This window comes from Anomaloglossus baeobatrachus, chromosome 5 (assembly GCF_048569485.1).
Source record: "Anomaloglossus baeobatrachus isolate aAnoBae1 chromosome 5, aAnoBae1.hap1, whole genome shotgun sequence".
In the NCBI taxonomy this organism is placed as follows: Eukaryota; Metazoa; Chordata; class Amphibia; order Anura; family Aromobatidae; genus Anomaloglossus; species Anomaloglossus baeobatrachus.
The window spans coordinates 18,615,221-18,759,399 of NC_134357.1; the positions used below are offsets into that span (position 1 = coordinate 18,615,221).

The 144,179-nt window shown below is 45.5% G+C and overlaps 2 protein-coding genes across 2 annotated transcripts in view; one reads left to right on the forward strand and one right to left on the reverse strand.

Moving 5' to 3' along the window:
• The window catches only part of ZYX (zyxin), a 23,317-nt gene extending 11,552 nt beyond the window's left edge, over positions 1-11,765 (forward strand). Inside the window, exons 4-7 of the mRNA XM_075352187.1 lie at positions 6,958-7,127; positions 7,935-8,113; positions 10,359-10,479; positions 10,661-11,765. Coding sequence (XP_075208302.1) covers positions 6,958-7,127; positions 7,935-8,113; positions 10,359-10,479; positions 10,661-10,771 — 581 coding nt within the window. The 3' untranslated portion in view covers positions 10,772-11,765. The remainder of the gene's footprint in view (positions 1-6,957; positions 7,128-7,934; positions 8,114-10,358; positions 10,480-10,660) is intronic.
• Positions 11,766-32,191: 20,426 nt separating this feature from the next.
• LOC142312564 (rap1 GTPase-activating protein 1-like) lies at positions 32,192-111,479 on the reverse strand. The gene is made up of 19 exons (XM_075351556.1): positions 111,436-111,479; positions 110,743-110,824; positions 110,058-110,093; positions 100,330-100,377; positions 95,369-95,404; positions 95,105-95,287; positions 92,316-92,413; positions 91,353-91,431; positions 85,015-85,068; positions 71,370-71,453; positions 65,049-65,149; positions 64,701-64,830; positions 61,469-61,624; positions 49,596-49,667; positions 39,051-39,137; positions 38,820-38,957; positions 34,681-34,784; positions 34,132-34,252; positions 32,192-32,209 (listed from the first exon to the last, which is right to left on the reverse strand). Exons 1-19 carry the CDS (start codon positions 111,477-111,479, stop codon positions 32,192-32,194), a joined length of 1,671 nt encoding a protein of 556 aa, XP_075207671.1.
• Between the last annotated feature and the right edge of the window lie 32,700 nt (positions 111,480-144,179).

Genomic DNA, 144,179 nt, shown 5'->3' on the forward strand with positions numbered 1-144,179 from the left:
TCACTGGCTCACCAGTTTTCTGCTTTGTGCGAAGGAGGTCAGACATCCACGCATAGCTCCACTGTTTGTAGTCAGCAGTAGCTGCTGACTATATCGGATGGAAGAAAAGAGGGCCCATATAGGGCCCCCAGCATGCTCCCTTCTCACCCGCGGTGGTGCTTGTAAGGTTGAGGTACCTATTGCTGGTACGGAGGCTGGAGCCCACATGCTGTTTTCCTTCCACATCCCCTGGAGGGCTCTGTGGAAGTGGGATCTTACCGGCCCCCAAGCCCTGAGGCCGGGCTCCATCCACAGACCCACAGAACCTGCTGGATTCGGAGCATGAGTACAGTCAGGGACAGGCCCTGCATCATTCAGGTACTCGGTGTCCCCGGCAGGCACGGACACTCTCAAGGCTTGCTGAGCGTTATAGTGCGCCGGGGACAGTAGCGCTGTGTGCTGGGGCTAGGTCACTGCAGCTTTGCTGAGTGACGTTATATGTTGGGAACTATTGCGCCGACCGCTCCTGGAGCGGCGGCGCAGCTGCGACTTGTAGTGCGCCGGGGACTCTGCGCCGACAGCGCTTTTACGGCGGCGGCGCTTCTAACTTGAGCCCCCGGCTTCTGCGGCCTAGCGCCGCTTCGTTCCCGCCCCCACCCTGTCACTCAGGGTAGGGGAGAGACGCTGCTCAATCGGCAGCGCCGAGGGCTGGAGCTTTATTTACATGCTCCAGCCCTCTCACTAGGCACAGGGGGAAGCAGGCTTCCCGCTCTTCGTCGGTGTACGCCCAGGGCCCGCCCCCCCTCCCCACAAGGACGCCGGCAGCCATTACACATGCAGTCTGGCTGGGGAGAGGCAGCAGGCTCTGGGAGACCCAGACTAGAGGGATTTCTGGCGACCACACACCGCTCCTAAGCGGGCGGTAAGCAGCACAGTAGTGCTGGCCCCACTAGTGCCTCAGTGATATATCAGTGTACTTTTTTCTTGGTACCAGATATATATATATATATTTATATAGTGCACTGTAAGGTCGCTTCTTGGCTGGACACCCTGTACTGCTCTGAGGAGGCAGCAACATGTCATCCGCAAAACGCAAGGCTGCCAAGGCACGGGCTGTGTACACTGTTTGTACTGCATGTGGGGCTGATCTACCGGCAGGCTCCAATGACTCACATTGTGTGCAATGTTCAGTCCCAGTGGCACTTCGTCAGCCAGAGCCTATGGTAGTAGTGGCCCAGGCAGAGACGCCTGTGAACCCTGCCCCGGTGACGGGGACAGACTTTGCAGTGTTTGCTGATAAAATGTCTGTGACTATGACAAAAATCCTGGAGACCTTGCAGGCCAGGCCAGTTACTCAGACCATGGACACTGCTGTGTCTATGCTCTCCGGTCCCCCTCAGTTGGATCTAATCCGTACTTCAGGGGGGTCTCAAGCATCACAGGCTGAAGTCTCTGACTCAGATGACAGTCCCAGGCAGCCTAAGCGAGCTCGCTGGGAAAGACCCTCGACGTCATCTCACTGCTCAGGGTCTCAGCGAGAAGAGTCTCTCTGTGATGAGACCGAGGACGGTGATCAGGAATCTAATCCTGAGGCCCCTCTCAATCTGGATGCCCCTGATGGTGACGCCATGGTTAATGACCTTATATCGGCAATTAATAGACTGTTGGATATTTCTCCCCCAGCCCCTTCAGCAGAGGAGGCAGCTGCCCAGCAGGAGAAGTTCCATTTCCTGTATCCCAAGCGTAAATTAAGTGCTTTTTTGGACCACTCTGACTTCAGAGAATCAATCCAGAAGCACGACGCTCATCCAGACAAGCGTTTCTCTAAACGTTCTAAGGATACCCGTTATCCTTTTCCCGCTGAAGTGGCCAAACGCTGGACCCAGTGTCCAAAAGTGGATCCCCCAATTTCCAAGCTTGCAGCTAGATCCATAGTCGCAGTAGAGGATGGCGCTTCACTTAAAGATGCCAACGACAGACAGATGGACCTTTGGTTGAAATCTGTCTATGAAGCTATCGGCGCGTCGTTTGCTCCAGCATTCGCGGCCGTGTGGGCACTCCAAGCTATTTCAGCTGGTTTAGCACAGGTGGATGCTATCATGCATCCAGCAGTACCGCAGGTGGCGTCCCTAACGTCGCAAATGTCTGCGTTTGCGACCTATGCTATCAATGCTGTCCTAGAATCTACGAGCCGTACCTCTATGGCGGCCGCCAATTCTGTGGTTTTGCGCAGAGCATTATGGTTAAAGGACTGGAAAGCAGATGCTGGTTCCAAAAAATGCTTAACCAGCTTGCCATTATCTAGAGACAGACTGTTTGGTGAGCCATTGGCTGAAATCATAAAACAGTCCAAGAGTAAGGACTCTTCCTTACCACAGCCCAGAGCAAGTAAACCTCAACAGAAAAAGTGGCAGTCGAGGTTTCGGTCCTTTCGAGGCTCGGGCAAGGCCCAATTCTCCTCGTCCAAACCGACTCAGAAAGGACAAGGGAGCTCAGATTCCTGGCGGGCTCATTCACGCCCCAGGAAAGCAAATGGAGGAACCACTTCCAAAGCGGCTACCTCATGACTTTCGGCCTCCTCCCTCCGCATCCTCGGTCGGTGGCAGGCTCTCCCGCTTTTGCGACATTTGGCTGTCACAGGTCAAAGACCGGTGGGTAACAGACATTTTGTCTCGCGGGTACAGAATCGAGTTCAGTTCTCGGCCTCCACTTCGGTTCTTCAGAACCTCCCCACACCCCAACCGAGCAGATGCCCTGCTGCAGGCGGTGGACTCTCTAAGAGCAGAAGGAGTCGTGATCCATGTCCCCCCTCAGGAACGGGGGCGAGGTTTTTACTCCAATCTCTTTGTGGTTCCAAAAAAGGACGGCTCCTTCCGTCCTGTTCTGGACCTAAAACTGCTCAACAAGCATGTGGACGCCAGGCGGTTCCGGATGGAATCCCTCCGCTCAGTCATTGCTTCAATGTCCCAAGGAGATTTCCTAGCATCAATAGACATCAAAGATGCTTATCTCCACGTGCCGATTGCTACGGAGCACCAACGCTTTCTACGCTTCGTGATAGGAGACGACCATCTTCAGTTCGTAGCTCTGCCATTTGGTCTGGCGACAGCCCCTCGGGTGTTCACCAAGATCATGGCAGCAGTGGTAGCAGTCTTGCACTCTCACGGACACTCTGTGATCCCGTATTTGGACGATCTGCTGGTCAAGGCACCCTCTCAGGAGGCATGCCAACTCAGCCTGAATTTTGCACTGGAGACTCTCCAGGCGTTCGGGTGGATCATCAACTTCCCAAAGTCAAATCTGTCACCGACCCAATCACTAACGTATCTTGGCATGGAGTTTCATACTCTCCCAGCGATAGTGAAGCTTCCGCTGAACAAGCAGCGGTCTCTACAGACAGGGGTGCAGGCTCTCCTTCAAAATCAGTCGCACTCCTTAAGACGCCTCATGCACTTCCTCGGGAAGATGGTGGCGGCAATAGAGGCGGTTCCGTTTGCGCAGTTTCATCTGCGTCCACTTCAATGGGACATTCTCCGCCAATGGGACGGGAAGTCAACATCCCTGGACAGGAAAGTCTCTCTTTCCCAGACGGCCAAGGACTCCCTGCAGTGGTGGCTCCTTTCCACCTCATTATCACAGGGAAGATCCTTCCTACCACCGTCCTGGGCGGTGGTCACGACAGACGCGAGTCTGTCAGGGTGGGGAGCAGTGTTTCTCCACCACAGGGCTCAGGGTACGTGGACTCAGCAGGAGTCCATCCTTCAGATCAATGTTCTGGAAATCAGAGCAGTGTTTCTTGCCCTACTAGCCTTCCAGCAGTGGCTGGAAGGGAAACAGATCCGAATTCAATCGGACAACTCCACAGCGGTGGCATACATCAACCACCAAGGGGGGACACGCAGTCGGCAAGCCTTCCAGGAAGTCCGGCGCATTATGATGTGGGTGGAAGCCACGGCCTCCACCATATCCGCAGTTCACATCCCCGGCGTAGAAAACTGGGAAGCAGACTTCCTCAGTCGCCAGGGCATGGACGCAGGGGAATGGTCCCTTCACCCGGACGTGTTTCAGGAAATCTGTCGCCGATGGGGAAGGCCGGACGTCGACCTAATGGCGTCCAGGCACAACAACAAGGTCCCAACCTTCATGGCACGGTCTCGCGATCAAAGAGCTCTAGCAGCAGACGCCCTAGTGCAAGATTGGTCGCAGTTCCGGCTCCCTTATGTGTTTCCACCTCTGGCACTCTTGCCCAGAGTGCTACGCAAGATCAGATCCGACTGCAGCCGCGTCATACTCGTCGCCCCAGACTGGCCAAGGAGGGCGTGGTATCCGGATCTGTGGCATCTCACGGTCGGCCAACCGTGGGCACTACCAGACCGACCAGACTTACTGTCCCAAGGGCCGTTTTTCCATCGGAATTCTGCGGCCCTGAACCTGACTGTGTGGCCATTGAGTCCTGGATACTAGCGTCTTCAGGCTTATCCCAAGGGGTCGTTGCCACCATGAGACAGGCTAGGAAGCCCACGTCTGCTAAGATCTACCACAGAACGTGGAGGATATTCTTATCCTGGTGCTCTGCTCAGGGAGTGTCTCCCTGGCCATTTGCGTTACCTACCCTTCTTTCTTTCCTGCAATCTGGGTTAGAAAAAGGTTTGTCGCTCGGCTCCCTTAAAGGGCAAGTCTCGGCGCTATCCGTTTTTTTTCAGAAGCGTCTAGCACGACTCTCTAAAGTGCGCACGTTCCTACAGGGGGTTTGCCATATCGTTCCCCCGTACAAGCGGCCGTTAGATCCATGGGATCTGAACAGGGTACTAGTTGCCCTCCAGAAGCCGCCCTTCGAGCCTCTGAGGGAGGTTTCACTTTCTAGACTATCACAGAAAGTGGCTTTTCTGGTAGCGATCACATCTCTTCGGAGAGTGTCTGAGCTGGCAGCGCTGTCATCCAAGGCTCCCTTCCTGGTCTTCCACCAGGACAAGGTAGTGCTGCGCCCCATTCAGGAGTTTCTCCCGAAGGTGGTATCCTCTTTTCATCTTAATCAGGATATCTCTTTGCCTTCGTTTTGTCCTCATGCAGTTCATCAGTATGAGAAGAATTTACATTTGTTAGATCTAGTGAGAGCACTCAGAATCTACATTTCCCGCACGGCGCCCTTGCGCCGTTCGGATGCACTCTTCGTCCTTGTCGCTGGTAAGCGCAATGGGTCGCAGGCTTCTAAGGCCACCCTGGCTCGATGGATCAAAGAACCAATTCTTGAAGCCTACCGTTCTGCTGGGCTTCCGGTTCCATCAGGGCTGAAGGCCCATTCTACCAGAGCCGTGGGTGCGTCCTGGGCATTGCGACACCAGGCTACGGCTCAACAGGTGTGCCAGGCAGCTACCTGGTCGAGTCTGCACACTTTTACCAAACATTATCAGGTGCATACCTATGCTTCGGCGGACGCCAGCCTAAGTAGAAGAGTCCTGCAGGCGGCAGTTGCCTCCCTATAGGGGAGGGCTGTCTTGCAGCTCTAACATGAGGTATTCTTTACCCACCCAGGGACAGCTTTTGGACGTCCCAATCGTCTGGGTCTCCCAATGGAGCGCCGAAGAAGAAGGGAATTTTGTTACTTACCGTAAATTCCTTTTCTTCTAGCTCCTATTGGGAGACCCAGCACCCGCCCTGTTGTCCTTCGGGATTTTTGGTTGTTTGCGGGTACACATGTTGTTCATGTTGAACGGTTTTCAGTTCTCCGACGTTACTTCGGAGTGAATTTGTTTAAACCAGTTATTGGCTTTCCTCCTTCTTGCTTTTGCACTAAAACTGGTGAGCCAGTGATCCCACTGGGGGTGTATAGCCAGAAGGGGAGGGGCCTTACACTTTTTGGTGTAATTGCTTTGTGTGGCCTCCGGAGGCAGTGCTATACACCCAATCGTCTGGGTCTCCCAATAGGAGCTAGAAGAAAAGGAATTTACGGTAAGTAACAAAATTCCCTTCTCTGTGCTCCCTTATCCGATGGTACTGGTTTATCCAAATTCAATACTTAAATACATGGAGTCCTGCGGCTTATCTGCAAACCCATTGGATGCAAATAGAAAAATTCACTTATCACATAGGTATGCCCTGTTCATCAAAATAGAACAACATCAAGGTTAAATAAGCAGAGAAATAATAAAATAAAAACAAACCTCTAAAATCAAGTGGATAAAAGTTATAATAAAACCCAATTGCAAAACTCTATTTTAGCTCTAGGAATATATATATATATATATATATATATATATATATATATATATATATATATATATATATATATATATATATATATATATATATATATATATATATATATATTATATTATATTATATTATATTATATATAAAAATTGTTGATGGTTTCCACATGATATTTTTTTGTTTAAGGAATGCAAAAGTGCAAACAGAAAAACCAGTCTAAAGACGAAGCACTAAAAGGGGTTAATAAACGCCCGGATTAGCTTTGTCTTGACGTAAATCTTATAATCATTTTAGTAATTCCCGTTCTCACACAGATTATCCGCTGGAGAGATCATTCAGAATTTTTTTTATTTTCTTTACAAATTAAATATATGAATTATCGGGGCCAATTACTTGGGCTGGAAAGGAGTATAATGCAAAGCAATTAGAACTCGCAGGGGAAAAAAAAAAACGTTGGCTCAAGTGCACAGGAAGATTTTTGGAGTTTTTTTGGATTGCAGCTTCTTCAGGCAAAAATGACACAATATTTCTCGGATCTTGGCAGAAGTAAAATCTATGAAGTGCTCAATGTCAATAAGCTGCTGGTAAAGCCGGCGGAATATTGTCGTGTATGAAGATTATGTATAATGTTTCTATATTGCATGGGATTATTTATAGGAAGACCGGGTCTCATAGTCTGTACCGTGGTTGACCCTATACTTTGAGTGTGAGCACAGCCCTCCCAGCTGTGGACTCTTGTGGTGATGTCTTTTCTTGGCTCTTTTGTAGATCGCTGTAAGTTGTGTGGCCAGGGATTGTCCAGGACGGAGACGGTGGTGAGGGCCGGGGAGCACCTGTACCACGTCCACTGCTTCACCTGCTCCAAATGTGACCAGCAGCTGCAAGGACAGCAGTACTACGAGTGCGAAGGCCGGCCTCTCTGCGAAGACTGCTACCAGGTGAGTCTGGAGATGGCTGCTCATTGGGGCTCATCACTTAAAAAGAGCGCGGTGTATAATGCAGGTTGTCTCTCCTCCAGGACACAATAGAGCGCGGTGTATAATGCAGGATGTCTCTCCTCTAGGACACATATGAGCGCGGTGTATAATGCAGGATGTCTCTCCTCTAGGACACATATGAGCGCGGTGTATAATGCAGGATGTCTCTCCTCTAGGACACATATGAGCGCGGTGTATAATGCAGGATGTCTCTCCTCTAGGACACATATGAGCGCGGTGTATAATGCAGGTTGTCTCTCCTCCAGGACACATTAGAGCACGGTGTATAATGCAGGTTGTCTCTCCTCCAGGACACAATAGAGCACGGTGTATAATGCAGGTTGTCTCTCCTCCAGGACACATTAGAGCGCGGTGTATAATGCAGGATGTCTCTCCTCTCCCAGGACACATTAGAGCGCGGTGTATAATGCAGGTTGTCGCTCCTGCAGGACACAATAGAGCACGGTGTATAATGCAGGTTGTCTCTCCTCCAGGACACATTAGAGCACGGTGTATAATGCAGGTTGTCTCTCCTCCAGGGCACAATGGAGCGCGGTGTATAATGCAGGTTGTCTCTCCTCCAGGGCACAATAGAGTGCGGTGTATAATGCAGGATGTCTCTCCTCCAGGACACAATGGAGCGCGGTGTATAATGCAGGTTGTCTCTTCTCCAGGGCACAATGGAGTGCGGTGTATAATGCAGGTTGTCTCTCCTCTCCCAGGACACATTAGAGCGCGGTGTATAATGCAGATTCTCTCCTCCTCCAGGACACATTAGAGCGCTGTGCAGTGTGTGAGAAGAAGATAATGGAGCGTTTGCTGAAAGCCATGGGTAAGGCCTACCACCCGGAGTGTTTCACCTGTGCCGTCTGCAGCCGCCCGCTCCAGGGAGAGCCTTTCATTGTGGATCAGAATAACCTACCGCACTGCGTCGCCGATTATCACAGGTTGGTTTTCCCCAGACAACCACGATATTACATAGGGCTGATATTCCTAGGTTATAACAGCAGTGCTCCTGTTTATACAGTGGCAGGTAAAAGTTTGGGCACCCCAGGTCAAAATTACTGTTAATGTGAGCAGTTAAAAACCCGGCCTCCTCTAACCTTGTGCCAAAAAATAGCAGCCATGGGATCTTTTAAGCAGCTGCCTAGCACTCTGAAAATGGTGGAGGCCCACAAATCAAGAAAATACTAGAAGATGGCACAGTGTTTTCAAGTTGCCCTTTCCTCAGTTCGAAGGGTACTTAAGAAATGGCCGTTACCAGGAACAGAGGAGGTCAAGATAAGGTTTTGAAGACCAAGCAAAATTTCTGTGACAGCTGCTGGTAGGATTGCTAGAGAGGCAAATCAGAACCCCTGTCTGACTGCAAAAGACCTTCAGGGAGATTCAGCAGACTCTGGAGTTGTGGTCCATTGTTCTACTGCTCAGAGACAACAGCAAAAATATGGCCTTCGTGGAAGAGTCATCAGAAGAAAACCTCTCCTGTGTCCTCACCATAAAATTTAGCGTCAGAAGTCTGCAAAATAACATATGAACAAGCCTGATGCATTGTGGAAACAAGTCTTGTGGACCAATGAGGTTAAAGTAGAACTCTGAGGGCTCAATGATCAAAGATGTGTGAAGAAAGAAGGGCACTTTTTTTTTCAGAAAAAATATCTCGCCAACCATTAAGCATGGAGGTGGATCAATCTTGCTTTGGGACTGTGTTGCAGCCAATGGCACGGGGAAAATTCCAGGGGTAGAGGGCAGAATGGATTCAATGAAATATCTAGAAATTCTTGATGCAAAACATAACATCTGTAAAGAAGCTGAAATTGAAAAGAGGAGAAAAAGCAAAAAAAGAGGATGGCTTCTACAAATAGATAATGATCCTCAGCACACGTCAAAATCTGCAATAGACAACCTCAAAAGACGCAAGCTGAAGGTTTTACAATGGCCTCACAGTCCCCTGATCTGAACATTATTGAAAATATGTGGCTAAGATCTCAAATTAGCAGAGCATGCAAGATGTGCCAGGAATCTCACAGAACTGGAAGACGTCTCCAAGGAAGAGCAGTGCATGAAAGATGTGCCAGGAATCTCACAGAACTGGAAGACGTCTCCAAGGAAGAGCAGTGCATGCAAGATGTGCCAGGAATCTCACAGAACTGGAAGATGTCTCCAAGGAAGAGTAGTGCATGCAAGATGTGCCAGGAATCTCACAGAACTGGAAGACGTCTCCAAGGAAGAGCAGTGCATGCAAGATGTGCCAGGAATCTCACAGAACTGGAAGACCTTCTTCAAGGAAGAACAGAGCATGTAAGATGACCAGAAATCTCACAGAACTGGAAGACGTCTCCAAGGAAGATCAGAACATACAATATAAGCCAGGAATCTCACAGAACTGGAAGACTTCTGTGAGATAAAATGGATGAAAATCCCTCAAACAAGAATGGAAAGACTCTTAGTTGCTACAAAAAAGTGTTTACAAGCTGTGATGCTTGCCAAGTACTAGGTACTAACCATGCAGGGTGCCCAGACTTTTACATGCCACTGTATCATTTCCTCTTCTACCGGTAAGCCTTTTCTTAAGCATATATGTATCTTTTCAATGTTTACTTATTCTGCCTGTAATGCATATGTTGCCTCTACACTTGTGCCCATGTTGTGCCATTATTGCCCCTGCACCTTGCTCCTACACGTTCTGTGCCCATGTTGTGCCATGATTGCCCCTCCATCCTCTCAATCTTGCTCCTACATGTACTGAGTCTGTTGTGCCATTATAGCCCCTCCATCCTCTCCACCTCTCCCCTACACGTTCTGTGCCCATGTTGTGCCATTATTGCCCCTCCATCCTCTCCACCCCTCCCCTACACCTTCTGTGCTCGTGTTGTTGCCATTATTGCCCCTCCATCCTCTCTACCGCTCCACTACACCTTCTGTGCCCATGTTGTGCCATTATTGCCCCTCCATCCTCTCTACCTCTCCCCTACACGTTCTGTGCTCGTGTTGTGCCATTATTGCCCCTCCACATCCTCTCCACCCCTCCCCTACTCTTTCTGTGCCCACATTGTGCCATTATTGCCCCTCCATCCTCTCCGTCCTGTCCTTGTTTCACTGCTGAATATGGCTTCCTTCTCTTTTGATATGTTTCCAATATCTAGTCTTAGGTTTTGCTTACATCACCTCTGTCTGTTTTGCCTGTGTTATTAGGAAGTACGCCCCTCGATGCTCGGTCTGTGGAGACCCCATTGCCCCTGAACCTGGACGGGACGAGACCGTAAGGGTAGTGGCGCTGGAGAAGAATTTCCATATGATGTGCTACAAGTGCGAGGTGAGGCACTTTGTCTTTTTTTTTTTTTATGTTAGCCTTACAAAATTCCTCGTGCTTTTGTGCCTGCTGCCTGGCATTGAGTGCTTTTTTTTTTTTAATCTTGCTTTTTCTGATTTTTCTAACCATTTGGCAACCAAGAATGTCTGTAAACACATTTTTTTTTTGTTCCTCACCCCCTCAGGACTGTGGTTGCCCCCTCTCCATCGAAGCCGACGACTCTGGTTGCTTCCCATTGGACGGCCACGTTCTGTGCAAGAAATGCCATACAGTGCGGGCACGGGCTGCCATGTAACATCGCCTTCGCGGGTTGTTCCCAGATACGAGCTCCAGCTTTGTCCACCAAAGACTCTTGGACCGACTGACCACTCCGTCCTCCTCTCTGCTGCTGCCGCCGATGTAGTTCAGTGTTACGGTTTATTTACCGGTTTACAGCTTCTGCCGCGGAGACTTCTAGATAATTCTGGTCGGCCGTCACTTCGCTGCTAACCAAGTAGTTAGTACTTCTTCTCACTTATCTGCCTGATCGCCCGCCCGCCCGCCACAAAATGTCTTTTTCGTGTTTGTGCCGAAATTGAATTTTTTTTTTTTTTTTAATGTTTTTATTGTTTTTTTTTTCATCTGTGACTGTGGTGGAAATTTCTATGGACAAAATGGAATTTTTGTAAAATGAGCGCCCTGGTCACCAACGGTTGTTCCAGCCAAAAATCTGGAATTTGGAAATTGTTGGCAGGTTTTCCGAAAAGAACATTTCCCCCTTTCCCTCCAAAAATGATTTTTCTTCTTTCCTCGAGTCCCTTTGTGAGGACTGTAGGTGCCATGTTATTCACAGACAACGAGCGTTTACCGGAGACCTCATTTTTGGCACAAGAATATTTTTTTTTTTTTTTGGGTGGAGGGGAAATTTTTCAATTTCAAGGGGGGGGGGGGGGTTTCTTTAATCACGAGGGTCTCACCTCATGTGTTTGCCTCCGCTAACCCCATAGGTTATCTTTTGCTATTCGTTGCTAATTTTTTCTTTTTTCTTTTTGCACATTTCTTACCAAAAAATAGATTAAATGAGGCTTAGAAAACTAAAAAAAACAAACACAAAAACTGAAAAAAAGCCATTTTATAGAACAATTATCAGGAAACTCGAAATAAACAGCGGAGCGTTTACAGGGACAGTGCTGTAGTGTCCCGTGAACCCCTGTTCATAGAAAGGACCATATATAGGACCATATTTTTTTAAGTGACATTGTTTTTGTTAATGATGAAATAACCCATTAAAATAAGACAAATTAAAAAAAGTGTGATTTTTTTTTTTTTTTTTTTTTTTTTTTAAATACATATATATTTACTTTTTATTTATATTTCAGGTATGTTTAGTCATTTTATAGCTGATTTTAACCAATATTTAGAATTTTCATAAAACAAAACTGTCACTATGGCAGATGTCCTAATAGTGGTCAGTATAATTACATCCACCAAAGTGCCGGAACAGGGTTGAAAATAAACTGTTTATCCATTATTTACCTACATATGCCAAAATCACAGCTACCGTCACCCCATCGACTAAGTGGGGGGACGCTGTACAGGGCAGAACCCAAACCTGTCAGTGTTTGAGAATGAAAACTGGCTCGCCGCCACTCGCCTGCCCTCGGGCTCTCGCCGCCCCTCGCCTGCCCCTGGGGTCTCGCCGCCCCTCGCCTGCCACCGGGGGCTCGCTGCCCCTCGCCTGCCCTCGGGCTCTCGCCGCCCCTCGCCTGCCCCTGGGGTCTCGCCGCCCCTCGCCTGCCCCTGGGGTCTCGCCGCCCCTCGCCTGCCCCCGGGGGCTCGCCGCCCCTCGCCTGCCCCCGGGGGCTCGCCGCCCCTCGCCTGCCCCCGGGGGCTCGCCGCCCCTCGCCTGCCCCCGGGGGCTCGCCGCCCCTTGCCTGCCCCCGGGGGCTCGCCGCCCCTCGCCTGCCACCGGGGGCTCGCCGCCCCTCGCCTGCCACCGGGGGCTCGCCGCCCCTCGCCTGAAACAGAGGGTGGGTATTTTGTTTGTATGTTTTGGGGGTTTTTTTACCATCTAGGCAAGTTTATTTTTACCCCCAGTCAGAGCAATTCAGAGACTGCAAGCGGCCCTCACTAGGGTGTCGACTCCCATCGTTCACTGAAGGGAGCTAGCTCTTTGTGTTGGATCATTCACAAACGACACATCTGAGCACCCAAGTACCAAGAGAACCCAAATACCCCAATGCTCAATAGAGTATCAAGCCAGGGAGAGCATGCTAGCTCATCATTGCTCTGCGCCTCTCGCCTGCCCTGGGCTCTGCGCCTCTCGCCTGCCCTGGGCTCTGCGCCCCTCGCCTGCCCTGGGCTCTGCGCCCCTCGCCTGCCCTGGGCTCTGCGCCCCTCGCCTGCCCTGGGCTCTGCGCCCCTCGCCTGCCCTGGGCTCTGCGCCCCTCGCCTGCCCTGGGCTCTGCGCCTCTCGCCTGCCCTATGCTCTGCGCCTCTCGCCTGCCCTGGGCTCTGCGCCTCTCGCCTGCCCTGGGCTCTGCGCCTCTCGCCTGCCCTGGGCTCTGCGCCTCTCGCCTGCCCTGGGCTCGCCGCCCTTCGCCCTGCCCTGGGCTCGCCGCCCTTCGCCCTGCCCTGGGCTCGCCGCCCTTCGCCCTGCCCTGGGCTCGCCGCCCTTCGCCCTGCCCTGGGCTCGCCGCCCTTCGCCCTGCCCTGGGCTCGCCGCCCTTCGCCCTGCCCTGGGCTCGCCGCCCTTCGCCCCAGCCCTGGGCTCGCCGCCCTTCGCCCTGCCCTGGGCTCGCCGCCCTTCGCCCTGCCCTGGGCTCGCCGCCCTTCGCCCTGCCCTGGGCTCGCCGCCCTTCGCCCTGCCCTGGGCTTTGTCCTGCTCTGGTTCCCTCCCTGTTTTCGGACCTTCAGCCGCTGATCTGCCCTACCACAGCCACCTTCACATCAATGATCTGTATTGTGCTCCTGATCAAATCAAATCTGCAGAATCCAGCAAAGGTGTCTGAAATGATTTTCTGCAGATTCGCTCATCTCTAATCCACAAATACTGACTTTTTACATTAAAACCAGACCCCACTGCGGACGCTGTGACTTGTAGTCCTCCTCCGTGTCGGGACATTTTGTGCGGAGGTCCCCAGCACTGTAGAGGGGAGCCTTCTCTTCTGGGCTCCATGAATATGGCCTCCCTGCACTTCACTTCTGCTAGGAAACGTGATCGATTGAATTCTATGCAATCCTCGGGGACGGGAGCCGGAGCCGCTCCACACATTAAATCTCCATCTCACTCTACAAGTCCTGGATATGAAGGATCAAATGTCAGACGCCCGAATACAAGTCTTATTGATCGGTACAGGAGAAACCCGATATTGCAATGTACAAACCGGCTGGAGAAAGGCGGTAAATTATGGGAAGAAGGGGGGGAATCTCTGAAAAAGCCATCAAATTTGCAACCTCTTTCCGAAAAAAGCCTTGCTGATATAAAGACTGAGTACCACCCCAGCTCCCGGCAGGATTCAGACACCTACGTTGTAAATTTGATCCCATTTTCGTAGATTTTTTTTTGTTCATGTTGGTGGAGACTTGGATGAGGACACTTTTTGGTCACAGTATCAGCTAATACTGTATGTTAAGCAGATATACAGTGTGTCCACCCATATCCTGTATACACCGCACCTATATACAGTGTGTCCACCCATATCCTGTCCACCGCCATTAAATTGAGAACGGCAGCAGCTATAGGTATAGAAGTGGTGTCTAGGTATAGTAAAGTAGCCATGCGCTGCGCAATGAAACCACCTATAGCGCCACCTGGTGGAAAACAACGGAGTTAGCATTTTTATCTCGAAAACGGAACGAGAGAGAGAAAAAAAGTGAATTATAAAGTTGTAGGGCATCATCAATTCAATACGAATCGACACCTTGCATACAGAAATGCTATGATATGAAACCCATGACCCCCCCCCCAAACATTGAATGCTGGTCACGCATATGGTGCTCATTAGTGTCCCCCGTCAGCTGCAATGCACATCTGGACTCTGCACAGCATACTGTATCTTGCTGCACGTTGTGCAATATGGTAGGTGACACGTTTGCACAAGCATCTGTGATACGTGGTCGTAGGTCCTGAAATGTTGGTGGAGGGGTCGCATACACCTGCTGTTTGATGTGACCTCACAGAAAGAAGTCCAATGGGGTCAGGTCAGGTGAGCGTGGAGGCCACTCCACGCAGCCACCATACCCAATGACTTGTAGGAAGGTCTCCATGAGGTATCGCTTCACGTCCGCAGCCTTGTGAGTATTACACGTTCTTTCTCTGGCTCCCCACCTTGAGAAAGCTTGACCCCGTGAAACGCGCGTCGGATGGAGATCCTGGGCGTTATTTAGGGACTCCATTGAGCTTTTTTGGACAGTGTTCTGGCTTGCAGGACTTGGAGTACATTCCTTGTATTTTTCACTGCACTAGCACTTTAGGTAAGAAACCGCAGTCAGTACTGATGTGCCCCTATACTGCTTGGTCCTTGTACCTTCATTGTATATTCACTCTGTGACCTAGTCTTACCATAGTTTCCCTTTTATTACCTGGAGGAATATTTTGTGGTTCAATCCCCTTTATTATGAAACTAGGGTGACTCAGGTCATAATCTCACCATAGTTTTCTCCTTTATAGCCTGGAGATCCTATGGTGAAATTTTGTGCTGTAACCCCTTTCACTGTCCTTGCTCTGTACTATCACTACTTGCCTCTGTCTTGAGCTAAATTGGTGACAGCCCTTATTTCTTATAGCCATTTATTCTACATTTTGATATATACTGGTTTGCTGTCTTTCATTCTACCCTACTTAGACACTGGCTTTCTGTCCCTCCTCTATTTTTATGGTAGTGTACCACCATTTTTAATCATGCTGTGTTGTGTATGTTTCTAATAAAGTTTTTGTAATTTTGCACTTTACTCTTGTCCTCCTGTGTATCACGTTCTAATCATAGCATTTCTGTATGCAAGGTGTGGATTCGTATTGAATTGATGATGCCCTACACTTTGTAATTCACTTTTTTCCCTCTATCTCGTTCCGTTTTGGAGATGAAAATGCTAACTCCGTTGTTTTCCACCAGGTGGCGCTATAGGTGGTTTCATTGCACAGCGCATGGATACTTTACTATACCTAGACACCACTTCTATGCCTATAGCTGCCGCCGTTCTCAAGTTAATGGCAGTGGACAGGATATGGGTGGACACACTGTATATATAGACCATACTGTTCTAGACAAGAAATTACAACATAAAGAACAGCGGAGATGTTGGGCGGATTGTATACACACATTTTATTAGTCCATATAATATTTTCATTTATATATTTTTATTGTTGTACACAAATATAAATAGCGGAATTATTAGAATATATTTCTTCTTGTGTAATTCCTTTTTTAGTGACACCTCTCTTTGGTGAGATATACAAGTAGTTCACTGACTATGTAAAAATTCATTAGAAGTTGTTTTCTTTTATTGTTTTTTTTTTTTCTTTTTTTTTTTTTTCTTCTTTTAAGTTCCTTTTATATAATTTTGTCTATGTCCAAAGCTGCATAAAAATCAATCAATCGCAGATGGACGCTGCCCCATAGTTTTGCACTAGAGTGAGAGCAAGCCGATGTTTTATCGGATTGCACTCGTCCGTGCAAATCGCAAGTGGAACCGAGGCCTTAGATGGACAATATTTTGCACACCCCCCAAAAAAAGTGTAAGTTTTAAATGTATATAAATTTATAAAGTCATGGCCGAAAGTATTGGCACCCTTGAAATTGTTCCAGAAAATGAAGTATTTCTCCTAGAAAATTATTGCAATTAAACATGACCTAACCTGTGAAGTCATAGGTTTAACTCGATGGACATGGACCTTAAACACTATGAAACTATGTTTCATCAAGCACATATTTATTGGAACAACGCCAAAAAAGGCAATTTAGACATAATTTCACACGAAATCCCAAAAAAGGCCCCAACAAAATTGTTGTCCCCCTCTTCTTATTTGGCTGCACACCCTTTACCCTTTGGAATAAATATCTGCATTCAGTCACTTCCTATACCAGAAGCTTCTTCCTCCTCTCACCTGGAATGTCTGACTCTTCTTTATAAACGTCTCCAGGTCTCTCATATGTGAAGACATCTTCTCAATTTTCAGATCTCTCCACAGGTGTCAATGGGGTTTAGATCCGGACTCATTGCTGCCTCTTCAGAACTCTCCAGCACTTTGTTTCCAGCCATTTCTGGGGCTTCTTGAAGTGTTTTGGGTCATTGTCCTCCTGGAAGACCCCTGATCTAGGGCCATACCCAACTTTCTCACACTGGGCTCTACATTACCACTCAAAATCCTTTGATAATCTTCACATCTCATGATGTGTTGCACACAGTCACGGCCCCCAGTGCCAGAGGCAGCAAAACAACCCAAAACATCTCTAACCTCCACCATGTGTGACTGTAGGTGCTGTGTTCTCTTAGTAGGCCTTATTCTGTTTTCGATAAACAGTAGAAGTATGTGCTTTAACTCTATCTTGTTCTCATCTGTCCACCAGACGCTTTCCCAGAAGGATTTTGGTTACTGACGTACATTTTGGCTTTTTTATGTCTCGGTGTCAGCAGTGGGGTCCTCTTTAGTCTCTTCCATAGTGTTTGATTTCATTTAGATGTGGGCAGATAGTTTGCGCTGACACTGATGCCCCTGATCTTGTAAGACAGCTTGAATTTCTTTGATGCTTGAGTTGATTGGGACATCCACCATCCGGACAATCCTGCATTACAATCTTTCATCAATTTTCTCTGCTGTCCACATCCAGGGAGATTAGCTACAGGGTCATGGGTTGTAAACATATTGATTATGTTGTGCACCACAGACAAAGGAACATCAAGATCTCTGGAGATGGACTTGTAACCTTGAGATTGTTGATATTTTTCAATATTTTTGGTTCTGATGTCCTCAGACGGTTCTCTTCTCCTCTTTCTGTTCTCCATGCTTAGTGCGGCACACACAGACACACAATACAAAGATTGAGTCAACTTCTCCCCTTTTTATCTGGTTTTGGGTGTGATTTTCATATTGCCCACACCTGTTGCCACGGTTGAGTTTGAACGAGCATCACATGCTTGAAAGTCGTTTACCAACAATTTTAGAAATGTGCCAACAATTTTGTCTGGTCCATTTTGGGGGGTTTTGTGTAAAATTATGCCCAATTTGCCTTTTTTCTTTGATTTTTTGGGGGGTGTTCCAATAAATACACACAAAGGAAATAAGGCCATGTGCCCACGGGACGCTCGTACCTGCGGATATATTCGCAGGTACGGCCGCATGTTTCCCGCAGCTGGCAGCCGCAGCTATTTTTAGCTGCGAGTTTCCAGCGGAATAGCTGCGGGAAACATGCGGAGATTCACGCGATTTACCTGCGGACGTCCTGGCCTCTATCTCCATAGCGGAAGGCCGGGATCTCCGCAAGTAAATCTGCATGAATAATTGACATGCAGTTAGGTGCGGCTGAGGGATCTCCGCAGGAGATTCCGCAGCCGCACTTTCCGCAGCGTGGACACAGACACTCCCCATGTCCCATAGGGTAACATGGGGAGTGCCTGTACATGCTAGAACCTGCGGATTTATCTGGAAAATCCAGAAAAATCCGCAGGTTTTCCGCGGCAAACTCCGCAGCAAAAAGCTCCTGTGGGCACATAGCCTAAATATGTGTATAACAAAATCTGTGGAATTACAATAACATTCTTAGAGAAATACTTCATTTTCTGAAACAATTTCAAGGGTGCCAACACTTTCGGCCATTACTGTATATTATCAACATATAAATCTGAAAGATTTCTCTCTATCTCCACATGTATCTGCAGCAGCTGATGTTACATACCCGTACAGTGTTGTGTATCACAAAACCTTATCACCAATGTCATCTGTACCCCGTTTTTTACCAGTTAAGACCCTCTTGCACCATTGCTCCCCCATTGTCTAGATGTATCAAGATTGAATACAACATTTTTAGTATAGTTTCTGCTTTAATTTTTATTCTTATATATTTCTGTAACCAAGATAATCTATTATATCTAATTAAAAACATTTTGTAACATTTCTTAGACAACATTGTAGCTACATAGTAACAATTAATAAAAACACTCAATTTTGTTATATTGCAATTAATAAAACTTGAAACATTAAAACACGACAGATCCTGAGATTCATGATAGACTAGAAAATAATAAAAACATACTGCAAAATAAATATGAAGTAAAATAACACACAAAAAAACAACTAAAAAAAAAAACAACTAAAAATGAACCCCCTGTCCCAGGGGAGTACAATCAGCAGTTCTGCAACATCATATATGACAATTGTCCATATAATTAAGAGTAGGGGGCGCTCACGGCAGACAAATTTCTACTACTCCCATTATGAATTAAATTATACTGTAACTGTAAAAATCTGTATGTAGTGAGCTCCCTCTAGTGGTGGCTGTATAAATCTGTATGTAGTGAGCTCCCTCTAGTGGTGGCTGTATAAATCTGTATGTAGTGAGCTCCCCCTAGTGGTGGCTGTATAATCTGTATGTAGTGAGCTCCCCCTAGTGGTGACTGTATAAATCTGTATGTAGTGAGCTCCCTCTAGTGGTGGCTGTATAAATCTGTATGTAGTGAGCTCCCTCTAGTGGTGGCTGTATAAATCTGTATGTAGTGAGCTCCTTCTAGTGGTGGCTGTATAAATCTGTATGTAGTGAGCTCCCTCTAGTGATGATTGTATTAATCTGTATGTAGGGAGCTCCCTCTAGTGATGGCTGTATAAATCTGTATGAAGTGAGCTCCCTCTAGTGGTGGCTGTATAAATCTGTATGTAGTGAGCTCCCTCTAGTGGTGGCTGTATAATCTGTATGTAGTGAGCTCCCCCTAGTGGTGGCTGTATAAATCTGTATATAGTGAGCTCCCTCTAGTGGTGGCTGTATAAATCTAAATGTAGTGAGATCCCTCTAGTGGTGGCTGTATAAATCTGTGTATAGTGAGTTCCCTCTAGTGGTGGCTGTATAAATCTGTATGTAGTGAGCTCCCCCTAGTGGTGGCTGTATAATCTGTATGTAGGGAGCTCCCTCTAGTGATGGCTGTATAAATCTGTATGTAGTGAGCTCCCTCTAGTGGTGGCTGTATAAATCTGTATGTAGTGAGCTCCCTCTAGTAGTGACTGTATAAATCTGTATGTAGTGAGCGCCCCGTAGTGGTGGCTGTATAAATCTGTATGTAGTGAGCTCCCCCTAGTGGTGGCTGTATAATCTGTATGTAGGGAGCTCCCTCTAGTGATGGCTGTATAAATCTGTATGTACTGAGCTCCCTCTAGTGGTGGCTGTATAAATCTGTATGTAGTGAGCTCTCTCTAGTGGTGGCTGTATAAATCTGCATGTAGTGAGCTCCCCCTAGTGGTGGCTGTATAAATCTGCATGTAGTGAGCTCCCCTAGTGGTGGCTGGGCTGTATACATCTGTATGTAGTGAGCTCCCGCTAGTACTGGCTGTATAAATCTGTATGTAGTGAGCTCCCCCTAGTGGTGGCTGTATAAATCTGTATGTAGTGAGCTCCCACTAGTGGTGACTGTATAAATCTGTATGTAGTGAGCTCCCTCTAGTGGTGACTGTATAAATCTGTATGTAGTGAGCTCCCCCTAGTGGTGACTGTATAAATCTGTATGTAGTGAGCTCCCTCTAGTGGTGACTGTATAAATCTGTATGTAGTGAGCTCCCTCTAGTGGTGGCTGTATAAATCTGTATAGTGAGCTCCCCTAGTGGTGGCTGGGCTGTATAAATCTGTATGTAGTGAGCTCCTGCTAGTGCTGGCTGTATAAATCTGTATGTAGTGAGCTCCCTCTAGTGGTGACTGTATAAATCTGTAGGTAGTGAGCTCCCCCTAGTGGTGGCTTTATAAATCTGTATGTAGTGAGCGCCCTCTAGTGGTGGCTGTATAAATCTGTATGTAGTGAGCTCCTCCTAGTGGTGGCTGTATAAATCTGTATGTAGTGAGCTCCTTCTAGTGGTGACTGTATAAATCTGTATATAGTGAGCTCCCTCTAGTACTGGCTGTATAAATCTGTATGTAGTGAGCTCCCTCTAGTGGTGGCTGTATAAATCTGTATATAGGGAGCTCCCTCTAGTGGTGGCTGTATAAATCTGTATGTAGAGAGCTCCCTCTAGTGGTGACGGTATAAATCTGTATGTAGTGAGCTCCCTCTAGTGGTGGCTGTATAAATCTGTAGGTAGTGAGCTCCCCCTAGTGGTGGCTGTATAAATCTGTATGTAGTGAGCTCCCTCTAGTGGTGGATGTATAAATCTGTATGTAGTGAGCTCCCTCTAGTGCTGGCTGTATAAATCTGTATGTAATGAGCTCCCTCTAGTGGTGGCTGTATAAATCTGTATGTAGTGAGCTCCCTCTAGTGGTGGCTGTATAAATCTGTATGTAGTGAGCTCCCCCTAGTGGTGACTGTATAAAATAAATCTGTATGTAGTGAGCTCCCTCTAGTGGTGGCTGTATAAATCTGTATGTAGTGAGCTCCCTCTAGTGGTGGCTGTATAAATCTGCATGTAATGAGTTCCCTCTAGTGGTGGCTGTATAAATCTGTATGTAGTGAGCTCCCTCTAGTGGTGACTGTATAAATCTGTATGTAGTGAGCTCCCTCTAGTGGTGGCTGTATAAATCTGTATGTAGTGAGCTCCCTCTAGTGGTGTCTGTATAAATCTGTATATAGTGAGCTCCCTCTAGTGGTGGCTGTATAAATCTGTATGTAGTGATCTCCCTCTAGTGGTGGCTGTATAAATCTGTATATAGTGAGCTCCCTCTAGTGGTGGCTATATAAATCTGTATGTAGTGAGCTCCCTCTAGTGGTGACTGTATAAATCTGTATGTAGTGAGCTCCCTCTAGTGGTGGCTGTATAAATCTGTAGGTAGTGAGCTCCCCCTAGTGGTGGCTGTATAAATCTGTATGTAGTGAGCTCCCCCTAGTGGTGGCTATATAATCTGTATGTAGTGACCTCCCTCTAGTGGTGGCTGTATAAATCTGTATGTAGTGAGCTCCCTCTAGTGCTGGCTGTATAAATCTGTATGTAGTGAGCTCCCCCTAGTGGTGGCTGTATAAAATAAATCTGTATGTAGTGAGCTCCCTCTAGTGGTGGCTGTATAAATCTGTATGTAGTGAGCTCCCTCTAGTGGTGGCTGTATAAATCTGCATGCAATGAGTTCCCTCTAGTGGTGGCTGTATAAATCTGCATGTAATGAGTTCCCTCTAGTGATGGCTGTATAAATCTGTATGTAGTGAGCTCCCTCTAGTGGTGGCTGTATAAATCTGCATGTAATGAGTTCCCTCTAGTGATGGCTGCATAAATCTGTATGTAGTGAGCTCCCCCTAGTGATGGCTGTATAAATCTGTATGTAGTGAGCTCCCTCTAGTGGTGGCTGTATAAATCTGTATGTAGTGAGCTCCCCCTAGTGATGGCTGTATAAATCTGTATGTAGTGAGCTCCCTCTAGTGGTGGCTGTATAAATCTGTAGGTAGTGAGCTACCTCTAGTGATGGCTGTATAAATCTGTATGTAGTGAGCTCCCCCTAGTGATGGCTGTATAAATCTGTATGTAGTGAGCTCCCTCTAGTGGTGGCTGTATAAATCTGTATGTAGTGATCTCAGTCTAGTGGTGGCTGTATAAATCTGTATGTAGTGAGCTCCCCCTAGTGGTGGCTGTATAATCTGTATGTAGTGACCTCCCTCTAGTGGTGGCTGTATAAATCTGTATGTAGTGAGCTCCCTCTAGTGGTGACTGTATAAATCTGTATGTAGTGAGCTCTTTCTAGTGGTGGCTGTATAAATCTGTATGTAGTGAGCTCCCTCTAGTGGTGGCTGTATAAATCTGTATGTAGTGAGCTCCCTCTAGTGGTGGCTGTATAAATCTGTATGTAGTGAGCTCCCTCTAGTGGTGACTGTATAAATCTGTATGTAGCGAGCTCCCTCTAGTGGTGGCTGTATAAATCTGTAGGTAGTGAGCTCCCCCTAGTGGTGGCTGTATAAATCTGTATGTAGTGAGCTCCCCCTAGTGGTGGCTGTATAATCTGTATGTAGTGACCTCCCTCTAGTGGTGGCTGTATAAATCTGTATGTAGTGAGCTCCCTCTAGTGCTGGCTGTATAAATCTGTATGTAATGAGCTCCCTCTAGTGGTGGCTGTATAAATCTGTATGTAGTGAGCTCCCTCTAGTGGTGGCTGTATAAATCTGTATGTAGTGAGCTCCCTCTAGTGGTGACTGTATAAAATAAATCTGTATGTAGTGAGCTCCCTCTAGTGGTGGCTGTATAAATCTGTATGTAGTGATCTCCCTCTACTGGTGGCTGTATAAATCTGTATGTAATGAGTTCCCTCTAGTGGTGGCTGTATAAATCTGTATGTAATGAGCTCCCCCTAGTGGTGGCTGTATAAATCTGCATGTAATGAGTTCCCTCTAGTGGTGGCTGTATAAATCTGTATGTAGTGAGCTCCCCCTAGTGGTGGCTGTATAAATCTGTATGTAGTGAGCTCCCCCTAGTGGTGGCTGTATAAATCTGTATGTAGTGAGCTCCCCCTAGTGGTGGCTGTATAATCTGTATGTAGTGACCTCCCTCTAGTGGTGGCTGTATAAATCTGTATGTAGTGAGCTCCCTCTAGTGCTGGCTGTATAAATCTGTATGTAATGAGCTCCCTCTAGTGGTGGCTGTATAAATCTGTATGTAGTGAGCTCCCTCTAGTGGTGGCTGTATAAATCTGTATGTAGTGAGCTCCCTCTAGTGGTGACTGTATAAAATAAATCTGTATGTAGTGAGCTCCCTCTAGTGATGGCTGTATAAATCTGTATGTAGTGATCTCCCTCTACTGGTGGCTGTATATATCTGTATGTAATGAGTTCCCTCTAGTGGTGACTGTATAATCTGTATGTAGTGAGCTCCCTCTAGTGGTGGTTGTATAAATCTGTATGTAGTGAGCTCCCTCTAGTGGTGGCTGTATAAATCTGTATGTAATGAGCTCCCCCTAGTGGTGGCTGTATAAATCTGTATGTAATGAGTTCCCTCTAGTGGTGGCTGTATAACTCTGTATGTAATGAGCTCCCCCTAGTGGTGGCTATATAAATCTGTATGTAATGAGTTCCCTCTACTGGTGGCTGTATAAATCTGTATGTAATGAGCTCCCCCTAGTGGTGGCTGTATAAATCTGTATGTAATGAGTTCCCTCTAGTGATGGCTGTATAAATCTGTATGTAGTGAGCTCCCTCTAGTGGTGGCTGTATAAATCTGCATGTAATGAGTTCCCTCTAGTGATGGCTGTATAAATCTGTATGTAGTGAGCTCCCCCTAGTGATGGCTGTATAAATCTGTATGTAGTGAGCTCCCTCTAGTGGTGGCTGTATAAATCTGTAGGTAGTGAGCTACCTCTAGTGATGGCTGTATAAATCTGTATGTAGTGAGCTCCCCCTAGTGATGGCTGTATAAATCTGTATGTAGTGAGCTCCCCCTAGTGATGGCTGTATAAATCTGTATGTAGTGAGCTCCCTCTAGTGGTGGCTGTATAAATCTGTAGGTAGTGAGCTACCTCTAGTGATGGCTGTATAAATCTGTATGTAGTGAGCTCCCCCTAGTGATGGCTGTATAAATCTGTATGTAGTGAGCTCCCTCTAGTGGTGGCTGTATAAATCTGTATGTAGTGATCTCCGTCTAGTGGTGGCTGTATAAATCTGTATGTAGTGAGCTCCCCCTAGTGGTGGCTGTATAATCTGTATGTAGTGACCTCCCTCTAGTGGTGGCTGTATAAATCTGTATGTAGTGAGCTCCCTCTAGTGGTGACTGTATAAATCTGTATGTAGTGAGCTCCCTCTAGTGGTGGCTGTATAAATCTGTATGTAGTGAGCTCCCTCTAGTGGTGGCTGTATAAATCTGTATGTAGTGAGCGCCCTCTAGTGGTGGCTGTATAAATCTGTATGTAGTGAGCTCCTCCTAGTGGTGGCTGTATAAATCTGTATGTAGTGAGCTCCCCCTAGTGATGGCTGTATAAATCTGTATGTAGTGAGCTCCCTCTAGTGGTGGCTGTATAAATCTGTATGTAGTGAGCTCCCCCTAGTGATGGCTGTATAAATCTGTATGTAGTGAGCTCCCTCTAGTGGTGGCTGTATAAATCTGTATGTAGTGAGCTCCCCCTAGTGGTGGCTGTATAAATCTGTATGTAGTGAGCTCCCCCTAGTGGTGGCTGTATAAATCTGTATGTAGTGAACTCTCTCTAGTGGTGGCTGTATAAATCTGTATGTAGTGAGCGCCTCCTAGTGGTGGCTGTATAAATCTGTATGTAGTGAGCTCCCCCTAGTGGTGGCTGTATAAATCTGTATGTAGTGAACTCCCTCTAGTGGTGGCTGTATAAATCTGTATGTAGTGAGCTCCTCCTAGTGGTGGCTGTATAAATCTGTATGTAGTGAGCTCCCCCTAGTGGTGGCTGTATAAATCTGTATGTAGTGAGCTCCCCCTAGTGGTGGCTGTATAAATCTGTATGTAGTGAGCTCCCTCTAGTGGTGGCTGTATAAATCTGCATGTAATGAGTTTCCTCTAGTGGTGGCTGTATAAATCTGTATGTAGTGAGCTCCCTCTAGTGGTGGCTGTATAAATCTGCATGTAATGAGTTCCCTCTAGTGGTGGCTGTATAAATCTGTATGTAGTGAGCTCCCCCTAGTGATGGCTGTATAAATCTGTATGTAGTGAGCTCCCTCTAGTGGTGGCTGTATAAATCTGTATGTAGTGAGCTCCCCCTAGTGATGGCTGTATAAATCTGTATGTAGTGAGCTCCCTCTAGTGGTGGCTGTATAAATCTGCATGTAATGAGTTTCCTCTAGTGGTGGCTGTATAAATCTGTATGTAGTGAGCTCCCTCTAGTGGTGGCTATATAAATCTGCATGTAATGAGTTCCCTCTAGTGGTGGCTGTATAAATCTGTATGTAGTGAGCTCCCCCTAGTGATGGCTGTATAAATCTGTATGTAGTGAGCTCCCTCTAGTGGTGGCTGTATAAATCTGTATGTAGTGAGCTCCCCCTAGTGATGGCTGTATAAATCTGTATGTAGTGAGCTCCCTCTAGTGGTGGCTGTATAAATCTGTATGTAGTGAGCTCCCCCTAGTGATGGCTGTATAAATCTGTATGTAATGAGCTCCCCCTAGTGGTGGCTGTATAAATCTGTATGTAATGAGTTCCCTCTAGTGATGGCTGTATAAATCTGTATGTAGTGAGTTCCCTCTACTGGTGGCTGTATAAATCTGTATGTAATGAGCTCCCCCTAGTGGTGGCTGTATAAATCTGTATGTAATGAGTTCCCTCTAGTGATGGCTGTATAAATCTGTATGTAGTGAGCTCCCTCTAGTGGTGGCTGTATAAATCTGCATGTAATGAGTTCCCTCTAGTGATGGCTGTATAAATCTGTATGTAGTGAGCTCCCCCTAGTGATGGCTGTATAAATCTGTATGTAGTGAGCTCCCTCTAGTGGTGGCTGTATAAATCTGTAGGTAGTGAGCTACCTCTAGTGATGGCTGTATAAATCTGTATGTAGTGAGCTCCCCCTAGTGATGGCTGTATAAATCTGTATGTAGTGAGCTCCCCCTAGTGATGGCTGTATAAATCTGTATGTAGTGAGCTCCCTCTAGTGGTGGCTGTATAAATCTGTAGGTAGTGAGCTACCTCTAGTGATGGCTGTATAAATCTGTATGTAGTGAGCTCCCCCTAGTGATGGCTGTATAAATCTGTATGTAGTGAGCTCCCTCTAGTGGTGGCTGTATAAATCTGTATGTAGTGAGCTCCCCCTAGTGGTGGCTGTATAAATCTGTATGTAGTGAACTCTCTCTAGTGGTGGCTGTATAAATCTGTATGTAGTGAGCGCCTCCTAGTGGTGGCTGTATAAATCTGTATGTAGTGAGCTCCCCCTAGTGGTGGCTGTATAAATCTGTATGTAGTGAACTCCCTCTAGTGGTGGCTGTATAAATCTGTATGTAGTGAGCTCCTCCTAGTGGTGGCTGTATAAATCTGTATGTAGTGAGCTCCCCCTAGTGGTGGCTGTATAAATCTGTATGTAGTGAGCTCCCTCTAGTGGTGGCTGTATAAATCTGTAGGTAGTGAGCTACCTCTAGTGATGGCTGTATAAATCTGTATGTAGTGAGCTCCCCCTAGTGATGGCTGTATAAATCTGTATGTAGTGATCTCCGTCTAGTGGTGGCTGTATAAATCTGTATGTAGTGAGCTCCCCCTAGTGGTGGCTGTATAATCTGTATGTAGTGACCTCCCTCTAGTGGTGGCTGTATAAATCTGTATGTAGTGAGCTCCCTCCAGTGGTGACTGTATAAATCTGTATGTAGTGAGCTCCCTCTAGTGGTGGCTGTATAAATCTGTATGTAGTGAGCTCCCTCTAGTGGTGGCTGTATAAATCTGTATGTAGTGAGCGCCCTCTAGTGGTGGCTGTATAAATCTGTATGTAGTGAGCTCCTCCTAGTGGTGGCTGTATAAATCTGTATGTAGTGAGCTCCCCCTAGTGATGGCTGTATAAATCTGTATGTAGTGAGCTCCCTCTAGTGGTGGCTGTATAAATCTGTATGTAGTGAGCTCCCCCTAGTGATGGCTGTATAAATCTGTATGTAGTGAGCTCCCTCTAGTGGTGGCTGTATAAATCTGTATGTAGTGAGCTCCCCCTAGTGGTGGCTGTATAAATCTGTATGTAGTGAGCTCCCCCTAGTGGTGGCTGTATAAATCTGTATGTAGTGAACTCTCTCTAGTGGTGGCTGTATAAATCTGTATGTAGTGAGCGCCTCCTAGTGGTGGCTGTATAAATCTGTATGTAGTGAGCTCCCCCTAGTGGTGGCTGTATAAATCTGTATGTAGTGAACTCCCTCTAGTGGTGGCTGTATAAATCTGTATGTAGTGAGCTCCTCCTAGTGGTGGCTGTATAAATCTGTATGTAGTGAGCTCCCCCTAGTGGTGGCTGTATAAATCTGTATGTAGTGAGCTCCCCCTAGTGGTGGCTGTATAAATCTGTATGTAGTGAGCTCCCTCTAGTGGTGGCTGTATAAATCTGCATGTAATGAGTTTCCTCTAGTGGTGGCTGTATAAATCTGTATGTAGTGAGCTCCCTCTAGTGGTGGCTGTATAAATCTGCATGTAATGAGTTCCCTCTAGTGGTGGCTGTATAAATCTGTATGTAGTGAGCTCCCCCTAGTGATGGCTGTATAAATCTGTATGTAGTGAGCTCCCTCTAGTGGTGGCTGTATAAATCTGTATGTAGTGAGCTCCCCCTAGTGATGGCTGTATAAATCTGTATGTAGTGAGCTCCCTCTAGTGGTGGCTGTATAAATCTGCATGTAATGAGTTTCCTCTAGTGGTGGCTGTATAAATCTGTATGTAGTGAGCTCCCTCTAGTGGTGGCTATATAAATCTGCATGTAATGAGTTCCCTCTAGTGGTGGCTGTATAAATCTGTATGTAGTGAGCTCCCCCTAGTGATGGCTGTATAAATCTGTATGTAGTGAGCTCCCTCTAGTGGTGGCTGTATAAATCTGTATGTAGTGAGCTCCCCCTAGTGATGGCTGTATAAATCTGTATGTAGTGAGCTCCCTCTAGTGGTGGCTGTATAAATCTGTATGTAGTGAGCTCCCCCTAGTGATGGCTGTATAAATCTGTATGTAGTGAGCTCCCTCTAGTGGTGGCTGTATAAATCTGTTGGTAATGAGCTCCCTCTAGTGATGGCTGTATAAATCTGTATGTAGTGAGCTCCCCCTAGTGATGGCTGTATAAATCTGTATGTAGTGAGCTCCCTCTAGTGGTGGCTGTATAAATCTGTATGTAGTGATCTCCGTCTAGTGGTGGCTGTATAAATCTGTATGTATTGAGCTCCCCCTAGTGGTGGCTGTATAATCTGTATGTAGTGAGCTCCCTCTAGTGGTGGCTGTATAAATCTGTATGTAGTGAGCTCCCTCTAGTGGTGACTGTATAAATCTGTATGTAGTGAGCTCCCTCTAGTGGTGGCTGTATAAATCTGTATGTAGTGAGCTCCCTCTAGTGGTGGCTGTATAAATCTGTATGTAGTGAGCTCCCTCTAGTGGTGGCTGTATAAATCTGTATGTAGTGAGCTCCCCCTAGTGGTGGCTGTATAAATCTGTATGTAGTGAGCTCCTCCTAGTGGTGGCTGTATAAATCTGTATGTAGTGAGCTCCCTCTAGTGATGGCTGTATAAATCTGTATGTAGTGAGCTCCCTCTAGTGGTGGCTGTATAAATCTGTATGTAGTGAGCTCCCCCTAGTGATGGCTGTATAAATCTGTATGTAGTGAGCTCCCTCTAGTGGTGGCTGTATAAATCTGTATGTAGTGATCTCCGTCTAGTGGTGACTGTATAAATCTGTATGTAGTGAGCTCCCTCTAGTGGTGGCTGTGTAAATCTGTATGTAGTGATCTCCGTCTAGTGGTGGCTGTATAAATCTGTATGTAGTGAGCTCCTCCTAGTGGTGGCTGTATAAATCTGTATGTAGTGAGCTCCCTCTAGTGGTGGCTGTATAAATCTGTATGTAGTGAGCTCCCTCTAGTGATGGCTGTATAAATCTGTATGTAGTGAGCTCCCTCTAGTGGTGGCTGTATAAATCTGTATGTAGTGAGCTCCCCCTAGTGGTGGCTGTATAAATCTGTATGTAGTGAGCTCCCTCTAGTGGTGGCTGTATAAATCTGTATGTAGTGAGCTCCTCTAGTGATGGCTGTATAAATCTGTATGTAGTGAGCTCCCTCTAGTGGTGGCTGTATAAATCTGTATGTAGTGAGCTCCCTCTAGTGGTGACTGTATAAATCTGTATGTAGTGATATCCGTCTAGTGGTGACTGTATAAATCTGTATGTAGTGAGCTCCCTCTAGTGGTGGCTGTATAAATCTGTATGTAGTGAGCTCCTCTAGTGATGGCTGTATAAATCTGTATGTAGTGAGCTCCCTCTAGTGGTGGCTGTATAAATCTGTATGTAGTGAGCTCCTCTAGTGATGGCTGTATAAATCTGTATGTAGTGAGCTCCCTCTAGTGGTGACTGTATAAATCTGTATGTAGTGATATCCGTCTAGTGGTGACTGTATAAATCTGTATGTAGTGAGCTCCCTCTAGTGGTGGCTGTATAAATCTGTATGTAGTGAGCTCCCTCTAGTGGTGGCTGTATAAATCTGTATGTAGTGATCTCCGTCTAGTGGTGGCTGTATAAATCTGTATGTAGTGAGCTTCCCCTAGTGGTGGCTGTATAAATCTGTATGTAGTGAGCTCCCTCTAGTGGTGGCTGTATAATCTGTATGTAGTGAGCTCCCTCTAGTGGTGGCTGTATAATCTGTATGTAGTGACCTCACTCTAGTGGTGGCTGTATAAATCTGTATGTAGTGACCTCACTCTAGTGGTGGCTGTATAAATCTGTATGTAGTGAGCTCCCTCTAGTGGTGTCTGTATAAATCTGTATGTAGTGAGCTCCCTCTAGTGGTGGCTGTATGAATCTGTATGTAGTGAGCTCCCTCTAGTGGTGGCTGTATAATCTGTATGTAGTGACCTCCCTCTAGTGGTGGCTGTATAAATCTGTATGTAGTGAGCTCCCTCTAGTGGTGGCTGTATAAATCTGTATGTAGTGAGCTCCCCCTAGTGATGGCTGTATAAATCTGTATGTAGTGAGCTCCCTCTAGTGGTGGCTGTATAAATCTGTATGTAGTGATCTCCGTCTAGTGGTGACTGTATAAATCTGTATGTAGTGAGCTCCCTCTAGTGGTGGCTGTGTAAATCTGTATGTAGTGATATCCGTCTAGTGGTGGCTGTATAAATCTGTATGTAGTGAGCTCCTCCTAGTGGTGGCTGTATAAATCTGTATGTAGTGAGCTCCCTCTAGTGGTGGCTGTATAAATCTGTATGTAGTGAGCTCCCTCTAGTGATGGCTGTATAAATCTGTATGTAGTGAGCTCCCTCTAGTGGTGGCTGTATAAATCTGTATGTAGTGAGCTCCCCCTAGTGGTGGCTGTATAAATCTGTATGTAGTGAGCTCCCTCTAGTGGTGGCTGTATAAATCTGTATGTAGTGAGCTCCTCTAGTGATGGCTGTATAAATCTGTATGTAGTGAGCTCCCTCTAGTGGTGGCTGTATAAATCTGTATGTAGTGATATCCGTCTAGTGGTGACTGTATAAATCTGTATGTAGTGAGCTCCCTCTAGTGGTGGCTGTATAAATCTGTATGTAGTGAGCTCCCTCTAGTGGTGGCTGTATAAATCTGTATGTAGTGAGCTCCCTCTAGTGGTGGCTGTATAAATCTGTATGTAGTGAGCTCCCTCTAGTGGTGGCTGTATAAATCTGTATGTAGTGATCTCCCCTAGTGGTGGCTGTATAAATCTGTATGTAGTGATCTCCCCTAGTGGTGGCTGTATATATCTGTATGTAGTGAGCTCCCTCTAGTGGTGACTGTATAAATCTGTATGTAGTGATCTCCGTCTAGTGGTGGCTGTATAAATCTGTATGTAGTGAGCTCCCCCTAGTGGTGGCTGTATAAATCTGTATGTAGTGAGCTCCCTCTAGTGGTGGCTGTATAATCTGTATGTAGTGAGCTCCCTCTAGTGGTGGCTGTATAATCGGTATGTAGTGAGCTTCCTCTAGTGGTGGCTGTATAAATCTGTATGTAGTGAGCTCCCTCTAGTGGTGGCTGTATAATCTGTATGTAGTGAGCTCCCTCTAGTGGTGGCTGTATAATCTGTATGTAGTGAGCTCCCTCTAGTGGTGGCTGTATAAATCTGTATGTAGTGAGCTCCCCCTAGTGGTGGCTGTATAATCTGTATGTAGTGACCTCACTCTAGTGGTGGCTGTATAAATCTGTATGTAGTGAGCTCCCTCTAGTGGTGTCTGTATAAATCTGTATGTAGTGAGCTCCCTCTAGTGGTGGCTGTATGAATCTGTATGTAGTGAGCTCCCTCTAGTGGTGGCTGTATAATCTGTATGTAGTGACCTCCCTCTATTGGTGGCTGTATAAATCTGTATGTAGTGAGCTCCCTCTAGTGGTGACTATATAATCTGTATGTAGTGAGCTCCCTCTAGTGGTGGCTGTATAAATCTGTATGTAGTGAGCTCCCTCTAGTGGTGGCTGTATAAATCTTTATGTAGTGAGCTCCCTCTAGTGGTGGATGTATAAATCTGTATGTAGTGAGCTCCCTCTAGTGGTGGATGTATAAATCTGTATGTAGTGAGCTCCCTCTAGTGGTGGATGTATAAATCTGTATGTAGTGAGCTCCCTCTAGTGGTGGCTGTATAAATCTGTATGTAGTGAGCTCCCTCTAGTGGTGGATGTATAAATCTGTATGTAGTGAGCTCCCTCTAGTGGTGGATGTATAAATCTGTATGTAGTGAGCTCCCTCTAGTGGTGGATGTATAAATCTGTATGTAGTGAGCTCCCTCTAGTGGTGGCTGTATAAATCTGTATGTAGTGAGCTCCCCCTAGTGGTGGCTGTGTAATGCGCTTTTTTTCTTTTTTGCATTGTAGTTGCTTCAGTGGCCAGCAGGGGTCTATTACCCAATGAGCACTGTATATTTGTGATGCCGTTATAGATAATTCTTTCCCACGGCTTCCATGGTGAGGCAGAGGTATGTGTATTGTCCTGTGTGATGGTTGCCTCATCTCCGGCGTTACTCAGGGGGACGTCATTTGCATTCATTTAGAAACATTGTCCTAGAGAGAGAATACAATAGTCAGTGTAATGACCCCAATGACCTCATGACCTCTGTCCATGATTCTTCATATCTGTTCTGCTCCTTCTGTAGAACGTGCTGCCCGTACATAGGACTGTATTTACAACATGTCAGGTGCACCTTATGAAAAATGCAACCTGGTGCTTTCCAGTTACTGTGAAACTACAAGTCCAGAAATTCCCTAAACGTTCCTAAAGTGACCCTATATAGAAAGCATATAAATACAACTGGTGTCTAACAAAGTGGCTGCACCTGGACCGGAGGCAGAAGCGCTTTATCACTGCTTCTGTCTTCTCTTTTGTCAGCTACATAGCGCTCAGTGAGTGCTACGCACTGAAGAGCAGCATCAGCACCATTAGTGCTTCAGGAGGAGCTGGTGGTCACATGATCATCTCTGTAGTAGGATGGCCCATCACAGCCTCCCATATAATAGAATGACCTGACCCATCGCAGCCTCCCATATAGTAAGATGAGCCCTCACATCCCCCCGTATAGTAGGATGGCCCATCATAACCCCCATATAGGAGGATGGCCCCTCATAACCCCCATATAGTAAGATGGCCCTTCACATCCCACCGTAAAATAGGATGGCCCATCATAGCCCCCCATATAGTAAGATGGCCCTTCACATCCCCCATAAAATAGGATGGCCCATCATAGCCCCCCATATAGTAAGATGGCCCTTCACATCCCCCATAAAATAGGATGGCCCATCATAGCCCCCCATATAGTAAGATGGCCCTTGACATCCCCCATAAAATAGGATGGCCCATCATAGCCCCCCCCATATAGTAAGATGGCCCTTCACATCCCCCATAAAATAGGATGGCCCATCATAGCCCCCCCCCATATAGTAAGATGGCCCTTCACATCCCCCCGTAAAATAGGATGGCCCATCATAGCCCCCCATATAGTAAGATGGCCCTTCACATCCCCCATAAAATAGGATGGCCCATCATAGCCCCCCCATATAGTAAGATGGCCCTTCACATCCCCCCGTAAAATAGGATGGCCCATCATAGCCCCCCATATAGTAAGATGGCCCTTCACATCCCCCATAAAATAGGATGGCCCATCATAGGTCCCCCCATATAGTAAGATGGCCCTTCACATCCCCCCGTAAAATAGGATGGCCCATCATAGCCCCCCATATAGTAAGATGGCCCTTCACATCCCCCATAAAATAGGAAGGCCCATCATAGCCCCCCCATATAGTAAGATGGCCCTTCACATCCCCCCGTAAAATAGAATGGCCCATCATAGCCCCCCATATAGTAAGATGGCCCTTCACATCCCCCCGTAAAATAGAATGGCCCATCATAGCCCCCCATATAGTAAGATGTCCCTTCACGTCCCCCCGTAAAATAGAATGGCCCATCATAGCCCCCCATATAGTAAGATGGCCCTTCACGTCCCCCCGTAAAATAGGATGGCTCATCATAGTCCCCCATATAGTAGGGTGGTCCCTCACAACACCTCTGCACAGTATCGTGGCCCATCATGTCTGCTATACAGTTTGATGTTCCTCACAGCCACCCACACAATATGATGTCTCCCCGTAGCCCCCCACATAGTAAGCTGCCCCCTCACATTCCCCCCACACAGTATGATGTCTGCACATTATATTCAGCTGTATCTGTGCACTGAGGATACACATGCCATTGAATCGAAATGCCCAGCAAAAGGGGAAGCCTGTGCCGCTTGGCACCGGGCCCCCCCTATTCATGGACCCCATAACGGCCGCATGGTCAGTCACGCCCCTGTCTGGTACCATCCGGCCGTGCATTTGCCAGTAACACCAGATCACTGCCTGTAGATGGCGCTTATCTATCCCGTAATGAGGCGGATTATACAGCAGATATATACTGTATATACACACACAGCGGAGTGCGGGGGTCTCACCGTCACCTTCTCCTCCGGGGAGCTCTCGCTGCCTTGTGCGCTGCAGAAGCTGCTGCTATTGGACGAGGAGTACGAGGGGAGGGGCTTCCTGCAGAATTCCGCCGGCGGATTAGGAAGATGCCTTCATATAGATAAAATGAAAAAGCGATTAATCAAATTGCTGCAAACATTTCCTTTGCCTAAATTTTTAAAAAAAAAATCACAAAGTTGTTTTGAAAAAAGCTACAATATTACTTCTCGTAACCAATCAGATTGTACAGATATGAATCTGCTGCAGATTAAAGATGGACAACACCAATGTAATAGTTTGCCGGGGGCGCGGGGATTCCCATCATTCCAGAAGCCCCCGATAATGTAGTGTTACAAGAAGCCTCTATGGAGCTATGGTGGAACGTGAGGCCGAGGCGGCAAAAAACCCTCCAGATGCGTCTGGGAATAAAACTTTTAAATTGCAGCAAGAAAAACTATAATTATCAACTACTCCCATCATTGTTTTGTAGGGGAGAAGACTTGTGGCTCCTTTTAGGAAGATCTGCTCTCTCGACGCACCTCTTCTCCTCCAAGACGTTATCTACTGCGATGCTGGCGCTTCTGCATCCTCGTGAAAGAGCGTCGCGAGACCTCTGGGGGCTCCTCAGGGAAAGCGAGAAGGTCTGCAAAACAGATCATTAATAGTGATGAGCGGGCACTACCATGCTCAGGTGCTCAGTACTGGTAACTAGTGATGAGCGGGCACTACCATGCTCAGGTGCTCAGTACTGGTAACTAGTGATGAGCGGGCACTACCATGCTCGGGTGCTCAGTACTGGTAACTAGTGATGAGCGGGCACTACCATGCTCAGGTGCTCGATACTGGTAACTAGTGATGAGCGGGCACTACCATGCTCAGGTGCTCAGTACTGGTAACTAGTGATGAGCGGGCACTACCATGCTCAGGTGCTCAGTACTGGTAACTAGTGATGAGCGGGCACTACCATGCTCGGGTGCTCAGTACTGGTAACTAGTGATGAGCGGGCACTACCATGCTCAGGTGCTCGATACTGGTAACTAGTGATGAGCGGGCACTACCATGCTCAGGTGCTCAGTACTTGTAACTAGTGATGAGCGGGCACTACCATGCTCAGGTGCTCAGTACTGGTAACTAGTGATGAGCGGGCACTACCATGCTCGGGTGCTCAGTACTGGTAACTAGTGATGAGCGGGCACTACCATGCTCAGGTGCTCAGTACTGGTAACTAGTGATGAGCGGGCACTACCATGCTCAGGTGCTCAGTACTGGTAACTAGTGATGAGCGGGCACTACCATGCTCGGGTGCTCAGTACTGGTAACTAGTGATGAGCGGGCACTACCATGCTCAGGTGCTCAGTACTGGTAACTAGTGATGAGCGGGCACTACCATGCTCGGGTGCTCAGTACTGGTAACTAGTGATGAGCGGGCACTACCATGCTCGGGTGCTCAGTACTGGTAACTAGTGATGAGCGAGCACTACCATGCTCAGGTGCTCAGTACTGGTAACTAGTGATGAGCGGGCACTACCATGCTCAGGTGCTCAGTACTGGTAACTAGTGATGAGCGGGCACTACCATGCTCGGGTGCTCAGTACTGGTAACTAGTGATGAGTGGGCACTACCATGCTCGGGTGCTCAGTACTGGTAACTAGTGATGAGCGGGCACTACCATGCTCGGGTGCTCAGTACTGGTAACTAGTGATGAGCGGGCACTACCATGCTCAGGTGCTTAGTACTGGTAACTAGTGATGAGTGGGCACTACCATGCTCGGGTGCTCAGTACTGGTAACTAGTGATGAGCGGGCACTACCATGCTCGGGTGCTCAGTACTGGTAACTAGTGATGAGCGGGCACTACCATGCTCGGGTGCTCTGTACTGGTAACTAGTGATGAGCGGACACTACCATGCTCAGGTGCTCAGTACTGGTAACTAGTGATGAGCGGGCACTACCATGCTCGGGTGCTCAGTACTGGTAACTAGTGATGAGCGGGCACTACCATGCTCGGGTGCTCAGTACTGGTAACTAGTGATGAGCGGGCACTACCATGCTCGGGTGCTCAGTACTGGTAACTATCGATGAGCGGGCACTACCATGCTCGGATGCTCTGTATTGGTAACTAGTGATGAGCGGGCACTACCATGCTCGGGTGCTCAGTACTGGTAACTAGTGATGAGCGGGCACTACCATGCTCGGGTGCTCAGTACTGGTAACTAGTGATGAGCGGGCACTACCATGCTCAGGTGCTCAGTACTGGTAACTAGTGATGAGCGGGCACTACCATGCTCGGGTGCTCAGTACTGGTAACTAGTGATGAGCGGGCACTACCATGCTCGGGTGCTCAGTACTGGTAACTAGTGATGAGCGGGCACTACCATGCTCAGGTACTCAGTACTCGTAACTAGTGATGAGCGGGCACTACCATGCTCGGGTGCTCAGTACTGGTAACTAGTGATGAGCGGGCACTACCATGCTCGGGTGCTCAGTACTGGTAACTAGTGATGAGCGGGCACTACCATGCTCGGGTGCTCTGTACTGGTAACTAGTGATGAGCGGGCACTACCATGCTCAGGTGCTCAGTACTGGTAACTAGTGATGAGCGGGCACTACCATGCTCAGGTGCTCAGTACTGGTAACTAGTGATGAGCGGGCACTACCATGCTCAGGTGCTCAGTACTGGTAACTAGTGATGAGCGGGCACTACCATGCTCGGGTGCTCAGTACTGGTAACTAGTGATGAGCGGGCACTACCATGCTCAGGTGCTCAGTACTGGTAACTAGTGATGAGCGGGCACTACCATGCTCGGGTGCTCAGTACTGGTAACTAGTGATGAGCGGGCACTACCATGCTCGGGTGCTCAGTACTGGTAACTAGTGATGAGCGAGCACTACCATGCTCAGGTGCTCAGTACTGGTAACTAGTGATGAGCGGGCACTACCATGCTCAGGTGCTCAGTACTGGTAACTAGTGATGAGCGGGCACTACCATGCTCGGGTGCTCAGTACTGGTAACTAGTGATGAGTGGGCACTACCATGCTCGGGTGCTCAGTACTGGTAACTAGTGATGAGCGGGCACTACCATGCTCGGGTGCTCAGTACTGGTAACTAGTGATGAGCGGGCACTACCATGCTCAGGTGCTTAGTACTGGTAACTAGTGATGAGTGGGCACTACCATGCTCGGGTGCTCAGTACTGGTAACTAGTGATGAGCGGGCACTACCATGCTCGGGTGCTCAGTACTGGTAACTAGTGATGAGCGGGCACTACCATGCTCGGGTGCTCTGTACTGGTAACTAGTGATGAGCGGACACTACCATGCTCAGGTGCTCAGTACTGGTAACTAGTGATGAGCGGGCACTACCATGCTCGGGTGCTCAGTACTGGTAACTAGTGATGAGCGGGCACTACCATGCTCGGGTGCTCAGTACTGGTAACTAGTGATGAGCGGGCACTACCATGCTCGGGTGCTCAGTACTGGTAACTATCGATGAGCGGGCACTACCATGCTCGGGTGCTCTGTACTGGTAACTAGTGATGAGCGGGCACTACCATGCTCGGGTGCTCAGTACTGGTAACTATCGATGAGCGGGCACTACCATGCTCGGATGCTCTGTATTGGTAACTAGTGATGAGCGGGCACTACCATGCTCGGGTGCTCAGTACTGGTAACTAGTGATGAGCGGGCACTACCATGCTCGGGTGCTCAGTACTGGTAACTAGTGATGAGCGGGCACTACCATGCTCAGGTGCTCAGTACTGGTAACTAGTGATGAGCGGGCACTACCATGCTCGGGTGCTCAGTACTGGTAACTAGTGATGAGCGGGCACTACCATGCTCGGGTGCTCAGTACTGGTAACTAGTGATGAGCGGGCACTACCATGCTCAGGTACTCAGTACTCGTAACTAGTGATGAGCGGGCACTACCATGCTCGGGTGCTCAGTACTGGTAACTAGTGATGAGCGGGCACTACCATGCTCGGGTGCTCAGTACTGGTAACTAGTGATGAGCGGGCACTACCATGCTCGGGTGCTCTGTACTGGTAACTAGTGATGAGCGGGCACTACCATGCTCAGGTGCTCAGTACTGGTAACTAGTGATGAGCGGGCACTACCATGCTTGGGTGCTCAGTACTGGTAACTAGTGATGAGCGGGCACTACCATGCTCAGGTGCTCAGTACTGGTAACTAGTGATGAGCGGGCACTACCATGCTCGGGTGCTCCCCCTTATGTATGAATATTTCAATACAGCGCCACACCTATCCAACTGGTTGTATCTGGGGCTCTGCAGTTCCTCCGGGCACTCTGCTTTTTTTTCCTCTCTCCAAAGACATAATGAGTGTAGATGGGGACAGGGAGCAATGGCAATGTGTGTAAAGCTACAGTCTATGTTGGCGATATATAAGCAAGCAGAAAAAATAAATCCTCATTCATTTCAATGGAGCTGAGCTGCAATACCTGACCCGACCTGAGGACCGGTGTGGCGCTGTTCGTCATCATTTACATTTGTGGAGTCCGTTCATTTTTGTCGGGATTTTGGAAGCCACACGACCCCTTTAAGAGCGCGCCGCTATAGAAAGAACCGTGCAAATCATCTGTTCTGTCTCCCGCGGATATCTACAGATAAGGGATGGCGGGCGGCCTCCGGCGCCGGCTGCATATCGCTCATTGTCACTCACCTTGAAGTTTTCCAGGAATCCGCTGGACGGGTTCTCCAGTTTATCTGCGGGATTTTCCTCCAGAGACCCCAGGACGCTCTGACTGTGCAGCACGAGCTCGTCATACAAGGTGTCAATGAGACAGCTCCGCGTGCGCTCCTGGAGAGCGAGAAGACACAAGACAAGGAGGTCGCGGCTGCAGCTCTGCCCGGGGCCCCTCCGCCGCGCGGTAACGAGACGCCCGCCACTCACCTGCAGCCGGGAAAACCGCTCCGCTCGGTAACAGCTGACCTCCGCGTTAATCAGCTTGGTGAGAAGGAATTCACGGAACTGCTGGTTCTGAGGGAGAAGACAAGGACACTGATGGGGAACGCGGAACATGAAATGTCCAGAGACTAAACACTATAATAATTACTACTGCCCTCTGCTTTACATGTAATACGACCGCCAGAAGACCCCACACGAGGCTCACAGGCTCAATAATCCCGCTATACAGTTTGTACATACTGCCTTCTAGTACCGATATACAATTTATTATAGTAATTCAATACAAAAAGGGAAGCGCATATATTATATAGAGTCATTACACACAGAGGGATCTATCCCTATATATTATATAGAGTCATTACACACAGAGGGATGTATTCCTATATATTATATAGAGTCATTACACACAGAGGGATCTATTCCTATATATTATATAGAGTCATTACACACAGAGGGATGTATTCCTATATATTATATAGAGTCATTACACACAGAGGGATCTATTCCTATATATTATATAGAGTCATTACACACAGAGGGATGTATTCCTATATATTATATAGAGTCATTATACACAGAGGGATCTATTCCTATATATTATATAGAGTCATTACACACAGAGGGATGTATTCCTATATATTATATAGAGTCATTACACACAGAGGGATCTATTCCTATATTTTATATAGAGTCATTACACACAGAGGGATCTATTCCTATATATTATATAGAGTCATTACACACAGAGGGATGTATTCCTATATATTATATAGAGTCATTACACACAGAGGGATCTATTCCTATATATTATATAGAGTCATTACACACAGAGGGATCTATTCCTATATATTATATAGAGTCATTACACACAGAGGGATCTATCCCTATATATTATATAGAGTCATTACACACAGAGGGATCTATCCCTATATACAGTTAGGTCCAGAAATCTTTGGACAGTGACACAATTTTCGCGAGTTGGGCTCTGCATGCCACCACATTGGATTTGAAATGAAACCTCTACAACAGAATTCAAGTGCAGATTGTAACGTTTAATTTGAAGGTTTGAACAAAAATATCTGATAGAAATTGTAGGAATTGTCACATTTCTTTACAAACACTCCACATTTTAGGAGGTCAAAAGTAATTGGACAAATAAACCAAACCCAAACAAAATATTTTTATTTTCAATATTTTGTTGCGAATCCTTTGGAGGCAATCACTGCCTTAAGTCTGGAACCCATGGACATCACCAAACGCTGGGTTTCATCCTTCTTAATGCTTTGCCAGGCCTTTACAGCCGCAGCCTTCAGGTCTTGCTTGTTTGTGGGTCTTTCCGTCTTAAGTCTGGATTTGAGCAAGTGAAATGCATGCTCAATTGGGTTAAGATCTGGTGATTGACTTGGCCATTGCAGAATGTTCCACTTTTTTGCACTCATGAACTCCTGGGTAGCTTTGGCTGTATGCTTGGGGTCATTGTCTATCTGTACTATGAAGCGCCGTCCGATCAACTTTGCGGCATTGGCTGAATCTGGGCTGAAAGTATATCCCGGTACACTTCAGAATTCATCCGGCTACTCTTGTCTGCTGTTATGTCATCAATAAACACAAGTGACCCAGTGCCATTGAAAGCCATGCATGCCCATGCCATCACGTTGCCTCCACCATGTTTTACAGAGGATGTGGTGTGCCTTGGATCATGTGCCGTTCCCTTTCTTCTCCAAGCTTTTTTCTTCCCATCATTCTGGTACAGGTTGATCTTGGTCTCATCTGTCCATAGAATACTTTTCCAGAACTGAGCTGGCTTCATGAGGTGTTTTTCAGCAAATGTAACTCTGGCCTGTCTATTTTTGGAATTGATGAATGGTTTGCATCTAGATGGGAACCCTTTGTATTTACTTTCATGGAGTCTTCTCTTTACTGTTGACTTAGAGACAGATACACCTACTTCACTGAGAGTGTTCTGGACTTCAGTTGATGTTGTGAACGGGTTCTTCTTCACCAAAGAAAGTATGCGGCGATCATCCACCACTGTTGTCATCCGTGGACGCCCAGGCCTTTTTGAGTTCCCAAGCTCACCAGTCAATTCCTTTTTCCTCAGAATGTACCCGACTGTTGATTTTGCTACTCCAAGCATGTCTGCTATCTCTCTGATGGATTTTTTCTTTTTTTTCAGCCTCAAGATGTTCTGCTTCACCTCAATTGAGAGTTCCTTAGACCGCATGTTGTCTGGTCACAGCAACAGCTTCCAAATGCAAAACCACACACCTGTAATCAACCCCAGACCTTTTAACTACTTCATTGATTACAGGTTAACGAGGGAGATGCCTTCAGAGTTAATTGCAGCCCTTAGAGTCCCTTGTCCAATTACTTTTGGTCCCTTGAAAAAGAGGAGGCTATGCATTACAGAGCTATGATTCCTAAACCCTTTCTCCGATTTGGATGTGAAAACTCTCATATTGCAGCTGGGAGTGTGCACTTTCAGCCCATATTATATATAGAATTGTATTTCTGAACATGTTTTTGTAAACAGCTAAAATAACAAAACTTGTGTCACTGTCCAAATATTTCTGGCCCTGACTGTATTATATAAAGTCATTACACACAGAGGGATCTATTCCTATATATTATATAGAGCCATTATACACAGAGTGATCTATTCCTATATATTATATAGTCATTACACACAGAGGGATCCATTCCTATATATTATATAGAGTCATTACACACAGAGGGATCTATTCCTATATATTATATAGAGTCATTACACACAGAGGGATCTATTCCTATATATTATATAGAGTCATTACACACAGAGGGATCTATTCCTATATATTATATAGAGTCATTACACACAGAGGGATCTATTCCTATATATTATATAGAGGCATTGTACATAGAGTGATCTATTCCTATAAATTATATGGAGTCATTACACACAGAGGGATCTATTTCTATAAATTATATAGAGTCATTACACACAGAGGGATCTATTCCTATGTATTATATAGAGGCATTGCACATAGAGGGATCTATTCCTATAAATTATATAGAGTCATTACACACAGAGATCTATTCCTATAAATTATATAGAGTCATTACACACAGAGGGATCTATTTCATGTATTTATTATATAGAGTCATTACACACAGAGTGATCTGTTTTGATTCAGTGACCGAGGAGGACCAGAAAAAGGACAAAAACTCGGAAACCCAAAAAATAACTAGAGTGGCTGGAACCTTAACGGACTACAGACCTAATACTGACACAGAACTAGAAGTAGCCGTGGACCGTGCCTACGATGACCTAGACGCCTCGACACAGCCGGAGAACTAAATATTCTTACAGAGAGAAACATTAGAAAAGCTAATGTGCCGCGGAGTAGTCCCCAAAGATATAGATAGCCCCCCACATGTAAAGACTACAGTGATATAGACTACAGTGATATAGGAAAACACAATACGTAGCTAGAGAACAGATTCAGCAAATATGAGGCCCAAACTATCTGCATAGGAAAGGATAGGAAAGAGCCCTGACTGCAGCCGTAAAAACCCTAGTAAATACCAGCACGTCTGATATGGAAAACTACTGAGGTATAGGCTCTCCCCCACTATATCAGTACTCTGGTGTTGCTGGGATCCAAGAAAAACACTGATATAGAGGGGGGACTGAATTTAGTACAAAGCATGACAAAACACAATACGCAGTAGAACATGGAGCAAGGTACACAGATACTCCCAGCAGGGAATGATCCAACTCCACCAAGAACTTCACACAGGCAAAATAACAAGAAAGTTGAAAACCATAAGCAAAGGTACAAGACAAACTTATCTGAGAGGAGTTCTGGTAGACACAGAGAAAAGGGCTGGCTTCAGAATGTCCTTAGCACATAGGAGATACATTGAGCACCGGCAAGAAACAAGAGAACACTACTCAGTTATATAGGCCCAGTAAGAACACCCTGATTGCCAATCCTCCCCAGCTATCTGGTTTCTACTCTGCAAGCCAACTTCACTACCAGCACTGACCACAAGAGGGAGCCCCAAACTGGAAGCTAGTCCAAATGTATTCACAACAGTGATCTATTCCTATATATTATATAGAGTCAGTACACACAGAGGGATCTATTTCATGTGTTTATTCCTGTTAATGTTGATGATTATGACTCTGTATGTAATGACTCTATACAATATATAATAAACACGTGAAATAGATCCCTCTGTGTGTAATGACTCTATATAATAAACACATGAAATAGATCCCTCTGTGTGTAATGACTCTATGTAATAAACACATGAAATAGATCCCTCTGTGTGTAATGACTCTATATAATATATAGGAATAGATCCCTCTGTGTGTAATGACTCTATATAATATATAATCAACACATGAAATAGATCCCTCTGTGTGTAATAACTCTATATAATAAACACATGAAATAGATCCCTCTGTGTGTAATGACTCTATATAATAAACACATGAAATAGATCCCTCTGTGTGTAATGACTCTATATAATAAACACATGAAATAGATCCCTCTGTGTGTAATGACTCTATATAATATATAGGAATAGATCCCTCTGTGTGTAATGACTCTATATAATATATAATCAACACATGAAATAGATCCCTCCATGTGTAATGACTCTATATAATAAACACATGAAATAGATCCCTCTGTGTGTAATGACTCTATATAATAAACAAATGAAATAGATCCCTCTGTGTGTAATGACTCTATAATAGATAGGAATAGATCCCTCTGTGTGTAATGACTCTATATAATATATAGGAATAGATCCCTCTGTGTGTAATGACTATATAATATATAGGAATAGATCCATCTGTGTGTAGTGACTATATAATATATAATAAACACCTGAAATAGATCCCTCTGTGTGTAATGACTCTATATAATAAACACATGAAATAGATCCCTCTGTGTGTAATGACTCTATATAATATATGCCTTTCCCTTTTTGTATTGATTTACTGAAATAAATTAACTTTTTGATGAAATTCTAAAATAAAAAAAAGGTCCTAGTACAGGGGAGTGTAAAGTGTTTTATAACGGTTATCCCTTTTTACTCCTTTGGTGTTTGGAGTTGCAGCAGTTGGGGAACTTCGGCGCAATTGGGGCACAAATGGAGTGAATCTGCCTAAATAGAACTCCGGGAGATTCGCCCTTTAGTCATTAGAAGGAGTTATGGAAAAATTCTGCAATGAGACCCCGCTGTCTGTACGCAGAGCATGGGAGCCCCCCCGTCCCTCCGTCCCTCCGCCTGGTGCAGTGCTAGCCCCACTTATCTGATGATTCAGAATCCGATGCGCTATGGATAATGTATTCAGTAATATCTACAGCTGGCATTTCACATTAACTTATGAATCATTGCTTTCCTTTTCTTGCTGCTCGGTGTTCGCTGCCCTCTGTTCTCGCTCTGCCAGTATAACGAATGGAGAAAATGTTTTATTCAGGGAAAAGCACTCGCTAAATAATTGATTGTAACTTAATACGTGTGGCGGCGGGAATATTGTGTGGCCACGCTGCCACCTAGTGGAAGACTGCGCAGGACCAGGCTAGAACACAGTCATGCCGCCATCTAGTGATAGAAAAGAATTCTGTGGCCCAGTAATAAGGGTTAAAAGGGTTTTCCACTTTAAGAAAACTGGTCCCCAAAAGCTTTTATACCTGTAAATGTACAAACAGAACAGATTCTCACCCCTTCTGTGTCCAGCGGCGACGCTGCCATTTCTATCTTTTGCACACATCACTGCTGCAGCCAATTACTGAGCACCTACATCAGCAGAGACTCTGTGCTCAGTGATTGGCTGCAGCGGTGACGCGTATGATAGTAATGACATCAACACTGTAGCCAGTCATTGATCCCAGCAGCTCACACCATCTACAAGGGGCTGCTGATAAGTCTTTGGCTTTACCCAAAAAGAAATGAGATAGGATGATGAGACTTTCCATTTCTTCCACAAACTCTCCACTCATGACATCACACTTCTTACATCGGCATTCCAAGTTCTGTAAGCGTAGAAAAAAGAAGGATTCCGGTTGTGCCTAAAGCCAGGCATCTGTAGCAGCCATGGCATCAGAAATGGTGTGAAATTTGGTACCTTGAGGTGTTTCTTCAGGTTTGGAAACAGATTATAGTCGGAGGGAGCTAGATCCGGTGAATAAGGTGGATGGTCACCAGCTGGAAGCCCAGCTCTGCCAGTTTTGCCGTGGTCACTTGTGCAGTGTGAGCGGAGGCGTTGTCTTGCAGGCACAAGATTCCTTTGGACAGCTTGCCGAGCCTTTTGGCCTTCGAAGCTGCCTTCAATTGGTCCAAAAGTTCAATGTAATACCTTGCGTTGATGGTGGAACCCTTTTGAAGGTAGTCCACTAGCAGCACAACCTCCCTACCCCAGAACACAGACGCCATCACCTTAGTGGCTGATTTTTGGACCCTGAACTTCTTTGGAGGAGGAGAACCACTGTGCCTCCTCTCTTGTGACTGCTCCTTGTTTTCAGGGTTATACAAATAAATGCAGGTCTCATCCATAGTGGCCGGTCAATCCAGGAAGTTCTTATCAGTCCAGAATCACTGACAAATGGACTGGGAAGTTGTCACTCGCTACTTCTCTGATCTGTTGTCAGACATTTGGGGTCCACTTTGCAGAAGCTTCCTCATGTCCAAATGTTCATGGATAATGACACAAACACGGGAAATCCCCATGATGTCTGCTATTGCTTTAGCTGAAATTCGTGGATTCTCCAGTATGAGGTTGTGCGCAGCATCGACGATCTCCGGAGCAACAACCACTCGGTCGTCCAGGACGTTCCTCATCATTGGGGCTGAAGTGGCCTGTTTTAAGTTTGGCAACCCAGTTCTTAACTGTGGAATATGAAAGGCATTGATCCCCCAATATCTGCGACCTATCACCATGAATATCCTTCACAGACTTTCCTTGGCAGAAACAAAAATGTTATCCCTCCTCTGCTCTCAGTTGCTGTGAATATCGCATTAGACTCCGCCATTTTGTTTTCCCGCGTGCGTAGAACACTGTTACCATAAGCAACAAACACAAAAGTTTTAAAATACATATTAGACACATAAGCCTTTCATGTGATGTAACATTCGTTACCATAGAAACAAAAAAGATTACAAAGCCAAAGACTTATCAGCAGCCCCTCGTATCTCAACAGAAACTTTGCGCTCAGTGATTGGCAGCAGCCCTGATTTTTATACTAGTCATGACATCTCCGTTGTAGTCAATCCTTGATCCACACCATCTATATCAACAGAGACGCTGCACTTAGTGATTGGCTGCAGCGGTGATGTGTATGGTAGTTATGACATCACCACTGCAGCCAATCACTGACCATCCAAAATCATTTCTTTTGTTTTATTCCATTACACCTTTAAAAAAAAAGGCATTGTTTAAGGGGAATTGGTGGAGTGTGTGGACATCGGCAGTTTCTTGCTGTATCTGGTGCTTCTAGACCCATACAGCGCAAAACGGCCGACGTCCACACACTCCGCTGATTCCCCTTAAGCAATGCCTTTTTGCAAAGGTGTAATGGAATAAACAAAATAATTTTTTTTGGATGGTGACATGCCGATACATACTGTTAATTTTTGAAACTGTAACAGTTGTTCTCCTCTTCCGATATCAGGCGGATGCTTTTGGCAGTGAGCAGTCTGCTGGATGGTTCTGTTACTGAAGAACAGTGCAGCCCAGTGTGCTGGTGGTGGCCCGGCTTGTAGCTCTGGAGCCGCATATTGTGCATATTTTATATCCTTTAGTGTTTAATGGCTGATCTGGCAACCGCTACGCAGTCAGGCCCCAGGGATTGTTGTATTTAATGTCAGATTTACTCTTTAGCAGTCTGTGGTCATCAAACTTTAAGAGTCAAGTCATGATCGTCACCTCCACAGGTTCTGGTGGAGATACCGCTACCCTACGCAAAATCCAAATCTGCAGCTGGCGGTCAATCTGAGGCTGATACGAGGCAGCTCAGGCAAGAGGTACCTTTAATACAATTGGGGCCAAGCCCAGGTGTGGCCTCTTACCAGTAAAGCCCCGGTGTGGCCTCCCACTGACCAATCCCAGGTGTGGCCTCTCACAGGCCAAACCAAGATGTGGCCTCTCATAGGCCAAGCCCAGATGTGACCTCTCACAGGCCAAGCCCAAATGTGGCCTCTCACAGGCCAAGCCCAGATGTGGCCTCTCACAGGCCAAGCCCAGATGTGGCCTCTCACAGGCCAAGCCCAGATGTGCTCTCTCACAGGCCAAGCCCAGGTGTGGCCTCTCACTGGCCAAATCCAGATGTGGCCTCTCACAGGCCAAGCCCAGATGTGGCCTCTCACAGGCCAAGCCCAGATGTGGCCTCTCACAGGCCAAGCCCAGATGTGGCCTCTCACAGGCCAAGCCCAGATGTGGCCTCTCACAGGCCAAGCCCAGATGTGGCCTCTCACAGGCCAAGCCCAGATGTGCTCTCTCACAGGCCAAGCCCAGATGTGGCTTCTCACAGGCCAAGCCCAGATGTGGCCTCTCACAGGCCAAGCCCAGATGTGGCCTCTCACAGGCCAAGCCCAGATGTGGCCTCTCACAGGCCAAGCCCAGATGTGGCCTCTCACAGGCCAAGCCCAGATGTGGCTTCTCACAGGCCAAGCCCAGATGTGGCCTCTCACAGGCCAAGCCCAGATGTGGTCTCTCACTGGCCAAATCCAGTTGTGACCTCTCACAGGCCAGGTCTTGGTGTGGCCTCTCACAGACCAATCCCAGGTGTGGCCTTTCACAAGCCAAGTCAAGGTGTGACCTCTCATGGACCAAGTCCAGATGTGGCCTCTCATGGGCCGAGCCCAGTGCCCACTACTCTCCCCTTCCTAAAATAGTTCATGGTCTTTCTATTTCCTGCCTGAAGGCGACAATTTACTTACCGGCACCTGCCACAGGGTTACTGTAGGAGGTGGTCCTACTCCCTTCACCCCTACAGTGTGATGCTGTCCTACTGTGTTATAAAGAGCAAGTTTTATGTCAAGTTCCATGTGTGTTGCATGCACTGATGCACATTATAATGTATGTGATGATATGTGCTGCTGCTGGTGGTGAGTCTGGTTCGGATGTAGAAGAGCTGAAGTTGTGTAGCGGCCGGTGCCACTTAGCGTCGAGACCCCCTTACAATGTAATGTATATGGATGTGTAATGTGTTATGTGCTGTAAATGTGTCAACCATGTGTATTAGTCAGATGATATTTATAGGAACTAATGTAAAGCATAGGTATGTTATGTAGATAGATCTGGTTAGTAACAGAAAAAGGTGATGTCCGGTTCAGCTCACTGGGGAATGGGACTAGTGTTGACCAGAGAGTCATGTCCTGGTTACAGAGAGAGCTGAGAGCCAGTTCTGCAGTGGGGTTCCTGGAGTGAGGACGTGGCCTTGTAACTTGGGCCTGTCGGAGAACTCGGAGGTATCCACCAAGGGTCCGGAGCCTATGGCTCACCTTGGTACGGGCTTAGAAGAGTCCAGGTACTAGACAGCTGTTGAGGCAGAGAACCTCGGACGAGTTAAGGGAAGTCGAGTGACTAAAAGCCATCAGGGGCAGTGAGAGGACCACGGGTAAACGAAGAGAGAAGAGGGGAAAGTAAAGGCATAGGCTCGGCAGCTGGAGGACTAGGTCCAAGTTAGCGGGATAAACCTGATGGAGTAGCCCAGGAAAAAGCGGGTAGCAGGAACGTAGAAGTATGGCCATGTCTGTTATGAAAGCAGAAGACCCAATAAACTGTTCGATGTTGTTTTGCCAAGAGAACCCCAGTGTCGGTTGTGTGTCTATCTGTTACGTCTACGATGGTGACCAGCTGTGTGGTGGTGGACACTGCCATGAAGAAAATAATAAGTTTTGCACTCCCCATTTGTAGCAGTCTACAAACAATGAGTCCCTCAAGGCCCGGCATCCACACCTTCCTGCACTGCTTCAGCTTGACCTCAGGCCCATTTGTCCTGTGTGGTGTGAGCCTACCCAGGGCTCAGCAATATCAATCAATAAGCAAAATGGCAAATGCCCCGAGGGGCACATCATTTTCTCCTTAACTGCACATATTTGGCAATCTTTTCTAGCTTTATATCCAGGAGGTTAATATTTAGCCATGGCCGTGCCCCTTCTTATTTTGCTCCCCTCCACTGTTTCCTGTCTCCTAAAGGTCAACTGGCCCCTAAAAACAAGAAACCTTCAAAAATTGCTCATTTCTGAGAGTCTTCGGCTGAAGGGCTGGGCTGATATGACCAGGGCCGGCATCAGCACCCGGTGCACCTGGGCAAGTGCCGGGGCCCTGGACAGCCGGGGGTTACCCACTCGTGGTCAGCAGGAGCAGGTGGGTTACTTTCTTTCCTGCAGGCGATGATTCTTCTGAGAGCCTTAATTAAAATATTTGGCAAAATTGGTACATTATTTAGCACGAGACGCCGATTGTTTAGGGGGTAGTTCTTCATTTTGGCTTTAATGACTTGGTAGACGGTAAGGACATTATCCACTAACCTTGTAGAACACTGCAGGATTTGGCAAAGCGGGTCCAAATCCAGGAACATCATCGCGGGCAGTGACGGAGACCTACAGAGAAAATAGTAGTCAGCCCCTCCCTGCACAGGCAAATCTTCACATATCACCCAGCACGAATAACGCATGATCATGGCTTGAGATATGGGGTCCGCACACTGTTGCGCTGCTTTACACCCCTGGTGACCACATTGTAACCCCCCACATTACAGTGTAGGGCAGCTGGGCAGCCTACTTTCACACATCCGGATTTTTGCTCTGCGGCACAATACGGCGTTCTGCAGAAAAACCGCAACCGGCTTTTGTAACGCCGGTTGCGTTTTTTTTTGCATAAACTTATATTAGTGCCGTATTGTGCCGCAGGGGCTTGCGTTCGGTCCGGTTTTTGCCGCATGCGGCAGATTTAACCGATGCCGCGGCCGGATCGAACGTTCCCTGCAACGTTTTTTGCTCCGGCAAAAAACACCGCATCGCGCCGCATCCGGCCGCTGCGGCGCATTTTTCAATGCATACCTATGGAGGCCGGATGCGGCGCGATGCGGAAAAAAACGCATCCGGTCGCCGCATGCGTTTTTTTCCACTGCGCATGCTCAGTAGCATGCCGCAACCGGAAAAAAACGGACGGGCCGCATGTAAAAACTTATGCAACGGATGCGGTGTTTTCGCCGCATCCGTTGCATAGTTTTCACAGCCGGATTGAGCCGCACTGCTCAAACCGGATGTGTGAAAGTAGCCTAACTCCACAGTGGGACGATCATCAAACAGCACCTCAGATCTCAGCTTCCGGAACTCTTCAGACATGGACGCTTTACCTCTACTTCTTTCTTTAGATCCTCTCTTATCTTTGTAAGTTATTAATAAATAATTAGAAGTATAAAAAGCTGTATCTGGCATGAGTCTATAAGGCGCGGGCTCCAGTCTATCGGCCTTACGATGCATCATTTATATCAGGACGGTATTTTATGCCGGCGATCACTTATGTCTGGGAATTATTTGATCTTTATACATCGATGCTAAAAGCTGGAGACAATTGTTAACCTCAACGGAACGTTATTGTGTCTAATGCAGGGGAGACGTAACGCGGGACGTCAGAGACCACCAAAGAGAGTCATGTTGCACCCCTCGGGACCTGAAGAAGGGATGGCACAGAATTACCCACGGGTTTTCCCAAGATCACAACATCCAAGGGCCACAGTAACGGCTCTAGGGCCATGGCCCCTTCTGCTTTTACCAGATGCGGTGCCTCCATTGTTCTTACCCTGTATTAGATATTGCAGTTATCCCCACTCTAAAGAATAGTCTAAAGCTGCAATACCGAACACAACATATGTGTAATGGTGGCACTATGTTTGGTACTGTAGGTCCATGTCATGAACAGCAGAATAGCACCAGTCACACTGATGGAATGCCTTTAAGAAATAAACATACAGTGATGAGCAAAAGAATGATAATGTTTTGAAATATTGACTTTCCGGCTCCATATCTCCCCATCCACTACATCTTTGAGCGAGATCAGTTATTCTGTGGCTATTACGCCAAATTTAAGGGAACCCTAAACGAGCACCACCACAGACTGGGTACACCGGGCACATGTTACAATGGTGGGCACTGGCGCTAGGGAGAGGGCAACATAATCATCACCTGCCACTGTTCTCTGCACTCCCTAATGTCTCTATACGGGTTCTTTCACCCCATCACCGATCACATACCTAGGCCCTAGCTTGCCCAAAACTCACCCTTGCTAGTGAGAAGGCCAGCAAGAGGACTAGTCTCACCACTGCAATAATCTAACACAAGGGTAGGTAGACAGACAGAGGGAAATAGAACAAAACTACACAGCTGCAGACATACACCAAGGCTGCAAGCAACACAACTCCAAACAGAACTACCACAACGAAAGCTCGAACAGCTCTAAAGCCTTCCTCCCTCCAAACATTGTCAGAACAGAATTCAGATTCCGTTTCTGCCATCAGGTGATAGATCATGTGACTATTTAAAGGAGGTAGGAGTGGTCCCAGCTGCACGTGAGGTGAATAAACCAAGAGCTACTAGCAGGGAAAATGACATTAAGCCTTGCTGCACCAAGAGAAGGCAAATACATTTAATATATAGAGCCACACAAGTTATATGGAGCTCAGATTCTAGAACTGTCACAGATATCACAAGGACGGAAGACACTCGTGGCACTATGTTCATTTTGGCTATCTCATACAAAAATTTGACCTGCTGCTATTTACCATATGATTAGTTATGCAAATTCTTGTCAGGTCACTGCATTGTTACTGTTTTGCTCTTTTTCTTCCTGTATACTACAAATCACAACCTGTTCTCACATTCCCTAATATCTCAGTGTTATTAGGTTGATTCCCAAGTGAAAGGTCACTGATTCAAATCAACAAGCAGCCATGAAGAAGATTTCCCAAGAAAAGAGAAACAGCACTGTCCAGCTCATCAATAGCGGTCTCTTGGCCAAGACAACTGTCAAACTGCATTATGTGAGGCCATGACAGGTGGAAGAATATGAAATGAAGTCCGTCCATCCATTCAAAGCCAAGAGTTGACGTCCAGGCAAAATATTGGAGACAACAAGTCGCTCATCACCAGGTCTATCAGTTCTGGTGACACCCGGCAGTGGAGGCGGCTCGTCTGCTTCATAATAGTGAGATCACAGACGTCCATACAAGCACCGAGTGATGCACGTTACACAAGTCTGGAATGGTGACCCGAAAATAGGGGAAGAAGCCGCAAGTTCAATATTACCATAAGAAGTGTCAGCTCGAGTTTGCAAAAAGTACGAAAAGTGGAAGATTGGAAACGGGAGATTTGGAGAAATGAGATGAAAGTCAATAGACGTCTCTGATGGGGCAAATGGGTCTGGGAGAAACAAGGGAAAAGGGGAGAATGTATCGAGAAATTGAAGGAACTGCCAAGTTCGATGGAGGAAGCCTGATGATATGAGTGTAATTCCCAGAGATAGGTGTTGGATACTTGACCAGGATAGATGGTGGTGTCAATGCTGAGATATATGTGAGTATCCTACAAGACGAGTTACTTCGTACACTCGAGTACTATGGGTATGAAAAGGACGACATGGTGTTCCAGCAGGAGAGCGACCTGAACCATACAGCTAGATTGGAGAAGAAATGGTTCAGTGACAATGAAGTAGAGGAGCTGGATTGTCCCCACAGTCCCCAGACCTCAACCCATTCCAACACTTGTGGGTAGAGGTGAAGAAAAATTTGTATACATCCCCAAGTGAGCGACCGGTATACAACAACACTGGGAACGTGGAGAAGAGCCCTAACCAGTATACACCAACACTGGGAACGTGTAGAAGAGACCTGACCAGTATACACCAACACTGGGAACGTGGAGAAGAGACCTGACCAGTATACACCAACACTGGGAACGTGGAGAAGAGACCTGACCAGTATACACCAACACTGGGAACGTGGAGAAGAGACCTGACCAGTATACACCAACACTGGGAACGTGTAGAAGAAACCTGACCAGTATACACCAACACTGGGAACGTGGAGAAGAGACCTGACCAGTATATACCAACACTGGGAACGTGTAGAAGAGACCTGACCAGTATACACCAACACTGGGAACGTGTAGAAGAGACCTGACCAGTATACACCAACACTGGGAACGTGGAGAAGAGACCTGACCAGTATACACCAACACTGGGAACGTGGAGAAGAGACCTGACCAGTATACACCAACACTGGGAACGTGTAGAAGATACCTGACCAGTATACACCAACACTGGGAACGTGTAGAAGAGACCTGACCACTATACACCAACACTGGGAACGTGGAGAAGAGACCTGACCAGTATACACCAACACTGGGAATGTGGAGAAGAGACCTGACTAGTATACACCAACACTCGGAACGTGTAGAAGAGACCTGACCAGTATACACCAACACTGGGAACGTGGAGAAGAGACCTGACCAGTATACACCAACACTGGGAACATGGAGAAGAGACCTGACCAGTATATACAAACACTGGGAACGTGGAGAAGAGACCTGACCAGTATACACCAACACTGGGAACGTGTAGAAGAGATCTGACCAGTATACACCAACACTGGGAACGTGGAGAAGAGACCTGACCAGTATACACCAACACTGGGAACGTGGAGAAGAGACCTGACCAGTATACACCAACACTAGGAACGTGGAGAAGAGACCTGACCAGTATACACCAACACTGGGAACGTGTAGAAGAAACCTGACCAGTATACACCAACACTGGGAACGTGGAGAAGAGACCTGACCAGTATATACCAACACTGGGAACGTGTAGAAGAGACCTGACCAGTATACACCAACACTGGGAACGTGTAGAAGAGACCTGACCAGTATACACCAACACTGGGAACGTGGAGAAGAGACCTGACCAGTATACACCAACACTGGGAACGTGGAGAAGAGACCTGACCAGTATACACCAACACTGGGAACGTGTAGAAGATACCTGACCAGTATACACCAACACTGGGAACGTGTAGAAGAGACCTGACCACTATACACCAACACTGGGAACGTGGAGAAGAGACCTGACCAGTATACACCAACACTGGGAATGTGGAGAAGAGACCTGACTAGTATACACCAACACTCGGAACGTGTAGAAGAGACCTGACCAGTATACACCAACACTGGGAACGTGGAGAAGAGACCTGACCAGTATACACCAACACTGGGAACATGGAGAAGAGACCTGACCAGTATACACCAACACTGGGAACGTGTAGAAGAGACCTGACCAGTATATACCAACACTGGGAACGTGGAGAAGAGACCTGACCAGTATACACCAACACTGGGAACGTGTAGAAGAGATCTGACCAGTATACACCAACACTGGGAACGTGGAGAAGAGACCTGACCAGTATACACCAACACTGGGAACGTGGAGAAGAGACCTGACCAGTATACACCAACACTGGGAACATGGAGAAGAGACCTGACCAGTATACACCAACACTGGGAACGTGGAGAAGAGACCTGACCAGTATACACCAACACTGGGAACATGGAGAAGAGACCTGACCAGTATACACCAACACTGGGAATGTGGAGAAGAGACCTGACTAGTATACACAAACACTGGGAACATGGAGAAGAGACCTGACCAGTATACACCAACACTGGGAATGTGGAGAAGAGACCTAACCAGTGTACACCAACACTGGGAACGTGTAGAAGATACCTGACCAGTATACACCAACACTGGGAACGTGGAGAAGAGACCTGACCAGTATACACCAACACTGGGAACATGGAGAAGAGACCTGACCAGTATACACCAACACTGGGAACGTGGAGAAGAGACCTGACCAGTATTCACCAACACTGGGAACGTGGAGAAGAGACCTGACCAGTATACACCAACACTGGGAACGTGGAGAAGAGACCTGACCAGTATACAACACTGGGAACGTGGAGAAGAGACCTGACCAGTATACACCAACACTGGGAACGTGGAGAAGAGACCTGACCAGTATACACCAACACTGGGAACATGGAGAAGAGACCTGACCAGTATACACCAACACTGGGAACGTGGAGAAGAGACCTGACCAGTATACACCAACACTGGGAACGTGGAGAAGAGACCAGACCAGTATACACTAACACTGGGAACGTGTAGAAGAGACCTGACCAGTATAAACCAACACTGGGAATATGGAGAAGAGACCTGAACAGTATACACCAACACTGGGAACGTGTAGAAGAGACCTGACCAGTATACACCAACACTGGGAACGTGGAGAAGAGACCTGACCAGTATACACCAACACTGGGAACATGGAGAAGAGACCTGACCAGTATACACCAACACTGGGAACGTGGAGAAGAGACCTGACCATTATACACCAACACTGGGAACGTGTAGAAGAGACCTGACCAGTATAAACCAACACTGGGAATATGGAGAAGAGACCTGAACAGTATACACCAACACTGGGAACGTGTAGAAGAGACCTGACCAGTATACACCAATACTGGGAATGTGGAGAAGAGACCTGACCAGTATACACCAACACTGGGAACGTGGAGAAGAGACCTGACCAGTATACATCAACACTGGGAACGTGGAGAAGAGACCTGACAGGAATAGACCAACACTGGGAACGTGGAGAAGAGACCTGACCATTATACACCAACACTGGAAACGTGGAGAAGAGACCTGACCAGTATACATACACCAACACTGGGAACGTGGAGAAGAGACCTGACCAGTATACACCAACAATGGGAACGTGGAGAAGAGACCTGACCAGTATACACCAACACTGGGAACGTGGAGAAGAGACCTGACCAGTATACACCAACACTGGGAACGTGGAGAAGAGACCTGACCAGTATACACCAACACTGGGAACGTGGAGAAGAGACCTGACCAGTATACACCAACACTGGGAACATGGAGAAGAGATCTGACCAGTATACACCAACACTGGGAACGTGGAGAAGAGACCTGACCAGTATACACCAACACTGGGAACATGGAGAAGAGACCTGACCAGTATACACCAACACTGGGAACATGGAGAAGAGACCTGACCAGTATACACCAACACTGGGAACGTGGAGAAGAGACCTGACCAGTATACACCAACACTGGGAACATGGAGAAGAGACCTGACCAGTATACACCAACACTGGGAATGTGGAGAAGAGACCTGACTAGTATACACAAACACTGGGAACATGGAGAAGAGACCTGACCAGTATACACCAACACTGGGAATGTGGAGAAGAGACCTAACCAGTGTACACCAACACTGGGAACGTGTAGAAGATACCTGACCAGTATACACCAACACTGGGAACGTGGAGAAGAGACCTGACCAGTATACACCAACACTGGGAACATGGAGAAGAGACCTGACCAGTATACACCAACACTGGGAACGTGGAGAAGAGACCTGACCAGTATTCACCAACACTGGGAACGTGGAGAAGAGACCTGACCAGTATACACCAACACTGGGAACGTGGAGAAGAGACCTGACCAGTATACAACACTGGGAACGTGGAGAAGAGACCTGACCAGTATACACCAACACTGGGAACGTGGAGAAGAGACCTGACCAGTATACACCAACACTGGGAACATGGAGAAGAGACCTGACCAGTATACACCAACACTGGGAACGTGGAGAAGAGACCTGACCAGTATACACCAACACTGGGAACGTGGAGAAGAGACCAGACCAGTATACACTAACACTGGGAACGTGTAGAAGAGACCTGACCAGTATAAACCAACACTGGGAATATGGAGAAGAGACCTGAACAGTATACACCAACACTGGGAACGTGTAGAAGAGACCTGACCAGTATACACCAACACTGGGAACGTGGAGAAGAGACCTGACCAGTATACACCAACACTGGGAACATGGAGAAGAGACCTGACCAGTATACACCAACACTGGGAACGTGGAGAAGAGACCTGACCATTATACACCAACACTGGGAACGTGTAGAAGAGACCTGACCAGTATAAACCAACACTGGGAATATGGAGAAGAGACCTGAACAGTATACACCAACACTGGGAACGTGTAGAAGAGACCTGACCAGTATACACCAATACTGGGAATGTGGAGAAGAGACCTGACCAGTATACACCAACACTGGGAACGTGGAGAAGAGACCTGACCAGTATACATCAACACTGGGAACGTGGAGAAGAGACCTGACAGGAATAGACCAACACTGGGAACGTGGAGAAGAGACCTGACCATTATACACCAACACTGGAAACGTGGAGAAGAGACCTGACCAGTATACATACACCAACACTGGGAACGTGGAGAAGAGACCTGACCAGTATACACCAACAATGGGAACGTGGAGAAGAGACCTGACCAGTATACACCAACACTGGGAACGTGGAGAAGAGACCTGACCAGTATACACCAACACTGGGAACGTGGAGAAGAGACCTGACCAGTATACACCAACACTGGGAACGTGGAGAAGAGACCTGACCAGTATACACCAACACTGGGAACATGGAGAAGAGATCTGACCAGTATACACCAACACTGGGAACGTGGAGAAGAGACCTGACCAGTATACACCAACACTGGGAACATGGAGAAGAGACCTGACCAGTATACACCAACACTGGGAACGTGGAGAAGAGACCTGACCAGTATACACCAACACTGGGAATGTGGAGAAGAGACCTGACCAGTATACACCAACACTGGGAACATGGAGAAGAGACCTGACCAGTATACACCAACACTGGGAACGCGGAGAAGAGACCTGACCAGTATACACCAACACTGGGAACATGTAGAAGAGACCTGACCAGTATACACCAACACTGGGAACGTGGAGAATAGACCTGACCAGTATACACCAACACTGGGAACGTGGAGAAGAGACCTGACCAGTATACACCAACACTGGGAACATGTAGAAGAGACCTGACCAGTATACACCAACACTGGGAACATGGAGAAGAGACCTGACCAGTATACACCAACACTGGGAACGTGGAGAAGAGACCTGACCAGTATACACCAACACTGGGAACGTGGAGAAGAGACCTGACCAGTATACACCAACACTGGGAACGTGGAGAAGAGACCTGACCAGTATACACCAACACTGGGAACGTAGAGAAGAGACCTGACCAATATACACCAACACTGGGAACATGTAGAAGAGACCTGACCAGTATACACCAACACTGGGAACGTGGAGAAGAGACCTGACCAGTATACACCAACACTGGGAACATGGAGAAGAGACCTGACCAGTATACACCAACACTGGAAACGTGGAGAAGAGACCTGACCAGTATACACCAACACTGGGAACGTGGAGAAGAGACCTGACCAGTATACACCAACACTGGGAACATGGAGAAGAGACCTGACCAGTATACAACACTGGGAACATGGAGAAGAGACCAGACCAGTATACACCAACACTGGGAACGTGGAGAAGAGACCTGACCAGTATACACCAACACCGGGAACGTGGAGAAGAGACCTGACCAGTATACACCAACACTGGGAACGTGGAGAAGAGACCTGACCAGTATACACCAACACTGGGAACATGGAGAAGAGACCTGACCAGTATACAACACTGGGAACATGGAGAAGAGACCAGACCAGTATACACTAACACTGGGAACATGGAGAAGAGACCTGACCAGTATTCACCAACACTGGGAACGTGTAGAAGAGACCTGACCAGTATACACCAACACTGGGAACGTGGAGAAGAGACCTGACCAGTATACACCGACACTGGGAACGTGGAGAAGAGACCTGACCAGTATACACCAACACTGGAAACATGTAAAGAGACCTGGGATCAGATTTTGTCTGAGACATGCTTAACTCTGATCAAGAGACCAGAAGGATTCAGGCAGTGGTGAAATTTACAAAATAATAAAAATTTTGATTTTTTTTTTTTATTGGAGCAAAACAGTAACAATGCAGTGACATGAGAAGAATCTGCCTAACTAATTACAGTGTCTACAAGTAGTATTCAACCCCCTGCAGATTTAGCAGGTTTACACAATCGGAATTAACTTGGCATTGTGACATTTGGACTGTAGATCTGCCTGGAAGTGTGAAATGCAGCAAAAAAGAATGTTATTTCTTTTTTTTTTTTTTAAATTGTGAAAAGTTTATTCAGAGGGTCATTTATTATTCAACCCCTCAAACCACCAGAATTCTGTTTGGTTCCCCTAAAGTATTAAGAAGTATTTCAGGCACAAAGAACAATGAGCTTCACATGTTTGGATTAATTATCTCTTTTTCCAGCCTTTTCTGACTAATTAAGACCCTCCCCAAACTTGTGAACAGCACTCATACTTGGTCAACATGGGAAAGACAAAGGAGCATTCCAAGGCCATCAGAGACAAGATCGTGGAGGGTCACAAGGCTGGCAAGGGGTACAAAACCCTTTCCAAGGAGTTGGGCCTACCTGTCTCCACTGTTGGGAGCATCATCCGGAAGTGGAAGGCTTATGGAACTACTGTTAGCCTTCCATGGCCTGGACAGCCTTTGAAAGTTTCCACCCGTGCCGAGGCCAGGCTTGTCCGAAGAGTCAAGGCTAACCCAAGGACAACAAGGAAGGAGCTCCTGGAAGATCTCATGGCAGTGGGGACATTGGTTTCAGTCAATACCATAAGTAACGTACTCCACCGCAATGGTCTCCGTTCCAGACGAGCCTGTAAGGTACCTTTACTTTCAAAGCGTCATGTCAAGGCTCGTCTACAGTTTGCTCATGATCACTTGGAGGACTCTGAGACAGACTGGTTCAAGGTTCTCTGGTCTGATGAGACCAAGATCGAGATCTTTGGTGCCAACCACACACCTGACGTTTGGAGACTGGATGGCACTGCATACGACCCCAAGAATACCATCCCTACAGTCAAGCATGGTGGTGGCAGCATCATGCTGTGGGGCTGTTTCTCAGCCAAGGGGCCTGGCCATCTGGTCCGCATCCATGGGAAGATGGATAGCACGGCCTACCTGGAGATTTTGGCCAAGAACCTCCGCTCCTCCATCAAGGATCTTAAGATGGGTCGTCATTTCATCTTCCAACAAGACAACGACCCAAAGCACACAGCCAAGAAAACCAAGGCCTGGTTCCAGAGGGAAAAAATCAAGGTGTTGCAGTGGCCTAGTCAGTCTCCTGACCTTAACCCAATTGAAAACTTGTGGAAGGAGCTCAAGATTAAAGTCCACATGAGACACCCAAAGAACCTAGATAACTTGGAGAAGATCTGCATGGAGGAGTGGGCCAAGATAACTCCAGAGACCTGTGCCGGCCTGATCAGGTCTTATAAAAGACAATTATTAGCTGTAATTGCAAACAAGGGTTATTCCACAAAATATTAAACCTAGGGGTTGAATAATAATTGACCCACACTTTTATGATGAAAATTTATTAAAATTTAACTGAGCAACATAACTTGTTGGTTTGTAAGATTTATGCATCTGTTAATAAATCCTGCTCTTGTTTGAAGTTTGCAGGCGCTAACTTATTTGCATCTTATCAAACCTGCTAAATCTGCAGGGGGTTGAATACTACTTGTAGGCACTGTATATGCTAAATAGCTGCAAGTCGCATTTATGTATGAGATAGCCAAGGTGATTGTCTATAAAATGAAGGTCGTCTCACACTCAAAGCTGTAGAGGACGGTGAGATATGGAGCCTGAAAGTCAAAAGCTCAAAACATTGTTACTATGATGATGAGAACCCGGTCACTAGAGACACCTAGAGAGGGGCAGTCAAACAAGTCAGGGGTCAAAAGCCAGGAGATAACGTAAATGATAAAAGGAGCGAGCAGAGTCAGAGTCAGAGGACGAGCCGGGGTTGGTAAACAGAGAGGTCATGTAAGTACAAGGGAGTGAGCAGAGCCGGAGTCAGGGAACAAGCCAAGGTCAGGGAGTCAGGGAATCAAGTCAGTAGGTAAGGAGATGGGAGGAGAACAGCGGAACTAGGTAACGGGACAAGATCAGACACTTACAGAAGCATGCACTGCAAAACAGGAACTATCACTTCTGGCATTCCGCGTGAAACAGCTCCCAGATAAAGTGGAGCAATCACCCAGAACCAGGCTCCATAGAACAGGCCTCTCCCACACAACACAAGACTAGACCCGGGAACCAGAGGAAAATATGAGGCCCAGCATAGGCAGCTCTGCAGGACAGCAGAACACTGCTGAGCAGAATCATGACAGCTACCCTTTTGCTTGTCAGTGTATCATACTATCATCCATATATATGAAATAATTTACAACTTGTACCCGTGCTGCATTACCTCTCTGGGACATGAAGTCATACCTTGTACATGGAGTCACCACTGTGGCTTGGGCAGGACTGAACCACCATGTAGCAGTGCAGGAAATGGGAGGTAATGATATCGGGGGAGAAGACGGCGCCATCGTCCTGATAGACCAGGGACACAATGTCATTTCCAATGTGACGTTTCCTCTGGAGCTGAAAGTGCAAAGCGCGATCTTCAATGGATTGTGCGGTAGAAACTGGTGAAACACAAGACGACTGGGATAATGGTCACAACCAAGGCCGATTGTACACAAATGACCGCTACCCTCTGCTGATACTGTCGTCCAGACTAAAGTATAAAAATACTAATACCTAAGATTATCGCCTAATAAAAATCACCATATAGTGCCCAAACAGTGATGACGTATGTCAGCCAAATAATTCTTACCTGCAGTTACCTGAATAACAAGTCCAGAGGTCAATACTCCAGAGGTCAGTACTCCAGAGGTCAGTACTCCAGAGGTCAGTACTCCAGAGGTCAGTACTCCAGAGGTCAGTACTCCAGAGGTCAGTACTCCAGAGGTCAGTACTCCAGAGGTCAATACTCCAGAGGTCAGTACTCCAGAGGTCAATACTCCAGATGTCAGTACTCCAGAGGTCAGTACTCCAGATGTCAATACTCCAGAGGTCAGTACTCCAGAGGTCAGTACTCCAGAGGTCAGTACTCCAGAGGTCAATACTCCAGAGGTCAGTACTCCAGAGGTCAGTACTCCAGAGGTCAATACTCCAGAGGTCAATACTCCAGATGTCAGTACTCCAGAGGTCAGTACTCCAGAGGTCAATACTCCAGAGGTCAGTACTCCAGAGGTCAGTACTCCAGAGATCAATACTCCAGATATCAGTACTCCAGAGGTCAGTACTCCAGAGGTCAGTACTCCATAGGTCAATACTCCAGAGGTCAGTACTCCAGAGGTCAGTACTCCATAGGTCAATACTCCAGAGGTCAGTACTCCAGAGGTCAGTACTCCAGAGGTCAATACTCCAGAGGTCAGTACTCCAGAGGTCAGTACTCCAGAGGTCAATACTCCAGAGGTCAGTACTCCAGAGGTCAATACTCCAGAGGTCATTACTCCAGAGGTCAGTACTCCAGAGGTCAATACTCCAGAGGTCAGTACTCCAGAGGTCAGTACTCCAGAGGTCAATACTCCAGAGGTCAATACTCCAGAGGTCAGTACTCCAGAGGTCAATACTCCAGAGGTCAGTACTCCAGAGGTCAATACTCCAGAGGTCAGTACTCCAGAGGTCAATACTCCAGAGGTCAGTACTCCAGAGGTCAGTACTCCAGAGGTCAATACTCCAGAGGTCAATACTCCAGAGGTCAGTACTCCAGAAGTCAATACTCCAGAGGTCAGTACTCCAGAGGTCAGTACTCCAGAGGTCAATACTCCAGAGGTCAATACTCCAGAGGTCAGTACACCAGAGGTCAATACTCCAGAGGTCAGTACTCCAGAGGTCAGTACTCCAGAGGTCAGTACTCCAGAGGTCAGTACTCCAGAGGTCAATACTCCAGAGGTCAATACTCCAGAGGTCAGTACTCCAGAGGTCAATACTCCAGAGGTCAGTACTCCAGAGGTCAGTACTCCAGAGGTCAATACTCCAGAGGTCAGTACTCCAGAGGTCAGTACTCCAGAGGTCAATACTCCAGAGGTCAGTACTCCAGAGGTCAATACTCCAGAGGTCAGTACTCCAGAGGTCAGTACTCCAGAGGTCAATACTCCAGAGGTCAGTACTCCAGAGGTCAGTACTCCAGAGGTCAATACTCCAGAGGTCAGTACTCCAGAGGTCAGTACTCCAGAGGTCAGTTCTCCAGAGGTCAATACTCCAGAGGTCAATACTCCAGAGGTCAGTACTCCAGAGGTCAGTACTCCAGAGGTCAATACTCCAGAGGTCAGTACTCCAGAGGTCAATACTCCAGAGGTCAATACTCCAGAGGTCAGTACTCCAGAGGTCAATACTCCAGAGGTCAATACTCCAGAGGGAAGTACTCCAGAGGGAAGTACTCCAGAGGTCAATACTCCAGAGGTCAATACTCCAGAGGTCAGTACTCCAGAGGTCAATACTCCAGAGGTCAATACTCCAGAGGTCAGTACTCCAGAGGTCAATACTCCAGAGGTCAATACTCCAGAGGTCAGTACTCCAGAGGTCAATACTCCAGAGGTCAATATGAAAGGGCTCACAGTTACCAGTGGGCTATCTCTATGGTCAGCAGTTTTGGAGAGTTCCAGTTACCAGTCTGTACTTACCAAGTTACACAAAGTATCACACATTGTTTGGCTCTGAAGTCGCTGAGTGTCATGGCGGCATCTGACGCTGTTCACACTGCAGAATCTGACACGCCACACTCTGCCTGCTCTGGCGCTTCTGAGTTACACAGGCAGGCTCGGGCATTGACCAGCTGTGTGCTCATTAGTGATCGGGCTTGCAGGAGTTAATCTCTGCAGTCTGGTTACCTCTTGGATCACATGTTGTGGGAGACCTATCACAGTTACTCCCTGCCTTTTTAAGATGGTGGAGCCTGTCTTCACATGACGACTATAGCTTTTGCTAAACCGGTCTGTGTGCTGTTGTGTTCCAGTTGCTGATGATTTACTGCATGCTGTTGGCATGCTATGGAAATAATCTTGCAGTCTGATTTCCTCCCTGCTCTTTATTTCCTCTTTATCACGTATTGTCTTATATCTTCATGTTTATTAGCTGTGTGTGTGAGTTTTTGGTTTCTTCGTTTGTCTATATCTGTGGGTTCAACCACTCCTGTCCCAGTCCTCCTCTGGGGTGGGGAGAAGGGGTATTAGATCAGGGCGGCCAGGCTATTTTTGAAGTTTCTCTGGGGTTAGGGACAGCTAGTTCCCCCCAGCCTGAGGGCCAGTCTAGGAGTCCTGATCCCTTGTTATCCCCTCACACCCAGTGATATAAAGCTGAAGACTGCATCAGCCAGTACAGGATCACATGAGCTCAGGGTTTCCCATAATGCTTTGCATCTATCACATCACATGGGCTAGCACAGCCAATCAGGAAGGACTATCAGTGCCTATAAAAAAGCAGAGGCAGGGAATGCAGCAGCCAATTTGTGGTGAATCTGGATAGTGAGAGAACGTCACTGGAGAACTAGAATTTCATAAGATTCGTTCATCTCTACAAAGTTGAAAAACTGTCCCTGATAAGGACTTGTCCTCTGGATGAGTCACAAATAAGGAAACACTTTGAACATTGCGTACAATTTCCCACCAACCTGCTGTAGGTCCCCCTCTGTGTAGGGCAGTTTTGTGGACACATGGAACATAATCTCGTGGCCCCGGAACGTGGTATACACCGACTCTGTCCCCGTCTGACCCTGTGATACATCCAGTCCGCCACGGAACCTAGAGTGTCAGAAATTAATCATCAGATCTGCCTCCCCTCCCCCGCCAGACGCTCGGTAACTGCACAATATGTAAAAGCGCGATAAATGTTTACCCGGCCGCGGCACGCCTGCATTATTTATGTCCCTGCATTATTGAAAAGTTCATTATGTCTCACACGAGCCTGATCCATTAACAATGCGGAGTCCCACCACACGCGCACCCAGACACTTTCTCACCCTTTAAAATCCTGCAGGTTAATTTTTTCTCCCAAGAAATGGAGAAATTCTGCAAATCCCAAACTCTCCTCTGTGTTACCGAACATCTCAGACTCAGTCACCTACAAAGCAAAAGAGGAGCGAGAGGACAGTGATAAAGATCAAATGAGAGGAACACTCATATTATTTACTAACTGCAGTACCCGGCATTGCTCTGGATAGTAACTGTCTCTGTCTCTCTCTCCGTTTCTCTATATGTCTGTCTCTCTATCCATCTTTCTCTCTGTCTGCCTCTTTCTGTCTATCTCTATCCATCTCTCTGTCTCTGTCTGTCTGTCTCTCTCTCTCTGTATCTCTGTCTCTGTCTGCCTCTACGTCGGTCTCTCTCTATCCATCTCTCTGTCTCTGTCTGCCTCTACGTCTGTCTCTCTCTATCCATCTCTCTGTCTCTGTCTGTCTCTCTCTATCCATCTCTCTGTCTCTGTCTCTCTCTGTGTATCTCTGTCTCTGTCTGCCTCTATGTCTGTCTCTCTCTATCCATCTCTCTGTCTCTGTCTCTCTCTCTGTGTATCTCTGTCTGTCTGCCTCTTTCTTTCTGTCGGTCTGTCTGTCTGTCTCTCTCTGTCTCTCCCTCAAAAACAAATATTTTTAAAGCGCACCACTCCATATTTTATTTTTAATTGCACTGCTGGAGTGGTGCTTTAAACTGGTCCAGTCGCTCTAGCCCAGTCCTGGACTCATCCTGGCTGCGGTTTGGCCTCATCCTGGACTCATTCTGGCCGCGCTCTGGACACGCCCTGGCCGCTCTCTGGTTCCGTCCTGGCCGCGCTCTGGCCCCGTCCTGGCCGCGCTCTGGCCCCGTCCTGGCCGCGCTCTGGACCCGTCCTGGCCGCGCTCTGGACCCGTCCTGGCTGCGCTCTGGACCCGTCCTGGCCGCGCTCTGGACCCGTCTTGGCCGCGCTCTGGCCCCGTCCAGGACTCCTAGCCTCGCTCTGGAACTCATCCTCGCTGCGCTCTGGACTCATCCTAGCCTGGCTCTGGCTCCGTCCTGGACTCCTTCGGGCCTCGCTCTGGAACTCATCCTGGCTGCGCTCTGGACTCGTCCTGGCTGCGCTCTGGCCCCGTCCTGGACTCCTTCGGGCCTCGTTCTGGATCTCATCCTGGCTGCGCTCTGGACTCATCCTAGCCTGGCTCTGGCTCCGTCCTGGACTCCTTCGGGCCTCGCTCTGGAACTCATCCTGACTGCGCTCTGGACTCATCCTGACCTGGCTCTGGCCCCGTCCTGGACTCATTCTGGCCTCGCTCTGGAACTCATCCTGGCTGCGCTCTGGAACTCATCCTGGCTGCGCTCTGGACTCATCCTGACCTGGCTCTGGCCCCGTCCTGGACTCATTCTGGCCTCGCTCTGGAACTCATCCTGGCTGCGCTCTGGAACTCATCCTGGCTGCGCTCTGGACTCATCCTGGCCTGGCTCTGGCCCCGTCTTGGACTCGTCCTGGCCGCGCTCTGGACTCGTCCTGGACTCATTCTGACCTTGCTCTGGAACTCATCCTGGCTGCGCTCTGGAACTCATCCTGGCTGCGCTCTGGAACTCATCCTGGCTGCGCTCTGGACTCATCCTGGCTGCGCTCCGGACTCATCCTGGCCTGGCTCTGGCCCCGTCTTGGACTCGTCCTGGCCGCGCTCTGGACTCGTCCTGGCCGCGCTCTGGACTCGTCCTGGACTCATTCTGACCTCGCTCTGGAACTCATACTGGCTGCGCTCTGGACTCGTCCTGGCCTGGCTCTGGCCCCGGCCCCGTCCTGGACTCCTTCTGGCCTCGCTCTGGAACTCATCCTGGCTGCGTTCTGGCCCTGTCATGGTCGCGTTCTGGCCCCATCCTGGACTCCTTCTGGCCTCACTCTGGAACTCATCCTGGCTGCGCTCTGGACTCGTCCTGGCCTGGCTCTGGCCCCGTCCTGGACTCCTTCTGGCCTCGCTCTGGAACTCATCCTGGCTGCGTTCTGGCCCCGTCATGGCCGCGCTCTGGAACTCATCCTGGCTGCGCTCTGGACTCATCCTGGCCTGGCTCTGGCCCCGTCCTGGAACTCATTCTGGCCTCGCTCTGGAACTCATCCTGGCTGCGCTCTGGACTCATCCTGGCCTGGCTCTGGCCCCGTCTTGGACTCGTCCTGGCCGCGCTCTGGACTCGTCCTGGCCACGCCCTGGAGTCGTCCTGGCCGCGCCCTGGCCCCGTCCTGGCCGTGCCTGGCCCCGTCCTGGACTCCTTCTGGCCTCGCTCTGGAACTCATCCTGGCTGCGCTCTGGACTCATCCTGGCTTGGCTCTGGCCCAGTCTTGGACTTATCCTGGCCGCGCTCTGGACTCGTCCTAGCCACGCTCTGGACTCGTCTTGGCCGCGCTCTGGCCCTGTCCTGGACTCATTCTGGCCTCGCTCTGGAACTCATCCTGGCTGCGCTCTGGACTCGTCCTGGCCTGGCTCTGGCCCCGTCTTGGACTCATTCTGGCCTCGCTCAAGCCTCGCTCTGGACTCATTCTGGCCCCGTCCTGGACTCATTCTGGCCTCGCTCTGGACTCATCCTGACCTCGCTCTGGCCCTGTCCTGGACTCATTCTGTTATCGCTCTGGACTCATCCTGGCCTCGCTCTGGTCTCATTCTGGCCTCACTCTAGCCTCGCTCTGGACTCATTCTGGCCCTGTCCTGGACTCATCCTGACCTCGCTCTGGCCCTGTCCTGGACTCATCCTGGCCTCACTCTGGACTCATTCTGGCCTCACTCTGGACTCATTCTGGCCTCACTCTGGCTCTCGTAGAGATGCATTGGGAGATTATGTTGTAACTTCTGACTTCCAGCCAGTCAGAAGTTACAGGCACAAAACGCAGGAGGGTCAGTAACGCTATAGGGAGGGGACATACATTTAAAGCACCACCTCAGTGCTGAAAAACAACAAAACCGCTGGAGTGGAGCTTTAATGAAACCCAACTGGAAAAATCATTTTTCGCTCAATATACGCGTATCCAAAGACTAAATCAATAAATATTGCCTTTAGAAATGTCCATAGTCTTTAACGGGTATTTCCAATCTCATGTAAATAAGACTTATTCGTCAGACAATGAAACATTCTGCAACTTTCTAACAGCCTTTGTTCTTCAGTTACTCACCATTTGCTGTAGCATTCATTATTTACGGGCTGCACACCTCTCCTGATTGTCTGCAGCACTGGTGCACAGATGGTTACAGTGTAGCACTCTCCTGTAACGAGCGCTGGGGCGGTGATAATTGGCCATAATCATCATGGAGAGATATTGTAATATTTTATAAAGAAAGTTGCAGAAGTTTTCATTTTACCGGGATTAAAGGGGACATCATGATATCAGTTGGTCATACATCCTATTAGGGGACTTACATATTAAAGGTTTATTTATATAAAACTGGAAAAAAACTTTATTTTGTTCAGTATTTATTATGCTCTGCTCAGCCTCTGAATGCAACTGGTCCTACTGCATTATCTCACACCCAGAGCTGGATTCACAGCTACACTGCTCAGTACTGCTGTACGATGTCCTTCATACTGATGCTGCTTTCCTCTAAATGTTATTTTTCACTACAGGGCTGAACTCACAACTATACTGCTCAGTATTGTTGTATAATGTCCTCCATGCTGCTGAGTGTTTTAATTCACCCCAGTGCTGCAGTCACAGCTACACCACTCAGTATTAATGTATATTGTCCTCCATGCTGCTGATGCTTTTAGTGTTTTAATTCACCCCAGTGCTGAAGTCACAGCTACACCGATCAGTATTGCTGTACAATGTCCTCCATACTGCTGCTGATGCTTTTTGGCGATTTAATTCACCCCAATGCTGGAATCACAGTTATACAGCTCAGTATTGCTGTACAATGTCCTCCATGCTGCTGCTACTTTTTAGTGTTTTTATCACACCCCAGTGCTAGAGTCACAGCTACACCGCTCAGGATTGCTGTATAATGTCTTCCATGCTGATGATACTTTTAGTGTTTTAATTCATCTCAGTGCTGGAGTCACAGCTACACCGCTCAGTATTGCTAGACATTGTCCTCCATGCTGCTGCTGCTTTTTAGTGTTTTATCTTCCCCCAGTGCTAGAGTCACATCCACACTGCTAAGTATTGCTGTATAATGTTCTCCATGCTGCTGATTATTTTTAGTGATTTATCTCACCTCAGTGCTGGGTTCACAGCTACCCTGCTCAGTATTGCTCTATAACATCCTCCATGCTGCTGCTTTCAAGTGTTTTAAGTCGCCCCAATGCTGGAGTCACAGTCACACCACTCAGTATTGCTGTATATTGTCCTCCATGCTGCTGATGCTTTTTAGTGTATTATCCCACCTCAGTGCTGGAGTCACAGCTACCCCACTCAATATTGTTGTATAATGTCCTCCATGCTGCTGATGCTTTTTAGTGTATTATCCCACCCCAGTGCTGGAGTCACAGCTACACCCCTCAGTATTGCTGTATAATGTCCTCTATGCTGCTGATGCTTGTAGTGTATTATCTCACCCCAGTGCTAGAGTCACATCCACACTGCTCAGTATTGCTGTATAATGTCTTCCACGCTGCTGATGCTTTTAGTGATTTAAGTCACCTCAGTGCTGGAGTCACAGCTACACCACTCAGTATTAATGTATATTGTCTTCCATGCTGCTTATGCTTTTAGTGTTTTAATTCACCTTAGTGCTGGAGTCACAGCTACACCGCTCAGTATTGCTGTATAATGTCCTCCATGCTGCTGATGCTTTTTAGTGTTTTACCTCACCCCAGTGCTGTATTCACAGCTATATAGCTCAGTATTGCTGTAAAATGTCCTCCATGCTGCTGCTACTTTTTAGTGTATTATCCCACCCCAGTGCTGGAGTCACAGCTACACCCCTCAGTATTGCTGTATAATGTCCTCTATGCTGCTGATGCTTGTAGTGTATTATCTCACCCCAGTGCTAGAGTCACATCCACACTGCTCAGTATTGCTATATAATGTCTTCCACGCTGCTGATGCTTTTAGTGATTTAAGTCACCCCAGTGCTGGAGTCACAGCTACACCACTCAGTAGTAATGTATAATGTCCTCCATGCTGCTGATGCTTTTTAGTGTTTTACCTCACCCCAGTGCTGTATTCACAGCTATACTGCTCAGTATTGCTATATAATATCCTCCATGCTGTTGCTGCTTTCAAGTGTTTCAATTCACCCCAATGCTGGAGTCACAGCTACCCCACTCAATATTGCTGTATAATGTATTCCATGCTGATACTTTTTAGTGTATTATCTCACCCCAGTGCTGGAGTCACAGTAACACCCCTCAGTATTGCTGTATAATGTCCTCCATGCTGCTGATGCTTTTAGTGTTTTATCTCAGCCAGGTGTTGAAGACAAAGCTACACACCTCAGTATTGCTGTATAATGTCCTCCATGCTGCTGATGCTTTTAGTGTTTTATCTCAGCCAGGTGCTGAAGTCAAAGCTACACACCTCATTATTGCTGTATAATGTCGTCCATGCTGCTGATGCTTTTTAGTGCTTTAATTCACCCCAATGCTAGTGTTACAGCTACCCTGCTCAATATTGCTGTTTATTGTCCTCCATGCTGGTGCTGCTTTTTAGTGTATTATCTCACCCCAGTGCTGGATTCACAGCTACAACGCTCAGTATTGCTGTAAAATGTCCTCCATGCTGGTGCTGCATTTTAGTGTATTATCTCACCCCAGTGCTGGATTCACAGCTACAACGCTCAGTATTGCTGTATAATGTCCTCCATGCTGCTGCTGCTTCTGAACATGTGCTACATAGAGACAGAGAAGCAGGAAACCCGTAGGTCTGTCTGTGCTGTGTGTGGGAGACATCTTAGCATATAGTTTCCACCCACTTGTTCACAGGGAACCAAAAATTATAGATAACTCAGCCTTGTTGCCGCCTGACGTCTGGGGGTAATTCAATACGTCACAATCAATGTCCACATCTATACATGTGCCACTATGGAAGACAAATAGGATGTGGATATTGGTGCAGGGACTTTACTGTTAATTCTATCAAGGTTTATACTTCATTAATCCGGTATTATTATAAATTAAGCAAATTTCAACAAATTTTAAACATAAAAACAAAAAAACAAAATAACAAAAAAACAAAAAAAAGTGAGCTGGAGTATGAGATGATACACATGGAGCTTGTGAGCTCATGTTCACACTGGCCATAAGACAAAGAGTTCATTTTAAACATAGTAATGTAAGGACTTATAAGCACCAAATTCCTGGAAGATGTAGATGTCTAAAGTGACTGCTACTGATCCCCTGCTGCATTATCCCCTCACCTGCCCGGGTTTCTGGTATATAACTCCAAACTTGAAGTTGTTTGTCATAACATGTTCATCAAACGTCACCAGAAGCTGAGAGGCCTGAGGAGCGAAGAATAAATGAATGCTATGTACATTATATCTGTCATATATACAAGAATATAACTACTATAATACTGCCCCTATGTACAAGAATATAACTACTATAATACTGCCCCTATGTACAAGAATATAACTACTATAATACTGCCTCCTATGTACAAGAATATAACTACTATAATACTGCCCCTATGTACAAGAATATAACTACTATAATACTGCCCCTATGTACAAGAATATAACTACTATAATACTGCCTCCTATGTACAAGAATATAACTACTATAATACTGCCCCTATGTACAAGAATATAACTACTATAATACTGCCCCTATGTACAAGAATATAACTACTATAATACTGCCCCCTATGTACAAGAATATAACTACTATAATACTGCTCCCTATATACAAGAATATAACTACTATAATACTGCTCCCTATATACAAGAATATAACTACTATAATACTGCTCCCTATATACAAGAATATAACTACTATAATACTGCTCCTATGTACAAGAATATAACTACTATAATACTGCTCCTATATACAAGAATATAACTACTATAATACTGCTCCTATGTACAAGAATATAACTACTATAATACTGCTTCTATATACAAGAATATAACTACTATAATACTGCTCCTATGTACAAGAATATAACTACTATAATACTGCTCCTATGTACAAGAATATAACTACTATAATACTGCTCCTATGTACAAGAATATAACTACTATAATACTGCTCCTATATACAAGAATATAACTACTATAATACTGCTCCTATGTACAAGAATATAACTACTATAATACTGCCACTATGTACAAGAATATAACTACTATAATACTGCCCCTATGTACAAGAATATAACTACTATAATACTGCCCCTATGTACAAGAATATAATTACTATAATACTGCCCCTATGTACAAGAATATAACTACTATAATACTGCCCCCTATGTACAAGAATATAACTACTATAATACTGCTCCTATGTACAATAATATAACTACTATAATACTGCCCCTATGTACAAGAATATAACTACTATAATACTGCCCCTATGTACAAGAATATAACTACAATAATACTGCCCCCTATGTACAAGAATATAATTACTATAATACTGCTCCCTATGTACAAGAATATAACTACTATAATACTGCTCCTATGTACAAGAATATAACTACTATAATACTGCTCCTATATACAAGAATATAACTACTATAATACTGCTCCCTATATACAAGAATATAACTACTATAATACTGCTCCTATGTACAATAATATAACTACTATAATACTGCCCCTATGTACAAGAATATAACTACTATAATACTGCCCCTATGTACAAGAATATAACTACAATAATACTGCCCCCTATGTACAAGAATATAATTACTATAATACTGCTCCCTATGTACAAGAATATAACTACTATAATACTGCCCCTATATACAAGAATATAACTACTATAATACTGCTCCTATATACAAGAATATAACTACTATAATACTGCTCCTATGTACAAGAATATAACTACTATAATACTGCTCCTATGTACAAGAATATATCTACTATAATACTGCTCCTATGTACAAGAATATAACTACTATAATACTGCTCCCTATGTACAAGAATATAACTACTATAATACTGCTCCCTATGTACAAGAATATAACTACTATAATACTGCTCCTATATACAAGAATATAACTACTATAATACTGCTCCTATGTACAAGAATATAACTACTATAATACTGCCACTATGTACAAGAATATAACTACTATAATACTGCCCCTATGTACAAGAATATAACTACTATAATACTGCCCCTATGTAAGAGAATATAATTACTATAATACTGCCCCTATGTACAAGAATATAACTACTATAATACTGCTCCTATGTACAATAATATAACTACTATAATACTGCCCCTATGTACAAGAATATAACTACTATAATACTGCCCCTATGTACAAAAATATAACTACTATAATACTGCCCCCTATGTACAAGAATATAACTACTATAATACTGCCCCTATGTACAAGAATATAACTACTATAATACTGCCCCTATGTACAAAAATATAACTACTATAATACTGCTCCTATGTACAAGAATATAACTACTATAATACTGCCCCTATGTACAAGAATATAAATACTATAATACTGCTCCTATGTACAAGAATATAACTACTATAATACTGCTCCTATGTACAGTAATATAACTACTATAATACTGCCCCTATGTACAAGAATATAACTACTATAATACTGCTCCTATGTACAATAATATAACTACTATAATACTGCCCCTATGTACAAGAATATAACTACTATAATACTGCCCCTATGTACAAAAATATAACTACTATAATACTGCCCCCTATGTACAAGAATATAACTACTATAATACTGCCCCTATGTACAAGAATATAACTACTATAATACTGCCCCTATGTACAAGAATATAACTACTATAATACTGCTCCCTATATACAAGAATATAACTACTATAATACTGCTCCCTATATACAAGAATATAACTACTATAATACTGCTCCTATATACAAGAATATAACTACTATAATACTGCTCCTATGTACAAGAATATAACTACTATAATACTGCTCCTATATACAAGAATATAACTACTATAATACTGCTCCTATGTACAAGAATATAACTACTATAATACTGCTCCTATGTACAAGAATATAACTACTATAATACTGCTCCTATGTACAAGAATATAACTACTATAATACTGCTCCTATATACAAGAATATAACTACTATAATACTGCCCCTATGTACAAGAATATAACTACTATAATACTGCTCCCTATATACAAGAATATAACTACTATAATACTGCCCCCTATGTACAAGAATATAACTACTATAATACTGCCCCTATGTACAAGAATATAACTACTATAATACTGCCCCTATGTACAAGAATATAACTACTATAATACTGCTCCCTATATACAAGAATATAACTACTATAATACTGCTCCCTATATACAAGAATATAACTACTATAATACTGCCGCCCCTATGTACAAGAATATAACTACTATAATACTGCCCCTATGTACAAGAATATAACTACTATAATACTGCTCCTATGTACAAGAATATAACTACTATAATACTACCCCTATATACAAGAAAATAACTACTATAATACTGCCGCCCCTATGTACAAGAATATAACTACTATAATACTGCCCCTATGTACAAGAATATAAATACTATAATACTGCTCCCTATATACAAGAATATAACTACTATAATACTGCTCCCTATATACAAGAATATAACTACTATAATACTGCTCCTATGTACAAGAATATAACTACTATAATACTGCTCCTATATACAAGAATATAACTACTATAATACTGCTCCTATGTACAAGAATATAACTACTATAATACTGCTTCTATATACAAGAATATAACTACTATAATACTGCTCCTATGTACAAGAATATAACTACTATAATACTGCTCCTATGTACAAGAATATAACTACTATAATACTGCCCCTATATACAAGAATATAACTGCTATAATACTGCTCCTATGTACAAGAATATAACTACTATAATACTGCTTCTATATACAAGAATATAACTGCTATAATACTGCTCCTATGTACAAGAATATAACTACTATAATACTGCTCCTATGTACAAGAATATAACTACTATAATACTGCTCCTATGTACAAGAATATAACTACTATAATACTGCTCCTATATACAAGAATATAACTACTATAATACTGCTCCTATGTACAAGAATATAACTACTATAATACTGCCACTATGTACAAGAATATAACTACTATAATACTGCCCCTATGTACAAGAATATAACTACTATAATACTGCCCCTATGTACAAGAATATAATTACTATAATACTGCCCCTATGTACAAGAATATAACTACTATAATACTGCCCCCTATGTACAAGAATATAACTACTATAATACTGCTCCTATGTACAATAATATAACTACTATAATACTGCCCCTATGTACAAGAATATAACTACTATAATACTGCCCCTATGTACAAGAATATAACTACAATAATACTGCCCCCTATGTACAAGAATATAACTACTATAATACTGCTCCCTATGTACAAGAATATAACTACTATAATACTGCTCCTATGTACAAGAATATAACTACTATAATACTGCCCCTATGTACAAGAATATAAATACTATAATACTGCTCCTATGTACAAGAATATAACTACTATAATACTGCTCCTATGTACAGTAATATAACTACTATAATAATGCCCCTATGTACAAGAATATAACTACTATAATACTGCTCCTATGTACAATAATATAACTACTATAATACTGCCCCTATGTACAAGAATATAACTACTATAATACTGCCCCTATGTACAAAAATATAACTACTATAATACTGCCCCCTATGTACAAGAATATAACTACTATAATACTGCCCCTATGTACAAGAATATAACTACTATAATACTGCCCCTATGTACAAGAATATAACTACTATAATACTGCTCCCTATATACAAGAATATAACTACTATAATACTGCTCCCTATATACAAGAATATAACTACTATAATACTGCTCCCTATATACAAGAATACAACTACTATAATACTGCTCCCTATATACAAGAATATAACTACTATAATACTGCTCCTATATACAAGAATATAACTACTATAATACTGCTCCTATATACAAGAATATAACTACTATAATACTGCTCCTATATACAAGAATATAACTACTATAATACTGCTCCTATGTACAAGAATATAACTACTATAATACTGCTCCTATGTACAAGAATATAACTACTATAATACTGCTCCCTATGTACAAGAATATAACTACTATAATACTGCTCCCTATGTACAAGAATATAACTACTATAATACTGCTCCTATATACAAGAATATAACTACTATAATACTGCTCCTATGTACAAGAATATAACTACTATAATACTGCCACTATGTACAAGAATATAACTACTATAATACTGCCCCTATGTACAAGAATATAACTACTATAATACTGCTCCTATGTACAATAATATAACTACTATAATACTGCCCCTATGTACAAGAATATAACTACTATAATACTGCCCCTATGTACAAAAATATAACTACTATAATACTGCCCCCTATGTACAAGAATATAACTACTATAATACTGCCCCTATGTACAAGAATATAACTACTATAATACTGCCCCTATGTACAAAAATATAACTACTATAATACTGCTCCTATGTACAAGAATATAACTACTATAATACTGCCCCTATGTACAAGAATATAAATACTATAATACTGCTCCTATGTACAAGAATATAACTACTATAATACTGCTCCTATGTACAGTAATATAACTACTATAATACTGCCCCTATGTACAAGAATATAACTACTATAATACTGCTCCCTATATACAAGAATATAACTACTATAATACTGCTCCTATATACAAGAATATAACTACTATAATACTGCTCCTATGTACAAGAATATAACTACTATAATACTGCTCCTATATACAAGAATATAACTACTATAATACTGCTCCCTATATACAAGAATATAACTACTATAATACTGCCCCTATGTACAAGAATATAACTACTATAATACTGCCCCTATGTACAAGAATATAACTACTATAATACTGCTCCCTATATACAAGAATATAACTACTATAATACTGCTCCCTATATACAAGAATATAACTACTATAATACTGCTCCTATATACAAGAATATAACTACTATAATACTGCTCCTATGTACAAGAATATAACTACTATAATACTGCTCCTATATACAAGAATATAACTACTATAATACTGCTCCTATGTACAAGAATATAACTACTATAATACTGCTCCTATGTACAAGAATATAACTACTATAATACTGCTCCTATGTACAAGAATATAACTACTATAATACTGCTCCTATATACAAGAATATAACTACTATAATACTGCTCCTATGTACAAGAATATAACTACTATAATACTGCCACTATGTACAAGAATATAACTACTATAATACTGCCCCTATGTACAAGAATATAACTACTATAATACTGCCCCTATGTACAAGAATATAACTACTATAATACTGCTCCCTATATACAAGAATATAACTACTATAATACTGCCCCCTATGTACAAGAATATAACTACTATAATACTGCCCCTATGTACAAAAATATAACTACTATAATACTGCCCCCTATGTACAAGAATATAACTACTATAATACTGCTCCCTATATACAAGAATATAACTACTATAATACTGCTCCCTATATACAAGAATATAACTACTATAATACTGCTCCTATGTACAAGAATATAACTACTATAATACTGCTCCTATGTACAAGAATATAACACTATAATACTACCCCTATATACAAGAATATAACTACTATAATACTGCCGCCCCTATGTACAAGAATATAACTACTATAATACTGCCCCTATGTACAAGAATATAACTACTATAATACTGCTCCTATGTACAAGAATATAACTACTATAATACTACCCCTATATACAAGAAAATAACTACTATAATACTGCCGCCCCTATGTACAAGAATATAACTACTATAATACTGCCCCTATGTACAAGAATATAAATACTATAATACTGCTCCTATGTACAAGAATATAACTACTATAATACTGCTCCTATGTACAATAATATAACTACTTTAATACTGCCCCTATGTACAAGAATATAACTACTATAATACTGCTCCTATGTACAAGAATATAACTACTATAATACTGCTCCTATGTACAATAATATAACTACTATAATAATGCCCCTATGTACAAGAATATAACTACTATAATACTGCCCCTATGTACAAAAATATAACTACTATAATACTGCTCCCTATATACAAGAATATAACTACTATAATACTGCCCCCTATGTACAAGAATATAACTGCTATAATACTGCTCCTATGTACAAGAATATAACTACTATAATACTGCTTCTATATACAAGAATATAACTGCTATAATACTGCTCCTATGTACAAGAATATAACTACTATAATACTGCTCCTATGTACAAGAATATAACTACTATAATACTGCTCCTATGTACAAGAATATAACTACTATAATACTGCTTCTATATACAAGAATATAACTACTATAATACTGCTCCTATGTACAAGAATATAACTACTATAATACTGCTCCTATGTACAAGAATATAACTACTATAATACTGCCCCTATATACAAGAATATAACTGCTATAATACTGCTCCTATGTACAAGAATATAACTACTATAATACTGCTTCTATATACAAGAATATAACTGCTATAATACTGCTCCTATGTACAAGAATATAACTACTATAATACTGCTCCTATGTACAAGAATATAACTACTATAATACTGCTCCTATGTACAAGAATATAACTACTATAATACTGCTCCTATATACAAGAATATAACTACTATAATACTGCTCCTATGTACAAGAATATAACTACTATAATACTGCCACTATGTACAAGAATATAACTACTATAATACTGCCCCTATGTACAAGAATATAACTACTATAATACTGCCCCTATGTACAAGAATATAATTACTATAATACTGCCCCTATGTACAAGAATATAACTACTATAATACTGCCCCCTATGTACAAGAATATAACTACTATAATACTGCTCCTATGTACAATAATATAACTACTATAATACTGCCCCTATGTACAAGAATATAACTACTATAATACTGCCCCTATGTACAAGAATATAACTACAATAATACTGCCCCCTATGTACAAGAATATAACTACTATAATACTGCTCCCTATGTACAAGAATATAACTACTATAATACTGTTCCTATGTACAAGAATATAACTACTATAATACTGCCCCTATGTACAAGAATATAAATACTATAATACTGCTCCTATGTACAAGAATATAACTACTATAATACTGCTCCTATGTACAGTAATATAACTACTATAATAATGCCCCTATGTACAAGAATATAACTACTATAATACTGCTCCTATGTACAATAATATAACTACTATAATACTGTCCCTATGTACAAGAATATAACTACTATAATACTGCCCCTATGTACAAAAATATAACTACTATAATACTGCCCCCTATGTACAAGAATATAACTACTATAATACTGCCCCTATGTACAAGAATATAACTACTATAATACTGCCCCTATGTACAAGAATATAACTACTATAATACTGCTCCCTAAATACAAGAATATAACTACTATAATACTGCTCCCTATATACAAGAATATAACTACTATAATACTGCTCCCTATATACAAGAATACAACTACTATAATACTGCTCCCTATATACAAGAATATAACTACTATAATACTGCTCCTATATACAAGAATATAACTACTATAATACTGCTCCTATGTACAAGAATATAACTACTATAATACTGCTCCTATATACAAGAATATAACTACTATAATACTGCTCCTATGTACAAGAATATAACTACTATAATACTGCTCCTATGTACAAGAATATAACTACTATAATACTGCTCCCTATGTACAAGAATATAACTACTATAATACTGCTCCCTATGTACAAGAATATAACTACTATAATACTGCTCCTATATACAAGAATATAACTACTATAATACTGCTCCTATGTACAAGAATATAACTACTATAATACTGCCACTATGTACAAGAATATAACTACTATAATACTGCCCCTATGTACAAGAATATAACTACTATAATACTGCCCCTATGTACAAGAATATAATTACTATAATACTGCCCCTATGTACAAGAATATAACTACTATAATACTGCTCCTATGTACAATAATATAACTACTATAATACTGCCCCTATGTACAAGAATATAACTACTATAATACTGCCCCTATGTACAAAAATATAACTACTATAATACTGCCCCCTATGTACAAGAATATAACTACTATAATACTGCCCCTATGTACAAGAATATAACTACTATAATACTGCCCCTATGTACAAAAATATAACTACTATAATACTGCTCCTATGTACAAGAATATAACTACTATAATACTGCCCCTATGTACAAGAATATAAATACTATAATACTGCTCCTATGTACAAGAATATAACTACTATAATACTGCTCCTATGTACAGTAATATAACTACTATAATACTGCCCCTATGTACAAGAATATAACTACTATAATACTGCTCCCTATATACAAGAATATAACTACTATAATACTGCTCCTATATACAAGAATATAACTAGTATAATACTGCTCCTATGTACAAGAATATAACTACTATAATACTGCTCCTATATACAAGAATATAACTACTATAATACTGCTCCTATGTACAAGAATATAACTACTATAATACTGCTCCTATGTACAAGAATATAACTACTATAATACTGCTCCTATGTACAAGAATATAACTACTATAATACTGCTCCTATATACAAGAATATAACTACTATAATACTGCCCCTATGTACAAGAATATAACTACTATAATACTGCTCCCTATATACAAGAATATAACTACTATAATACTGCCCCCTATGTACAAGAATATAACTACTATAATACTGCCCCTATGTACAAGAATATAACTACTATAATACTGCCCCTATGTACAAGAATATAACTACTATAATACTGCTCCCTATATACAAGAATATAACTACTATAATACTGCTCCCTATATACAAGAATATAACTACTATAATACTGCTCCTATATACAAGAATATAACTACTATAATACTGCTCCTATGTACAAGAATATAACTACTATAATACTGCTCCTATATACAAGAATATAACTACTATAATACTGCTCCTATGTACAAGAATATAACTACTATAATACTGCTCCTATGTACAAGAATATAACTACTATAATACTGCTCCTATGTACAAGAATATAACTACTATAATACTGCTCCTATATACAAGAATATAACTACTATAATACTGCTCCTATGTACAAGAATATAACTACTATAATACTGCCACTATGTACAAGAATATAACTACTATAATACTGCCCCTATGTACAAGAATATAACTACTATAATACTGCCCCTATGTACAAGAATATAACTACTATAATACTGCTCCCTATATACAAGAATATAACTACTATAATACTGCCCCCTATGTACAAGAATATAACTACTATAATACTGCCCCTATGTACAAAAATATAACTACTATAATACTGCCCCCTATGTACAAGAATATAACTACTATAATACTGCTCCCTATATACAAGAATATAACTACTATAATACTGCTCCCTATATACAAGAATATAACTACTATAATACTGCTCCTATGTACAAGAATATAACTACTATAATACTGCTCCTATGTACAAGAATATAACACTATAATACTACCCCTATATACAAGAATATAACTACTATAATACTGCCGCCCCTATGTACAAGAATATAACTACTATAATACTGCCCCTATGTACAAGAATATAACTACTATAATACTGCTCCTATGTACAAGAATATAACTACTATAATACTACCCCTATATACAAGAAAATAACTACTATAATACTGCCGCCCCTATGTACAAGAATATAACTACTATAATACTGCCCCTATGTACAAGAATATAAATACTATAATACTGCTCCTATGTACAAGAATATAACTACTATAATACTGCTCCTATGTACAATAATATAACTACTTTAATACTGCCCCTATGTACAAGAATATAACTACTATAATACTGCTCCTATGTACAAGAATATAACTACTATAATACTGCTCCTATGTACAATAATATAACTACTATAATAATGCCCCTATGTACAAGAATATAACTACTATAATACTGCCCCTATGTACAAAAATATAACTACTATAATACTGCCCCCTATGTACAAGAATATAACTACTATAATACTGCCCCTATGTACAAGAATATAACTACTATATTACTGCCCCTATGTACAAGAATATAACTACTATAATACTGCTCCTATGCACAAGAATATAACTACTATAATACTGCTCCTATGCACAAGAATATAAATACTATAATACTGCTCCTATGTACAAGACTTTAACTACTATAATAATGCCCCTATGTACAAGAATATAACTACTATAATACTGCTCCTATGTACAAGAATATAACTACTATAATACTGCCCCTATGTACAAGAATATAACTACTATAATACTGCCCCTATGTACAAGAATATAACTACTATAATACTGCCCCTATGTACAAGAATATAACTACTATAATACTGCACCTATGTACAAGAATATAACTACTATAATACTGCCACTATGTACAAGAATATAACTACTATAATACTGCTACCTATATACAAGAATATAACTACTATAATACTGCTACTATGTACAAGAATATAACTACTATAATACTGCTCCTATGTACAAGAATATAACTACTATAATACTGCACCTATGTACAAGAATATAACTACTATAATACTGCCCCCTATGTACAAGAATATAACTACTATAATACTGCCCCCTATGTACAAGAATATAACTACTATAATACTGCACCTATGTACAAGAATATAACTACTATAATACTGCCCCCTATGTACAAGAATATAACTACTATCCCCTGAGATCCTACCATGGTGGAGAGAAGGATTTCTATATTGTAAATGATAACGCTATTGCATATATAGAAAATCTTGATATTCAAATTTGATTTTTATCCTGTTGATATTTTTCAATTACTGTCTATTGTCTGGTGTTTATTTTTATATGATGGTAAGATATACGTTCATACGATTAAATAAATAAATATAACTACTATAATACTGCCACTATGTACAAGAATATAACTACTATAATACTGCCACTATGTACAAGAATATAACTAATATAATACTGCCACTATGTACAAGAATATAACTACTATAATACTGATCCCTATATACAAGAATATAACTACTATAATACTGCTACTATGTACAAGAATATAACTGCTATAATACTGCTCCTATATACAAGAATATAACTACTATAATACTGCTCCCTATATACAAGAATATAACTACTATAATACTGCTCCTATGTACAAGAATATAACACTATAATACTGCCCCTATATACAAGAATATAACTACTATAATATTATTATTATTATTATTATTGTTTATTTATAAAGCACCATTGATTCCATGGTGCTGTACATGAGGGGGTTACATACAGAATACATATACACGTTACAATAGACAGACTAGCACAGAGGGAAGAGGGCCCTGCCCTTGCGGGCTTACATCCTAAAGGATTTTGGGGAGGAGACAGTAGGTGGGGTGTAGGTTGGGCGGCAGCTCCGCACGGTGGTGGGGCGGCAGCTCCGCACGGTGGTGGGGCGGCAGCTCCGCACGGTGGTGGGGCGGCAGCTCCGCACGGTGGTGGGGCGGCAGCTCCGCACGGTGGTGGGGCGGCAGCTCCGCACGGTGGTGGGGCGGCAGCTCCGCACGGTGGTGGGGCGGCAGCTCCGCACGGTGGTGGGGCGGCAGCTCCGCACGGTGGTGGGGCGGCAGCTCCGCACGGTGGTGGGGCGGCAGCTCCGCACGGTGGTGGGGCGGCAGCTCCGCACGGTGGTGGGGCGGCAGCTCCGCACGGTGGTGGGGCGGCAGCTCCGCACGGTGGTGGGGCGGTGAGGTCATTGTAGATTATAGGAATTTCTGAACAGATGAGTTTTCAGGGTCCGTTTGAAGTTTGCAAGTGTAGTAGATAGTCTGACGTGTTGAGGCAGTGAGTTCCAGGAGACTGGGGATGCTCGGGAGAAGTCTTGGAGTCGGTTGCATGAGGAGCGAATGAGAGAGGAGGATAGAAGGAGATCTTGGGAGGACCGGAGGTTACGTTTTGGAGTGTAGCGAGAGATTAGTTCAGAGATATATGGAGGAGACAGATTATGGATAGCTTTGTAGGTCAGTGTTAGTAATTTGAATTGGATACGGTGGAAGATTGGGAGCCAGTGGATAATACTAATACTGCCCCTATCTACAAGAATATAACTACTATAATACTGCTCCTATCTACAAGAATATAACACTATAATACTGCCCCTATGTACAAGAATATAACTACTATAATACTGCCCCTATGTACAACAATATAATACTGCCTCCTATGTACAAGAATATAACTACTATAATACTGCCTTCTTTATACAGGCCTGTTCTGTATACTGTGTATAACCCATTGAATATTATACAGTGCAGTTTATCAGAAGGAGATAAACAATATACTGTCAGAGATTGAGGGGAGCTGTTTTGCGGTTTTATATACAGATGGTGGTGATATTCCCCACAGTCTGCACCATTATCAGTGAATTATAGTGAATTATAAGGCTTAAGAGAAAAACCTAGAAGTGATGTCCTCACCTTCATGTGCAGGACAGGAAAGAACTTCTCCGCAGACAATTCTTCACACAAGACCTGTGGGGAGATAACAACAAATTGGTTGTAGTTTTCATGCTGGGAGTTGTAGTTATACAGTAGCTGAGAGTGACTGGTTGCAGATCATTGACGTAGACCTCTATTTCATCAAGGTTATGATGTCACGATTCCTCTGTGCAGAGCATCTTTCACACACGTGATGCTCTGCCGTGCCTTTCTGAACTCAGAGCCGGCAGTGACATTTTACCTCTGTGCAGAGCATCTTGCATATTTGGAGATGCTCTGCTGTGTTTCTCTGAGCACTGGCTGGCAGGTTGATAGACAGCGCAGGATTCCATCCAGGTTCTAGGAGGTGCCGATTGCTCAGGTGTTCCACCTTCCTGGTAATTGCTCTGCTTCATTACTGAGCATGCTCTCCCAGAACCTTGCCAGTCATATATTCTGGTTCTGCAATTGTGCTCTTGGCTTGTGTTTGTATTCTGATGTAAGCTTCTTGACCTCGGACTGTTATTGGACTCCTCTCTGCCCACTCCCTGTTCTTGTCATTACCTCCTGACTTCTGACCTCGGACCGTTACCTGACCACGTCTGTTTGCTCCTTGTTCTTGTCATTACCTCCTGACTTCTGACCTCGGACCATTACCTGACCACGTCTCTGCCTGCTGCCTGTTCTTGTCATTATCTACTGACTTCTGACCTCGGATCGTTACCTGACCACGTCTATGTTTGCTCCCTGAATCTAATACGCACTGTCCTGGAATTCTGACCCTTGGCCTGTGACTTGACTGTGTTTCTGCTTACTCCCTGTGTCCTGTCGTGTCCTCCTGTTACCTGACCTCGGCTTGCCTGACTACCCTTCCAGCTATTCTATCCGTAAGTAGTTACTAGCATCCTATATAACTATTATAATGCCGGAAATGACCATAAACAGTGGCAGTGACTAACACTGGAAGAAACACGTGTACTGTGCTATATTGTCAAAGAAACCATGTGATGGAAGTGCTGCTGAAGTATCTGCTAGCAGATTCTCTCATGAATTAGTAAAGTGTTGCCAGTGTTTAGAATCCAAAAAGCTCCCTCTATAAGCATGGTTTTCTGCAGTTATCACCACTTTTGGTGTAGTCATATTGGATTTTAAAATTAAATACTATGTTTCCAAATGGGATGAACTTTTAAGAGTCATTTTCTAGTAGCTGTTTGGTGGAACATGCTGAGAATATGAAACCAACGCTGATCAGAAACACATGGGCTTTAACTAAAGTTTTCTCATTGTTAAATATGTAATGCATAGTTTAGCCACAAGATGGCGCTATATCACAACAATATAAGTAGTAATATTTATTCCGGAGGCTCCTTGTAATTTATGAAGCAGAAGTCATTGGCAATTTCCCAGTTTGTCCCTCGCCTTCACCAATAATTTCCTTTTCCCCAGTTCTCAAGTCTAAGAAATTTACCAACTAAAATTGTCCTTATTCACTTGCAAAATTTAGCCGCTTTGAGACATTTTTCCATTGTTGCTGTGCGGGGTATTTTTTATATATTTTTTTAATATATTTTTGGCCTTCGGTCTTATTTAAGAAATAGTATAAAGCCTAACTATCAACTTTTCATTTTTGAAGAATTAACAGTTCAAATGCCACGAATTATTCAAAAATTACCAATATACATTGTCCAAATAATATCTCCATATATACAGTATACCACCATACAGAACCAATATACGGCCACCCTCACTTTCTGGATCATACCTCCATAAAGAGGTCAAAAATATTGCCATTGAGCTCAGGTGAGAATATCATATGCACAACAAATAATACCTACATACATACAGAATAAATAATGCCGCCACATAGGAATCCAGGACATGAAATAAGTATCCCATTAATATCTCCATTTGGTGTATAGATAATACTGATAGAGACTGATGAAATAATACCACCATGGCTTAAAAAAAAAAAAGCGCCATACAAAGTCAAAGTACTACTGTCATATGAAGCTTAATTAATACTGCCATAGAGCGCTTAAATAATATGATCATAAAGGGCAAAAAAATCCAATATAGCCCAAATAATATTGCCATAAAGCTACCAAATAATTCTGCCATTCAGTGCTAATAAATAATGTATGTAATGCCCAGATAAATAATGCATTGCACAGAAGGTGACAAGCACTATGCAAATTGTGTCTACTGTACCTACATAGATATTGCCATTGAGCGCCCAGAATGTGCCATAGATCGCCCTGAAATTGCTACCCGTGACAGATGAATGCTGCGTATACTAACCATGTAATGCTATACAGCGCCAACATACCGCCATGCATCGTCACTATAAAGTGTGCATAAAGTTCTGAAATTATTAGAGCAATGAAAAACACATTATTCAGAGATATTCTGCATACATTGTTTTTAAACAATATAGTGTCCATATGCATACTGCCATATAGTGCCCAGACACAAAATGCCATATAGTGTCCATACGCATAATGCTATAAAGTGCCCATACATGTTAAGCCATATAATGCCTATACGCATAATGCTATATATTCTCCAGACATGTCATGCCATATACTGTAGTGTCTATACATATAATGCTATACAGTGCGCAGATATATAATGCCACATAGTGCCCATACCGCCATATAGTGCCCATACGCATAATACCATACAGTGTCTACATGTATTATGCCATATAGTGCCCATAAACTAGGGACAAAAGAGCGCAATAGGGTCTTACCAGATACAAAATAGTGGTGTATACAGGCTAAAACTCACCAAGCAGGGTTGTGCAAAGTCACAACCCCTATGAAGGTACCAAAGATGATGGCGGCTGCCACAGCCCCACGTGGGTTAATGTTCGGTGCTGGAGTGAAGAAGCAGGGTTAATGCCGTGCTACCACCAATAAGAAGAAATGTTGATTAATAATAATAAATTCCTTTATTTCATAGGTCAGGTCTACGCGTTTCAGGGATCCAGTCCCCTTCTTCAGGACCAAGAAAATCAACAATATAGATATTGTTGATTTTTTTGGTCCTGAAGAAGGGGACTGGATTCCTGAAACGCGTAGACCTGACCTATGAAATAAAGGAATTTATTATTATTAATCAACATTTCTTCTTATTGGTGGTAGCATGGCATTAACCCTGCTTCTTCACTCCAGTACTGAATATAGTGCCCATACACATATCATACAGTGCGCAAATATATTATGCCATATAGTGCCCATATGCATAATGCCATACAGTACCCAGACATATAATGCCATACAGTGTCCATGAACATAATGCTATAAAGTGACCAGGCATATAATGCCATATAGTGCCAATGCGCATAAAGTAATACAGTGCGCAGATGCATAAGGCTATATAGTGTCCATACGTATAATGCCATATAGTGTACATGTAGTGTACATATGTGTACATATGCATAATGCCATATAATGTCCATACACATAATGCCACCTGCATAATGCCATACAGTGCCCAGATGTATAATGCCATATAGCGTGCATATCCATACTGCAAAACAGTGCCCATAGGCATAATGCCATACATAATGTCCATTGTTATACCTATAAAATGTATACAGTTTCAATAGATATTGCCTATAAAGGTATTAATATACAGTCATATGAAAAAGTTTGGGCACCCCTATTAATGTTAACCTTTTTTCTTTATAACAATTTGGGTTTTTGCTATTTCAGTTTCATATATCTAATAACTGATGGACTCAGTAATATTTCTGGATTGAAATGAGGTTTATTGTACTAACAGAAAATGTGCAATCTGCATTTAATCAAAATTTGACCGATGCAGAAATATGGGCACCTCAACATAAAAGTGACATTAATATTTTGTAGATCCTCCTTTTGCAAAAATCTCAGCCTCTAGTGGCTTCCTGTAGCTTTTAATGAGTTCCTGGATCCTGGATGAAGGTAGATTTGACCATTCCTGGTTACAAAACAATTCCAGTTCAGTTAAGTTTGATGGTCGTCGAGCATGGACAGCCGCTTCACATCATCCCACAGATTTTCAATGATATTCAGGTCTGGGGACTGGGATGGCCATTCCAGAACATTGTAATTGTTCCTCTGCATGAATGCCTGAGTAGATTTGGAGCGGTGTTTTGGATCATTGTCTTGCTGAAATATCCATCCCCTGCGTAACTTCAACTTCATCACTGATTCTTGCACATTATTGTCAGGAATCTGCTGATACTGAGTTAAATCCAGGCGACCCTCAACTTTAACAAGATTCCCGGTGCCAGCATTGGCCACACAGCCCCAAAGCATGATGGAACCTCCACCAAATTTTACTGTGGGTAGCAAGTGCTTTTCTTGGAATGCCATGTTTTTTTGCCTCCACGCATAACACCTTTTTGTATGACTAAACAACTCAATCTTTGTTTCATCAGTCCACAGGACCTTCTTCCAAAATGTAACTGGCTTGTCCAAATGTGCTTTTGCATACCTCAGGCGACTCTGTTTGTGGTGTGCTTGCAGAAACGGCTTCTTTCGCATCACTCTCCCATACAGCTTCTCCTTGTGCAACGTGCGCTGTATTGTTGACCGATGCACATTGACACCATCTGCAGCAAGATGATGCTGCAGGTCTTTGGAGGTGGTCTGTGGATTGTCCTTGACTGTTCTCACCATTCTTCTTCTCTGCCTTTCTGATATTTTTCTTGGCCTGCCACTTCTGGGCTTAACAAGAACTATACCTGTGTTCTTCCATTTCCTTACTATGTTCCTCACAGTGGAAACTGACAGTTTAAATCTCTGAGACAACTTTTTGTATTCTTCCCCTGAACAACTATGTTGAATAATCTTTGTTTTCAGATCATTTGAGAGTTGTTTTGAGGAGCCCATGATGCCACTCTTCATAGGAGATTCCAATAGGAGAACAACTTGCAAGTGGCCACCTTAAATACCCTTTCTCATGATTGGATACACCTGCCTATGAAGTTCAAAGCTCAATGAGGTTACAAAACCAATTTAGTGCTTTAGTAAGTCAGTAAAAAGTAGTTAGGAGGGTTCAAATCAAGAAATTGATACGGGTGCCCATACTTTTGCACCGGTCAAATTTTGTTTAAATGCAGATTTCACATTTTCTGTTCATACAATAAACCTCATTTCAATCCAGAAATATTACTCAGTCCATCAGTTATTAGATATATGAAACTGAAATAGCAAAAACCCAAATTGTTATAAAGAAAAAAGGTTAACATTCATAGGGGTGCCCAAACTTTTTCATATGACTGTAACCCAGATAAATTGTCTATACACTGTTTATGTGCCATAACGCGAGGAGGTAGTGCACGTACAGCAGGTCCTCACTCCTGTTGGCTCTATGTGTGCCATGCCAGTGTCTGATGCGCTTGAGCTGTAGTGTAAAATTCACATTATGGCTCACCTTTAACTGCCACATAGCACTTGGACATTGCAGGGCAGTCTAAGGGTACTTTCACACTTGCGTTTATTTCCTTCCGTTACAATCCGCCCTTTTGGAAAACAGCGGAATCCGTTAACGGATTCCGCTGTTTCCCATAGACTTGTATGGGTGACGGATTGTACCAAAAGGACCTGCGTTGCTTCCGCTGGGCGACGCTCCGTTGCTTCCGCCCAGCGGGAGGAACGCAGCATGTAACGTTATTTTGAGCAGCGGAATCCTCTGGATTTCACTGCGCATGCTCTTTTTTTTTTTTTCTTAAATCAAACTTTATTTTGGCTCGCGGTGGCCGAACGTTCAGCTGAGCGACCGGCCACCGGCATGCCCGGCCGCCGGTAAGTCACAGCGCTCAGCTGAGCGCCCGCCCGCCGGCATGCCCGGGCGCCGGCAAGTGACAGCGCTCAGCTGATCACCCGGCGGCCGGCTGCAGGGAGCGATCAGCTGATCACCCGGCGGCCAGCTACTGGGAGCGATCAGCTGATCACCCGGCGGCCGGCTACTGGGAGCGATCAGCTGATCACCCGGCGGCCGGCTACTGGGAGCGATCAGCTGATCACCCGGCGGCCGGCTACTGGGAGCGATTAGCTGATCACCCGGCGGCCGGCTGCAGGGAGCGATCAGCTGATCGTTTACAATAGTCTGCCGCTGGTAAAACTGTAAAAAAAAAAAAAAAAATCAAAACGAATTGCGTTGTTTTGCAGCATCCGTTGTGCCACTATATGCAACACATCCGTTGCATCCGTTACACAACGCAATGCAACGGATACCGTTCAACGAAAGTGTGAAAGTACCCTTATTTATTATATTTCCATGAATTTGAGAAATATTTACACTAACGTCATGAAAAATAATAATAATACTGTTGTAAACCCCCGTACCTGCGCCATCTGTCCCGCAGTTGGGAAACGGCTGAAGCTGGAGACGTTCACCAACTGATGTTTGGTGCCAGATTTCGTTCTTCAAAAAAGAAAAAAAAAAAGAGAGATTCTATATAAAAGCCACCATAGAGCAGTCTAATACATATGTTGGTAATCTACACACATTCTCTGGGGACCGATGGGCAGCCAAGAATTTCTAGACAACTTTTGTTACTTTATTTTTCTAAATTTGTCCACAGGGGCCACGTCATGGTCACTGATGCATATGTAAATGTCACGATAGTTTCACAGTATAGGAGACTTGTGACAGGTTTTGGGACCTGAGTCTCATTTTGCCATGTGAAACTTCATATTCTACGTTTGTTTCCTTTCTTTCGGTGCATTAGGGGTTAATGTCAGTTTTGCTTCTAGCAGTTCTTTTGTAGTTCTGTTCAGTTGCAGCTGCCCTGTGACCACGCTCACCTCCTTCAAATAGTCACATGACCCATCAGCTAATGCTGGTGATAGAATCTCATTCTGTTCAGCCGCCTGGGTGGAAGGAGCTGTTGGAGAACTTACTGGTGTCTAGCCGTCTCCACCCTTGAAGTCTTGCTGCAGCTGTGAACTTGTTGTTGTTATCCTTTTTCCTCCTGTCTGTCTTTCCTTCCCTTTGTGTTTATTAGTGCAGCGGTGAGACTAGCGCTCTTGCTGGCCTACTCACTAGTAAGGGTGAGTTTAGGGAAAGCAAGGGCCAAGGTATCCTGTTCGGCAACGGGGTGAAATAACCTGTATGGGGAACACTAGGGAGCTCAAGGTAAAGCTGCAGTTTAGTGCAGGAGGTGTCCTATCACCCTTCACCCTAGTCTCTGCCCGCTCACCCAATCAAGTCTTGACTTATAAGTCGGAGGCCGGCGTAGATTCCTTCACCGATGGCAGGAATGGAAAGCTAGCACTGTGTGAACAGAACCTGAGCCCTGAGCTCACCTCAATATAAGTCGTAGCCTCTCGGTTTTCTGCTCCAGCTTTGCAGACAAGACAACGGCTCCGAGCCGTGGATCCTGGGCACAGAAGTTGTGGTGCTCCTAGTAATGGGGTCAAAGAAAAATATATTCGTTTTTTGGCTTTTTAAATGTTTTTGCTTTATATTTTGTAAAGAGCTTGTTAGAGAAAGGATCCCGAAAACGCCAATAACAATATGGTCAGTGCAAGGCTTAAGAGCGTGACTGTCAGGCTTCCACCAGGGGGCGCAGAGGCTGAATGGAGATGGAACTCCAAAGTGCTGTGAGACAAAAGCCCACAAGAGGGCGCAAGCACCAGAAAGTGTAGTCAGCAAGCCTAAGTCTAAACCGGGATGTCACGTCAATACAGGGGGGAGTGAGCAAAGCCATAAACAGGTGGAAGCAAAAGGGTCAGGAGCCGAGAAGTCACGTCAAAAGTCAAACAGGGGAAGCAGAGCCGAGCTCAGGAAACGTTACCGAGGTCAGAGGCGAGGAGAACAAGTAAGTACAAAGGAGAGGGAGGGGACTGGCACACAGAACGGGACCGGGGTCAGGTAGACAGGGCGGACAAACACTACAAGGGAACGGAGGTCAGGGACAGGGAAGATGGGTATCAGGATGGATCAGGGCTAACTCACAAGAACAGTTGCGCACGCTGCAGAGCAGGACTATTACTGGCGCCGTTCCGAAGGAGTCCACACCATAATAAAGCGGTGTGAGCCTCGGAATGAGGCCCAACCGAGCAGACCCCTCCCACCAGACTTAACCCCATCAGCATCCAGCTACGGTCATGATAGTGACCTGAAAATTCAGACAGCCTCGATTATACTTATTGGTCCTTTGGGCGTCCATAGAAAGTATATGTCCTTGAGTCATCCGTGGACCATAGAAAGTATATGTCCTTGAGTCGTCCGTCTGGCTTGTAATGTTTTATTTCCAAGTCTATACATTTTTGGAATTATGGGAAAAAAAATATAAAGCAGCAAAGACATTGTCCGCATATCCCGGCTATGCCAGAATCTCGAGTGAAACTAAGCGCTGATGTAATCTCAACACCATTAAGGGGCAGGTATTAATCTAGGAATTTAAGAAAATTGGGTGATGACTAAAGAGAAGTGAAATGATTCAATTGAAATTGAATTCATGTAAAAGTTTTAGAAATTTACTGAACCCGGTGAATTGAAATTTGGAAACTCGATTTGCAAGAAATTTCATATAATGCAGAAGATCGTATGGGCCAGAGAACCTGACATTGGGCATGGCTATCCTAAAATAACTTTCAGCTACCACATGGTATAGTACAGCCAATCATGAAGTACTATCGTAGCAAGTATAAAAGCTGAGGCAGGGAATGCAGCAGCCATTGTGTGGTGAAACTGGATAATGAGAGGATGTCACAGCCCAGCCATTGAGAAAAGAAAACCATAAATCACTGATAAAACTGTACAGACAACGTATGACAGCTCAGGAGCGAGGAACAGTTACTATCTGTCTACTCATAACCAAATACGTTGAAGTCAGTCTCACATTACTAAAGCTGTGATTGCACAAAAAAGCTTAAAATACAGTTGGATACAGTCCTCAGAGGGTTACACACGTGTTTTCACGTCAATTGGAGGCTTTATAGTACGATTGATTCAAAGTGAATCGAATTTTTGGGAAAATTTTGGCAAAATTGGCGAATTAAATTTTTAAAAATTCTTCTCTCTTCTCTATTGGTAACCATTGTTTGATCAGAAATGACCTCCATATAGGATGGCAACATTTCTAAAATGTAACAATGATAGCTCTTCTTCTTAAAACTCTTCAAAAGTGGTCCAATCAGAAGAGTCACAATTGATGGGGGGTTCCAACATATCCAACAGATACAAGAGACCCATTTTTTCCCCCAAGAAAACACCTTTCTTCTCACAATTATTTTTGTGAATGGAGCCAACCATACAAGGTGCCATGATGAGGCTGGGATCTGGATCCCTACTGTAATGCCCTTACAGCATCCCCATGCTGTCCTGTCCCCCAAACTTCCTGGTCGCCAAGCGGTGACTGCGCCATCCCTGGTTCCTACTGCTGTCTACCGAGCCCTGCACATGCCATACAGGCCTCCTGGGAGTGTTCGTAGGTTGCGCACATGGGCATATTTCTTTTCTTAAAGGGCCAGTACCCCCTGACCCGGAAGTGCCTCTCAGTATGGCTGAGAAGTATCAGGTATTTAAGGCACCTTCCCCTTTAGGGAGGTTCCTGGGCAATGAGTTCTATATGTTGCTAGTTGTCAGGTCCCTTTGTACTGCTGCTGTTATTAAGCAATGTGCTGCTGTTGATTCCTATCTGTCTTCCAGTGCATGACAAGTCTGCTGCTGCTGCAACTATCCATGCCGGCCGCCTTCTACAATATCCGCTGCCACTGCTGTAACTATCAACGCCAGCCGCCTCCTATGATATCCGCTGCTGCAAGGATCCATGCCGGCTACCTCCCACGTTATTCGCTGCTGCTGCTTCAACAACCAGAGACTGTGTCCGTGGCGCCAGCTGTCGAGGTACCGTTGATCCCCTAGGGCTGCCCTGTGTCGGCTACCTACCAGAGTGTCTGCCTATCACCACCTTCTCTGGCTTTAATGAAGACTTGGCAGCTGATCAAGTTTGCTCCTCCAGGCCAGTGATCGGTACATTCGGTCCAGTGGCTTGCCCGGCAAGCATTACACCTTCATTCCGATCCAACTAGGTGGACTCTCAACAATCCCATTTTACCCATGCTAAATCATATTAGGATTATCATACCTTTCCCAGGAAGTGCTTCCTGTAGAAACGCGCTGTAGGGTCGGATTGAAGGATGCGCAATCTGTCATACGGAGCTGGAAGATCGGATTCAGGGGAGGGCAGAGAGTGGATAGTGCCTTCTATCCAGTACCCACCTTGAGGGGGCACAACTAAAAGTGGCAATGGGTGGCCTCTTCTTAACGCCTATGAGAAACATCGGTCAAAGTTTAGTAAGGAAAAATAATCAGAAGAACTGGAAATCTCGAATAAAGTTGGAGAACTTACTTCTTGAATTCCAGGATGTGTTTTCTCATTTCTCCTCTAGAGATAAAATATATCAGGTCAATCAAGGGTTACTATTATATACATGTATTGAGAAAGAATGACCATGACCCAACATATAAGGCTATTGTGCCTCAATCCCAACCTTTCACCTATTGTGAAATTCCTCTTCATCTTTAGCTTTTTAGCAGAGACTGGAAGGTTTTAATGCAAAATTGACTGATATTTGGAACTGTTCATAATTCCCTCTGCATTGACTAAAGTCTCAGTTCCAGCCGCTGAAAAACAGCCCATAGCACAATGCTATCTCCACCATGCTTCACTGTAAGTATGCTGTTCTTCTGGTGACGTTGACTTTGCATCAAACTTACCTTTTGGAATTAGGGCCAAAGAGTTCAACTTTGGTCTCATCAAATCAGTACATGTTTTCCACTATGCTTTTAGCAGACTTGGTTTTGGCAAAGCATATAGGCAAATCGGACTTGGGTATCTTCTTTGTAAGAAAAGGATTCTGTCTTGCCACCCTACTCTACAAGTCAGACATATAAAGAATACATGAGTACTTTCCAGAAATGTCTACTTCTTTAACTTTGCTGTTGGCCTCTTTGCAACCCCTTAGATCATTTCTTTTCTGTCTTTTCATCAATTTTTCAGGGACGTCCAGTTCTATTTAATGTGTTACTGTTGTGCCAAATTAAGTTCCTTCTTAAGGACGTCTTCACACTGTCCATGGTTTATCCAATGCTTTTGAAATGTTTTTGCCCTCTTCTCCTGACTGATAATTTTTCACAATGAGATCCCTTTGCTGTGTTGCCAGCTGTTTACAGACCATGGCTTCTGTTGTGAAATGCAACCAAGAAAATTCCTCCTAGAAATGCAACATTTTCTATGCGGTTAATCAGAATCCCTGTAAATGAGCACTGACTGCTAGGTTACATGAGTGTATATGTGTTTTGCCTAATTATGAACTAAAACACATCCCGAATTATAAGAGGACGTTCACACTTATGCAACCATACTATTTTCCCCCTCAAAATTATTTCAGTTTGTTTCACAATGGATTCATACAGATTATGGGTGACACTAAAGGTGGAAGAAGTCCTGAAATTATTCTTCTTGGTAGGATATTTTTACATGACAAATAACAGGCATTTTAACAGGGGTGTGTAGACTTTTTATATCCACTGGTGGTTCTTGATGTGTGATTGTTGTGGATCCAGATCCAGTAAGGCGGGCTTTGCACACTACGACATCGCAGGCCGATGCTGCGATGCCGAGTGCGATAGTGCCCGCCCCCGTCGCAGCAGCGATATGTGGTGATAGCTGGCGTAGCGAAAGTTATCGCTATGCCAGCTTCACACACACACTCACCTGCCGTGCGACGTCCCTGTGGCCGGCGACCCGCCTCCTTGTTAAGGGGGCGGGTCGTGCGGCGTCACTGCGACGTCACACGGCAGGCGGCCAATCAGAGCGGAGGGGCGGAGATGAGCAGGATGTAAACATCCTGCCCACCTCCTTCCTTCCGCATATCCTACGGAAGCCGCAGTGAGGCCGGTAGGAGACGTTCCTCGCTCCTGCGACTTCACACACAGCGATGTGTGCTGCCGCAGGAGCGAGGAACAACATCGGACCGTCGCGTCAGCGTAATCATGGATTACGCCGACGCTGCACCGATGATACGATTACGACGCTTTTGCGCTCGTTAATCGTATCATCCAGCCTTTACACACTGCGATGTCGCATGCGATGCCGGAAGTGCGTCATTTTCAATTTGACCCCACCGACATCGCACCTGCGATGTCGCAGTGTGCAAAGTGCCCCTAAGGGTCATCTTTCTTCGACCATCACACAACTTTAGGTCATGGCACAACTTTTTTGCTGGATTCTGGCTTAACCTTTCGGACGACTATTCCACGAGAGGTCACCAACGATTGACTGGTGGGGATCCAACTTCCGGAAGACGAGAATTACCGGAGCAATGTATGTTCTTCATTTTTGTACCGAATACTGCTGTGGATCAGTTCTTTTGTATGTTTCAGAACACAGCTGTATGTGCCAAGTGCAACCACAACCGGCAGCAAAACTGATGGGGTGGGCGACGGTGCACAACCCTTCTGGTGATCCGAGGGAACCCAACAGACAGACTTGTATCTATCGAATATTGATCAGTTAGTAGTGAAGGGTGAATAGTAACTATTTATGTTCGGATTTTTCGTAACGAATCCCAGAGTATTATTCCAGTATTCATCACGAATAACGAACCTAATGCAAGTCAATTGGGAACCCGAGCATTTTTTTGCCGTGCCGAATACTGAAATAGTTCTCAGTATTTGGTAAACATTATCCGAACACGAATAGTTACTATTCGCCCATCTCCATCAGTTAGGTGCTGGTCCTTATGTGCCATGACCTTTTTACCCTTCTGATGAACAAGGGTATTAGGAGTTGGACTTTCAAGCATAAAACCCTATTGGACTATTCAAAGTTGGCCATCAGTGGTGATTTGTGGAGAATTCGATCAGGTAGCCTTTATCAAACTTTGCTATAACTTTTTTCAATGATCTTGTCCAGCATGGAAAGTTATAAAATTTTGCAAATCACTTTACTTGAGGACTTGACTTCATTCTTATGATAAAATGGCATGAAATTGGTTTCCAAAATCCCTGCTTTCCCCCGGTCTGTTTCCCTGCCGCCAGCTGCATTGATATCACAACGTTGTCACTCCTGGACTTGGGGAAGGTTCGGTGCAATGCAAAAAGCACAACAAACAGAGGTTTCACTAGGACAATCAAGGGGTACATCAGGGGCACTTTAATAACGGTGGGCCATAGTGCCAGTGAGAGGGGAGATGGACACCTCTACTTACCTGCAACTGTACCCTGCACTCCTAGCCAGTCTCTATACAGGTTCCTCAACGGTCTCTGAGCAGGTATCTAAAGAGACCCTAAAATAGTCCTGGCTAATGAGTGGGCAGGTAAGGATCACTAGTTCTACCTCTGCACTAAAACAACACACCAGGGAAGGAAGACAAACAGGGGACTCAACAAAGGATAAACACCAACTTCTTGGCTGCAGTAAGGCATCAGGACTGCATCCGATACCACAGACAGAAAGGGTTCCAACAGCTCCTTCCACCTCCAGGCCAAGTCTCACACTGAGGATTCAGTATAACCAGTACTGTCTACAGGTAGTAGATAGTAGATATAGGGACTGGGAGTGGTCCCAAACCAGAAACATCTGAAAAGGTAATGAGAACGCTGCTGGCAAGTAAAACTGACATTAACCCTAAGACTGCCAAAAGAAAGGAAATACATTTAATATTGAGAGCCTTACATAGAAATGACTCTCTAGGTCTGAATCTGTCAATAGTCTCATAATGCAGAAAGACAAACATGACAAATTTACTCCATTGGAGTACAGATGATATCAGTGATGGTTCAGCCCTTGTCTCCTCCTCTGAGTGTCGTGTTTATTAGTGATGAGCGAGTATGCTTGTTACACAGTATGCACTAGGGTAAATCGGGAAGAGCCGGGTACAGCCCCAGAACTGTCGCATATAATGTATGCGGCAATTCTGGGCGGCTGCTGACTGATATTGTTAGGGTGGGGGGCTCCCCATAACGTGGAGCTCCCCATCCTGAGAATACCAGCCTTCAGCCGTATGGCTTTATCTGGCTGGTATTAAAATTGGGGGGACCGCACGCCGTTTTTTTAATTATTTAATTATTTATTTCACTGCACAGTATACACACACCCACCGGCTGCTGTGTTTGGGTGCAGTGAGACAGCTGTCACTCAGCGTGGGGGCGTGTCTCACTGCAACCAATCATAGGCGCCGAAAAGCAGGAAAGCAGGGAATACGAGATTGTTTAATGAGCGGCCGGCTTTTTCAAAAGAGGAAAAGCCGCCGGAGTTTAGTGAACAGCCGTGCAGCGCCGCGGCAGTGATCGGGGAACGGTAAGTAAGAGAGAGGGGGGAGACTGACTGACAGACTGTGAGAGGGGGACAGACAGGACAGAGCGAGACCGACCGACGGGAGATAGAATGAAAAAAAAAATGACCGACATCGCTAGTAAAAAGCACAAAACGTGCGTTTTGGACATCGGAGTGCCACACAATGTTTTACGTAAAATCTTTCATGTATTAATCTCAAAAAGTAACATACACCAGCTCTATCTCACTATTGGGTATGTGCCCTTAACATTTCCGCCATAAAAATTCATTTTGGTGTCATTTTGGAAGGTTTTCTGGTGAGTCGGTAAAAATGGCGTAAAACTCGGACAAAATTGTTCACAGCTGTGACTTTTGAGTGATAAATGCTTCAAGGGGTCTTCCCCATGCTGTTGCCATGTCATTTGAGCACTCTTCTGAGACTTTTGTGCCATTTTTAGGGTTTCTACATGCTGCCGGGGGTCATTTCAGAAAAATACTCGGGTCTCCCATAGGATAACATTGGGCTCGGTGCTCGGGCCGAGTACACGAGTATCTTGGGATGCTCGGCCCGAGCCTCGAGCACCCGAGCTTTTTGGTACTCGCTCATCACTAGTGTTTATCTAAATCTCTTGCAACAGCTTATCCCTAGTATTAGTAAGTCACAGGTTCTGCTGACCCATCACTGCCATCATCTGTACTCCAAATGAGTACATTATTAGATCAATGCAGCTAAAGACCGGAAAATAGACTTAAATATGGTGTTCACTTACATGCAAAACAAATAGTAAAGTGATTTTCGAAGTTTCTTAACTTTCCATGCTGGACAAAATTATATCTCTTTAAGAATTGCATTGGAGGGCAGTAGATCCTTAGATAGTATCGGACAACTTTATGTCACCAAATTGGTTCTCCCTTCCAACTCAACCATTAAATGGCCGTATGAGCATATTTTGTTTATCGGGAAAAAAGATACTTGGAAATAAAACATGGAAATGTCATGTGATGTTCTACCATGAGGAAGGAAGACTGACCTTTAGAGGCGAGGGGAGGACGCAGCGCTGATCCTCCAGGCGGCTGCACTGAAAAAATCAAAGAGAATATATAAAAAATTGTATATGAAGAGAATCAATAGATAAAAACTTACATATGAAAAGGAAAAGGTTACAAAAATGTATCGTAGCACAGCTCTGTCTTTCTTATGCTTAAGATGGTCAATAATAAACCACCTGTCCGGAACAGGTAGCGAGGTCACAGAGGATGTGCAGTCCCGGACAGAGGATGTACACTACAGTATAAAAGTTTGGGGTCACTTAGATATTTCCTTATTTTTGAAAGGAAAGCACATTATTTTCAATGAAGCTAACATTCAATTAAACAGAAATCCACTCTATACATTGTTAATGTGGCAAATGACTATTCTAGCTGCAAACGACGGGTTTTTAATGCAATATTTACATAGGTCTATAGAGGCCCATTTCCAACAACCACCGCTCCAGTGCTGTAATGGTACATTGTATTTGCTAACTGTGTTAGAAGGCTAATGGATATTTGAAAATCCCTTGAAAACCCTTGTGCAAGTAAATTGCCAAGAAACCGAAGATTTCCTACAACGGTGTGTACTACTCCCTTCAGAGGAGAGCACAAACAGGCTGTAACCAGAGTAGAAAGGGAAGTGGGAGGCCGCGCTGCACAACTGAGCAACAAGACAAGTACATTACTGTCTCTAGTGTGAGAAATCCACGCCTCGCAGGTCCTCAACTGGCAGCTTCATTACATAGTACCCGCAAAACACCAGTGTCACCGCCTACAGTGAAGAGGCGACTCCGGGATGCCGGCCTTCAGGGCAGAGTGGCAAAGAAAAAGCCATATCTGAGACTGGCTAATAAAAGGAAAAAATTAATATGGGCAAAAGAACACAGACAATGGACAGAGGAAGATTGGAAGAAAGTGTTATGGACAGAAGAATCGAAGTTTGAGGTGTTTGGATCACACAGAAGAACATTTGTGAGACGCAGAACTACTGAAAAGATGCTGGAAGAGTGCCTGACGCCATCTGTCAAGCATGGTGGAGGTAATGTGATGGTCTGGGGTTGCTTTGGTGCTGGTAAAGTGGGAGATTTGTACAAGATAAAAGGGATTTTGAATAAGGAAGGCTATCACTCCATTTTGCAATGCCATGCCATACCCTGTGGACAGTGCTTGATTGGAGCCAATTTCATTCTACAGCAGGACAATGACCCAAAGCCACCTCCAAATTATGCATGAACTATTTAGGGAAGAAGCCGGCAGCTGGTATCTATCTGTAATGGAGGGGCCCAGGCACCAGATCTCAACCCTATAGAGCTGTTGTGGGAGCAGCGTGACCGTATGGTACCAAAAAGTGCCCATCAAGCCAATCCAACTTGGGGGGGGGGGAAGCATGGGGCGAAATATCTCCAGATTACCGCAGCAAATTAACATCTAGCATGCCAAAGGTCTGCAAAGCTGGAATTGCTGCAAAGGAGCATCCTGTGCCGAAAGCAAAGTGTGAAGAGAAAATTATTATTTCAAGTAAAAATCATTATTTCTGACCTCGTCACTGTCTGGACGATATTCTCTATTCATTATGCAACTCATTTGTAAATAAAAGTAGGATTTTTCATGGAAAGGACAAAATTGTCTGGGTGACACCAAACTTTTGAACTGCAGTGTATAGCCCGGGATAATCGGTGAGGTTGCAGAGGATCTGCAGTTCGGAACAGGCGGTGAGGTTGCAGAGGATGTCCAGGACAGGCGGTGAGGTTGCAGAGGATGTCCAGGACAGGACAGGCGGTGAGGTTGCTGAAGATGTCCAGGACAGGACAGGCGGTGAGGTTGCTGAAGATGTCCAGGACAGGACAGGCGGTGAGGTTGCTGAAGATGTCCAGTCCAGGACAGGCGGTGAGGTTGCTGAAGATGTCCAGGACAGGAAAGGCGGTGAGGTTGCTGAAAATGTCCAGTCCAGGACAGGCGGTGAGGTTGCTGAAGATGTCCAGTCCAGGACAGGCAGTGAGGTTGCTGAAGATGTCCAGTCCAGGACAGGCGGTGAGGTTGCTGAAGATGTCCAGTCCAGGACAGGTGGTGAGGTTGCTGAAGATGTCCAGTCCAGGACAGGTGGTGAGGTTGCTGAAGATGTCCAGTCCAGGACAGGCGGTGAGGTTACAGAGGATGAGCAGTGTGGACAGACGGTGAGGTTACAGAAGATGTATAGCCCAGGATAGGTGATGAGGTTACAGAGGATGTGCAGTCTGGGATAGGTGGTGAGGTTGCTGAAGATGTCCAGTCCAGGACAGGTGGTGAGGTTGCTGAAGATGTCCAGTCCAGGACAGGTGGTGAGGTTGCTGAAGATGTCCAGGACAGGTGGTGAGGTTGCTGAAGATGTCCAGTCCAGGACAGGCGGTGAGGTTGCTGAAGATGTCCAGTCCAGGACAGGCGGTGAGGTTACAGAGGATGAGCAGTGTGGACAGACGGTGAGGTTACAGAAGATGTATAGCCCAGGATAGGTGATGAGGTTACAGAGGATGTGCAGTCTGGGATAGGGGGTGAGGTTGCAGCCAATACACCTCACTCTTTGTGAATCTTTGTGGAATAACTATTGATTTTGTCTTATTAATAATCCTAAATTTGGCAAGACTGTCTATATTGTTTGGCTTCAATTATGGAAAATATGGGGATTTCCTGGGTGAGACTCAGGTTGGTCTTAACCATCCCTGGAATAATCTTGGTAAATATGAAGCACTTTGGACATTTTGGCACGAGTTGGTCGATCAGAGATCTCAAATGATCATGCTGGCTCTTCTGTGCCGATACGTGCCCAGTTCCTCCACTCAGGGTCAGACACCAAAATACGACTCCTGTTTAGCAGCATATTGTGACCCATAAGATTCTTTAGCTCGGTCATTAACATGCAATTTGCTTTAGAATTTAGTAAAATTGAGACTACTTCTGAGGGACTGCAACCTATGGGAATTAAGATACCAGACGGTTCAGGTACACTAGGATGTTGAAATCATCATAAATCGGTAAAATGGCAAAGTGTTTGTATAAACAAGGCTGGAGTAGATTAGGGATAAGACAGGGTTAAGTTCAGGTAGAGGAGGAGTGACAGATGGCAAGTGCATTGGCTAGTGGTGCGGGTCTCTTGGTGTGCCAGTTCTGAATAGGGTTCGAGTAAAGGCCCTGTTACACGCAATGACGTATCTAATGATATATCGCCGGGGTCACGGATTCTGTGACGCACATCCGTCATCGTTAGCGACGTTGTTGCGTGTGACACGCACGAACGACCGTTAACGATGGAAAATACTCACCAAATCGTCCATCGTTGACACGTCGTTCATTTTCATAAAATCGTTGATTGTAGAGGTTGCAGGTTGTTCGTCGTTCCCGAGGCAGCACACATCGCTACGTGTGACACCTCGGGAACGATGAACTACAGCTTACCTACGGCCACCGGCAATGCAGAAGGAAGGAGGTGGGCGGGATGTTACGTTCGCTCATCTCCACCCCTCCGCTTCTATTGGGCGGACGCTTAGTGACGCCGCTGTGACGCCGCACGAACCGCCCCCTTAGAAAGGAGGCAGTCGCCGGACACAGCGACGTTGCTAGCCAGGTAAGTCCGTGTGACGGGGCCTAGTGATCTTGTGCACCATGGGCAGCGATTTGCCCGTGACGCACAACCGACGGGGGCGGTTACGCTCGCTAGCTATATCGCTTGCGATATCGCTGCGTGTAACACCCCCTTTAGAGAAGACATAGCTACGATGTCAGGGCCAGTCAGGGAACTCTGAGTTAACCTCGTCAGGTCCAGAGCCTAAAGCTCACCCCGGCGGGCTCAGGGAAGTAGTGCGAGTAGTCATTGGGCCCAGAAGTGGATGAAGGTGTAGGGAAAAGGGGGAATGGAGAAGCAAACCAGGCAGCTTGAGGACGAGTTCCAAAATAGCGGGGGACAGCTCGAGAAAGAGTACCACAGAAACAGTAGAATCAGAATTGTGGGTCCCTAACTTATTTTAAGCCTTAAAGGTGCAGCGCTACACACCAACCACCACTGTAGCAACAGTGAACCAGCAGGGCATGTGACCTGGTGCCTCACAACACCATCCTACAAGGCTGAGCCCCCATGACTAAAGGCCTCACAGCCCCACTGACACAAAAGCACCATAGCAATGGCCGCCACCCTGCCCCAGCACCCATGTGAAAGGAGATGGCAGACATTTTCTACAGTTATTGCACGTCTGTCATAGTGTATAGCATAAACTGAATATTAAGCAGCAGGAGAAAAAACATCAGGCACTCACCCTGGGTTGCTTGTGCAGGTTTAGGATTTATTCAATCATTCGGGCTTACATGTGCATGAGGGCTGGTGGGGAGGGAGAGGACGCTAGACACGTCCAGGACGACGGCCGTTTCGCACCCGTCTGGTGCTTCAGCTGGTCTCAGACCACACCAGATGAGTGCGAAACGGCCGTCGTCCTGGACGTGTCTTGCGTCCTCTCCCTCCCCACCAGCCCTCATGCACATGTAAGCCCGAATGATTGAATAAATCATAAACCTGCACAAGCAACCCAGGGTGAGTGCCTGATGTTTTTTCTCCTGCTGCTTAATGTTTTAATCTTGATCACATCAGCGGCACCGCAGAGTGTTTTTTTTCAGCCGATATTGAAGGACTTAATCTTCCATGGTATTTGGTGTGGATCAGTGCCCTGGATACCCTCCCTCAACAACAGAAACTGAATATGTTTGGTTGCCAAGTAATTAATGGTGTTACTACTTCATCTACGACACGGAGCGGCAGCGGGGTGATGGACACTGCCTTGAAGAAACCAGTACGTGTCATGCACCCCAACAAAACATATCTGTACATGGAGTCTCCTTGGCGAAGGAGCACGGCGACTGTACGGATTGGTGTCCATGACTTCCTTCAATGTCACTGGTCTGAACTGTCAATCATCAGGAGCGCATCGCTCCCTGGCAAGCAGGAAGCCAGCAGGCAGGGAATCGGTGTGCTCCTGATGATTGATAAGATCCTGAGACAACCCCTTTCTTTTGGTTGAATCCACCTCTGACTTCATACAAAACTCCTAAATCTAAAAAAGTTAGAGAAGTTTTTGAAGATAGAAATGAGAAAATACTGTAGAGTGTAAAAGTCAAAAAGTTTGCAAACTGAAACTTAGTCAACCTCCTTCTAAGGATAAAGGGACGATTGTAATAATATCGTATGGAGAATGTGACTTCATAGATCTAAACTGGGTCAGATACTCCTGAGCTCCCATCACATTCATAATTAATGTCCGTTCTATAGGTCCTATATACGCTCAATAATTGTGTTTATTTTCTTTAATTAGTTAATGACATTTCATTGAATTTCCTGTGGCGAGAACATTGGTGTCCCATCGAGCTGGAAGCAATTAAGGGCCGACACATAGTAGATTTTCAGAGGGGAAAAAAAAAATAATGCTTTTTTAGTGTGTGATTACAAAGAATGACCTCCACCTCTAACTAATGTGAGAAATACAGTCTCTTTTGTTCCTATAGTTTCCATCTTGTCTTATAACTGAATGATGTCATAGGGCTCAGCTAACACTGATGGGCAGAGAAGTATCACATTTCTAGACACACCCGCGGCCCTTATGGGTGCATAGCTATTTCTTTGTTTGTGATACTATATAAACTGGTCACATGATGTAATAAAGCAGAAACTTTCAGTACACCACAGAGTGTGTGCGCTGTATTGATTTCCCAATCACTTGTAAAACAAATCTTATTAATTTATAGATCTAATGGCATAGAGTACATGGAGTGTATTTTGCTGCTCACACTAACAGCAGCTTGAAAATGTAGAATATTTACAGTATACGAAAACTAAAAATTCATGGAGACCATCAGCATGCTGCTGTTGACTGATCCTATTCTGTCATTTGTGTGCCGCCCCTCCAGCGGTCGAACCACACGGATCCGGGGTCACCGCTGTGGCTCGAGGGTCTGCGGACCCTGGAGCTCGTGGCAACTCGAATATAAAAAGGGGGCTATTTACAGGGGATAAGATTTTGTGATGCCACCCATGGTTCGCGGTAAGGGGAGTACCACCGCTGCCGATAGGAGTACCCAGGGAAGATGGAGTGGGGTCAGCCAGTTGACGTTTCCCTCCACAGGTAGGGGACACCCCGGGACTCAGGATGGTAGCGTTGGGGAGCGTGGTGTGGATTGGAAGCAGGGGAGGACAGCGTACTCACTCAGGCAGTCTTGGTGATGATTCGACCACAAAGCAGACTCTGACAACAAGGTAAACCAAGTCACTGGGTGCTGCTGCCCTCTTAGGGAAACCTGTCCGGGTATCCGTCCCCTATAGTACTGCCCGGTGGTCCGGAGCCTGCCTCCTTGCACAAATTTGAATAGTTCTTGTGGCCCATTGGCATAGAGCTGTTCGGGCCCCACTCCCTACGTATTGGTAGTAAAGCTGCGCTCTCAAGGGCTCACGCTTGGGATTTCTGTGGGCTGCGTAGGTTGGAAAGCCCTTTCCCCCTCTTTGCGCTAGTGCCCCTGATCTCTGAGCTTCTTAGGGACAGTCCATAAAGTCACTATCCTCCACAGGTTAATTGCCGGGTCGCCTGAAGCTACTCCCCAACCTAGGGTCCAGTACCCCGCCGTACTTTCTGTCCCGGACCGGCTATTAAACTCGAGCTGCTGACTGTCCTCCAAAACTAGGTCCAAGCACTCAGTCCCAATATCCCGCAACCAGATTTCTAACTCCTCCGGTCCCAGACCACCGTCTGTGACCCAACCTGCCACAAACAGGGAGCCACTCACTCCCCAAATCCTCACTCTCTGGGAGCTACTTCTTCACTCTTCCTGTGAGCTCCAACCCCAAGCTTCCTCTCACTTTGCTCCCCTGGAGCCAACTTCTCTACCTCTCCTGCTACTACCCTCCCACCAAACAATAGGATAAAGAGTTGCACACCAGTCACAATGTATAGGGGAATAATGAAAAGCATAACTACTATAGGAATACTAGACTGAAAAATACAATGGACTATCTGAAAAAAGTGAAAAACATGAAAATGGTATCTGCATAACTGCTATGAATAATAGGAATGGTAGATGTTTAGCCATTGTATTGATCAATGCAAAGGAGCCCCAAACCAAACGCCAAGGTAATCTCTATTTTTGGGGTCCCTAACCTATGTGTAACCTCACCTGCAGTTAAAAAAACTTGCTCTGTATGGGAAGCAAAGGACCAAGCTATATATGTGAAATAAGACACATGGCTATGGGTGGGGCAGGGGTCTCAGACAGAAAATGCATACTAATTAAAGACTGTATGTGTGGAACACCAATGGTGTGAACAGGGTGCAAGACTCAAAAATATACAACTAAACAATAGGATAAAGAGTTGCACACCAGTCACAATGTATAGGGGAATAATGAAAAGCAGAACTGCTATGGGAATACTAGACTGAAAAATACAATGGACTATCTGAAAAAAGTGAAAAATATGAAAATTGTATCTGTATAACTGCTATGAATAATAGGAATGAGAGATGTTTAGCCATTGTATTGATCAATGCAAAGGAGCCCCAAAACCAAACGCCAAGGTAATCTATATCTCTATATGTGAAATAAGACACATGGCTATGGGTGGGGCAGGGGTCTCAGACAGAAAATGCATACTAATTAAAGAATGCAGGTGAGGTTACACTTAGGTTAGGGACCCCAAAAATAGAGATTACCTTGGCGTTTGGTTTGGGGCTCCTTTGCATTGATCAATACAATGGCTAAATATCTCTCATTCCTATTATTCATAGCAATTATGCAGATACCATTTTCATGTTTTTCACTTTTTTCAGATAGTCCATTGTATTTTTCAGTCTAGTATTCCCATAGCAGTTCTGCTTTTCATTATTCCCCTATACATTGTGACTGGTGTGCAACTCTTTATCCTATTGTTTAGTTGTATATTTTTGAGTCTTGCACCTTGTTCACACCATGGGGTTCCAGACATACATTCTTTGACTACCCTCCCACCAGTCTGCCTGACCCCTAGGTGAGCGGCCCTATTCCAGCTTAGCAGCCCACTGGTGTGTCTGGCAGGATGTGGTGTGAGGTGTAGTTGGGATTTTGGATGCTGGTGGAGGCAGTACTGTGACGCCCTGGGCAAGCCAGGGGTCACAGGTCGTTGCACCACCACACCCTACATCCCAGTTAGGAACACCAAGGCTACTAAAATCCTTGTTGCCTTCCTCCAGGGGCTGATGTTCACACCAGGGGGTGGGCCAGGCGGTTGGCTCCGCCCACCGCGGAGTACACAGCCCTGGAGGCGGGAGGAGAACAGTGAGGGAAGTGGAGGAGTAAACAGTGGAGTGGTAGAGGAGCTAAGTGAAGTGAAAGTGAAGTAGTAGTAGAGCAAAAGAAGAAAAGAGTAAAAGTGAGAGTGGAAAAGCCTGAAGTTGGTCCGGCTGTGTGCAGGACAGAGTCAGCGGGGTCGGCGGCAGCGGTGACCGTCTGGAGGGGGACTGCTCGGAGGTTGCTGGAGGGACCGCGGACGGGTAGTGGCCCGGCGGTCTGGAGCGGTGTACGGGGAACAGTCAGCACTGGGGCGGGGGCCTCTCGGACCCCGGCAGGGCTGGGAGTCGCCATAGTTTTCCAAGTCCGTCGGTGAGGGGGACGTCTGTCTCCAAACGGCCGGGTCCCGATTGGAGGCAACGGTCCGACCGTGACGGAGGGACACCGCCACCGCCGGGGCACCGGTCTCTCGGGCCAGCGCCTGCGGGCAGGGTGGGGCTCCTCCGGCCCATGTCCAAGCCGGGGAGCGGGTTGCTGGTGGGAACCCATCGCTGCCAACACAGAAACATTAGCTGCAGGACAAAGGGACATCACCGTCACCTACTGGGAGAGCGAGTGCAGCCGTCCGTGGGAACCGTCTTTCCAGCCGTGTGGTTTACCGAAAAACTGTGTCAACGTCTCAGGCTGAGTGAGTACCACAGCGCTGCCCCCGCGTCCCTGCACCCCACCAAGCCCTGCATCACCCACCTCATCACTGGGCCCCGGGATCACCAACTCCTACCCACGGAGGGGCAACACAACAACTGGCTGCTCCATACCATCCTTCCCGGGATCCCCATACAGAGCAGCGGTGGTGTCAACAAATCACCACAACCGTGGGTGGCGTCATGGACAATAACCAATCCCTATACCCAAAACCCCCTTTCACTCACGGGCGAGGAGCGCCGCTAGAGTCCCCGGGATCCGGCCCATCGCTCGAGCCACCGAGCAGCAGCAGGCCGCAGCAGCCGCGGCAGCCGGACCCGAGCAGCAGTGGGAGAGCGCGGCGTCCCCTCCTCCGCCCGCGACAGTACTATAAGTTGGGAACCCAGAAATATGAAGGGTTGAGTCCTGCACCAAGAGATAAAGAGCGTGCAGTACCATGTGACGACCTGACTAGTCCAGGGGCGTCACATTTGCATTCAGTACTTTTAACATGGGGGTTAAATTTGAAGATTGACAAAAATGTGGGCTGAATTTCATGTTGTATTCTAACCTACCCCTTCAATTGTTTCTTCTAATGATTTGGCCCCTTTTGTGAAATATCACATTGGGATGGCAAGGAGCCAAAATGAATGGGGAGAAAAATAGAAAGGTGTTCTGAAAAATGGTTGACTTTTCATTTTCATGGTCAGTTGTATACAGAAAATTTACAGAAACAGCTGCGAGGATACGTTTTATCATCACTTTATACTTTCCTTACCTGCATTTTCTCAATCATTTCAAACAAGTCGGAGGACTGCATACAAAAAGAAAGTGAGAAAGAGTAAAAAATAGTTTGCAACAATATAGACCTACCTCTTAAAGGGTATGTCCAACTATTTTTTGCAAATAAATAAAAAATTTGGCAATGTTGCAGTCTCCAATCGTATTGTGTATACAGCTGCTATACAGAATAATGTGTCTCCAGGGTTGTAGACTAATGTGTAGTGTTCTATCAGTCCACATCCTCCATGGGACAGAATGGCATATGGTTGCAGGATAAGACTACGCAGTTTGTTTGTAGTCTGTAAACATGGAGACACATCATTTGTGTATAGGAGCTATATACACAAAATGGGAAATTTGCCAAAATGTGTAATTTTTCATTTCTTTTACATTTGCATAATTTTGCATTATATGCACTCATCATAAATGAACCCCTAGCGCCCTGGTCCTAATTATTTTATGTATTATTGTATTGACTGGCACCGATCTTAATATGACACCCTGCACTATTATTATTAGACTTGGAACTAATATGACACTAGGGTACTATACAAATGTTGACATTAATTGCTGCAGGAGTAACCCAGGGTTCTCCACCTCCCAATATAATGAGCACATCCATCTACACAATCAATGCAGTCAATGAATTTTGTACAAGAAGTTACGAGAGGCCTTCAGACCTTGTTTCGCGAGGTGGGGGGATGAGACATGTCTTCTAGTTGTCTGTTGGATATGTCTGGAACGTCAGGCTCTTCAGTCTTTCTGAAAAATATTAAGAGGCTTCACCCTATATCAAAACGTAAAACATAATGAAATATAAAAAACAGTCTGGAAGAAAATTAAGAATAATGAATAAATTTGAAGATTCCAAAAACAATACAAAGTTGGGTCAAAATAACCCTCGGGGATCACAGACCGATCAACTGAACAAAAAGAGGAATTTTATCCCACTTTGTAGACAAAGTAGAGGAAGGTCAAAGTCAACGGAGAATAGAGGAAGATCAAAGGTCAAAATAGAGGAAGGTCAAAGTCAACGGAGAATAGAGGAAGATCAAAGGTCAAAATAGAGGAAGGTCAAAGTCAACAGAGAATACAGGAACATCAAAGGTCAAAATAGAGGAAGGTCAAAGTCAACAGAGAATACAGGAACATCAAAGGTCAAAATAGAGGAAGGTCAAAGTCAACAGAGAACACAGGAACATCAAAGGTCAAAATAGAGGAAGGTAAAAGTCAACGGAGAACTCCAATAAAATGGAGATGACGGCATGGAGATACAACGAAGAAGAAACCATAAATATGACCATAGCTAACGGTAAAAAAGAGAATGAGATGGCCGATACAGTTGACCTAAGAGACAGCTGGTAGCAACTCACCCTCCATACGCACCGAATGTGAAGCTCTTTTTGCGAGAGAACATCCGGAATCTCTGCAGAATGACTCCCTCGTAGCCGTCTTATGAGCTATTAAGAGATCCTGCTCGTCCAGGAGCTGAAGAAGAGACTGCTGGAGTCAAAGACACCACCTGCCTGGTACTGACTGCTAGACACTCAGATTATATAATGAATGTCAAAGTCAGCACTTGAAAGAAGAGGAAAATGTCAACGAGACAATCAGTCAATGTGCCCCATTGAGCGTGCAGGGCCCCCCGGCCAGAGACAGACAAGATCCTCTCTTATGGGCCCTCTCCGTGCTCCCGGCATTTTCTTTATCCCTCTCGTACTCATTGTCTCTTTCTGCCTTCTAAACTGTCAGGCGTTATGGGACCTCCTGCTGCTGCGCTCTCCTGTGGGGACGATGACATTAACTACGAGGAGCAGCTCAGATTTCCCATCGTATCCATGAGAAAAAAATCTGCTTCATAAGAAAACACATCAGTATGAAAAGCAAGTAGAAAAGTACAAATATAAATACAGATCAATTAATTTCTAAATTGTATCAAGAGTGGCATACAGATACAGTGTCATGCAAAAGTTTGGGCACCCCTGGTCAAAATTACTGTTATTGTAAACAGTTAAGCAAGTTGAAATGATCTCTAAAAGGTATAAAGTTAAAGATGACACATTTCCTTTGTATTTTAGGCAAAAAAAATAAAAATAATCTTTTACATTTTAAATTAACAAAAAAAGAGAATGGGCTGATGCAAACGTTTGGGCACCCTGCATGCTAAGGACCTAGTAGCACCACCTTTAGCAGTTATCACAGCTTGTAAACGCTTTTTGTAGCAGCCACTGAGAGCAAACCACCCCTTTAACACGTACGTGTAAAAACGGTTCGTTTTTTACACGTGCATGTGAAGGGGGCCTTAGACACGTCTTCCAGTTCTGTGAGATTCCTGGCTTGCCTTGCATGTGTGGCGCCCTGGACTTGCCAGGTAGCCACAGACAAAACACACACACACCCCCAGCCCCGGGGTTCCCTACAACCAAGTCCCGATTGAAGGCAACCGCTCACACCGTGAGGATATACAGCCACCGCCACCGGCTAGAAATCCAAGGGCCAGTGCCTGCGGGCAAAACGAGCTCCTCTGGTATCTATACACCGGGGAGCGGACTACCGTTGGGAAGCCATTGGAGTCAACTCAGTACACAAAGGTACAGGGAGATACAGCCTCCATCACCTGTCCGGGGAGAGACACTGCAGCCGGCTGCGGGACCCGTCCATCCAGCCGTTTGGTTTACCGGAGACTTTGTGCATCTATTGCTGAGTGAGTACACCCGTGCCATCCGGCACCGCGCCGCGCTGTCCCTGCAACCCTGCACCTCACCAACCCTGCCTCCCCGTCACATCACCAGGCCCTGGGACCATCAACCCCTACCCACGGAGGGGGAAAACAACATCCCAGATGCTCCCTACCATCGCTCCCGGGACCCCCGTCACCAGCAGTGGTGGTGCCCATCTTCACCACAACCCGTGGGTGGCGTCACGGACTAAATCCCCAAACAAACCACCCCCTTTTCACTCACGGGCGAGGAGCGCCGCTCGAGTTCCCGGATCCTGCCCACCGCTCGAGCCACAGAGCAGCAGCCGCAGCGCCGGACCCGAGCGTTAGCGAGCGCAGCGCCCCGCCGCCTGCGACACATGCACTGCTCTTCCTTGGAGACGTCTTCCAGTTCTGTGAGATTCTGGGCTCGTCTTGCGTACTCTGCTCTTTTGAAGTCTAGCCACAGATAGACTAGCCACAGATTTTCAATGATGTTCAGATCAGGGGATTGTGTGAGCCATTGTAAAACCTTCAGCTTACGCCTTTCGAGGTCATCTATTGTGGATTTTGACTTGTGTTTAGGATTATTATTGGTTTGTAGAAGCCATCCTCTTTTCTTTTCTTCTCTTTTCAACTTCATCATTTTTACAGATGGTGTTATGTTTGCATCAAGAATTTGTTGAAATCTCATTGAATATATTCTTCCCTATATTCCGTGAAATGTTCCCAGTGCCATTGGCTGCAACACAACGCTAAAGCATGATTGATCTACCCCCATGCTTAATGGTTGGTGAGATATTCTTTTTTCCTCCACACATAACTTTAATCATTGTGGCCTATTGAGTTCTAGTTTAATCTCATTGATCCACAGGACTTGTTTCCAGAATGTATCAGGCTTGTTTAGATGTTCTTTTGCAGACTTCTGACTCTGAATTTTATGGTGAGGACGCAGGAGAGGTTTTCTTCTGATGACTCTTCCATGAAGGCCATATTTGAGAAGGTGTCTCTAAACAGTAGAACAATATATCACAACTCCAGAGTCTTCTAAATTTTGCTGAAGGTCTTTTGCAGTCACACAGGGGTTCTGATTTGTCTCTCTAGCAATCTTACAGCAGCTGTCACATACATTTTCCTTGGTCTTCCAGACCTTATCTTCACCTGCACTTTTCCTGGTAACAGCCATTTCTTAATTACATTTTGAACTGAGGAAAGGGAGACTTGAAAACGCTTTGCTAAGTTCTTATAGCCTTCTCCTGCTTTGTGGGCATCAACTGTTTTCATTTTCAGAGTGCTAGGCAGCTGCTTAGAAGAACTCATAGCTGCTGTTTTTTGGGCATAAGATTAGAGGAGGCTGGGTTTTTAAAAAGCTGTAAGATTTCATCACCCGGCCTTTCCTAATGATGATAGTGAACAAGCCATAACCCTAACAGGCTAATTAAGGACTTAAACTTTGGTCAGTTATCTGAGCACACAAATCTCCAAGGGTGCCCAAACATTTGCATCGGCCCATTTTCCTTTGTGTAAGTTTTTAAATGTAAAAGATGAAAATATATTTTTTTTTTTACAAAGGAAATGTGTCATCTTCAACTTTATAACTTTTAGAAATAATTTAATTTTCACCTTGCTTAATTGTTCACAATACAAGTAATTTTGACCAGGGTTGCCCAAGCTTTTGCATGCCTCTGTATTTACAGAAGCCGGAGTGGAGTCTGTCAAAAGTTGGATATTGTTGACTCACAGTTTCTCATCATTCTAAAAGGGTTGTCCATTTTGTTTGGAAGGATCCCCTGATGGTAGATGATGTCCCACCGCTTTGACCCACGATACTGTAATCTGTTGGATAGCAAGTGTTAAATTCTACAGCGCCACCGCAGGGGAAAGGAAACACATTTTTCATTTAAATCAAGGTGCTGGTCATGGGAAGCAATGACATATCAGGTCCTCCAGAATGAAAGATGCCCATTGTTATCACTCGTAGAGTGTACTCATCTCGCCACTCACCCATCCCCCTGTCACAGCGTCCCCTCCAGTTATCTGATTTCTCCATGCAATCCGGTGTCATGTTTTTTTTAGGTGTCGGGACGGACATCCTCTTCAGGATCTTCAGTCTTCACTGGCTCTGTGCCGCCCCCATGCCAGCGGCCGAGCCGCTCGGATCTGGATCCGCGGTGGCTCGAGGGGTCTCCGGACTGGCTAAGCTGTTAGTAACACCAAAGGACCAGGATCCGTAACCAAGGAGAAGTGGATACTGTGCAGAAGGGCAGATTGCACAATACCCCGTGACGACCTGACAGCCCAGGGTGTCACACTTCCATTGCCGACTAGACCTCAGCAACAAGTATCATGACACCCTAATGTGATGCCCCAAACTGATTCTCAGGCCCTATAGATTCCTGACCATGTGTTCATGTTCCTACGAGGTCAGAGGACTATTGTTTTCTGCCGTTGCCTCCGTTTACTATGAGGTCTATATTGTGTTGATAATGGATCTACTGCAGATGAGAACAGGCGACACTAGATGTCACTAAAGCACTGTGAAGTCACACAGCTATTTTATGTAGAAATGAACCAGAGCTGCAATATACCAGACAAATAGCGGAACAATCATATTACACATCACGCAGACCATCGGTCCATTCATGAACTTCCGCATCATTGATTTGCCATGGTCAGTGCGTTGTGTTCATGCTTTCAAATTTGTATATGGATGACACACGGACCGCTAATACGCACACCTGAACGGGCCATAGCAGCGCTAAACACTTCATTCATCACTACAATAGGAATTCTTCTAACATTAAAAATTTGACAAAAATTTTAAAAAATGTGCCATTTTATATTTATACCGTCAAAGCAGACAATCATAATACACAAAAAAAGTTAATAATAAACTTTTCCTATGTCTACTTTGCACTACGTTCCTTTTGGTGAGGTTTACTCAAGATGTTACAGATTTTTTGCACCTTATGTACATTAGGTTACTTGTGTTTTTTTTCAGTGTATTTTTATTGCTGCGGTTTTTGTCTCTTTTTAGTGTGTCATGTTTTAAATAAAGCTGCTTTGTTTTTGATGCCTCCTGGTCCTGGTATTTGGCTTTCACAAACCTTCATGTACAGTTAGGTCCAGAAATATTTGGACAGTGACACAATTTTGGCGAATTGGGCTCTGCATGCCACCACATTGGATTTGAAATGAAACCTCTACAACAGAATTCAAGTGCAGATTGTAACGTTTAATTTGAAGGTTTGAACAAAAATATCTGATAGAAATTGTAGGAATTGTCACATTTCTTTACAAACACTCCACATTTTAGGAGGTCAAAAGTAATTGGACAAATAAACCAAACCTAAACAAAATATTTTTATTTTCAATATTTTGTTGCGAATCCTTTGGAGGCAATCACTGCCTTAAGTCTGGAACCCATGGACATCACCAAACGCTGGGTTTCCTCCTTCTTAATGCTTTGCCAGGCCTTTACAGCCGCAGCCTTCAGGTCTTGCTTGTTTGTGGGTCTTTCCGTCTTAAGTCTGGATTTGAGCAAGTGAAATGCATGCTCAATTGGGTTAAGATCTGGTGATTGACTTGGCCATTGCAGAATGTTCCACTTTTTTGCACTCATGAACTCCTGGGTAGCTTTGGCTGTATGCTTGGGGTCATTGTCCATCTGTACTATGAAGCGCCGTCCGATCAACTTTGCGGTATTTGGCTGAATCTGGGCTGAAAGTATATCCCGGTACACTTCAGAATTCATCCGGCTACTCTTGTCTGCTGTTATGTCATCAATAAACACAAGTGACCCAGTGCCATTGAAAGCCATGCATGCCCACGCCATCACGTTGCCTCCACCATGTTTTACAGAGGATGTGGTGTGCCTTGGATCATGTGCAGTTCCCTTTCTTCTCCAAACTTTTTTCTTCCCATCATTCTGGTACAGGTTGATCTTTGTCTCATCTGTCCATAGAATACTTTTCCAGAACTGAGCTGGCTTCATGAGGTGTTTTTCAGCAAATTTAACTCTGGCCTGTCTATTTTTGGAATTGATGAATGGTTTGCATCTAGATGTGAACCCTTTGTATTTACTTTCATGGAGTCTTCTCTTTACTGTTGACTTAGAGACAGATACACCTACTTCACTGAGAGTGTTCTGGACTTCAGTTGATGTTGTGAACGGGTTCTTCTTCACCAAAGAAAGTATGCGGCGATCATCCACCACTGTTGTCATCCGTGGACGCCCAGGCCTTTTTGAGTTCCCAAGCTCACCAGTCAATTCCTTTTTTCTCAGAATGTACCCGACTGTTGATTTTGCTACTCCAAGCATGCCTGCTATCTCTCTGATGGATTTTTTCTTTTTTTTCAGCCTCAGGATGTTCTGCTTCACCTCAATTGAGAGTTCCTTAGACCGCATGTTGTCTGGTCACAGCAACAACTTCCAAATGCAAAACCACACACCTGTAATCAACCCCAGACCTTTTAACTACTTCATTGATTACAGGTTAACGAGGGAGACGCCTTCAGAGTTAATTGCAGCCCTTAGAGTCCCTTGTCCAATTACTTTTGGTCCCTTGAAAAAGAGGAGGCTATGCATTACAGAGCTATGATTCCTAAACCCTTTCTCCGATTTGGATGTGAAAACTCTCATATTGCAGCTGGGAGTGTGCACTTTCAGCCCATATTATATATATAATTGTATTTCTGAACATGTTTTTGTAAACAGCTAAAATAACAAAACTTGTGTCACTGTCCAAATATTTCTGGACCTAACTGTATGTGCGTGTTACATGCATTTTCAGTGTGTTTCTGCAGCATGTCTGTTTTCTTACTTGAGGTTTTTATGTATCTTATGTAAGTCTATGGGGAAAATCTGCCAAAACCCCCTCCACTTACCCGCCTGAGAAATTAAGTTGTTGCACATTTGAAACACGCATCACAGGTCAGTCTATGTTGAGTAAAAAAAAAACCACAGTGGGCGGGAGATTTCTATAAATCCATCAATATTGCTAAAATTGTAAGATGCAGCGTCAAAAACTCAGTAAAATGTCATCGTGGGCACACGGCCTTCCATCTGCATAATTTTTCAATGAGATTTTAATTTGTTAAAAAGGGTTAAAAGTTTGACAGCAGTTATTCACTTTTTTCAAAGAAAATTTACAAAAGCAATTTTTTTTTTAAAGGTAAAAAAAACAATAAACCAAAGCTGGTCAGGTGTGTACAACCTCGAGCCCAGGTAAGGCCTCCGACACACATCCGTTAAAAACGTGCGTGTTTTGTCCGTTTCCGTATATACCGGAGACACGGACAAACGTGCACCATTGTTAATCTATGTTTGTGGTCAAACATGCGTTTTTCATCTTGTCCGTGTGTCCGTGTCCGTGATCCGTATGTGTTTCCGTTTTTCACGACAGCATGTCCGTTTCCTGCACGGAACACGCACACACGGACACCATGAAAGTCAATGGTTTGGTGCGCACAAGTTCCTATACACGGATGCATCCATGGCGCCCCTGAGGCTTCCGCCGCCACAGAGATATTGCACCTCAGCCAGAGGTGTGATGTCCCATCCTGGGTAAGAATGAGGTCATATGCCGGTCCACAGACTAAACTTGCACACACCAATTGGTAGGCATACACTGGGTCAGGGATAGTGGCAGCCACCCCCATAGATGTATTCATGGGGCCTTAAGTCCCATTTCTGGTCCCAATAGTGTGGGAGGGGCCTAGTCAGTGGGTGTGGGGGAGAAGTCAGCAAGAGTGAATAGACAAGGGAACCAGGAAGTACAAGTGCAGTCAGCCTGTCAGGCAGTGAGGGAGAAGGAGTGAGGAGGTGGGCTGTCAGGAGAGGACAGCAGATAGAGAAGAAAGTTACAGAAAGAAGTTCCTGGTGGAGATCCTGGGGTCTAGTTAGGCCCAGGTGACACCGAGAAAGAGAGGATTCCAGGGCCACGGAAGGGCATATTGGCTCGTGGCCTGTTCCACTGAAAGATAAGGTGGAGGAATCTGGCTGCATTCGGGGACGGTCCCCAGACAGAGGGAAGAAAGACAATTCCTCAAAAGTAACACCGAAGGCCTGGGGTGGTTGCAAGCGCCCAGGGCCACAACCTGCCACAGATCTCCTGTGAAGGGGGCAAGATACAACTGCGGTTAGCTCCCTTTGTTCAGGCCCTGTGGTGGAGGCCAAGACCAGCACAGCTACAACGGTCAAGGCTAGAAAGTCAGTCAGGAAAGAGACACAGGAGGGGTGCACCGGTATTGACCTCTGAACTACCCGGGATCAGCGGAGGCACCTGACAGTGGATCCCAGCATACTGTGGGCAACCAGACAGCGGCCGAATTGAGACCAAACAGTGAGTAAAGATCTTAATTGCAAGCCCTGTGTCGTCTGCTTTATCCTGCACTGCATCTACAACACAATAGACTTTACCAAACTACCAAAGGGTGCCCCGGGGTATCCGCTCTACCTGTGGAGAGCAAGTAACATCTCAGCTGCTATAACATCAGCCCCGGAGGTCCCTTCAAGCAGCTGCGACCCTAAAGAGCTGCAATTTACCACAGGTGGCATCACGAATCTTATATAAACATTATCACCATCTCCCCCAATATCGCCACATTTTGTGTTGACTCCACCAGGGTCACGGAGTCGGGCCCCGCCACCGCTGACTACCCCGGACTAGTCCGGCCCGACACCGAGTCACCTAAGGCCCTGGGGCGGGCGAGTCACATCTCCGTATGCTCCGTGTACGTTTTGTGCTTTTTTGTAATGATGTCGGTCATTCTTTCTTTTTCTGTCTATGTCGGTCAATCTCCCTCAGTCTCTCTCTGTCTGTCTGTCTCTCTCTCTGTCTTGTGTGTCCCTCTCTCAGTCTGTCGGTCAGTCTTCCCCCTCTCTCATACTTACCGATCCCCGATCACCGGCGCAGCTCTGCACGGCTGTTCACTAAACTCCGGCGGCTTTTCCTCTTTTGAAATAGCCGGCCGCTCATTAATCAATCTAGTATACCCTGCTTTCCCCACCCACCAGCGCCTATGATTGGTTGCAGTGAGACACGCCCCCACGCTGAGTGACAGCTGTCTCACTGCAACCAATCAAAGCCGCCGGTGTGCGGGTCTATACTGTGCAGTAAAAATAAATTAATAAATCATTAAAAAAACGACGTGCGGTCCCCCCCCATTTTGATACCAGCCAGGGTAAAGTCACACGGCTGAAGGCTGGTATTCTCAGGATGGGGAGCTCCACGTTATGGGGAGCCCCCCAGCCTAACAATATCAGCCAGCAGCCGCCCAAAAATGCCGCATCCATTAGATGCGACAGTTCTGGGACTCTACCCGGATCTTCCCGAATTGCCCTGGTGCGTTGGCAATCGGGGTAATAAGGAGTTAATGGCAGCCCATAGCTGCCAATAAGTCCTAGATTAATCATGGCAGGCGTCTCCCCGAGATACCTTCCATGATTAATCAGTAAGTTACAGTAAATAAACACACACAACGAAAAATCCTTTATTTGAAATAATAAACACTAAAAAAACGCTCATTCACCAATTTATTATGCCCCAAATACCCATCCATGTCCGGCGTAATCCACGGAGGTCCCGCGTCGCTTCCAGCTCTGCTACATGAAGGTGACAGGAGCGGCAGAAGAACACCGCCGCTCCTGACAGCTCCACGCAGCAACTGAGGTGAGTATCGCGATCAGCGATGACGTCACTCAGGTTACTCGCGGCCACCGCTGGGTCCTCCAACTGTGACAGCAAGTCGCCCGAGTGACAGCGATGAAGTCACAGGTGAGTTGTAGTCACGGGTGGAGGATCCAGCTAGCCGCGGGTAATCTGAGAGACAGCAGCGCAAATCGCGCTGCTCACTTCAGTCACTCAGGGATTTAGCGGTCACCGGTGAGTCCTTCACGGGTGACCGCTAATCAGAACGCGACACAGATAGAGCCGCGGGATGACAATGAAGTCGGGTGAAGTTCACCTGAGTTCATTCTCAGCGCGCAACTCTGTCTGCTGTCTACGAGTAATCAAACACGACATTTTACATTAAACACAGAACATTTCACACAGAAAAAACATTCACACGTCAGTTACAAATCACACGCACACACGGGCATTACACACGCACACACGGCTAGCATACGCCGGTCATACAAAGGCCAAAAAACAGACAAAAAAACAGATCACGGACCTGAAAAACGGCCCGTATTACACGTGCATGGTTTTAACGGATGTGTGTCGGAGGCCTAAGATACATACACTGGAGATCAAAATTAGAGAACAACACACAATTTCTTAAATGTTGCGGTCACTGTGTCGTCCTATGTGATTATATCCTAACAACATGAGGAAACTCGCAGGATTTTCCACTTATTTCATAAATTAAATTTATTCTGGACGCTCATTCAGTGTATCATTTGCTGGCTCCACATCTTCTCCTCTTCCTCTCACTGTTGGGGTCCCTCAAGGTTCAGTCCTTGGCCCTCTTCTTTTCTCCCTCTACACTGCCCCAATTGGTCAGACCATCAGCAGATTTGGCTTTCAGTACCATCTTTATGCTGATGACACACAGCTATACACCTCCTCCCCTGAGCTCACCCCCGCTGTACTACAGAACACCAGTGACTGCCTGACTGCAGTTTGCAATGTCATGTCTGCTCTTTATCTGAAACTTAACCTTTCCAAAACTGAACTTCTTCTTTTCCCTCCATCTTCCAACTTTCCTCAACCTGACATCTCCCTCTCTGTGTGTGGCACAACGATAAGTCCTAGGCCGCAAGCCCGCTGCCTGGGGGTTATACTTGACACTGATCTCTCCTTCACCTCCCACATACAATCTCTTGCCCGCACCTGCCGCTTGCACCTCAAGAACATCTCTAGAATCCGCCCCTTTCTCACAATGGAAACGACAAAAACCCTCACCGTGGCCCTGATCCACTCTCGCTTGGACTACTGTAACTCTCTATTAATTGGTCTCCCCCTAACTAGACTCTCTCCTTTACAGTCAATCCTTAATGCAGCAGCCAGGGTCACCTATCTGGCTAACCGCTACTCGGATGCCTCTGCTCTGTGCCAGTCATTGCACTGGCTGCCCATATATCATAGGATCCAATTCAAACTGCTTGTTCTCGCCCACAAAGCTCTCCACAGTGCAGCACCCCCCTACATCTCCACCCTCCTCTCTGTCTATCAGTCCACCCGTTCTCTACGCTCTGGAAGCGACTTTCGACTAACATCCACACTAATTCGAACCTCCCACTCCCGGATCCAAGACTTCTTCCGAGCTGCACCAACCCTCTGGAACGCTCTACCCCAAGAAGTTAGGACAAATCACAACTTACTCAGCTTCAGACGCACCCTAAAGACGCATCTTTTTAGGGCGGCCTATCACACTCCCTAATCAGATTCGATTCACATAGTCCCTCTACAACCTCTCACAACATAGCTCCACATCAAACTCCATGGCACCCAAAGGCATCTCAAGGCTCGGGCCCACTGGTCCAGGAAACCATTATCCAGCCCCATTTCCGTGAGATGGCTGGATTGTCATTGTAAATAAGCACTTGAACCTTGCCTCTCCCCCCATCTCATTGTAGATTGTAAGCTCTCACGAGCAGGGTTGTATTTTTTCCCCTCTAAATATTGTATTTCTATAACTGTTACTTGTATGTATATGATCCTCCTGAATTGTAAAGCGCTACGGAATATGTTGGCGCTATAGAAATAAAGATTATTATTATTATTATTATTATTGTAAAGCAAATAATAAAAATGTAAATGAGATAAATGTAAAAGACACGGATCAAAATTAGAGAAGATTTTTTCGATCCCTGCAAGTTATTGGTGTTAATCTGCACCTGGTGCTAATTTCCTTAATTATCTGACAAACCCTATGTAACTGCCAGCCTACCTTCCCAAAAATGCCGTTCCAAAGTCACTGAAACCCTCCGGCAGCAGGTTGTCCAGATGAAGGCGAAAGAGGTGACCCTATCAGGCATAGCAAGAGAAGTTGGTTGTTCCAAGTCAGTGATTTTGAGAATTTTGCATCTTTACAACATCACAAACATTTTCAAGTCCCCCAAGAAGGCTGGTCACCCTCGAAAGACAAATAAATGCAAGAGAGGACAGTCTAATGTAGAGCTCTAAACCTAGTGTTCTGGGGAGTTTCCCAGAAGCTCTGACCTGGGAAAGGAGTTAGAGGAGTGACAGTTGGAAGCTGACCGTTGAAGAGAGAGGAACTCGAGTGAGAAGCTGGAGTAGTGTGTACAAGCGAGCTGGGGTCTGGGGCTAGTGTGTCGCCCAGCACTATGGGGTACTCTGTCCTAGGCCGTATATGTACGGGGATGCTGTGTCACAGTTGTGTAACAGCCAATGCCCGATTCCGTAACCCCGGGGACGCTTTTTAATGGGGAATATGTACAGGGGAGATGAAAGAGTTTTTATTGTGATACCACTTGCAAGTTGCGGTTATGGTGATGGAACCACCGCTGCACAGTCCGTTACCATTTGGGCTGATGGTAGTGGCAGCCTGGATGTTAGGCCTTCCGCAAGCAGGGCCGAGCCCCAGGGAGTGAATGGTGGGATCCGTCACTGGTTGGTGGGACCCCGTAGCTTGGAGCGGTTTTGGGTCCCTTACTGTCTGTCTGCAGTCTCTCATCCGTACGGTGGGCAGTGTGAACCCTGTTCTGTTCCAGTCCCTGGCTCAATCTTTACTGCTGGTGCCCCCGGATTCTTGGGTCAGTGAGGTCCGTGAAGGTCCCATCACTGTGCAGGTGTTTGTCAGGTTGCCTGAAGCTGTCGCCTGACCTAGGGCCCTGTGCCCCATCGGTGCTCTGGTTCCAGAGGTACCTGGCTGTACCCTCTATGGCAACCACTCTCCTTTGCCACCTAGGTCACTGTTACATGACCCCTTCTGGAGACTCGTCCATCCCCTTCAACTGTCACTACCGGACTCTCCTGTTGTTCTTGTCTGAGTGTCTGTTTGTCCCCTCTCACTAGGCTGTCGGCTAGTGGACTGGACTGGTTCCACCTCTGGGCGGCCATGCATTGGGTTCCAGATGTAATACTATTGTATGTACTGAGGATTTCGATTGCGTTAGGGCAATGACAAAGCCAAGCGACACTACTCTATCCTCCTCCTGGACCTGTCCTCTGCCTTCGACACAGTAGACCATTCCCTCCTACTACAGATTCTCTCATCTCTGGGCATCACAGACTTGGCCCTATCTTGGATCTCCTCATACCTAACCGACCGAACTTTCAGCGTCTCCCATTCTCACACCACTTCCTCATCTCGCCCCCTATCTGTCGGTGTCCCTCAAGGCTCAGTTCTTGGACCCCTGCTGTTCTCCATCTACACCTTCGGCCTGGGACAGCTCATAGAGTCCCACGGCTTCCAGTATCATCTCTATGCCGATGACACACAGATCTACCTCTCTGGACCTGACATTACCTCTCTACTAACCAAAATACCACAATGTCTCTCTGCTATTTCATCCTTCTTCTCTGCACGATTCCTAAAACTTAACATGGACAAAACAGAGTTTATTGTCATTCCTCCTCCTCACTCATCTCCTCCAACAAGCCTTTCCATCAAACTTGATGGTTGCTCACTCACCCCAGTCTCACAAGCTCGTTGCCTTGGAGTGACCCTCGACTCTGCTCTATCCTTCAAGCCACACATCCAAGCCCTCTTCAACTCATGCCGATTACAACTCAAAAATATCTCCTGGATCCGTGCTTTCCTTAACCAAGAATCTGCAAAAACATTAGTGCATGCCCTCATCATCTCCCGCCTCGACTACTGCAACCTCCTGCTCTCTGGCCTACCTTCCAACACTCTTGCACCCCTCCAATCTATCCTAAACTCTGCAGCCCGCTTAATCCACCTCTCCCCTCGCTACTCCCCAGCCTTGCCACTCTGCCAATCCCTTCACTGGCTTCCCATCGCCCAACGACTCCAGTTCAAAACATTAACCATGACATACAAAGCCATGCACAACCTGTCTCCTCCCTACATCTGTGACCTAGTCTCCCGGTACCTACCTGCACGCAACCTTAGATCCTCACAAGATCTCCTTCTCTGCTCCTCCCTTATCTCCTCTTCCCACAATCGCGTACAAGATTTCTCCCGTGCATCCCCCATACTCTGGAACGCTCTACCTCAGCACATCAGACTCTCCACTACCGTGGAAAGCTTCAAGAGGAACCTCAAGACCCACCTTTTCCAACAAGCCTACAACCTACAATAGCCCTCAGTCCAGTAGACCACTGCACAACCAGCTCTGTCCTCAACTATTGTACCATCACCCATTCCCTGTAGACTGTGAGCCCTCGCGGGCAGGGTCCTCTCTCCTCCTGTACCAGTCTGTCTTGTACTGTTAATGATTGTTGTACGTATACCCTCTTTCACTTGTAAAGCGCCATGGAATAAATGGCGCTATAATAATAAATAATAATAATAATAATAATGACAACCAGAGACGAGTTCTTGGTGCAAAAGACGTTTTAGAATATGTAACCGCAATATGTGCACAGAACAGAATATACACAATAATAAGTAACTGCAATATGTAAACAGAACAAAATATACACAGTAATATGTAACCGCAATATGCACACAGAACAGTATATACACAGTGGAACATAAACACAGTAAATACCTGCCGGGTTCAGAGCAAAGGGGAATTCCCGGGGCCGCACACCGGACTCCCCCAGGGAGACCACCAGGAGCGAACCCCTATACAGGGGCTGTCCGGCAATCACCCCAGAAGGCCTAAATGCGCAGCAGCCGGGACACAAAAAGGGCAACAGATATAGTCCAAAAAATGTCCGTACGTGATGTGAGTCCTAGGGTGGATATGAACGGAAGGGACCGGGCAGAAGTGCCGACCAGAGACGGCAGACAGAGTCCGAGCACAGTTGGATGAGAGGTGAAGTCCAGAGCTGGTGTCGGGTGTTTCCACTGGATCCAAACAGCAATCAGGAGATGAGAGCAGCAGGGCAGGAGTACACAGGAAGCAGTATACTCAGGCAACTAGACTAAGCTTAGGGGCGGCTTTTAAACAGATGGACAGGAAGTAGGGCAACAGAACAGAAAACTCCATGTTAACAAAGGGCAAGATCCTGCAAAAGAAAACTGGAAATCCCGGAACTCTGACACCAGACTAGTCAGTCATCCCTAATTGGGAGAGGAAAACTGGGGATGTTACAGTCATATGAAAAAGTTTGGGCACCCCTATTAATGTTAACCTTTTTTCTTTATAACAATTTGGGTTTTTGCTATTTCAGTTTCATATATCTAATAACTGATGGACTCAGTAATATTTCTGGATTGAAATGAGGTTTATTGTACTAACAGAAAATGTGCAATCCGCATTTAAACAAAATTTGACCGGTGCAAAAGTATGGGCACCTCAACATAAAAGTGACATTAATATTTTGTAGATCCTCCTTTTGCAAAAATAAAAGCCTCTAGTCGCTTCCTGTAGCTTTTAATGAGTTCCTGGATCCTGGATGAAGGTATTTTTGACCATTCCTGTTTACAAAACAATTCCAGTTCAGTTAAGTTTGATGGTCGCCGAGCAAGCACAGCACACTTCAAATCATCCCACAGATGTTCAATGATATTCAGGTCTGGGGACTGGGATGGCCATTCCAGAACATTGTAATTGTCCCTCTGCATGAATGCCTGAGTAGATATGAAGCGGTGTTTTGGATCATTGTCTTGCTGAAATATCCATCCCCTGCGTAACTTCAACTTCGTCACTGATTCTTGCACATTATTGTCAAGAATCTGCTGATACTGAGTTGAATCCATGCGACCCTCAACTTTAACAAGATTCCCGGTGCCGGCATTGGCCACACAGCCCCAAAGCATGATGGAACTTCCACCAAATTTTACTGTGGGTAGCAAGTGCTTTTCTTGGAATGCCATGTGTTTTTGCCTACATGCATAACGCCTTTATGTATGACCAAACAACTTAATCTTTGTTTCATCAGTCCACAGGACCTTCTTCCAAAATGTAACTGGCTTGTCCAAATGTGCTTTTGCATACCTCAGGCGACTCTGTTTGTGGCGTGCTTGCAGAAACGGCTTCTTTCGCATCACTCTCCCATACAGCTTCTCCTTGTACTAAGTGCGCTGTATTGTTGACCGATGCACATTGACACCATCTGCAGCAAGATGAAGCTGCAGGTCTTTGGAGGTGGTCTGTGGATTGTCCTTAACTGTTCTCACCATTCTTCTTCTCTGCTTTTCTTATCTTTTTCTTGGCCTGTCACTTCTTGGCTTAACAAGAACTGTACCTGTGTTCTTCCATTTCCTTACTATGTTCCTCACAGTGGAAACTGACAGTTTAAATCTCTGAGACAACTTTTTGTATCCTTCCCCTGAACAACTATGTTGAATAATCTTTGTTTTCAGATCATTTGAGTGTTGTTTTGAGGAGGCCATGATGCCACTCTTCATAGGAGATTCAAATAGGAGAACAACTTGCAAGTGGCAACCTTTTCTCATGATTGGATACAGCTGCCTATGAAGTTCAAAGCTCAATGAGGTTACAAAACCAATTTAGTGCTTTAGTAAGTCAGTAAAAAGTAGTTAGGAGTGTTCAAATCAAGAAATTGATAAGGGTGCCCATACTTTTGCACCGGTCAAATTTTGTTTAAATGCGGATTGCACATTTTCTGTTAGTACAATAAACCTCATTTTAATCCAGAAATATTACTGAGTCCATCAGTTATTAGATATATGAAACTGAAATGGCTGCTGCAAAAACCCAAATTGTTATAAAGAAAAAAGGTTAACATTAATAGGGTGCCCAAACTTTTTCATATGACTGTATGTGTTTTGGTGGTACCGGCACTGGTCTTCCAGGTCCCTGGGGATAGGCCCTGCATCTTTGTCAGGATGCAGTATCAATTAGTGCCCTGAGGAGTTCAGGGTTGCTACACTAGGTTAACCGAGCCCAGTAAAGCGAGGTCTGAAGAGAAGCACAGGAGGAAAACTCTGGGGAGCGGAGCTGAACAGGTTCACCTCAGAAGAAAATGCTAAAGACCGGACATCGGACTCCGTGGTTGCCCGGGGTACTCGAGTCCCGGTAATCAAATCCGAAGGACAGGAGGACTGCAAGTCTCCTGGTCCCACAACAACCCGAAGGTACAGCCGCATATCAGGAACCCGGTGCCGCTGCCAGCAGAGCGGCCCCTGAGAAGGCCTGCGCAGCCTACCATACAGGTAAAGGGTAGTACCACAAGTCCCTCCATTTGACTAACGCAGTGGGATCCTGTAGGAGAGAAGAAGAGCATAGTGAGAAGGCCTCAATACTCACCTGACCAAGGAGACACCCCCCAACTGCTTCCAGACCAACCGGATCGCTACCATCATATGTACCGGTCTCCCAGAACTTCACCGGTTGTTGCGGAGTAAAATGAAGGAGGTAAAGAAACTGCTGTCTTTGTACGTTATTCTCCGTAACCTGACTCTACACCCTGAAGTCCACCGGGTCCCAAATAGACTTTCCAACGGTTGCCCCGGGGTCCCGCTCCACCTGTGGGGAGCAAGAACACCTCAACTGCGCCATCACCACCCACCCCGGGGAACATGCAGCGCAGCGGCGGCCTACATAGCCGCAAAACCATAGGTGGCGTCACAAACTTTATTTTATTGTAAATATAACTTCCATCATCATTCCCTTTATTTATTAAAAGATACCGCCAGGGTCACGGAGCAGGACTCTGCCACCGCTGACATCCCCGGACGAGCACCCTCGGCCCTGGATTCGGGCGTGTCAAAAGCAAGTTTAAATTATTTGGGTCTGATGGGAAACATTATGTTCATCAACAAACTAGGGAAAGACAGAACCGAAAGTGTTAAGAAGTCAGTGAGAGGCAGTGGAGGAAGCGTCATGGTTTGGGAAATGTTTTCTGCAGCAGGAGTTGGACCTCTCATACACCTACATGGCAGAGTGAATGCAAGTGTGGATCTGAACCTTTTTCACAACACGTGGATCCTTACTTGTGTTAATCACTCAATCACCCAGCAATTTTCATGCAGGAGAATGCCCCCTGTAACACACAGCAAAACGGGGAAAGCAGCTCCTGGAAACAATGAAATGGCCACAGCCCAGAGTCCTGATCTAAACCCAATAGAAAACCTCTGGAAAATCCTTGGTGACAAAGTTATGGCCAAGAAACTCACAACAGGCAAAGAACTGTGGGAGAGACTGGAATAAAGGGTACTTTACACGCTGCGACATCGCTAACAATATATCGTCGGGGTCACATTGTTAGTGACGCACATCCGGCGCCGTTAGCGATATCGCAGAGTGTGGCAAAAACGTCAAAAATCGTTGATCGTTGATACGTCGCTCCTTTTCTAAATATCGTTGGTGGTGCATGCCGCTGGTTGTTCGTCGTTCCTGCGGCAGCACACATCGCTATGTGTGACACCGCAGGAACGACGAACATCTCCTTACCTGCGTCCCACCGGCAATGAGGAAGGAAGGAGGTGGGTGGGATATTCCTCATCTCCGCCCCTCCTCTGCTATTGGGCGGAAGCTTAGTGACGCCGCAGTGACGTCACTATGACGCCAAGCGCACTTCCCCCTTGAACCCTTGAAGGAGGGATTGTTCGGCGGTCACAGCAATGTCGCTGAAAAGGTATGTGCGTGTGACTCTGCCGTAGAGATAGTGTTCGCTACGGCAGCGATCACCAAATGTCGCACGAACGACGGGGCGGGTGCTATCGCTAGCGATGTCGCAGCATGTAAAGCACCCTTAAGAGTGGACCAAAATCCCTGTTCTACGCCCAGGTGTAGATGATTTAGCATGAGGGCAAGAGTTTGACATTCGGTCTTTTTTTATCTATTCTTCTCCTTTATTTAAATGTTGAGCCGTGGCTGCCGCCATCATCTCTATGGCCGGCGTGTGTTCTGTATTTACGTTATAGTTGAATCCTTCACTAAAATGGCACTGGAGTCAGGAAATGCGCATACCATGTTATCAGGTGCCATTTTATTGAAGATACTCTGTCTGCGAGTATCATCTAAGACAAACTGGTGACTGGTGATATTCACAGAGACTGTGTCTTCAATAAAATGGCGCTGTTGTTCGCGGTGTGCGCACACTCTGATTTTGGCGCCATTTTATTGAAGAATTCAACTACAATGTGAACATAGCACTGCACACAAGCCGGCCAAACAGTTCGATCCCATTTTCAGACAGAAGGACGTGTTCAGTGTTAATAACCCGGTGTAAGGCCAACAGCTGTTTCCAAATAATTCCTGGAAAACGCAGGAAGACCAAAGGGCACAAGCAGCCTAAGGCTATGTGCGCACTTTGCGTCGAGGTAGTTGCAGTTCTAAACGCATCCTCTGGCAGAAATGGTAGTTGTCGCGGGCGGAGGAGGGGACGCTGCGCTCTCCCACTGCTCGGGTCCGGCTGCCGCTGCTTCTGCGGCCTGCTGCTGCTCGGTGGCTCGAGCGATGGGCCGGATCCCGGGGACTCGAGCGGCGCTCCTCGCCCGTGAGTGAAAGGGGTTTGGTGGTTGGGATAGTTTATTGTCCGTGACGCCACCCACGGTTGTGGTGATTGTGTGGACACCACCGCTGCTCTGTCTGGGGATCCCGGGAGTGGTGGTATGGAGCAGCCAGCTGTTGATTTGCCCCTCCGTGGGTAGGGGGGTTTGGTGGTCCCGGGGCCCAGTGATGGGGTTGGGATGGTGGACAGGCGGGTTATGGGGCCTGTGGAGGTGCAGGGGCGCAGGAGCAGCGCTGTGCCGCACGGCACGGGGTACTCACTCAGCCAGTAATCACGACACAGTCTACGGTAAACAAACGGCTGGTTGGACGGGTCTCTCGGACGGCCACGGTGCTGATGTTCCCTGCAGTTAGCGGTGACGGTCTCTTCCCTGCACCAATGTATAGTCCTGTGGTAGCGATGGATTCCCACCGGTAACCCGCTCCCCGACTTGGATATAGGCCGGAGGAGCCCCTTTCTTGCCCGCAGGCGCTGGCCCTGGGAAACTGGTGCCTTGGTGGTGGCGGTGTCTCCCCTTAACGGTCGGACTGTTGCCTTCAATCGGGACTTGGTTGTTGGGAGACCCAGTGGTCCCCTTCACTGACGGATTTGGCAAATTATGGCGACTCCTAGCCTTGCCGGGATCCTAAAGGCCCCTGCCCTGGTGCTGACTGTTCTTTGTATACCGCTCCGGTACCGCCGGGTCACCACCCGTCCACGGTCCTTTCGGCAACCTCCGAGCAATCTCTCCTGCAGACGGTCACCGCCGTCTGTCAACCTTGCTGTCTCAGTCCGGGGCACACACCCGGACCAACTTCAGGCTTCTTGCTGTCACTTTTCTCTTTCTCTACTTTTCCTCCTTCCACTTCACTGTTTACTCCTCACACTTTCAACTCTCACTCTAGACTGATCTGCCTGGTTTTCCCGCCTCTAGGGCTGGGAACTCCTTGGTGGGTGGAGCCAACCGCCTGGCCCACCCCCTGGTGTGATCATCTTCCCCTGGAGGAAGGCAACAAGGGTTTCTGGTCTGACCTTGGTGTTCCTGCAGGGAATGTGGGGTGCGTGTGGTGTTGTGACCTGTGACCCCTGGCTTGCCCAGGGCGTCACATATTTGCCAAAGTTGCTTTTGACCACAAAAACGCTATAAATACGCTTGCATTTCTACCGCGTTTTGGCCGTGTTTTCACCGCGATTTACATGCTTTTTCATTGCTTAAAGTCAGATGCGTTTTGATGACAAATACACTGCTAAATAAAGTTTTAACATTCAAACACTATGAAAAAATGGGGAAAAAATGATAACAAATATCATGAATAAAATCATAAACAAAATAGCTTATTTTATTAAAATGATCACTGTTTGTTAATATTTATGTATAAAATAACGTTAAATTAATGTTTTTCATAATTTTAATTGTTGGACTATGTGTGTGTGTAAAGGGACATATCATGCCTTTAATATAATGTCAAAAACGCATGTTTTCTGCATCCAAAAAGTATGTAAAACGCTAGGATTTTGATTTAGAATGCGTTTTGCAACTTCTCATTGACTCCAATGTTAGCAAAACGCAGCCAAAATGGCAAAACAATTGACATGCTGCTTCTTTAAACGCTGAGTTTTTGACCAAAATTATGCAAATTAAACGCAGCGTTTAGAACAGCATTGTGCACACAAGAAATCCCGATTTCCCATAGACTTTGCTTGAAAATCAAAACGCATGCCTTTTGGCATTAAAACGCTGCAGTTCAAAACGCTGCGGAAACGCATGTAAAAACGCAAAGTGCGCACATAGCTGTGAAGCCCTGGACCCCCAGGGGTCACAGTACAGTAACACCACACACACACACCCCCTCCCCTGGTTAGGTGTCATCAGTCAAACAAAACCCTTGTTGCCTTCCTCCAGGGTCTGATGTCCACACCAGGTGGGGCGGAGCCAGGCGGTTGGCCCCACCCACCGAGGAGTTCACAGCCCTGGAGGCGGGAAAACTAGTCAGTTTGGTAGTAGGCAGTGAAAGTGAGAGGAGTAAAGACTGTGTGTGTCTGGGTTGGAGCCCAGGCACGTTCAGCAAGGTCGTCAGATGATGGTGGCCGTCTGCAGGAGTTGGTGGAGGTCAGCGGAACCGTAGGACCGGGGTCGGGTGGTGGCCCGCCGGTACTGAATTGGGGAGCAGATTGAAGCCAAGCACCAAGGCAGGGTACTCAGACCCCAACTAGGCTCGGAAGCCGCTGTAAAGGTCAAATTCTCTGCGGTCTGGACCTCAGGGGTTCATTCCCAACCAAGTCCCATTAGAAGGCAACAGCCCAGCCCGTCCGGATAAAAGCCACCGCCAAGGGCCAGAGATCCAAGGGCCAGCGCCTGCGGGCAAAACGGGCTCTCCCGACACGTACACACCGAGGAGCGGACTACCCGTGGGAAGCCATAGGAGTCAAACACATATACACAGGTGCAGGGTAACGACAGCCACCATCAACCCGTCCGGGGAGAGTGAAAACACCGCAGCCGACTGTGGGCCCCGTCCATCCAGCCGTTTGGTTTACCAGAGACTCTGTCCTTTGTGCCTGAGTGAGTACAACAGTGCCATTCGGCACCGCGCTGCACCGCAACGTTGCACCCGTGCCCATGCTGCCTCCCCGCATCCGGCCCCTGCACCTGCACCTACCTGACAACCGGGCCCCGGGACCAACAGCCCCTACCCACGGAGGGGTCAACACCTTAGCTGCTCTCCGCCATCGCTCCCGGGATCACCCGTCACCAGCAGCGGTGGTGCCCACCGTCACCACAACCCGTGGGTGGCGTCACGACCGACATCCCACCACAAACCTCCCCTTTTCACTCGTGGGCAAGAGGGCGCCGCTTGAGCCCCGGGTCCGGCTCCGTGCTCGAGCCACCGAGGAGCAGAAGCACCGGACCCGAGCGCCAGCGATTCCCAGGCGAGCGGAGTTCCCACCCCTCCGCCCTCGACATAGCCTTATACTGATCACCATATTGATATGTCATCTTCATCTCTAGCTTATCATCTGGGCACATGCCTAAAGGGAAAGGAGTTGACAAACAAGCTCGACTTCTGCTTCTTTTTGCAGGAAGCGGTTTCAATTATCAGTTAACCACAATATGAAAATTGCAAAACTTGGTGCAGCGCCAATAATTGTGTTGAACGGTGTGAAGGCAATAACTTGTTCTCCGCTCTGAGGTCTTTTCAGGCAACAAAGCAGAAAGTCAAGGACCATTTCTACTATAATTAAACTTAAGACGGCTGGACAAGACGCCTTTGTTTTCTTGTAAATCACCTGACTAAAAGGAAGCTGGGAGAGCTAAGGTGGAGCTTCTACACAATGCAGATATTATTTTCTGTGCTTTGTGTAATTAACACATTCAGGCATCCTAACCAGAGTTATAGATAAGGGGCACAGGTCCAGCCAGGCTTTGAGCTGGACCCTTCTAATTTGCAATAACCCTCATGTATAAATTAACTCTCTCCCAGTGTGCCGGCCTACTCAGAACTACAAGCAGAGTTAGCAAAATCTATAGCCTGTCTTAGTTACCCATAGCAACCAATCAAAGCGCAGCTTCCATTTTACCAGAGCAGTTTATGAAATGAAAGCTGCGTTGTGATTGGTTACTAGGGGCAACAAAGTTAGTTTTCCTTTTTGACCATTTTTATAAATAAGGCCCTGTTGTGTCTGGGTCAACCTTTCTCCCCAGTGTGCACTGCTGTCTTCCAATTTGAACCTGTATCAACACTGGAGAGAGGGCTCTTGAGCCTCAACCTAAATTAGTGCCTCTTGCAATGAAAAGTAATAAAATTAAAAGGATTACTCCAAGTAGAACAAGCTTTTCTTATGCGTTTCAGACAATCTTGGTCCTTATTTATGGATCATGATGGTCTGAAACAGGACTGTATTAGGGTAGGTGCCCACGATCAGAACCCAATGTGTCTTGGACGCGGCAGGTTCTGACCTGAGGGGTCTCAAGTCTCCTCTGCAGGAGAACGCAGCGGCTCATGTCCATGATCAGGGTTTGGGAAGCTGCAGTTTCTTTCTTGTGTTCTCCCTAGGGAGGACACTTACGACTCGGCGGCAGCAAAGAATTGACAGGCTGGCGGGTCGGGAAGCCACACCGCAGAACAGTTTTCTCTTCTGGTTGCACATGCACAGCGGGCACGGCATTTCTATAAATCCCATCCACTGTGTTTGTACTGTGCATCACAGCGTTTTAGACGCACCTGAAGCATGATACATCCAAAACGCTGCAAACACTAATCATGGGCACGCAGCCTTATAGGTTTGTATCTTTACAGATTTAAGAAATAAAATTGGTTCATGTTCCATTCCAAACTGCTGTATGCACGATGGCTTCTGAGACCTCTTTCACACATCAGTGAAAAACACATACTTTTTTCACTGACATGTTAAAGGTGTGTATGTGTCGCGGGCGGAGGAGGGGACGCTGCGCTCTCCCACTGCTCGGGTCCGGCTGCTGCTGCTGCTGCTCGGTGGTGGCTCGAGCGGTGGGCGGGATCCCGGGGACTCGAGCGGCGCTCCTCGCCCGTGAGTGAAAAGGGGGGGGGGATTGATTGTGGGGATTTGATATTGTCCGTGACGCCACCCACGGTTGTGGTGAGGTTGTGACACCACCGCTGCTCTGGACGGGGATCCCAGGAGCGGTGACAGGGAGCAGCTTTGATGTTAGTTCTCCCCTCCGTGGGTAGGGGGTTGGTTGTCCCGGGGGCCCGGTGATGGGGTAGGGATGGATGGCAGGCGGGTTACGGGGCCTGGTGAGGTGCAGGGTCGCGGGGGCAGCGCTGTGCCGCACAGCACGGTGGTACTCACTCAGCCAATGATGAGGACACAGTTCTCAGTAAAACACACGACTGGATGGACGGGTCCCACAGACGGCTGCGATGTTGATTCTCCCGGCAGGTGGATGGTGACTGCCTTTCCCTGCACCTGTGTTATGTAACGGTTCCAATGGGTTCCCACTGGTAACCCACTCCCCAGCTTGGATATGGGCTGGAGGAGCCCCTTTTGCCCGCAGGCTCTGGCCCTGGGAACTTTAGCCTTGGCGGTGACTGTGTTTCCCTCTCTCGGTTGGACGGTTGCCTTTTGTCGGGACTTGGCTGCTGGGAAACCCAGGAGGTTCCCTTCGCTAACGGATTTGGCAAATTCACGGCGACTCCTAGCCTTGCCGGGGTCCGTAAGCCCCTGCCGGATGGTGCTGACTTCTCTTTGTGTACCGGTCCGGTACCGCCGGGCCACCACCCATCCACGGTCCTTACGGTAAACTCGGATAGGCCACTCCTGCAGACGGTCACCACCGTCTGCCAACCTTGCTGATCCGTCCGGGCCACACACCCGGACCAACTTCAGGCTGCTTAACTGCCACTTCACTTCCTTCCACTTCCACTTCCCTAACTTCTCTCTCCACTCCTCAACTCCTCTCCAAAACTGATCTGCCTGCTTTTCCCGCCTCCAGGACTGTGAACTCCTCGGTGGGCGGGGCCAACCGCCTGGCCCACCCCCTGGTGTGAACATCAGCCCCTGGAGGAAGGCAACAAGGGTTTTGTCTGACTTAGGTGTGCCTGACCGGGAGTGTGGGGTGTGTTGGTGTTGTTCTCTGTGGCCCCTGGCTTGTCCAGGGCGCCACATATGTCCCTTCGTGTGCCGTAATTTTGGCACACGTGTAATCTCTATGTGCTATCCGTGATAATACAGGAAAATCAGACACTTATACTCACCTGTCCATGCCACCGCTGTCCGTGGTGTTAATACCTCATGAGATGTTGTGTGCAGTCGCCAGTGTCTCCCCTCTGCTGTTATTTCCGGGTCGGCTGTGCAGTGCATATGTATGAGAATAATTAGCCGGCCTGGAAGCAGGAGTCGTCGCTGGAGACGGGTGAGTTTAAAAAGCTTTTTATTTTAAATATATTTTTCTGGTACGTGTTTCACAGATCACACCATAGTGTGGTCCATGGGACATCAGTGACATCAGAAAAAAACTGACTTATCTCTGTGCGGAACACACGGACACGCTTCTACGCCGCACAGAAACACATCAGTGAGAAATCACTTTTGTGTGCAGAGACCCATTGATTTTAATAGGTGTGCATATGTCCGTGATTCCAGTACGTATAAAAACTACAACATACATACCAGAATCACCAACATGTGAAGGGGCCTAACAGAGACAAAGTTGCTTCACAGCAGCAGTATTAGGATTAGTGATAAACGAGCACTGAACTGCTTGTTACTTGAATTGAGCAGGTCAGACTGAGTAACAAGTATAATGGAAGTCAATGGGAAACTCGAGCATTTTTCCTGAAATACCACTCAAATGGAATGGGAGCAGCATGGGAAGACATCTGGACACATCTCTGACAACCAGGTCGCAGCTGGGAACAATGTTGTCAGAGTATATGGCTACAGCGCTGCTTTTTTTGGTGCAGTGTTGTTGTCAGAAAGTGATCACGTTTGACTTCCCAGCAAAGCCTAGGAAAATTCAGATTTGCTGTGCACACATTGCAGGTTTTTTTGTCTGCAGTTTATCACAAACAAACTGCAGCATGTACTATCTGTTTGCGGTTTATCCCTGCGTTTCTCACTAGTGATGAAAGGATTCGAAAATCAGTTCCCCGCTGACTCAGGGTCGCCGGAGGATTGATCCCTGGTATCTGGGTGGACGCCGGTCCCCATATAATCTATGGGAACCAGATTCCGGCTCAAAGGGGTAGGAGCAAGTGCTTCATACTTACCGAGTCACTGGCACGCCTGTACGCTCATGCGGCCTCTCCTTTTTCCGGGGCCACTCATTAGGCTTATGCATATTCACTGATTCCCCACCCACCAGTGTCTGTGATTGATTGCACTCAGATGTGCCCCCACACTAAGTGACAATGTGTCTGACGCTTCCAATCACAGTCACCGGTGGGCGGGTCTATATTGTACAGTAAAATAAGTAAAAAAATAAATTGAAGTAGGGTCCATATTATGATACCCAACACAGGTAAAGACCCAGGCTACAGGTTGCAGCCCCCAGCCATGCACTTATCTTGGCTGTGTATCAAAATAGGAGAAACCGCATGAGGCTTTTTTTTTTAATTAAATAAATAAATTAAAAACCGGCATGCGCCCCCCTAATTTTGATACCCAGCCAAGATAAACCCAATCAGCGTGGAACTGGTTCTCCCCCAGCCTAAAAATATCAGCCTGTAGCTGCCCAGGGTTGTCACATCCAATAGAAGAGACAACCCAAGCACATTACCAGCTCTTGCCGATTGCCCTGGTGAGGTCACTGTAGTCACCTGAGGTCAAGTTACCTGTGGTCACAGGTGGAGGACCGTGGGAACCTCCAGCTGTGGCTGTGGCTAACCTGAGTGACATCACCGCTGATTGCTGCTCAGTCTCTGCCTGAATTTACAGCGTGTGGTCATGTATCATGATCGTCCACTGTGATTCAGATGTAGCAGAGCTGGAATCATCATGAGACCTCGTATGGATTATGTCGGACCTTCAGAGTTGTTTGGGGGATTAATAAAGTGGTGAAAGTGAGTATTTTTTTTTGCATTTTATTTCAAATAAAGGATTTTTTGGGTGATTGTGTTTATTTACCTTCACTGACAGATTAGTCATGGGGTGGTCTCATAGACGCCTCCCATTACTAATCTAGGACTTAGTGGCAGCTGTGAGCTGATATTAACCCCCTATTACCCTGATTGCCACCGTACCAGGGCAATCGAGAAGAACCCGGTAAAGCACCGGGACTGTTGCATCAAATGGATGCGGCAATCCTGGGCGGTTGCAGGCTGCTATTTTTAGGCTGGGGGCCCCAATAAGCATTGATCTCCCCCAACCTGAGAACACCAGATCCCAGCTATCGGGCTTTATCTTGGCTGGGTATCCATATTGGTCTGTGATTGGAAGCGTCAGACAGACTGTCACACAGGCTGGAAAGGCTATCTGACTGCAACCAATTACAGACGCCGGTTGGTCGGGAAAGCAGTGAATATGCATGAGCCTAATGAGCGGCCCCGTAAGAAGAATGAGTGGCCACAGGAGCAGTTACAGCCACGCTGGAGACTTGGTAAATATAGCACGCTATTATTTTTTTTTCTTTATTTTTACTTTTTTATTTTTTTATTTCCAGAGAGCCCAATTTGGATCAATACCTGGAATTCCATGAGAATTCCAGCCCGGGCACGGCAGTCAGGTGCCTTTGAACCCACAGGGCTCGGACTTTAGGCTCTGTGCGCACTAGAGCTTTTTACCCGCGGATTTACCCGCGGATTTGCCGCGGAAATTTCTTGAGAAATGTCTGCAATCTTTGTGCAGACATTTCCCAGCAATTTCTATGGAAAAAAAAAAAGCTGTGCGCACTTGTGCGGATTTTTCTCAAGAAATTTCCTTGAGAAGAATTTCTCGAGAAAATTTATTGAGAAAATGAACATGTCCATTATTTCCGCAGGTACCCTGCGGATTTCGGCAGTACAGCCTGCAAAAATCCGCAGGGAACCACCCGCGGGTAAATCGCGGCAATTTCGCGGCTAATCCGCGGCAAATCCGCATGCGGATTTGCCACGGATTTTTTCCGGAGGTCCGTAAATCTTTCACTCCCAGAAGTTTCTCAAGAAATTTTCTTGAGAAACTTCACAGTTCTAGTGCGCACATAGCCTTACAGTTTGGTCCACCCATTACTATTTTTCACAAAAAACACATTAAATCAGAATTGCCAAAAACTCACCAAAACTGCAGCATCATTAGAAGTGTTTTCAGGCTCTCTGGGACAAGGTCTACCTTTTAGTGCAGTTTTGATGTCTCAAAAGGTGCATTTTTTTTTGTGACAACAAAACTATAGCGTGCGCATGTATTACTTCACCTTTGCAGTAAAAAATATTAGGAAACATTCCTTCCTGTGTAATGACTTGTATATAAGGCGAATTAAAAAAACAGAAAAAAAACCCACCTCCATCCCTAGTGCAAAAACGCTACGTGTCAACACAGCCTTTCTCATTGCTTTCAAAGTTGAAAAAACGCTGCAAAAACGCTAATGTACCGCCCCGGGGCTCGGCCAGCTGCCGAGCCGCTCAGATCCGTGCTCGTCGGTGGGTGGCTCGAGATTCACACGGACCCGGGGGTCCCGCTGCCTCTCTGTAAGGGAGGGTGGTGTTGGGGAGTCATTGGTTTGGAGCTACGCGCGCAGGTGGGGTGGTGGTTTGGGGATCGAGAGTTTGTGACGCCACCCATGGGGCTGTGGTGAATGGATGGACACCACCGCTGCCGTTGACTAGGCTCCCGGGGACGGTGTTAACCCCTCCGTGGGTAGGGGTGATGGTCCCGGGGCCCGTGGGGTCGCTGTAAATTGCTGGTGTAGGGCAGTGTTGATGCGGTGCGGTGCTCGGCCCGAGGGCACTGATGTACTCACTATTACAAATACGCTGGAGTCTCTGGTAAACCAAACAAGATGGTGGACAGTGCCCGCAGCCGGTTGCGTTTTTCTCCCCTTTTTGGGGCTGGGGGTTGCCTCCTTTCTCCTGCACCTTTTTGTGTATGTGTTCAACTGCCTATGCTTCAGCGACGGTAGTCCACTCCCCAGCTAAATGTGTGCTGAGGAACCCGTTTGCCTGCAGACGCTGGCCCTTTGGATCTCTATGCCTTGGCGGTGGCTTTCTATCCTTGTTGGGTGGGCTGTTGTCTTCAGTCAGGCCTTGGATGGGAAGGGACCCCAAGTCCAGACCCCAATCAGTTAATTTGACTCGGTCCAGTGGCTTCTGGGCCTTGTACTGGGTCTGAGTACCCCTCCTGGTGCTCCGGTTTCCAATCGGTTCCCTGGTTCGGTACCGGCGGGCCACCACCTGTCCCTGGTCCTTACGGTTCCACCGGCTGTAATCCCAGCTCCTGCAGGCAGCCACGACCGTCTGCCTCCTGGCCACAGGGTGTCTGTGCTACGACCCTGACAGACGTTCTCTTCTCCTCTGTCACTCTCCCTACTCCTCTGCTTCCTCTCCCTTTCACTCTCCTTTCTCCACTCGTGTGTTTTCCCGCCTCAGGCCATCCGAACTCCTCGGTAGGCGTGGCCAACCACCTGGTTCCGCCCACCTGGTGTGAACGTCAGAACCTGAGAGGGGCGACTCAGGATTTTGGGTTGGCTGATGGTACCCTTTTTAGGGGAAGGTTGTTGTGCGGGGGCCTAACTGTGACTACCTGGCTAGTCCAGGGCGTCTAAAACAATTGACATGCTGCTTCTTTCAAAAACGCAGCAGATTTCCATTTAAACCTTAACCAAGTAAGTGCTGGTACGTCCTTGGTCGTCTCCCCTCGGGTTCTCACTGCCGAAGCCTGTGGTATTCTCCGCACATTTCCTGATCTGATCAGCTGATAACCCCTGACGCTACCATGACTCACTTCTTGTGAGAGCCTACAGAGCGCCAACACTCACTGGAGATGAGCATTTCTGCTGATCAGAGAAATGCTACAGTATCGCTCTGATCAGGAGGAGCGATTGGAATATACAGTCATAAGGTCCCCTAGGGAGACTAGTAACATCAATAAAAAAATGAAAAAAACCAAAAACCCTAAGGCTACGACCGCACTTTGCGTTCACCTACTTGCAGTTCAAAACGCACATTTTGTACTTAATTGATTTGACCAAAGTTGCCTTTTTCAGAAATTTAGCGCTGAAAACGCATGAATATTTACCGCGTTTTTGTTGCGTTTTCAGAGCTTTTTGCATGCGTTTTCACCTGCGTTTTGACAGATGCGTTTTGAACATCAAGACACTGCCTAATAAAGTTTAAACATTCAAAAACAATGAAAAAAGAGAAAAAAAAAAGCAGGTAAAACGCAGGATTTTGAAGGAATCTTGGTTTTTGCCATTTCTCCATGGCTTCAATGTTAGCAAAACGCTGAAGAAATGGCAAAAACAATTGACATGCTGCTTCTTTGAACGCATGGTTTTTGCCACAAAATATGCAAATTAAACGCAGCATAAAAAAACGCAAAGTGCGGTCAGGATTTCTTCTTTTTTCATAGACTTTGCTGAAAAACCAAAACGCATGCGTTTTGGCACAAAAACGCTGCTACTCAAAACGCTGCGGAAACGCAGATAAAAACGCAAAGTGCAGTCGTAGCCTAAAGGTTCTAATCACCCCCCATTTGCTCCATTGAAAATAAAACAAATGAAAACAAAATAAGATAAATATGTATATTTGACATCCCGACATTCAGAAATGCCCGATCTAAAAAAATATAAAACCAATTAATCTGATTAGCACACAGCGTGGCAAGAAAAAAAAATCCAAATAGCAAAATTACACTATTTGGTTGCCACAACATTTCATTAAAATGCAATAAGAGGTGATCAAAACAGCTCAAGTGAAGACACAAAAAAATACAGTTAGGTCCAGAAATATTTGGACAGTGACACAAGTTTTGTTATTTTAGCTGTTTACAAAAACATGTTCAGAAATACAATTATATATATAATATGGGCTGAAAGTGCACACTCCCAGCTGCAATATGAGAGTTTTCACATCCAAATCGGAGAAAGGGTTTAGGAATCATAGCTCTGTAATGCATACCCTCCTCTTTTTCAAGGGACCAAAAGTAATTGGACAAGGGACTCTAAGGGCTGCAATTAACTCTGAAGGCGTCTCCCTCGTTAACCTGTAATCAATAAAGTAGTTAAAAGGTCTGGGGTTGATTACAGGTGTGTGGTTTTGCATTTGGAAGCTGTTGCTGTGACCAGACAACATGCGGTCTAAGGAACTCTCAATTGAGGTGAAGCAGAACATCCTGAGGCAGAAAAAATCTATCAGAGAGATAGCAGACATGCTTGGAGTGGCAAAATCAACAGTAGGGTACATTCTGAGAAAAAAGGAATTGACTGGTGAGCTTGGGAACTCAAAAAGGCCTGGGCGTCCACGGATGACAACAGTGGTGGATGATCGCCGCATACTTTCTTTGGTGAAGAAGAACCCGTTCACAACATCAACTGAAGTCCAGAACACTCTCAGTGAAGTAGGTGTATCTGTCTCTAAGTCAACAGTAAAGAGAAGACTCCATGAAAGTAAATACAAAGGGTTCACATCTAGATGCAAACCATTCATCAATTCCAAAAATAGACAGGCCAGAGTTAAATTTGCTGAAAAACACCTCATGAAGCCAGCTCAGTTCTGGAAAAGTATTCTATGGACAGATGAGACAAAGATCAACCTGTACCAGAATGATGGGAAGAAAAAAGTGTGGAGAAGAAAGGGAACGGCACATGATCCAAGGCACACCACATCCTCTGTAAAACATGGTGGAGGCAACGTGATGGCATGGGCATGCATGGCTTTCAGTGGCACTGGGTGACTTGTGTTTATTGATGACATAACAGCAGACAAGAGTAGCCGGATGAATTCTGAAGTGTACCGGGATATACTTTCAGCCCAGATTCAGCCAAATGCCGCAAAGTTGATCGGACGGCGCTTCATAGTACAGATGGACAATGACCCCAAGCATACAGCCAAAGCTACCCAGGAGTTCATGAGTGCAAAAAAAGTGGAACATTCTGCAATGGCCAAGTCAATCAACAGATCTTAACCCAATTGAGCATGCATTTCACTTGCTCAAATCCAGACTTAAGACGGAAAGACCCACAAACAAGCAAGACCTGAAGGCTGCGGCTGTAAAGGCCTGGCAAAGCATTAAGAAGGAGGAAACCCAGCGTTTGGTGATGTCCATGGGTTCCAGACTTAAGGCAGTGATTGCCTCCAAAGGATTCGCAACAAAATATTGAAAATAAAAATATTTTGTTTGGGTTTGGTTTATTTGTCCAATTACTTTTGACCTCCTAAAATGTGGAGTGTTTGTAAAGAAATGTGACAATTCCTACAATTTCTATCAGATATTTTTGTTCAAACCTTCAAATTAAACGTTACAATCTGCACTTGAATTTTGTTGTAGAGGTTTCATTTCAAATCCAATGTGGTGGCATGCAGAGCCCAACTCGCCAAAATTGTGTCACTGTGCAAATATTTCTGGACCTAACTGTAAGTCGTCACTGAGCCCTAGATCCCGAAAAATAAGAACACTATAGGTCTCGGGAAATGGCAACCAAAGTGCTATTTTATTTGGACAAACTTCTGAATTTTGTTTCACCCCTTAGATAAAAGTAAAAGTATAAATGTTTGGTATCTATGAACTCGTCTCGACCTGGGGAATCATATTGACATGTCAGTTTTACCATATAGCGAACATGGTGAATAAAAAAAGAAAAAATATTATACCATTTTACTTTTTTCACTATTTCTCCACAATTAGAATTTTTTTCCTGTTTTCCAGTACAATATATGGTAAAATGAATGGTGCCATTCAAAAGTACAAAAAAACAAAACAAACCAATACCTCGTCTTGTAATATGGCCTCAGGATCCAAAAGAGGGGAGAGATGCGGTGGCTGACCTCCACCAGTATGCAGTCGGAAATGAAGAAAAATATTTCTCTCACCCAAGTGGTGAAAAATGCTTTATTGTGCTAACACACAATTAAAATCATAGTGGGGGAAAGATCCCCTCTCTACAATGCCTTACACGTGTCAGTGGAAAAAAAACACCTTACTCATAGGCTAAAGGGGGCTTTATACGCTACGAGATCGCTACAGCGATCTCGTTGGGGTAACGGATCTTGTGGCGCACATCCGGACGCTGTAGCGATCTTGTTGTGTGTGACTCCTAGGAGCGATTTTGGATCGTTGCAAAAACGTCCAAAATCGCTCCTCATTGACATGGGGGTCCATTCTCAAATATCGCTGCTGTCGCGTGGGCAAAGTTGATCCTCGTCCCTGCGGCAGCACACATCGCTACGTGTGACGCCGCAGGAACGAGGAACCTCTCCTTACCTGCCACACGCCAGCAATGAGGAAGGAAGGAGGTGGGCGG

Coding starts and splice junctions, on each gene's coding strand:
- LOC142312564 (XM_075351556.1), bottom strand. CDS start 111,479: ATGTTCTCTCGCAAAAAGAGCTTCACATTCGGTGCGTATGGAGG. Junction 110,825..111,435: donor ACATTCGGTGCGTATGGAGG/GTGAGTTGCTAC, acceptor AATATTTTTCAG/AAAGACTGAAGAGCCTGACG. Junction 64,831..65,048: donor AACCTGCAGGATTTTAAAGG/GTGAGAAAGTGT, acceptor CTGACACTCTAG/GTTCCGTGGCGGACTGGATG.